Below are 139,456 nucleotides of genomic sequence, written 5' to 3'. Positions count from 1 at the left end.
ATATTATCCAATAATCCATGATGATTATCGTAGAGAGAATATTTGTACCATTTGATCAGAAAATGACATGTATGTAAAAATTAAAGGTCTTAAAGCTAGAAATTTGATCAGGATTGTATCTTTAATAAAGGGGGGAGGAGAAAGAATGAAAAAGTAGAGGGAAAGTAGAAAGAAATTTTGTGAAAATTATTAAAAACCAAAGCTAGCCTACCATATTTTTCTCTGCTTTTGATGTAATTCAAAAAGTGGAGGGTTAAAATTCATTCTCTTTTATTGATAGGGAAAAATAGAGAGAAGCCCCTACTAAAACTATATTTTGATTCAAGGGAGAGGGAGAGAGACCCCTTTTGAGACTTTATGTATTAGAGAAAGATATATCAGTCTTGGAATTGGAGGAAGCTGCTTTTCTTTTCTTTTCTTTTCTAATTTATCTTTTTAAGGGGAATCTATCTTTTGCATGGAAAATGAAATTTCTTAATTATTTTAAGATGTAATTTCATGGATTCCTCCATAAAAAGCCAAATACTTTAAAGACGTTCTTTAATTCATATGGTCAATTCTGCAATACATCTATCAAGTACACACTACCTTCTTCTTTCTCTTTTATCAAAAGATTAATTAAATAATTAAGTTGATTTTAAAATATTTAATTAATTAAGCAACAACATGTGATTTCAAATTGCATCTTTCTATGAATTGTCAAAACTAGCTCTTACTCAATTTTGGTGAGAGTTGGGGCATTTTTAGAATTAATTAATCACTTTCAAATGAAAATCCCTCCTAAACATATTTTAAAATATTTTGAAGATACATAGCATTTACTGGATTGAAGCACACATTGCATTTTGCTCCAATATCTTGTTAAATCATCCGTCATCAACTCAAAAACTTGTTGATATTTCCACATTAAGAAGATGGAAGAACCTCATAATTTTTAAAACAATTTTTTTTACGAAGGAAAAAAGATGGGATAGGAAGTGCGTCCAGACATTCCACTAAGCTAGGTGGGTATTCGCTTAGCACCATAAACCTTCCCAAATGTTTTATTAATATGAAAAGATTACATTATGATATTCAAAATGGGGTAGAGCTAAGTCCAAAGGTATACAACGGTTAATCTGACACCGCATTAAAGTTGAGAGAAATTGTGCAGGATTGTAGTCTTTGAAATGCAAAGATGTTCTCCCAAAAGTTGATGTTGCTACTATGTTGTTAAAAATTCGGTTGTTTCTCTCTAACCATATTTTTCCAAAGAAGATTCACCGCAACCTTGAAAATGATTATGTTTTTTCTATTGATATATGCTTGAGAGCACACAAATTTAGCATTATCCCTATCAAAAGTCCATCCGGTTTGCCAATGTATTTTTTCCCAAAAGCTTATGTCGTGTCACAATGAATGAAGAGGTATGGTTCATTTCTATAACAACTTAAAAGGTTACTCACTGATTATTGTCGATTGAATTTGCGATAGAAATTCATGTGTTAGTAACAACTCGATCTTCAGATATTTGAATAACTATTTCTTAGTTTTTTCTCAAAATACCCTTATACCATTGAAAATAGTTGTCATTTCCTTGTAAACGCATCATCTTTTCCTTATTTAACCAAATGTGAGATTATGATCATATTTTCAACACTATGCCTATCAAATAGCTATCTAGCTAGTAGACTCATAACATAATTTTGATATTTTTAAAGCGTTTATCAATGACTAAAATTTTAATTTTACAAGTTTAGGAACCAAATAAATTATATTGTGAAACTTAAAAGGAGTAAATTTGTAATTTAAATTACATTATTTATAATTACTTTAATTTGTTATGGACAGGGAGAATTTTTCAGTTGATTTGAAGCATGGCCAAAAGTTGAAAACTTAAGAATTCACACTCAGTATATACACACACAAGGGGGAAAAATAAAGTTATGTTAGTTCATCTCCTTTTAGACCAACCATATTACTTTACACGTAATTGATGGGAATTTCATTTGATAGATTCCTGAAGAATAAAGGGAGAAAAAATAATACCAACTTTATTTTGATTTATTTTTCTGAAATGTTTAAGTATTATTTGCTCGAAGCATTTGTTTCTCATTGCAAAACGAAATGAAATAAAGGGAAAAAGAAAAAGAAAAGTTATACAGATAATTAGGACACATAGAGATGTCTTATCCCATAAAACAGTGGAGAATAATTTTGGGAGATTTTGTTTTGGTACATAATATATATTGCACTATATAGTAAGTCAAGCTTACATCTTTTCTTGTCTATCAATTATTATCAGAATGTCTCTCTTACTCCTTCTTTCATCATATCATGTGTCTAAGTCTTCTTCTTTTTTTCCTCCTCTTAATTCCCTATTTAATTTCTAAATGCATTTTAAAACAAAATATTTTTAGGGAAGTATATAGTAATTAATTAGGTGACATTATGAACAAAACATAACCCTACTCAAAACTCACTTCTGTTTTGATATTCATTATATTTTTCTGTGCTTTGTGGCACTATATGTTTTCAAAATATTTCAAAGTTGTTTTGTGGCTACTTTGTATTTTGCTGTATGCATGATAACTTGATATATATAGTTAACGGCTGGATAAACATATAGAAACTTTTGAATGTGATACTATCGAAATTAATGCATCATATCATATCGCATAAGAACTCCATGTATTAAAGTTGGGTGTGACCACCTAAAAAAAAGTCCTCTAGAAACTTTTGTGTGGTATTGTAGTAATAATTTTGTGTACTACTTTAATTCATTGAACGTCAAAAGAAAAAATATTTAAGTACCATGTTCTTTTCAAACAACAAAAGAAATTGGATGACATATTTGGAATGCTTTGATTGCACATAACCTTAAAAGAAAAATAAATAATTCTCAGCTGTGTACTATATATAAATAAGGATATTGTTTTGGTTGATTGTTAACTGCCACATCAAGACTATAAATGTTTTTTAAAAAAATGTTTGGGGTTGGGTCCAATTATAAAAGAAATTGCACAATGTGTACATAGGAGTATGAATAAGTAATCGGCTAATTTCTTTCAATACAGAACGCATCTAAAACTTGAGGTTTGCATCTTTACAACGATGTAATGCTTGAGATTATTTACGAGAAAGATGTACATGATTGAGTAGAGGAGCATCATGGTATTACCTTCAGCTTTGTTGTTGAGCGTCGTCGAGAAGATCGGTACTCGAATCGACCAAGCCATGAGAGTATAGTAAAAGAGAGAATATTAGATTAAACGTTATTAATTATACATTAATTATTTTTCTCAAAATACCATATTTAAATTTATTGGATTGTTTTTAATTATATTCGTGTATATATGTGTTATTTGCGATTTTGGCCATAAGATTTAAAACTCTATCGTCCATCAAGTCTTTGTAATTTATATAATCTAACGTCTCTCTTTAATAGTAAAGTTAAATTCTCTTCATTTAGTTGTGAGCGTAGCTGGATTGGATAGGTTTCATCGCCAAAACTCGTGACAAATAATTAACCGAATTACACACTAAGAATTAGTCTTAGTGGCAAGTTTGGATCGATCAAGGAGCATATCGTTTCTCAAAAAAATTAATAATCAATCACTTGAGGTAATTGAGTTTTCTTAGTAGATATTCTATTATAGAAATGTAATTAAACTGCAAGAATAATGGGAAAGTAAAGCTTGAAAAAATATTACGTTAAAAGAATCTAGCTTGGGGTTGTGGTGATCTCTCTCTTATCTACAGAACTTTTTCATCCAATCATAGCTAGATGAGATCTTTACCTGACCAATTTGATTGAAACTGCCAATTAAATTGTCGTAAGATTCTAATTGTTGTTCTAATCCAATTGCATGCAATATTGAATTTCGCATTTAGCATGCCTAATTTTTATGCATCCTAACTGACATTTAATAGGTTCAATTCTAAGTTGGTTGGAATCTATGCACATTATTAATTTAGAATTACAACTAGTTCTTACCTAAATATCACAAGTCAAAGAATTTGGTGCAAAGCTTAAGTCACACGTTCACATGCGTCCAATATACAATAAAATATCATTAACATTTAGAATTGAAACAAAAAAATCACACAATATCGAATGAGTCTTAAATCTTCACAAATTCAAATAGATAAAGGGAGAATTTAAGTAACCTAAGTTAGAAAAGAGTCATTTAGCCCTTCATCGTCCATATTGAGTGATGATAGATCTTCGAGATCGAAAAGTACATGAAAAAACGGTAGAAAACTGGAAGAAAAATCGTGCAAGATAGTTAGTTGTCATTATAGCATATTTTTTACTTTATCCTTAGGTAGCACACCATTTATGAATCACACAAATTTTGGGTGCCATTTTTGTTTACTCTTTTAGCGTATTTGTTTATATTTAATGGTTAGATTTAATAACAAAGTATAGGTAAGAAAGTGAGGTAATTAAAAGGTTTGAATTATATGAAAAGTGTGGTAAAAGCCAAGATTGAGAGAGAGAGAGGTAGTGGAAAAGACGGAAGTAGCCTTGAATTAAATCGTTAAGTATAGAAGAAGGTTAAAGAAAAAGAAGAAAAAAAAGGTGGTGTGAAAGAATGTGTATAGATTCAATTAAGAAGTAATATATATTATAATAATAAAAAGATGAGACAAAATAGGGGAAATAAGAAAAAGAAAAGGGAGAGAAGAAAGAAGGTTGTAGATATTGTTGTAGGATGTTGTCTTTTATAGTTGGGAGTAATTAGATTCTTTTCTTTGGGGTAATAAAATAAACAAATTAATTGGTAATAAATTGGTAATTGGTAGAGAGGAGTGGGGGAGTGGGGGAGTGGTGGAATGAAATGAATATGCCAATTACATATATATTTTTTTTAAAAAAAAAGAAAGCCCTTTAAAAAAAATAATAATAAATTTTTTTTATCCTTATTCTCTCTGTGCTATAGGCTGTCTCTCCTAGAAATTGTAAACACTTTTGTAATAATAACTAATAAGTATTAAGTAGAGTCCTAAGCTAACCCTCTTTTTTCTTTCATTTTAAAATAATGTAACGGCGGTGGTTCATGTGAGAAAGAGGTAGGGAGTGGTGGTGGTGGTGGTGGTGGGTGGGTGAGGAGGGCGTTGTTTCACTTTCACTGCGTTTTATAATTTAGAATAGAATCTTCTTGGTCTTTGCCTCTTCGTCAACATTATTATTAAAACATATATACACACAATACATAGACTATTTTTTGGGGGTTGGAGGAGTCATGGGTGGTGGGCTCGGTAGGATCTGTCTCAGTTGCTGACAATTTCAAATTTACAAATTGATTATATATATATATAGTTGAGGAAGTGGGGACAAGGGAGGGGGTAAATGTATTGTTATTGAAGAAGGAGAGGAGGAGGTTTTGTCTAATATTATTCAAACAACAATCATACTGCTTTTCTCTTACTTACCCATCATATGATATCTTGATCATCTTCCACGCTTGATTCTTGGACCCACCCCCCCCTTCCTTTCTCTTCTCTTTTTCATCTCTAATCTTTACTATTCTTCTTCTACTACTTTATCATTTCCTCTAAAACTCTCTATTCCTTTCTCCAATTATATTTTGAGACCTATAACAATTTAAATTTAAGTATAATTTGTAAATAATAACAAAAGTGTTTAAAACATTTACTATATATGGTAAAATTTTATATTCTATATCAATAATGGACACCTTAAAAATATATCAATATTTATAATCAATAAATTTTAAATCGCTTTCATTTTCTCATATTCGAATATACATCTCTTTTTTTTTCTTTTTCTAAACTCCCTCTAAACCCTCTTTTCCTTCCTATTTATAAAGATTGATCCAACGACAGAGTTTGAAAATTACACTTTAATAAACTATATTTGATAATTGATATTGTGAATAAGAACAAAATTGTGGGATTTGATCATTATTGCATTGTCGACAGAAGAATCCTATAACATTTTCTAGAGTCGGTTTGGAAAGTTTTCCCCTCTCTTTATATAATAATTGCAATGTGTATATATATATTTAGGTTATAGCTAATCAACAAATTTTTTCAAAACAATTATCTTTAATAATATAAAATTTTTATGGAAGATAACGAGTCTTTACTTATCTAAATTTTTATGGAAGATAACGAGTCTTTACTTATCTTTAAGGATTATACGATATTATTCACTTTCATAATAATAGTTTCACTATAAAATATTTCATATTACTCATTATTATCCACTCAATATGTTATTAAGATAAAAAAATTAACAATATTATGTTATTGTTGATAAACTATTAGAGGCTTCGTCGCGCCATTAGTTGATAAGATAATGAATTTTAAGTTAAAAATTTGTGTTAGAAACGTTACTTAGATATTTTCACTCATAAAATGCATATTTTAATTACTTTGATGTTTGAACCATATTGTTACACCAAATACCACAAAAATTCCAAAAAGTACTTTTGGTTGTCTAAAAGTACTTTTTCCCCATTTTAAAAGTTGTATCATATTTTTCTGAATGGGTATCATTCTTTCATTTCTTTTGAAAAGAAACTTCAATGTGTGAAGAAAACAAAAACTTTCAAATTTGACATAAATATAACAACATACATTAAAAAAACTATATCCAAAATCGAGAGAATCATAGACTATTATTTTCCAAGAAAATAAAGTTGGAAGATTTCATGAAATACTTTTATAACTTCTCATTCCAACTATTTTATTCTTGGTTTCATGTAAAAGAAATTAAAGGTAAGTATAAGCAAAATACATATATTCATTCTTTAACTAAATGATTTCTAAATAACAAGCTTGTACGCACATGTTTCAAAATATAGGTTATCGAAACACATTGATTTTGATTTTATTATCAATATAATTTAAACAATTACTACTATTCATAAAGTATGGACAACAAAATATCACCTTACCTTCACGTGCCTTAACAATAAATGATGAAACTACGATAATGTATGTATTTATTAAATAATAACGTTATCCTTTTATCTTAGAATTAAAAAAAAAGAAAGATGTGAATCTTTCTTAATTCCAAACAAGTTAGAATTAAATTCGATTCAATAATTTAGTTGATCCTCGACTTATTATTCAAAGCAAATCATGTTTAATTTCATTATTCGATACCTATAATTTTCTCTAATATTTTCTCAACATTTGAAATGCAATCTATAAAGTTGCCTATAACAACCTTCTTAATTAAATCATCCATTAATAAAAGAACGTAAGCAAGTATGTTAAAGAAAAAATTAATTATATATCAATCAAATTCCTTTTCTACGTGAGGGCAAACTTGAAATATTTTTAAAAACAATAAGGTAGGGGTTAACCACACGGTGAACTAATTGTTTTGATACCAATTTAAATCGTAAATTGACTAAAAAGTTTAAATTAGTAGGTAATGATAAATTTAATTAAATATCCGTTAAGAAAAGAAAAGGAAGGAGTTGAATAGAAGGGTTGAAATATGAGTGGAAAAGATTGGAAGGGTAATGGAACTGAAAGAATAGAGATGAAAATACTTAAAGTGAAGTAGTAGAGAGAGTTTTGAAGAAGAAGGGAGGAATTGAAAGAACAAATATTCCCAAAAAGAGACAAGTTAAGATGAATAGGGAAAAATAAAGGGTAGTGGGGATAAGACTTAGTTAATATATACACATGTATATATATATATAAAAGGTAAAAAAGACCAAGAAGACAAGATATTCACGAGATCATACCCCCATACTCTTATACAAAACAACAAAAACCAAAACAATATTTATGTTTCTGAGCAGCTTTTTAAGTATTATTATTGTTGTTAGGAAGAGGACTTGGTTTTTTCCTCCTCAGCCGCTGTGCACAAACCCCAGAGACAGATCAGTGTGTGCTGCAGAACACACAGTGCAACCTAAATATTATTACAAATATATAACGTTCTGAAGTTAGGATAAAAAAATTCAAACATTATTATTATTATTACCAACCAAACCAAACCAAACCAAACCAGAGTGTGTTATAATATAATGTATTTTTGGATCACTTAGAATAACACAACACAGTGACACACAACTCCTTTCCTTCTTCTTTCTTCTTCTTCTTCTTCTTCTTCCCTCTTCTTCTCTTCTTCTCTTCTTCTTCTTCTCACTCTTTCCATAGAGCAACAAAAGTATATACCTATTTTTATTGATTATTGGGAATTGAACTCTACAAAATCACTTTTTTCTGCCTCTTTTTTCCTCCCCTTTCTGTATTTTTACAAACCTACGTACACAAAATAAAACCACTCTACATATATAGCTACCCTCTTCTTAGTTGCCTTCACTTTCTCCACTTTTCTTTTTTTGGTTGTTTAATAAATTTATATTATTGGGATTTAATAAATAAAACGGTCGTGGTGTGTGTATGTGTGTGGAAATTTTATGTATTGTTTAATATCTACCTAATGCTATCTAATTGGTGTTGCATATGGGAAAGGGAAGGGGGGGATGCTAGAGAATAGTATTAGGTTATAAAAACACTTAACAGATCTCACTTGACAGAAGAAAACACAAAAATCTATCAATTCATTTAATATTTCATTTCTTTACTTTATTGCCCAATATTGTCCTTCTTCTTTGTCCCAACAAATTAAAAAATATATGTAGCAATCAAAATTAAATAAACTTTATAAACCAACGTTAGATATTTCTATTTTTAATTAGGGAAACCTTAAGAGTTAATTTATTGATAGATAGATACATAAGAGGAAACACGGGTACAATCATACCAATTTTAATACACCATATCTCATCAAAACTCAACAGTTAAACACATGTTCAAGTGATGATAGTACTAAGTTAAATTCTGTGTTGCACTTTTTTAAAAAAGATATATAGAAAGAGGAGATACAAGAAAAAATCTTTGGCAGACATCAAAATGGTAGAATGATCATAACTACAAAATAACCTCTATGTTAACTCAACTAAACATTGGATAATTTTTTTTCTTTTTTTAATTAATATAATATTTCCGTTTCTAGAATAATAAACAAATGAATAGGAATATTGATATAATACAAAATGTATCTTTCATCTTCAACTTAATTTTTTTTTTTTTAGGAAGATCTATTTTTTAATTAAACATAAATAAGACAAATATCAGAATATTTTTAACAAAATAGAAAAATTGAAAAGAAAACAAATTTTATTACTTCTAATTTATTTTTATAAAATGTAAATATTTTTAAAAATATTATACTTTTGAAAATTTTTGGGGAATAATATGGAATGGAATCAATATTTTAAAGCATTAATTATGTGACGTTTAGGAAGTGAAACTAAAAGTAGTACTAACCTTAGGAGTGCTTTAACGGCGTGATTAAAACTTTTTAACATTAAACTAAATAAACAAATGGTATGCCCAAATTGAAAGAAATAAAAGGAAAAGAAAAAAGTGGTGAGACATTATTCAAGAAATAAGAAAATAATATTTAGGTATTTTTAAAGAATTTTTTTATAATTAATATTTATAGTCCGTATAATAAAATAAAAGTCCACAATCATTTAAAAAAAATTCACATTTGCCCTGGCTTATCATTGTTTCTTCTCTTTTCTACTGACAATTTTTTTTCTAATTTTTTTCATCATCCTTTTTATTTTCGAATTTTTTCTTTTCATCGTCCTTTTCTCTTCATCATTTTTATAAAAATATTTTCAGTTGTAATTTCTTTTCCATATTCTTGCTCATACAATTTTCTCTCCTTTTTTTTTTCATCTTTTTTTTTTCTCTTTTTGCAATTTTTTTGTTATTTTTTTCAAACATTTATTTATGTTTTTCTTTTGTTTGCAATTTTTATATATTCTTTTCAAACACCGATTTCGTTGTTTAATATCGTCGGCTAAATATTAGATTGTCAAATATAAACGATCTAAGTACAAAAAAAAATCAATTATATTAGATGCACTACACTTTATGCCAATTAATTGCAAGATATTTTTTGTATTTTCTATTATGGGTCTATAGCTTCTTTATTTTGAAAATTGGTGTATGAAGTTAATATTTTGTTGTTTTTGTTATATATATTTAAAAGAATCCATTTTAAAATTTAGTTTACGGATATTATTTTCTTTTTAACCTTGGACCTATAAAACTATGTGTATAATTGTTAATTACATATTTATGTTTTAATATTAAATAAACAAATCTTATATGGTCTCATCAATACAAGAGAAGAATGAGAATGATGTTAAAAAGAAAATAAAAAAGAAAGCACATGAAACGATGTGATAATTAATGAAGTTCGATGTTTTTTCTTGAGCATTTAAACCAAATACATCTGCTTTTACAATAATTAATGGAGAATGTCACACAATTAAAAAAAAAACAACATATTTAATTCAATTCAAATCTTTTAAAAAAATCTGAAGTTAGAGTGCACTTTCGATTCCTAATTTTGGTATCCATCCCTCACTTAAAATTTTCCATCCTACTAATAATAATCCAGTTCACAAGTTCCTCAAATATTTACATCATGGCTATTCTCTCCATAATGCATAATAATTAAGGTGAGTTTGGTTTTGAAAGTTAAAGCTGATATGGTCACAACCACATTTTGGAAACAGAAACAAAGAAAAGCACACTGCAAGTGCAAGTATTAATTGATAGAAAGTATTAAGACATATATATATATATATATATATATATAAAGAAAGTGAGATATTGTTTTGGAAGAGATTGATGATTCTGTTTTTTGTTTGTGGTTTTCCCAATAATGAGAAATGGAAGTGGGGATGAATGCATCATGCAAAATAATCAGCTGCATATCTATTTACAAATAATTACTCATCATTTTTCTTAGCCCATCTATACAGTGCTTGCCTTTGGACCCTACACACACACATATATAAAAAAATAACCTGAATGAGTGTAACTTTATTTAATTTTCCAACATGCAACCTTTTTTTTACAAATATTTCAAAATGTTAATCAGTTTTTATTAATCTTTTAATAATTGGTCACAATCATGCTAGATTTGCATATAAAAAATCACATCTATCATAAAATTAAGCTTCTCTTATATCTACTTATCTATCATCCAAGGAATCCCTTCAAATTTATATTATGAACCAAACAAAATCAAGTCGCCCCAATCATTTTACTTTCTGAAGTTTCATTAATTTCATTTGACCATTGCTTCTAAATTATTGTCATTACTGATGATCTATTTACGTATTTGAATAAAAGGTTAATGTATATAATATATATTTGGTTTATGATACTGATAGTTAGATTTGAAAAGAAAGTAAACTTTTTAGGTATGGGGATTCCTCAACCTCAACCTCAACCTATGTATGCATATATGTCTTAAATCCACTCATTGCAGAAAAGTTTCCACACAATATTGGTGAAATCATGACACCTGTATCAGTAGATATAGGCGACTCGTCTTCCTCCCTAAATAATTCAAAAGGTAAAAAAAGAAATATTTCCCCCATTTTGTTGTGTTTGCTGTACATATATACATATATATAATAATAATAATAACAACAACAACAACACATTCCCCCAATCCTTTTTGAATTTCAATATATCCATCATCATATCCGCTACAAAATTCAAAACTTTATTTCCTTTTTTTCCCCAAAAGAAAGAAGAAAAAAACATGGAAAAAACACCACAAAGTATAAAGAGAAAAAGAGAGATGATTGTTAATTATAATGGAGAGGTAGATAGAGATAGAGATAGAGATAGAGAGATAGAGAGAGAGAGAGAGAGAGAGAGAGAGAGAGAGAGATTCTCTTATTTCTTGGGTGACTACAAAGAAAACGAAAGCTGTAAAAATACAAAAGAAATTAAAAAGAAAAATAAAACTTTTCTTTTTTCTTTTAATTTATGGAAACTTTTGAGGGCAATAATTCAATCACCTGGACACGTCATAAAAAGAAAATAAGCTAAGGGAAGATATTGAATGGAGCCAAAATGAGAGGCTGAAAGGGTAATAAAGAGCAGAAACAAGAAGGCAGTAAGTTTTAAATTGTAATGTAGTGTGTGATAAATATTATAAGTGAGAGAGAGAGAGAGAAAAGAGCATAAAATGATGTGAGTGAGTATTGAAGTTTGGAATATTAAGAAGAAAGAAGAAGAAGAAGAAGAAGAAGAAGAAGAAGAAGAAGAAGAAAAAGATATAGAAATAGAAAAAAAAAAAATAGAAAGAGAAGAAAACAGGCTTTAAGTCCCATCACGTAGTTCGATGTATACTTTACCTTATAATATCTCTTCTGCCATCACAATTTTTTTTATTTAACCTTAAAATATAATTTCCCACCCTATACTTTTAGATTATTTTCAATATTTTATAACTTTCAATAAATATTAGATTTAGTCTTGTTTTTTTATTATAATTATTTTGAAGATTAAATGAAAATATTTACTAAAAATATAATGATTAAAACTGGAGTAGTTTCAAGGTAGGAGAACCAAAAATTGTATCGTAACCTTAACTTAATTTATTAGTAGCATAGTAGAAAATGATGAGGATTGGAATTTCAACACACTTTGGTGCTGTTATATATTAAACAACAAAAGGTAACATACAAAACAAAACAAAACATCTCTTCTCTTCTCTTCTCTTCTTTTCTCTTCTCCTTCCTCGGGAAAACATCTTACACTTTTTACCACTTACCCCAGTTTTCCATATTTTCCTAATTTACCTAAATGCCCCCTGTCTTCCTTATTATTTCGGGAAAAGACACCCTCTTAATTTCGCTTAGTTGTCAGCATTTATTATCCTGCATTACCTAAACTAAACCTCCTACGTAATTACAAAACTGTATTGTTTGTGTGTTTCTGTCTTATTAATAATAAAGTCATGTAGAGAACAAGAGGTTCCATGTTTAATTACCAACATTCCCAAGGATTTCTTACAAAATGTAGGAGTAAGTGATATTTGAGATTAAAAGTGGTTCTTAAGGTAATTATATTTGTTTAGAGAGAAAAGGAAGAAAAAGAAAAGAAGAAAAGAGAAGGTTTGACCAGTGTAAGAATTGTGAACAAGGATATAAGAATTGTGAACAAGGATATAAGAATTGTGAACAAGGATATGGCACTGCAGTATATATCACCTCTTGTGGTGATTTTTAAGTGGGTGCGGAAAGGGGATGAATGTCAGTATAGAATTATTATTAAAATTTCTTTCTTTTCTTATATATTTATTTCAAAAACAAAAAAAAACATTGTCACGGGTTTGTCTTGAAACCCTCTTATTTCACAGACACATATTCTCTCACTCTCCCACAAAAACCCACCTTCCCAAAATCTCTTAATATAAAATCAAAAAACACACACTAAACTACACAATACCTTTCCTCTTTCCCCTTCCCCCCCTCCCGGCCCCTTCATCTGATCTTCTCAAATGGCTCTAATGCTTGATACTTGTGATGGCGTTTTACTTTCTTTAGACTCACACAAAGCAATCCCAGCTCCCTTTTTAACCAAAACTTACCAACTTGTCGATGATCCTTCCACTGACCATATTGTTTCATGGGGTGAAGATGACACTACCTTCGTCGTTTGGCGTCCTCCTGAATTCGCTAGAGATCTCCTCCCTAACTATTTCAAACACAACAATTTCTCTAGCTTTGTACGCCAGCTCAACACTTATGTATGTTCTCTTCATCATCACCATCATCATCATTTTTTTTCTATACAACTTTCAATCCCCGTTTATTTATTTAACTTGAATTTCTCTTTTTTATTTAGGGTTTTAGAAAAATTGTACCTGATAGATGGGAGTTTGCGAACGAGTTCTTTAGAAAAGGGGAGAAGCATTTATTATGTGAGATCCATAGACGGAAAACAGCTCAACCACAAGTTACCGTTAACCAACACCATCAACCTCATTCTCCACTCAATCCCGGTTTCTACCATTTCCCCACTGCTCGACTTAGTATTTCCCCTTCCGATTCCGACGACCAAAACAATTACTGGTGTGACTCGCCGTCGCCCAACAATAATAATAACAACTCCGTTACCGCTCTGTCGGAAGACAATGAACGACTCCGTCGGAGTAACAATATGCTGATGTCGGAGTTAGCCCATATTAAAAAACTCTACAACGATATCATTTATTTCGTTCAAAACCACGTGAAGCCGGTTGCTCCCAGTAATTCATATCAATACTCAACCACCACGTCGTTACTCTCCGATGGGTTTCCGGTTGTACGACAACCCAACCATTACCATCATCATCATCATCATCATCAACAAGTATCGAGTCAGATCCGGAATAATACCGTTGGAACGAAAAGCTTCGTGACGATTCTAGAAGAAGAACAACAACAACAAACAAAAACGAAGCTTTTCGGTGTGGCGATTCAATCGAAGAAACGGTTACATCCAGAGTATGGTAATTCTAATAGCAACAACAACAACAACAAAGCTAGATTGGTTTTGGAAAAAGACGATTTAGGCCTTAATCTCATGCCTCCTTCTGCTTGTTAATTAGTTCTGATATATTTTTTTTCTTTTTTGGAGGGAATTTTTGTTAGAAATCCCAGAGGGGGAGTCGGATCCTTTTTTCATTGCTGCATTATTTCATATGATCATAATTGAAATTAGAAAAATGTGTGCGTGCGTTTAATTTGTGATAGCACTGTAAGTTATCTTCTATATGTATATAACCCTCATTGACGCTAGCTATTTCAAATTAACATAATTTTTTCTTTTTTTCTTCATTTGAAATTGGTTTGACCTGGAATATTTTCAGTAGCATTAATGTGTGATACAGAATGAGTACCTAAAAAAAGGGGTTCTTAAATGGAAAGTTTTTTTTTCTTCTTCTTCCTTCTTCATTTCAGTTCTACACAGAAACAAGGGCAAATTTATTATTATTGTTTTTTTGATGAGAAAGACAGTAAGTATTAAATGAGTAATGTGTGTGTGCTGACACGAAGGAGAAAAGAAAAAGGAAAGGACAGTTTATTTTGTTGGTGTTGAAAATATTTAATAACTCTAGTTTAATTAATAATGAGACTTAAATAAACAAAATTATATGTCAGGGCCCAAAATTTGATTTTATATGATTTTTATCAGAAAGAAAGCTATCATATCATTTGATTCAAAACTCTCTCTCTCTCTCTCTTTCTCTTTCTCTTTCTCTCATTTCAATGGAAAAAAGGCTTATTTAACAATGATTCCCCAACATTCATCCTAATCTATAGCTAATATTCTCTATTTACACTCCCTCCAAAACTTAAAAAAAGAAATTAAAATTTTTATTTTTGTTATTTGAAAACCCGGGCCATAAGAAACCTTAGGTTTTTGCTACTTAAAGTATAAGAGGAATGGAATTTGAAAAACCCTAGGGTTTTGAAATTGTTGGTTCGGACCAAATAGAGTGATGATTGACTGGTAGAGATAAACCAACCCAACTTTGCCTAAATGCCACTCTCTTTTATGCTTTCACTTTTCTCTGTTTTTGGTTTTTTTTTTTTCTGCAGATAACTCCATTACTAGTAAAAAAAAAATACAAAAATACAAAAAACAAAACAAAGTTTTCAAAATTTATTTTATAAAATAGAAAAGTTTGACCATGGCAGGGCAATGTGTTATAAGTCTGTGCCTCTATTGCTCTTTCCTTTTTCATAAATATATGTGTGTGTGTATTTTTTCATAGGGATAAGGGCATTTAATTTCATGACATAAAAATTCAACTCTGAAAAGGAAAAAAGAATACAGCTGTGGTGAAACGCAGAGTTTCTTTTTTAAAAAAATCTAAAAAGAAGGATCAAAAGGAAGGAAAAAAAAAAGTAATGTAGTTTAAAAGTTTGGAATATTGGAGAGAGGGTTTGGATATGTTTGTGGTGCAATGATTTCCTCTTTCTCTCTCTCTCTTTCTCTCTCTCTCACACACACACATTATTATTATTATTATTATAAAAAAGCAATGAATATATAATATATATATATATAAAAAAAGAAGAGTATGGGGGTTGTCTTTTCTCAGAAGGGGGGATCGCACGTGACTTGGATGCGCACGTGATGCCTTAAACAAGGCACAGATGGGGTTTTTTGAAGAATACAAAAAAGGGAAAACCTCCATTAAAGATGCTTTAAAGGACTTCATTGTATTGTAGGGTTTTTGGTTGCTATCCCGTATTACTATTCTCGCATATTCTTCTAAATCTCTTTACTTCTTAAACTCCTTTCATTTTCTTTTCATACTTCACATGTAACTATTTCAAGTTTCGATTAACATTAACTCACCCAACTTCTGTTTATCATATCAACATATACTGATATTTGTTATTCTTAGTTTTTTTTCCTTTTGAAAAAAATCATTTATCATTTATTTATTTATTTCAGTGAACATTTATTTTTCTATTCGCGATCCACTCTACATCCTAGGGTGAAAAAGCTATCAAAACTAAATTACACACTGTCTTGTCTGTCATAACTCGTAGGGTTTTTTTTTTTAAAAAAATATAACGAGCCAAAATACGAACCATTTTGAAAACAAAATGAGTCTACGTGTCCATACTAAAAAATACATAAAATTGTCCAAATCAATTCGTTCTGATCGTTTAGATTTAGCTACAATATTTACGTAATCTAAATGTTTTTTTTGTTCAAGATTGTTGAGACAATATCGTTTACATTTACCTCGTTTATATTTAACTACTCGATTTTTAAAATATTTTTTTTAAAGAGCCTTTCTACATGAAAATTGTTTTATTTGATCTAAACTATACCAATATCCAACTATTTAATTTTTTTTATATTTAGTATAAGATTTATAATCCATCATGATTAAAAAAAAAAATATATAAAAAAGAATTGAAGAAAGACAGTAGAAAGGAAAAGAAAAGAAAAATTGGACAGGAAGAGAAATATATATAAAAAAAAATGAAAATTTACCTAATTTCATAATAATATTAATTTATTTTTTATATCGGCCCCGATGTGGGCCGAAAAGTGAAAAATGGGCCTAGTCCATGGTCGAAAAACTTCGGCTCGGCCCAGTCTATTATTAATTTATCTTCGACGAAATTGGATTGTATTGAAGTTGGTTCGTTCGGCAATTCCCCTCACCCTATTCAACTCCTTCCCGCCGCCGTCTCCTTCGGGGCTAAATTTCGTTGTGGTTGCCGCGCTGTTTTTCATCCATCGCACCGCCATAAAAATATTCAAACCAAATTGAAAACTGAAACCCTCCTCTCAAGCTCTCAACTCACAATGGTGCTACTCGTTGCTTCCTCGTCTATTGATTCAGGGATTGGTTGCTGGGACCTCCATACCGGCTCAGAACAACTGCGTTACAAGTCTTGTGCTTCTCCACCACATGGTCTTGTTTGTGTAGGTAGAAAGTTTCTCGCATGCTCTCAGCTTCGCGATCCTGCAGCCACTGCTGGCTCCGTTCTCTACTGGTCTTGGTCTAAGGTACTCGTTATTGTAACGAATTTCAGCCCTCTGTTCCTCAATACCCTGCTTGATTAATTTTTCTTTCTACAGCCTCAAGTTGAAGTTAAGAGTTTTCCGGCTGAACCAATAATGGCCTTGGCTTCCAACCATGAGGGTACTTATATTGTTGGTGGTGGTTTCTCTGGAGATATATACTTGTGGGAGGTAAATTTTGATTTTATAATTTATGCTCTGCCATTGAACTCTAAAATTGTCGTCTTCTTGTTCTATTAATTGACACATATTCTTGGCTGTAGTATAAGATGAATTGCTCGTTGTTGTAGGTTTTGAGTGGTAGACTGCTTAAAAAATGGCATGCTCATTATAGAGCAGTTACTTGCCTTGTATTCTCTGAAGATGACTCCCTGTTAGTTTCTGGTTCTGAAGATGGCTGCATTAGAGTTTGGTCTCTTATAACGTATAAATTTCATCATTTGGCATTATGTTTGTGTGTGTAGGTTTTTATATGAATTGTAAAAATTCTTATTACAAACACGTTGATTCCAGGGTTTTTGATGATGGTTGGCAAAGGGAAGCAAAACATTTGTATGAGCATAGTTTCACTGGGCATAATCTGCCTGTTACTGACATTGTTGTTGGCTATGGAGGATTCAATGCTATTATAATCTCTTCCTCTGTGGATCGTACTTGTAAGGTTTGGCACTCTATTGAATTTAACACTTCTACGTTGATAATGTAATTTTGTGATGATGTGGCCATGTAGTTTGGTTAGTTAATTAGTTTTACAACCACTTTGGAAGTCCAATTGCATTGACTTGGTAAATCGCCCTTTTTTGCAATTACAACACCTTGACGTTTAAGGTTTGCTTACATCCTCATCTAGGATTTTAGAAACATGTAAAAACATATTATCTAGACTAAGTTTGGGCTGTAACCAAAAATGACAATGTATGGAATGGGAGGATAGAGTGCACAGAGGTGGATATAATTATCCAATTACGATTTATATCAGTATGCATTCTGGTCTAGGATTTTCACATTTTTAATAGTGATGTGGGTATACTGTATATGAAACATGTTTGTTTATGATTTATCAACAATGAGTAATGACTACTTTCCTATCCTAACTTCACTCGTATCAAATTTTCTTTGGTGAGTCATATGTTGTATGCTAACTTGACTTTTGTAGGTGTGGAGCTTATCGAAGGGGAAGTTGTTAAGAAATATCATATTTCCTTCAATCATTGATGCCATTGCTTTGGATCCTGGTGAACATGTCTTTTATGGTGGTGGTAGAGATGGGAAGATCTACACTGCTGCGCTTAATGCTAAATGCCCATCCAGCAGTGACTACGGATTGCATATACTCGGGTCAATATCAAATCAAAGGTCTGTATTTATCTCTTTGATTTTCTTTCATCGTGGACCCATTCTTCTTTCAACTTTCATTAATATATCATCAGTTAAACATTAAAGATTAAGTTTTCAATTTCCTCTAATTTTGTTTCTCCTTTCCGGTTTCAAGAATCATCTTTTCTTTGTTTCATGCAATATATATTAGATTGTCTAATGATATAATTATGCAATGAAATGTTGAGGAATTTCAAGTTGCTTTTAGTTTGGTGCACTTGCACTAGGATTATTTGTAATGGTGTCTTGATTTCTTAAAAACTAGGAATTAGTATTCTACTTCCAAGTCAGTCGTTGTTGTGTCTCGGTTGCTAAACAGCTACTCTCTTTATGGTTTCTTTAAAGAAACTGGACGTGTTTTTTTATATGTAATATAGGTTTTTAATGCAAGATATATTATCTTCTTGGATTTGCTATATTGTCCAATTTATTGTCCTTTTGTATTCTTACTAGCAAGTCAGTTACTTCCTTGGCATACTGCTCAAGTGGTAATTTGTTGATCTCTGGATCTGAGGATGGAGCAATACGAGTTTGGGATACAAGAACCAATAACGTTATTCGTGTTTTCAGACATTCCAAAGGTAATAAGCCATTTAAATATTATTACTTCAATAAGTTCAGTTTCTGTGAAATTGTATTTTGTTTTCATTTACTGACTGTGTGACATTGTAAATAAATATTATTTTTTGCATAAGTACCTATACCAAGTTGTTTTTCATTTTCAAATTTAACCTTAGCTGAGGCTTAAGGTACTTCTTTCATTATTTTGTTTCCTCTGCTTTGTAATTCTAATTGTTAGAGATTGGAGGATGTTATATTCAAATTTTTTAAAAAATTATGTTTTGAAGCTTTATACTCTTTTTTATCTCTTTCTTAAGAACTTTATTTGAGCATTTTAAGTGAAATCATTTATATATAATTTTTTTAGATGTACATTCATTTATTTAATTTTCTGCATATAAGTTAACCTAGCAAGTGCAATTTATCTTTTGCTTAATTCATGACCAGCATTTTTATTATATGATATTAATGAAAATACATAATGCTCCGTACGCAGGTCCTGTAAATAATATACTTCTTGTTCAACAACAGCCCCTCCCTAAATCACAGTCAACTTCCCAAGGTTCTTTGAGAAAGCACCGACCACTCTTACCTCCTGCCCTTGCGAAATTTGAAAACTCTAAGGACGAGGATGAATACACTGGTGTTATCATTGATCCATCAGGTCCTCCCAAGGAATCTACGGGGTTTTCTTTCCTTAGTTCTCACGTTATGGATGATCAAATCACAGAACTTCAGGTGCTTTCTTTTTTTTCTATCCCCCTTCCCTGTGGTCCTAAAATTCCTTTCTTTTTTTCCTGGCTTAATTAGTTTGTATCTTATGCTGTTCTGGGATAGACACACAATATTTTGATATCCCATAATCCTCTATACAATTAAAACATGTTCTAACATGCGGTTTTCTGTATTTCAGCAACAGGGTTCTGCTGCCACCGGAATGGAGTTGGAAAGACTTAAGCATGATTATGGAAAATCCAAGCAAATGTTACAACACTGGAGAAAAATGTACGACAATTTACATCAATTTTGTGTTAATGAGCTTCTGGATGGCAATCAAACTAAAAATATAGAAGGCAATTCCACTTGAGCGTCGCTTTCACTTCTCTTATGTGTTCTATTTGTTTTATCTATCTCCAGTCCTAGAAATTGTATAATTGTGTTGAAACAAATTCGATGGAATTGTTAGGAAGTATAAGTCATCGTTGATTAATTTAAATTCCAAAATCCCATTTTTGGGATAAGAGATCTGTACATGGTGAATACAATTCCTTGATTTATAAGATTATTTTCGTTATGGGGGAATTCCTTATTCTTCTTGTATGTTCTAGACTTATTATGATTTTTGGTGCAATCTATTTTCCATGATTGGCAAGGTCCAAGAAGTGCCAAATATTTTCCTAGCCTAGCTAAAAAGAAAGGAGTCGAGAAAAATTGTAGCTGGAAGAAACCAACGTCTGGTATTGAAAAATAGTTGTGATACCCAAAACAAATCAAGTGGAAAAAGAGATGCTGTTTGATGGAATGATTCGTGCAAAAATAACAGAAGCAGTCCAAAGTTGAATGGTGATGGTATACGATTATCATGTAAAAGAAAAAGTGAATTGAAGTTGAGATTTCAAAGGGACCATTACCAATCTGTGTCTGTTTGTTATAAATTTGTGGGTCTGTTTCTGTTTGTGTGTTGTATTATTTTAACATATCATATCATCATATTAACAAACAACTATTAATATATATGCTGAGTGGGGAAGAAAAAGATAAGGTGGTGTAAGCAGAGAAAAAGAAACCTCTCAATAACAAACCCTCTCTCTTTCTACCATTGGATTCTTTTTTATCTAAAAGAACATCTTCTGCACCAGAACATATCTCTTTATTCACATTTTATGTATGTGCTCCAAACCCCTTTACATATGATATTATAATTTATTACTCTCCCCTTGTTTGTCACATATCCAGAGAGATTTCCTTGATCTTGGCACCAAATCATACTGTTGGCGCCATAGGAATAATTATATATTATACTGTATAGCTTTTGATTGAGTTTAATGATTGTAGCAGATTAAAAGTCAGGACCCAACACTTAAAAAGAGTAAATTCAATTCAACCAAGTGCTATTAGATGCTCAGGTATTGTGCATCTGCAAGTGAAATTTTAGAAAGTTTTTTAATTTTGACTATTGTTCTTTCTTTCTTTTTTTGCCTTAAATTAAAAGAGAGTTCGTTGGCAATATAATACTTCCACATTAAGCAGGTAGGCTTCTTCAGAACCTGATCCTGATATGCCTCGATCAGCGTTCCCAATCCCAACATTATCAGTGAGAGAAATTCACCCCTATTGCACCAACTTCCCTTCCTAGGCTTTCCTAATTTCAAACGGTGACGTATTTGGATCAAAATCCCCACTGTTCTTCTCTCCAACTTGGTCTCCTCCTCTGCTGTTGATTGTTGCCACGTGCTCACCGCCGGAGAATCAAACGGCTCATTATACTCACCGTCAAGTGTAAAAAAAAAAACTTTGAACTTTGCTCCCTTCTCTGTTAGATTTCTGACAACTATCATGTGGGGTGGGGCTCTTAGGTTCTTCTAAAAGAAAAGAAAGAAAGAAAGAAAGAAAAAAAAAAGCCATCTTTTCTTTTTTGGAAGTTTGGACTGCACCGAGATTTTAGGACTCAAGAAACAGAATTATGCATGCACTATAGAAAGAGAGGAGTTAAGAAAAAAGAAAGGCCATTTTTCTTCAGTTCATCAAGATATATATATATATATATATATAGGGTTCTAAATTCAAATATGTTCTTTTCACTCTTAGATAACCTTTTAAAAATAATTAATATAAACTACACTCATATCGTACCTTGATGGCTCTAAATAGCTTAGCTATGCATGTAATAAAAACACAACAAACAATAATATATAAGAGAGTAATATTGCACGGATGATCGATCAAGTGTTGTTGATATTCATTATAGAGTGGAACCAATACATATATTTTTATAAACAAACGATTACTACTCTAAATTAACAGCTAATAAAACTTAAAAATAGAACTAATTAATTTCTTGCAAATCAAGTTTGCACTATTTGTTTACACAAGAGTTAGTGATGCTACAATTTTTCATTATTCAATATTTCTCCTATGTGTGCTGAGTGAAACTCTTGAGATTGTTAAGAGGGAGGTTAGAATAATAATGTTGTAACATAGATTGGAGTGACTCTTTGCACAATTATTTTATTTTGAGTTCTTGATTGATATGATTGGAGTCTTATGTTATTTTCTTGACCATATTTGATGTTTAGTAGTTTCATTTTTATCTAACCATTTCGTGATCATTATTAGAATTGAACTGCAGTGGAGCTCCAACAAGACTCTTTGCTTCACTTTTTCTTTTGCATGATTTTTTCCAATAAAATTCTTACCTTTTTATACTTTTAAAAAAAAATTAAATGGAAAAAAAATCATTTTAACCTTCTAATTTTATTGAAGTCCGATTCTATTTTATGTATGTAATTAGTAATCTTAACTCTCTAATAATTTCTCAATCCACATTCGAGGACGATTGTAAAACATAAATATGACATGAAATTGATAAAATCTTAGAGAAAAATGACATGATTGCAATTTTTAGTTAAAAACTAAACAATTTTAGTAAAATTGTGTAATGCCAATCAATGAAGGAGTCAAACTTATTTTATACGAAACTTCATATCAATTATACTGATAAGCTTAGAAAGATTTTTCTGTACCAAGAGATAAAATTGAAAGGTTAAATCCAATTAATTGTGTACAAATTATTATTATTGTTAACATTTACTTATTAAAAAGGAAAAGGAAAAAAGAAATGAAAAAAGAGAGGCATTTTGGTAGAATCGGTGGAGAGATCAGAACCGTTAATTTAGTGGGGCATTTTCATCTGACATAACACCATATCAACAGCCTTGGATTGATGTGGTGCAATAATATATTTCTGATAGGAAAAAAAAAAAGAAAAAGGAATTTTGATATCTCATTGTGTATAGGCAAAAAGATAAGATGTTTGTAACAATATTTTAATCCAAAGCATTGGGAGTTTCTGCTTAGGCATCAATCTCACCCTCTTCCTCCTTATCCTGTTCCCTCCCCTCTCCTTTCAACGGCTACGATCACTTTGATCATATCACCATTGTCGTTTCAGATGATCATCTTCTCATTTCTCCTTGCAATAAATCACTATTTATCGTTTCCATGAATGCCATTTGATAGAGACTTTGTTTTCGAATAAATAAATAAGAAAAAAGCTGATGCCTAAAAAAGGAAATTTCTTTTCTTCTTCTCTTTTTTTTTTCTTTTCCCTCTTTGGAAATTAATAAAAAAAAATAGTGATGTACTGTTCAACCCATTTGTTATATATGGAATGACCATCAAATGATAGCGTGTTCTTCCTTCTCTCTCTCTCTCTCTCTCTCTTTCTGTTTCTCTCTTCACCATCTCCAATTTTGTGAATTTTGTACACCAAATATAACTGAGGATCGGATCGGGATTAGATTGGATCAGGTCGGAGATTCTTTTTTCTTTAATCCTATGGAAAATGATGATTTAAAATCGGAAGATCAGATGGAGATTATGATGATGATGCAACAAATGGAAAAAATCCCTGAATTTTACAATGATTTCTCACCGCCATCCTCTGATTTCAGCTCAACTACCACCGATCACCCACATTGCCATTTGGATTCCTCTTCATCGCCTCCATTATTCATCAACAACAACAGTAACAACAACAGCAACAACCCACCTTATAATTTCCCCCAACAATCTACTGTTCCATTCCCAGGAACCTCCAGTTCACGGTGGCGAAACTCCGGTAGTTGTGAAACAGAGAGTTTGCAGAAACAGAGGTCGGTAGCGGCTATGAGGGAGATGATATTCAGAATAGCAGTGATGCAACCAATTCACATAGACCCAGAAGCGGTGAAGCCACCAAAAAGAAGAAACGTGAAGATTTCAACTGACCCACAAAGTGTAGCGGCTCGACATAGGAGAGAAAGAATTAGCGAGAGAATTAGAATACTTCAAAGATTAGTCCCTGGAGGTACTAAAATGGACACTGCTTCTATGTTGGATGAAGCTATTCATTATGTTAAATTCTTAAAAACCCAAGTTCAGTCTCTTGAAAGAGCCGCCGTTTCCGCTGGGAACCGCCCAATCACCGGTGTTGGTGCACCCAGTAGCGTTGGGTTCCCTTTGGAAATGTCAACGGGAAGTTACATCCCTAATCATCATCAATCCCAACCTTGACCAATTTGGAGAACATAATATTGGTGCAAACCTTTAATTATCATTATATTTTATATAGGAAAATTTAAGGGTTGTGAATCAGATAAAAATGAAAACCCTCTATTATCTCTCTCCGTTATATTTGCTAACTGTGAAGAGTGTACTCAATTTGGTAACTGAATAAAATTGCATGGATTTGGGTTTATGTTTGCTTCAGTTTCAAGTTTCTTCCATTTGTTTGTAGCACGCACTGGTTGTTTTCTTTTATGTTAAAGAAAGAAAATATCTTCGGCAAAAAGCAAACCCCCAGCAACCAAATAGGCAGAATAATAAGTATTGTGTTTGATGTCTTATCGAAGAAAGATCTAAAAAAAGAAAACAATGGTGGGTCGTGTTGGGAATTTTATTATAAGCTTGAGAGAGAGAGAGAGAGAAAGAAAGAGAGAGAGGATGCAATTAAATGAAAGGGAGTGACGGTGGGGTGAGTATATCAGGACGCACAGGCGGTGGAGCAAAAGAGGAAAAATCACGTGAAAATCTGACATCTCTTTTACCGATATGGCGACGGCGCGGTGACGTCGTTTTTGTTAATCAAATACATTCCCTCCGCCACATCCCATCATCGGCCACCGTGAATACTCACACCCTTCTAACAAATTAATTCAGTGAAAGAGAATGAAATGGAGGCCGGAGAGGGTATAGGGTTTTACTATCTCCACTGTGATTTTATTGCATCAAAATTATGTAATCATGCTAAGTTATATATCTTTACGTTAATGTTTCTTAAAGAGAATCAAATTAATATTTTACTATTCATATTCATATATCGTATCATTATTTAAATTAATATATAATTCAAAATTTGACTATGACAATCATATTTTATTAAAGAGTGGAATTAAATCATCTCTTTAACTCTCTCTCTCTCTATATATGTTTGGAGAGAAAAGAGATTACAAATGAAAAGATAAATTCAAATCTACATATAAAAAAATAAAAAAAAATAAAGATAAAGAAATGAAAGTCTCTCTTGCACTTTTTAGCCACATTTTAATTCATCCAAAATATAATAAAATCTCAAACTATGTGAAGTCTACACGTACACAAATATTTAGGTATTTCATCATTTCTACATATCCCTAGAGATAAGTGATAGTGGGCGATCATCAAGTTCAAATTGTAAGGAAATTTATATATCCAAGTGTTCCAAAGGTGGAAGAGGCACATTCAAAATAAAACATCGAAAAAAGAATGCAAACCACAATTGCAAATGGTACAATTCAACTTAACCCATTATTGTATATAGAGCAGCTATATATATATCAAGAAGTATGTAGGTTTGAGTAAAAAAGAATCCTTTATGGTTTGATTTTTCTGTTAATTATATTAAAGATAGTTTTTTTATATTTAGTTTCTCATAGAATCTTATATATTTTCTACATACTTTCATTAGTTTTGTTATTCACCCTAACTTTCAAACAAATTGCTTTGGTTCCTTATTCTTTCTCAACAATTTTCTTTTTCAATAATGCTGCTAATGATATCAATACAATATTTTCGAAATAAAAGAACAAAAGAACAGAAGAGATGGAAGAGAGTTTTTCTAATAAATCAACAGAATTCTCTCTCGTTCTATAGTAACCGAATAACTATACAGTCTATATGAGTAAATGAGTGAAGTTATTGTATATATAATGCAATTAACCTACAACCTAACTAACCACTACAAAATTCTAATCAATGGTTTAAAATTAATAAAGGAAAATGATAGGCAATAGCACAAAAATAAGATATTTGTAAAAATATCAAGGTTTAACCGATTTATTAGTAAATATTTTTAAAAATATTAAGTTTGTCGTTTATTGACTATTATTAATAGAAGTTATCACTGAAAAATGTCATTGATGAAAACTATGAATGGCATGTGACAATTGTTGGTGATGGTTGCTATAATAGATAGTTTTCAATTTTGAAAAATCGGAAAGAATCCTTTGAAATAGTGAGTTTTTTTTTTAATATTTTACCATTTTTTGTGTTATATATACAATTAATTTGTCTATACTTTTTATTTGAATTAATGTCATTTATGCAACTTGTCCTTACAAATATAACCACTAGATTCAAAATATTAATATATATATATATATATATATATATATATATATATATATATATATATATATATATATATATTAATCTTTTAAAAAAATTGCAAATATAACAAAAGCTGTCAAAGTCTATCAACAATAAATGCTTTATCACCGATAGACCATGCATGTTACAAATATGTTGTTCTATAAATGATAAATCATGAAAGTCTATGACATGATAGATCATATTACAAATATATTGTTATATTACAAATATATCATAGAAATCTACCATCTATAGATTTAAGAGCATTTTCAAATTTTTATAAAAATATTATTATGAAAAATTGTAATCGATAACCATTTCAACAATAATAATTAACGATACAACCAAATTTTAAAAAAATTGCAAATATAGCAAAACTATCACTGATAGACTTGTATCGCTGATAGACTTCGTATGGTTTATCAGCGATAAATCAATATTTATAACATGATCTATCAGCGATAGACTTATATCATTAATAGAATTTGATAAATTTTGCTATATTTACAAATTTTTTAAATGTAACTATATACTTAATTATTTTGAATCTGATTGCTAAATTTACGATTATCTCAATTATTATATACATAATAATAATTATTATTATTAGTGGAATCGGTGTTTGTTATAATTGTCCTAAAATAGTAATGATAAGGGGAATGGCATTTTAAAGAAAAATAATGGGCCGCTGGAGAATGGGCCGAAGGCGTTACCAACCCTTTTAACTTTAAAATATGCACTTCCCACCATTCTCCCAAAATTTTAATAAGAAAATGGTCAAAAATATAACTTTCCATAAAATATTTACACTAATAAAATCTATTTTTTATGGTTTTTTTATAGTTTATATTTTTCTTTTGAAAAACTCCAACTCTAATTGATTAAATTTATTTATATACATATTACAACATTTTTAAAAATAACAAAATAAATTAAAATATTTATATGCTAAAACAAATTTTTTGAATTATATCACTGTAGCATATCAATGACTATCGATAATAAAATTTACTCTAGGTTGTGAATAATTTGTAAAATCTACTCTTTTAAAAAAAATTTCATATATATATATATATATTATTTAATTTTATATATTAATACATTTGAATTTTATATAGAAAAATTGCATCAGTCCATAACACATATTTTTTTGTATATTGAAAATATGAAAAATATATGATAAGTACTTAGTGATATCATACGATTATCAGACGGATATTAAAGGCTATCAAAGAATTATCGACTATCACATTGTTATCAGACGGATATTAGAGGCTATAAGATGATTATTGACTTTTAAATTTATTATTTTTGTAATTTAAAAAATATAACGACATGAGTCATATTATCATAATTTCTTTTTGCTATTTGTGGAGGTGTTCTTTTTATATATTTAATACTCATGATTCAAATGGATGGTGGGGGCATTTATGTATAGAGAACAAAGAAACCTAGAGATTGTTCCAACACCAACTAAAAAATGGTAGAAAGGATTATTATAGTATACTCCATACCTACGATACCAAATACATGAGTGATGTGTATAACCAATATATATTATACAATTATGTATAGTATTGTAAATATCATTTCAAAACTCACGCACTCACTCCCGCGTTTGCAATAATATTATTTACTATTTTTGATCAATACTTTATTTTTTCACTTCATTGTTTAAAGAAACACACTTCAAGCTGTACAAATTATTATAACAAACTCAATGTTTGAAAAGTTGTACGATTATTAAATTGAGATTAAATAAAAAAAAAAAAAAAGAAAGAAAACCAATTCAAAATAGAGGTTAGATTTTTTGTAGTAAATATTTTCTTTAAATGGCACGTTCTAAAACGAAAACACATGTTGGGAATGTGGGAGATGGCGTGGAATTATGCAATGTTGTTGGTGTCACATTACACGAACAAGATTGATGAGACTTTTGTAAGATGATGTATTATATTATATGTCATTCATCTATTCTTCTTTCCATTATCAACTGGATTTACATTCTATCATTACATGTGGGTTCCCCTTTTCGAAAGAAATACATTGATCACACCATTGTCCTCTTTCAATGCAAAAACATTAATGAGCCCATTGCACTGACCACGAGAAAATAACATCTTTTAAAGGAAAACAACATCATTTAATTTCTTATCGATCACCAGAATATATATATATAAAGAAAGGATAAAATTAAACACCTCTTAAATGATTGATTACTTCAAATTGTGTTAGAGATTTTTCTAAAAGAACGGTTGATCTTAATTTTATGTTCATAAAGTTTCTATTATTGTACCAGAATGAAATAAATCATAATGTAGCACCGACACTTGCTCCAAAAACATTGTAGACTCTTTATTTAAATACAACCGACATAATAGTTGTATTTTTATCTAAAGTTTCACACTTCTATATCTCTCCGTTTTAGTATCTTTAAAAATTTTCTACATCATAATTCAAACTTGTTTTTATTAAACTTTTTTCGTCTCAAACATATTTAATATTTAATAAATATATTTTTTAAAGATACATTTAACCAGGTCGAAATTTTTTAAATATAGTAAGATGAATATATTAAAAAAATGTGTTTTACTTAATTTTCATATTTTGAAGAAAGTATAAAATGAAATGGTACGGTCTTCATTTGCTATAAAGAGTTTGAATTATTAAATTATTTTGTTGGATAATTAAGTATTATGTCTTGATTTTTATTTATATTTAAATTTTACTTATTTTATATTGGTTTGTTATATGATATAATAGTCTATTACAAATAAAGGATGATATTTTTTTATAATTATTTTTATTTTAATACATTGTATCGTATATTTAAAAATAGTCTATGAAAATAAACTTAAATTAAAAAAGACCTAGAAAACTAAGTAGAGTGCTAAACTCTATTAAGTTGGACTTTAGAAAAACAATTTATTAAAGGTAGGTGTGGGCAGATAGAAGACACATCTCTATCAATAGCCCCACGGCCACAAAAATTAAACTCTCTTCCAAAATGCATCTCCACATGTTTATGCTTTCTATAAAATTGACTACCATCTCAAAAGGGTGAAATTTCCAAGTAATTAACAAAAATTACCAAAGCTAGGGCTTCGGATTTTGTCTATAAAAACGAAGCACCAAAGCATTTTTGTTTCATAAGAAAAGTTCTCTAAATCCGATCAGTTCGGTTATTGTTTAATTCTTCCCCCAGTTTTTCATTATGGTATTTAACAGAGAAGAAAGAATGGGTTCAAATAATGTTGATTATTTGACACTGAAACCTGAGAGTGCAACTCTATTGGACCTGTTTTTGTTTACACTTTCTTTCAGTTATGTAGACATCAGAAAACTGGTGAAATGTCCTGCAGGTAAAGAACGTTCTTACCAAAGCTTTGGAGATCGATGGATTATTGTTTCCTCCATTCTTCTGGTGAAACTCCTTATCGCCATAACCAAACTGTTCCAAACCTTTAAAACCATGCGAGGTATGTTATTTTATGAATATCCCATCCCATGCAATAACCCATTAACAAATTAAGGTTTGTGTTTATTTTATTCTTAATTAAAGTTACAAATTTTTCTATGAATTTTTAATTCTTTTATTCTTCACTTTTTTTTTTCCATCATGATATCCACATCTAATAGACACAAGAAATAATTAAAAATAATTAGGGTTTTGTTTAGACGTAAATTCAAATATAAGTAATATATGAATATAGAGGACAGTTTGATGACAAAAATAAAAGGCAAAAGACTAAAAAAAAAAGCTTTCAATTTGAAGCGATAGAAGATGCATCATAATCACAAAAAATCAAAGGATATTGTTCATCAAAAGGGCCGTCAAAGAAACGATCTCACATCCCACAAATGTCAAAAATGGATTTTTAATGTTTTGGGAAGGTTAGTTATTATTGTTTCATCTAGCCATAGACATCACAAAGAGGAAGCAATAAGATTGTTTGGGAGATACATGGAACTCAAAATATTAGAAGTCCAAAGGACCTATTATAGACACGCAATGAAAATTTTAAGAACTCATCCAACACTTCGAGCAGCTGTTTAAAATAAAATGGACACAAATTTCAGAATTTAGAAACCCAAAAGTTTATCATTTTTGAATTTGAGGACTGTTATGGTTGGTAATACTTCATCGTACGTGGATGGCAAAAATAAAAATAAGTAAAAAAAGATTGTTGGTTAATTGATAATGTTAATTAACTATTGGGTATGGATATGCAGAAAAGATTTTTGGGGTACCCCAAGAAACTTACGGGGCGAAAGTGAAATGTGAAGACTGGAGAATAGAAGTTGGGAAGAATAGTAACTCAAAATTGGGAGACGATAATGGATTCAGATATTATGGTGCCCTGACCATGATGGCTTCCACTTTGGCTTACGAATCTACTCCCGTCATTGAGACCGTCGTTGATAACTGCTGGAAGGTAAAATAATGGACTATTTTCAAAATCAACAAAAATATTTACCTTTATATATATATATATATATATATATATATATATATATATTAACTCCTCTTTAATTAATTTTATATACCAATAGATCTCATTGCAACTCTCATATTTGGACAAGAAGAGTACTAAAATGAGTGATCGGCAGAGAAAATAAAATGTTTTTTTAGTAAAAATTATTAAAGTGACGACTGATAATGTTCTTCTTTTTGGATGCAGATGGAAATGGATAAATGCTATGACTTTTGGAATGGTAATACCCAACTTCTAAACTACAACACCTTTGATTAAAAGTTGGTTTTGTTTAAAGGGAGTAATTAATAATTAGGTACAACATATATTCTCTCTTTGTAATTTTTTTTAAAAAATAATAACAATTATTATTATAAGACATTATTTGAGTGGACTGTAATGCATCTCCAAGTTGCATGCATTTAATTTTTGTCAATTGAAAATATTAATTACATTACATCCATATAACTGAGGGATCTATTTGGGTATGAAACTCATAATCTATTTTATGTTTTCAAATGCATGAGTTTAGTGAATAAATATATTTGGTTGACAGTTCTAACTATGTTTTCAAATTATGTGATCTAAACAATGAAAACTAAAAAAATGTATTTTTTTTTCACTGGTTTTAGTCTAATCTAGATTTTGAGTTTCAATTTTAAAATTTGAATAAATTATATTAACAAAGAAAAATACATTAAAAAATACAATATTTCATAGCATAAACTCAACTACAACCAAAGCAGATTAAATTGGCCTTAAATTTAATCTCCTACTTGGTCTACACTCCTCCACACATCAAATCCCCATTTCTATTATTTACTCCAACATTTCAATCATTCACATTTAACTTACATATTCTTTTCCCCAAAAGTAAAAACCAAAAGTCTCATTTTCTCTCTACCAATATTATTTCCTATTCATAAATAAAACATAAATGAAAATTACTACTTTTAGTTTGTTTTTCCTTCTTCTTTGCACGTAAATTTGAGAAATAAAATACTTTTCAAATATTACAAAATGAACTAAAATATTTACTAGTATTATAAAATATTATTGTTTACGAGGGATAGATATTAATTATAGACTATAACTGGTTTATAAATATTTTACTATAAGCAGTTTATTAAAAAAAGATAGTAATATTTACTATATTTTGTAAATATTTTAAACAATTTTGTTAACATAAATTTAACTCGACAAGAAGTTCTCGATTCAAAATTTTCCATCATTTAGTTGTATTATAATTACTTTCAAACAATTACCCTATCGTTTAAACTTAGATCTCGTCTAGTTAACCATTTGTTATAGAAAATTAAGCAACAGTTGATTTTATTAACTTTATTTTTGAAATTTGGGTAAGAATTCTACTATAATATTTAAAAAAAAGTCACAAAACATTATAAAATAGAGAGAAAAAATTAGCTTAATTAATTTTAAAAACAAAAGTAAAAAGAAATGGTTAGGAAAGGAAGCCTTAACCCTTAAGCCTTAGTTATTGTGTTCAAAACCCTAGAAATTACTAATGATCTTTTGTCTTTTGTTTTTAAATTTAAAAACGATCAGACTTTCAAGATAAGATAAGAACGCGAGCATTTGCATTTCGAGCAAAAGATCCAAATGTAATGGTAGTGGCATTCAAGGGCACTTCAGCATTAGGAGATTGGTCAGAAAATTTGAATGTGTCATGGTACAATATCAAAGGCATTGGCAACATCCACGACGGTTTCATGCAAGCCCTCGGCCTTCAACAAAACACTGATTGGCCAAAGGAGCTCCCTCCTCGCCCTGACAATCATGAATTTGCTTACTACACCCTTCGCCAAGTCCTTAGAGACTTTGTCAAAGACAATGATAAGGCAAGGTTCATCATCACTGGCCACAGCCTCGGTGGTGCCCTCGCCATTCTCTTCGTTACCATTCTCGCCTTCCATGAAGAATCTGCGTTGCTAAAGAGGCTGCAGGCGATTTACACCTTTGGCCAACCTAGATCCGGTGACCGAAATTTTGCTAAATTCATGAATAATCTAACTAAAAAATATGGTTTCGATTATTACAGATATGTTTACTCCTTTGACATCGTTCCTAGAGTTCCTTTTGATTGCAAAAATTTTTGGTACAAACACTTCGGTGGATGCGTCTACTACAACTCATGCTACAAAGGAAAGGTAACCTAATACTTATAAAGTCCAAACAGTTCTAATTTCTTCTCTATATTCAACATCTATATTCAACACCAAATAACAATAATAAGTAAATTTGTTTTAAATGACAAAACTCTTTAATGTATTTACAAATATATCAAAATTCATCCCAATCTATCCTTGATAACAGTGAAATTTTGTTATATTTATATTTTGGTTCAATATGTCATATTTGAAAACATATATTTCTTAATAATACTACTAATAATAAATATTAAGTTTAAAATCAACGATGATAGAATTTAATTAGAAGCTTGTGTATTTTTTTTCAGATTATGAAGTATATATATTCTCATCTTTTCGATGTGAATCCTCAACGTATTACCTTAAGTCGTTTCTTTTTCTCAAGATTCTTAAGTCGAATAATATATATATATATATTATAAATTTTGGCTTTTCTAGTTTTAAAGCAATTGAATATTTTTTTTGTTTGTTTGAGATCCTAAACATGAATTTCAAAAGCTTAAGTTAAAATTGACTGCAAGCAGTTTAATGATAATTTTCATCTTAGAAAAAAAGAAATAAAGTCTTAAAATATTCATTTAATTTTAAATATGTCCATATTCAAAAGTAAGATAATTAGAGTTATCAAGTGTGGATATAATTAAATTTAGTAACAGATGATTACTTACATAGTTTTTCAGTTAGACCGATAATTTAACAAATTTTAACTATATTAATCGATGATTTTTGAGTGGATGCAGTTTTTGGAGGCTCAACCAAACCCGAACTACTTCTGTGAGTCATGGTTGACACCTTTCCAGTACTTGACTGCGTGGTGGGAGCTTTTAAGAAGTTTAGTAATCCCACTTTTCAAAGGTCCTAAATACTTCGAGGGTTTCAACACTTTAATGCTTAGACTGATTGGGTTGGTTGTTCCTGGAGTATCAGCTCACTCTTCTCAGAACTATATTAACTTGACTCGTTATGGAAAAATACAACTACCCTCACACATCAAACCCTAAAATTTTAAGACATTAGCAAAAGTTGTCGTTCTACTAGCTACAACATGGAGATGATGATCAACAGTAACAAATGTATAATGTATTTGTAATGTGTGTCCTTTATATTATGGAAGTAAGATATGTGTGTGTTGTTTGTTAATGTGGGTATTTGGGAGTGGTTTGCTCTCATAGTTAGTTTTAGTGAGTTATAGGGTTTGTTGAAGTCAGAAATTACGAAATGTTTCCATTTTAGAAACGTGGGTGTGGTAGAAATTTGGGTCTATAGAAACTTGCGTAAACCCTAAGTTTATGAAAACTTGGTTTATACCACTACAACCTATGTGAGTGCTTCAAAATAAAGTTTGCTTCTACTTGTGTATGTTTGATTTTGAAGTAATAAGACCTTCGACTTTTAATTTGTTTAACAACGCTTTGTTCTTTTCTTTAAGAAGAAAAGATTATATAATGGATTTTTTAAAGCAATATTCACCAACAAAAATATTAAGAGGTGCGTTCAGACATCTTAAATATATTGAATTTTCTCTAGTATCCTAATAGCATCCAAACATCCTCAGAAGATGAAAAGATTAAATAAACGTATTAAGATACAAATCGAAAATGTATTGTGCTACTCTTTAAATGTGTTTTTAATAAATTGAGACAGAAATTGAAAGTTTAAAAAAAAAAATTATATTTATAAATTAAGAATTTATATCATGAAACAAAAAATTGGAAGTTCAAGAATAATTAGAATATAATATTAAAGTTTATATATATATTGTATACTTTTATCATATTAAAGTTTATAGATTAAGCTTGTAAATAATAATGTTAAGGGATTAATTGAAATAAAACTTCAAAACTTGAACAAAATCTCAAACTAAATAAAAACTAAATTCAAAATTCAAACACATCAAGATATTATTTTTAAAATATTAAAAATGTAGTTGAATAATAGTGTTGTTAATGTATGGACCAACATTAAATGGCAGAGGAAGAAGGGTTTTTTTTGGATAATGGAGGTAAGTTTTAAAAAAAATTGGAAAAATGGGGTGAGTTTTAAAATATTTAAGTGAATGTTTTTTTATTTTTATTTTTATTTTTTATCTTTATTGAGTTTCATCTTTCTCTCCTACCTTTTCCTCTTTCTTTTTTTTTCTTTTGTTATTTTTTATTTTTATTGAATGTCGTACAAATTGATGATTTTACTTTTTTTTTATTAATAATAATAATAATAATAATAATAATAACATATTTTATTTTATTTTACTATTATTATAATTGTTCATAATTCATGAAAAACATTATAATTGTTTAATTTATTTATAAAATATTTTATTTTGAAGTCTATAAAAGGAAGGAGTCTTTTAAAAGAAATATATAAAAAAAGTAAACATAACCATTTAAAAAATGAAACATATCTCTTTGTAACGTTATTTTTGTTAATTTGCAATGCTACATGAATGAAAATATTATTAATGGATCATTTGGTTCATTTTTAGGTTATTAACGTTATTTTTAGGTTCGTTTTCATATAAATAAAACAAATGGATAAAATATTTACGGCTCACTCAACAAAATAAAAAAGACGATGAAGTTGGTCATCTTTTTTAATATTTTAGATTTGTCCATTCCTTTACATTGTTTTTCATGTCCTCTTCCACTATTTTTTTTCTTAAAAAAAATCAAATTGTTATTTGGTTATTTAAGATTGTAGATCAAATATAAAATATCAAGAAAAAATCATTCTGACAAATCTAAATCGAGTACAAAAATAGGCTTAGATTTAGACAACAAAATTTAAACAATAAATATATAAAAAAATATTGAAAATGATCGTTTATATTTAACTATCCAAATTTAAATGATTAGATATATCGCAAAAATAGCCAAATCTAAACGCTTGTTGAAAAAAATAGTTTTCTATTTTTCTAAATGGTCGTTTAGTAAATAATAGCCAAATTTAAACAATAAATTAGCCTTTTTTTTCGTTTTTTAAATCATTTTGTTTACTTTTTTTGTATTTTTTAAAAGACTACTTTACTTTAAAAAAAAATTATAAATAAACTAAACAATTATAACATTTTTCATGAATTACGAATAACTATAATAATATTAAAATAAAATAAAATATTATTATTATTATTATTATTACCAAAAACCGAAAACATCCATTTGCATGACATTCAATAAAAATAACAAAAAAAAAAAGAAGAGAAAAGAAAAAAAGACCCTAAAACTCACCTATTTTCCCAAATTTTTAAAAACTTACCCCATTATCCAAAAAAAAACCTAAAATAATGGTTAGATCATTTTTTCAACTCAAGGAATTAAATTATCGGAGAGACATTTTAAAATATAACAAGATACTATTAATGGTAGAAATTAATAAACTTCTATCATTCGTGTTTATGAATGTCAATGATAGAAATATATGAGTGTCTGATAATGTTTATTATTGATATAATCTAAAATTTTTTAAAATAATAAATATTTAATCAAATTTGTTATTTTTGACGGTTTTCTTAAATTAACACAAAAAGGCTTCATCTTTGCTCTCTCAAATTTAGTTACAATTATTGTTCGTCCTTTGATAACAACTCCTTTTATATCTACTCCCCTATGAGTCTTAAATTTTGTTGGTCTCTCTATAATTTTTTTTGGCTATTTCCTTTAAAACTATTAAATGTACGTAAACGATAATAAATATTCTCTTTCCCACGCCTTATATTCGCAAAGGTCAAATTTCATATAATTAACAACTATATCTTACGCCTCAAATCCTTCAAAGTTTTCTTTTTAAATACAAGTTATAGTATACTGATCCAACCATATCTTTTTTTTTAAAAAAAATTACTCATTTTTTTTCAAACTAAATTAAAATAATTTTTTGAATTGGTTATATGACACTACTATACACGAGGTTGAAACCAACATATTTAATTATTTATAGTTATTTATAATTTATGAACGTAAGATCTTGAGAAGTGTAATATACAAATCCTTGAATTTTAGTAGCACGGTTAATAGAACTCTCTCTAATAATATGAAAACCTCATATATTTGTGTATCCATCTGCTTTTACATTTATTTTTTATTTTTTGTATTATGTAGGGGTCGAATTTATGTAGAACAAAACGTTCATGGGTAAGACACTTTTCAAACTAAAAAGTCATTATTTCACATCCTCACGCCAATGAAAAATGTGGATATCTCAAAGTTCAACCACCAAAATGGTGGTGTTTGAATGGACACATTTTATAAAAATGTGGATATCTCAAAGTTCAACCACCAAAACTGGTATATTTGTGTAGCTAACTCATAAATAGTGTAAATTTCAATATCAAATATGAACGCATTAATAATTGTTGAATGCAAATTTATGATCAATATAGTTTTAGATACAAATTTAAATTTTGTCTCATTCATTTTACACACATGGTGTAAATGGTCGCATTTTTCTCGTCTTATTCCATATTTTCTACAACTATATCGGTACTCTTCTTCCATTGATTGTTGGTAGGTGTGATTTTTCCTTTTACATTTACCGTTCATACTTAGTGAGAATTAAATATTTATAAGAAACTTAAGAAAATCTAATTTAAAATAAAAGTTAATCCAACCCAATGTTTAAGATTTGAGTTTGATAGTTTAGATTATTCGGATTATTAGAACAATCTATCACAAAAATATTCTAATTTAGAAAGATAATTTTTAATCTTTTTTAATTACAAAAAGAAAAAAAGAAAAAAAAGTTTGAGGGAAATTATTGAAGTCTTAAATTACCTTTTTAATATGGAACAATGGAATATAATTGGGTTGTGAAATTAATTTTGAAGAGTAAAATAGGCGGATGCTTAGCTTTTAATTAGATGGTGGCCTTTGTGCTACGCAATTGCGTTAATACTCTTTCTGATATATAATAATAATATTTCTTATTGTTTCTTAATTTTAATCCCATTACAGCTGACACAGCTCTTATGAGTTATGAACATAATTTTTTAACTTCCATACAAGAGAAATAAGAAAATTTGTCCTAAAACATGAAACTACTAAAGAAAAATATTTAAATTTATAGTAAAATTTCACCTCTATAACTAATAAAAATGTCTAAGATATTATTTTGTGATATTTGTAATTTTTTTTTTGTATTATTTAAAATCATCATAAAAAATACCTTAAATAAATAAAGGATATGGGTAGGAAAAAAAAAGAGAATCATTCATTGTTTACCCACCATCTTTAACATTTTTGAAACAATAATAAATATGACCAATAAGTTGCTAACACAATTATGCTAGCTCTTTATTATTTGTGTAGTTTTCTCCATAAAATTATGGACACGTTTAAAACTGTATTGGTTATTTATTTATTGTTATGAAAACAAGTTCAACTATGTAGTATTCACATAATTTTCCATCTCAAATTAAAATCACAACAAACATATGTTTCTCAGAATCAATTTTCTAGTAATTTTCTGTGAACGAGTTACAGGGATGAGGAATGCACTGAAATATCGCAATTAAATCAACATTCTTACCACCCTAGTTGAACTCCAAAACTAAGCACATTTATCCCTAATTTCCAAAAGAAAAAAAAAAAAGAAGTTTATAAAAACTTGATATAAATATTTGTTATTTTTAAAAATATAGATTAAAACTCTATAAAGCACAGAAAGTTCAAAATTTAAAAATTTATACAATTTGATATAAATATACATTAATATGGTTGTATACTGTTTGATATAATTTTGTGTTAGTAAAACTATGCAATTTAAAATGATTAAATATCAATAATGTTATTTAATCCCCAGAAAATGTTGACACAAATAGATTGGAAAGGATGGCTGGAAAATGGGGGATTCCTACTCAATATTTTTCTATAAACTATTTGGGTATTCCTCTTGGTGGCAAGTCTCTATGAAATAACTTCTGGATAAATATTTCTCAAAAAACATACACAAAAAAAGTTAACAACAGGAAATATTCTTATCTATCAAAGCGGGGCAAAATCAGATTGATTCTATTCTGGTTAGTCTTCCAACTTACCAACTATCAGTTTTCAAAGCCCCTTCCTCGGTTTGCAAGCACATCCAAAACATTTGAAGAAATTTTCTTTAGAATAATTCCAAACATCAGAACAATATTCATCTCATCAGTTGTCTGATTGTTACTTCCCCTAAAGACAAAGGAGGCCTTGGAATTAGTTGTATAAAGGACACAAATGTTGCATAGCTTTGTAAATGGACGTGGAGATTCTTTAGTGAAAAAAAAGACAAACTTTGTTGCTAAAACTATTTAATTTTTTAGGGAAATTATTGTTGTGTGTTACTAATTTTTTTAGTGACACGAATTAAAAATGTGTCACTAATAATAATTTTTTATGACATATTTTTTTGCGTTATTGTATACGAACTTTTATCGATAAAAATTACTTGCATCACTGAAATTTTGTCACTAAATAATAAATTTCTTGTGTTGTTATTTTTGTTCGGAGACTAGGCTTTTAATGCCGATGTTTCTGTTGGAGATATACCTTGAGCTGTGAGGAGATTTATACGTGGTGAATTAAAAGAGACTTTCTTTTTTATAAAGTGGTTTGAGGCTGCCTTTGAGATATATATGTTGGATATCATTCATTAACAGCCATAACTTCTTTGCCTTTCTTTTTCTTCATTTTGAATAAATTTCGAATCGTAGGAGTTATTGCCGATATTAGATGAGCCGTTTTTTTTGGCTTGTGTGTGGTCTGAATCTGTTGTTTTATCAAAATTTCTAGCATTTCTTCCAAGCCCTGAACTCAGAAGAAAGATATGGTGTAAATAGCATGATTGCCTACAAAGAAGAACACTTCTAAATTAGGATTGTATTCAAATGATTGCCTACAAAGAAGAACACTTCTAAATTAGGATTGTATTCAAATGATCTCCGACAAGGAAGAACACTTCTAAATTAGGATTGTATTCAAATAAAAGCGTTGATGTTTAAAGCAATAGAACTAACTAGTAGTATAACTCATACAAAGTTTGGATCTGCTAGTCCAGAAACTTATGTATCACTTGAATGTCATCCAAATTTCAAAAGCAGTATGCTCCCCGTCTTTGAAAATCCTATTATTCTTTTCAATCCATATTGTCCATAATGGACTGAAGGTAATGACCCCTTTTTAAATTTTTATATTGATGTTACACAACAACGGCTAGAATGGAGACTTAGAGGATTCATGAACCATCAAGCTAATTCCCTCCGCTTTCTCAAGGTCACTCCAAGAAGACTTAGTGTTGATCTTCCAGAATGTAGCATCAGAAGGGGCTTACCGCACATGACTTTACCAAAACCTCCCTTCTGCTTGAGAAAAACCCTTTGCAGCTACTCCCTACAAACTGCTCCACATGCAAGGAGATCCTATCAATAATTTTCTTTTTCTGAATATGGGTTCAAGACCGATCAACTCTATATGATTCTTGTAGCTCCACACATCTCATAAATGGGTTTAGGCTTTGGATCACACAAATCTTCAACAAACCTCTATACCTAAATTATTATAATTAACTAACACATACATAGTGGGTAAGCAATTAATTAACTTTAGGGTTTAGGATTTCTATCACACATAAAATATTTATAGCAAAAAACTTTATGTATGATCATTTAAAATAATGCCATACACCGAATTCAGGATATTCCAATCATTACATTTTTCTAATATAGAATAATAAACAAAGCACACAAGCAAATGTATACTTATATCCGAAGGAGTTGACGGGCTAATTTATATATATATATATAAATCTTTTAAAATATAAATCAACCAGTTGTGTGTGTGTATATATATATATATCTTTTTAAAATATAAATCAACCAAGTTGGTGTCCGTGTTGACTGTTTAATCAGGACGTAACATATAGCATATATATCCTCCTAAACCTTGTTCTTATTTTGTTCATTGTGGGGGATGATAAAAGAAAATTTTGAAAAGGGAAATTGGATGGGTTCTAACGAGATACAATTGAATGAAAATGGTCTGACATTAAAGCCAGATAAGGCAAAAGTAAGAGATGTATTGGAGTTCTTACTTCCTTCGGGTTCCAGAAAGATAAAAAAGTTGATGGAATGTCCAGACGACCAAATTGAGCTTTACACCAATTTCAAAGCTCGATGGACCATTTCTGTTTCAATTTTGACCCAGAAATTCCTTTCTGCCATCGCTTCTCTTTTCACAATCTTAGTTGCATTTTGGTCAATTATTCAAAAGTTTTGCTACAAGTATGTGCTGGCAGCAGAATTTTGGGTTGCGCCATCTCGGATTATTAATTTCACGGATGTGCAGCCCAGAGTAAGATGTAGTGACTGGGAATTGCTGGTTCCCGACGACAATGCAGACATGAATTCACATGACCGTGATTTCAAATATTATAGTGCCTTAACCATTATGGCTTCCAAATTGGCATATCAAGATTATTCACGGTCCGCCTCCATCGTTGAGTTCGTAGTAAATGACTGCTGGCAGGTACTCCAAAATTAATTTTAATTTTAACTTTTAAGTAGTTGTTTTAAGTGTTCGGTTGAGTTATTTATAAGTTAAAAATTTTGTTTTAGTTTAAGAAAAAGTTACAGAATTTATATGTTTATCCTGAATTAACCCAATTATAGTAAGTTGGTTTTGTTCAAATAATTGTAGGTAAACATTTTAATTGATCGATTACCAAACAAAATTAAGGTCTCGTTTGCTAATCTATTTTAGTTTTAGCTTTATCTTGATTGGCATCTAATTCCTTAAATATAATAATTGAGTTTTTAGCTAAATTTTAAAAACAAAAACTAGTACAAAGGGATTATGAAATAGAAGTTAAGTAATTTTAAAGAAAAACAGCCAACCCTAATGTTAAATTCTGATTGGAATATATAAACTGATGAGTTTTCTTCTTCTCTTTCTGTTTCATTAGTGAATAATATTCATATGCAAGTAAACTTTGCAATATTTATAAACTTTGGGTAATTGGTTATTTGTTATTAGTTTTTCAGAGAACAAAAATTATTTTATAGCTATTTTTGATAAATACGTGCAGATATGTATTTAGAATTTCGTATGTATTGTTCATTTTATGTTGTCTTGTAGTTTTTCTATTTAATCTCATCTCATTTGTAATATTTTACAAGAACACTGAATGCAATATTCAAATCTTCTCTCAAACTTGATACAAATCCAATCCATGATGTTATTTTTTGGTTTTCAAATGCAGATGAAATTAATTGATTGTCGCAATTTCTGGAACGGTAAGATTTTTTTTTTTTTTGAACTTCTAATTATCAAATTAAATACAAATAAGGACTTTGGAATTCTCTTTTTCAAATAAATAAAGACTCTGAAATGAACTTCTACTTTTCTAACTAAATAAAGACTGTTGACTTCTATATAATTTTGAATAAATAAAGACTTAGCTTGGTCTACTTTTTTAGTTGTATTATAAAAAAAATGTATTTATATTATCAATCATAATAATATTAAAACTTAGGTGCACCTTGTTTAATTTACTATTTTTTAGATTTTAGGGTTTGGAAAGATATTAAAGCTCTTGTCCATCTTTGAGCAAGCAGATCCTCCCCTTTGTTCTCAAACTATACAGCCAATCTTAATATCAACATTTTTGTTCAATTCTACGGATTATGGGGTTTTCTTGGGTTTTTCTCTAGCCATTGATTTTATTTTCGTTGCTTCTATTAATGAAGGGGTAATGATGATGATGCTATGGAGATGTCCACCTAGTGGAGATGTTCGGGTGCACCTGTTGACCTACATCATATTTTTTTTATAAAAAAACTATTTTTTAGAGTTGACCATGAATCAACATTTTATCTTCTTATTTCAATATATATATTTTAAATTAAGATCTTGTTTGGTATATGTACTTTTAGTTTTTGAAAATTGAGTGATAGCAACCTTTTTACATTCTTTTATTATATAAAAGGAAATGATGATAGTGTTATAAATGTCTACCTAGTGGAGATGTTCTAGTGCACGTACTTACTAATATTGTGTTTTCTTTTGGAAAAATAAGCTTTTTAATTTTTTTTGGTCAAGTAAGCATTTATATTTGTTGAATTCTTATCTAAATTCGGGAAAAGAAAAGAATGTTTTTTAAAAACTACATATTTTGCAGACTTTCAAAACAAAGCTACGACTCATGCAATTATGTTTGAGAACACACACAAAGATCCAAACGTAACAGTGATTGCATTCAGAGGGACATCCGTACTTGACATTAACGATTGGATGGTTGATCTGGACTTTTCTTGGTTCCTATTAGAAGGCAAGGTCGGCATCCACTCCGGGTTCATGCAAGCCCTTGGCTATCAAAAGTCCGGTGGTTGGCCCAAAGAACTCACCGATCCCAAACATGAATTTGCATATTACTTCCTTCGCCAAAACCTAAGAGAAATTGCTAAATCCAATGACAATGCAAAATTCATCATCACTGGCCATAGTTTGGGTGGTGCCCTTGCTACCCTTTTTGTCACTTTGTTAGCCTACCACAATGAAACAATCCTTCTTGACAAGATTCAAGCTGTTTATACCTTTGGTCAGCCTAGAGTTGGGAATCAAAGTTTTGCTCAGTTTATGGTCGACACTTTCAAAACTCATGACATTAAATATTATAGATATGTTTACTCTTTTGATTTGGTTCCTAGAATTCCTTTCCATTCTCTTGCTAATTTCAGCTACAGACACTTTGGTGGATGCGTCTACTTTGACGTCTTCTACAATGGCAAGGTGACTCTCTACCTATTTGATCATTTATTCGATTTTTTCGTGGTATTAACAACACATTTGTTCAATAATATATTTGTCTCTTTCTCCATCAACACTTAAGCTTTTGAATCAATTCCTTGTTTAAAATTGTATCATAGAACGTGGTCTCTAAAGAGAGGTGATCTTAGACCATAATGCTTTGATATATCATCTCAAGACTTAAATCGCTAATTGATGCAAAAGCTTTGGACTATACGGATGGAGACAAATTTAATATAAAATATAAGAGAATTGTTGTGTAAATTAATTAAATATATATTTTGGTTCATATAACAAATTTAATATAAAATATAAGAGAATTGCTGTGTAAATTAATTAAATATATATTTTGGTTCATATAACAAAAGTTGTTGGATGTGACAATAATCTATATCATTGCTACACTGAAATCTACATTATATTATATAGTGTGATGGTATATCTTTGAATTTAATTTCTTTTATTTTCCATAATTAAAGAGTGAATAAGTTCTTTTTTTCTTCTTCTTTTTTTTGGTGTTATATTTGTATGCAGTTTTTGAAGGAGCAGCCAAACACAAACTACTTTTCACTAATATGGGTTATACCCAAATACTTGAGTGCAGATTGGGAGTTCATTAGAAGTTTAATAATAACCCCAATTGTGAAGGGTAGAAAGTACTTCGAGGGTTTTTTTACAATAATGGAAAGGACAGTTGGGTTGGTTATTCCGGGAATATCAGCTCATGTATGTTCAAATTATGTCAACCTGACTCGTTGGGGTAATATACATTTGCCACCTGACCACCACGAACTCTTGAAGTTTGCTCACTACATTGAAGCTGACTACTAGAAAATTAATTGTGTCTGTTTCGATTTTATTTTCTCAAACTACTTTACTCTTCTTTTTCTTTCTTGATTAATTTTTGTTGTAAGGACGTGTTTGTTTGTTTAGTTTGTTGTTCTTACTTTATTTTTAAATTTTGTTAAAAGTATGATATTCGATGATGATCTTTAGATTATTTTTTAATTCCAAATCAATGTTATTGTGCTTGAGGACGACTTGGCTTAACTCGTTGTGAAACTGTTACGCGGCATTTGATAAGTTTAATTTGCATTTACTTTATTATTGGGTGTAAAAAATAACTACTTAAAAGTTTAAACAAATTAAATTTTGAGTTTAGTTTTTATACCATCATTTAAATTTTCAATAACGTCTATAAATTTCAATTTAATATACACTAATAGACTTTAATAGACATCCATATGTATATGTCAATAATAAACTATGACATTTTATTATATTTAAAAATATTTTTTTATCGATAACAATTTTCTTTAATTTTATTTTATTTTAAAACTGAATTTAAGGTATAAATAAAACTTTTTCATATATGTCATTTTTTTAAACAGTCATTCTTTCATTGTTTATTATTAATCTCAATAATTCAAAACTAAACTCAATGGTTTCAATTTTCATATACATAATTACTTCATAAGCTTCTTGGAAATAGGGTGCCAAATTAGATCACATGGGCGTCCAAGTCCATGAGTTGGAGGACTTGGACTTAGTGACCATTATTGACAATTTTTTTCAACACAAAAATTGACTAATTCCAATGTAAATACAAAAAAAAAAAAAAAAAGTATTTTATCTAAACTTTTAGGTTTGGCATTTTAATAAATCTCACCCACCCAATTGGTTTGGAATTTAAAAGTTTTTGAAAAAATTAGAATTTTCATGGATGGCCATCAAGGAATTAATTAAAAGCATGGATCATAATTTTGGAAATGATCATTATTTTTCCTTGGCTTATTTTCACTACATTGTAGGATGGTTTAAATAATTACGTGGTAGGGAAAAAAAGATAGAAAATATCTCTAGAAGATGCAAAGTAGAAAAAGAAGAATCATTATTTAATCCAATCCAAGTCTACTCATTCAATTATTGCCACGTCATCTTAGTAATTAAAATATCCTTTAATCCCTTTTTTCAAAATTTAGGTACTACATCGTGCGTTTTCAAAAGGAAGTAATTAAGTACTCCAATTTTATAAACCAAAAATCCTATTCTTGAATTTTTTTAATTTTAGAATAAGTTTACTTCCAACAAAAAAAAAAAAAAACAAAAACAAGAAAATTAGAATAAGGTTTAATTATCCCAAAAACAATCAAATTTTGTTGTGGACCTTCATTATTCATGAGCGTCTGAACACGATGATACTATTCAGAAAAGATTTCAACTTCTTGTTTTAATCCTAAATTGGTATATCTCACGCTAATTAGCAAACGAAGATGTGGTTGAAATGTCTGAACCACATCTTCATTCACCGTTCAAAAGCGCAAACACTATGGAAGAAAGCTAATGAGGTAATTGGTTTGGCATTGCAAGATACAAATATTAAAATCTCTATCTCTTACCCTCTGTAACCTCATATACAACAATACAAAAAGCATCATCGGTTTCAACATGGCAGTTGCAATAATCATTTGGGTAATTTGGTTGGACAGAAACAATTTGATTTTCAATAACAAAGGATTAAGCTTGTTAGGTACTTGGGAAAACATATGCATCCTAACAGGAATGTGGTCAAGCATACACACCCTTGTTTCAAAAACTATAGTCAAAGCACAACCTCTCTAAATTTAAGTGCTTTCATTGACTAAATTTGCACTGGATTCTAGATCTATGGGGCTGCACTCTAGTCCTTTATCTGTAACTTCCTTGATCAATAAATGGGTTTTGGGGTGTTATAGACCCCTTGTGTTCCTTTAAAAAAATAAGGAATAAACTTTAATTAAGTACTCGTGAAACTTACAATAATACAACTCAATATTGTATAACATATATTTGAAAGCTTCAAAGTCATTATTTGTATTTGTAATGATGCATGGTTGTTGTAATTAAAATAATTAAACCGTGACTTGCGTGCTGCCTTATTTATTACAAAGATACAAAATTCATTCAAAAATTCAATACTATTTTAGTCCCTTTCTCATTAACAGAGTTTGGGTGTAGTCTGAAACCCAGAAATTAGAGTGTTATATTAGTAAATATGAAAGCTATATTTGAAAAGCTATTGAGGAAAAACATCGTAATGGATATCAGTTTTCTTTTTTAATTACCCCATTACAATTCTTAATGAAAAACCCTGATATAAAAGTTATTTTATCAACCACATTACAAATAATTTATAACTTATATAAAAATTTGTATTTTAACTTCAATATGTATTAAGTCCCATTAACTTTTGAAACGATAAGTTGTGTAAGAATATAAGTATAAAGTAAAAAATAATAATTAAGTAAACGCATTTTCTTCTTTTCTTGTCTAGAAAATTAAAAAAAAAAATGATGTGATTTTGAGAAGGAATGTGTGACCTTAAACTAAACAAAAAAGATGAAAGGGTCTTAAAATAAAAATATATTTTGTCATTACGAAGAATGGGTAGAATAGTGGATCAAACTTCAAAATTGATAGTACATGCATATATACTTGAACATTGATTGATTTATACTCACTTTTGCTTATCTTAAGATAATTTAATTTTTTAATTACTACACCAACACCAACTACAAAAGGAAAGAGATTAAATTTTTTCTCTACAAAAGGAAAGAAAGAGATTAAAATTTTAATCCAGAGAAGATTTGTTAATTATTATTAAACTAAACTTTTTATATATATATATATGCGTAGATTTAATTAAGTGCTCAACAATCATATTAGCCATTAAATATATATTTTTAATGGGTCAAACTCATTTTCATTATTAAAATAGGTGTCAAATTTAGCACAATAACTTCACCGTTAATTCACAAAATTCAAAAACACGTTACACACACAATGAGTTGAGTCCAAGAAGAAAGGATAAGAGCCAAAAGGCATAGAAAAGCTATATATATGTGTGTGTATATGCATGTGTATATACATGTGTGTGTATATATATTCTAAGGTTATACACAGAATTTATAATATAACTATATGTCATATAATATTTGAAATGTCAATTGATATTTTTTTAAGAATGTTTTAAAAATATACAAGTTTTTTAGAAAAAGAATACGACCATTGAATGTAAACAAAGAATAACTTATCTATTGACAACTATTTTTTTCAAATTTATTTTAGATTTAAAAGGAAAGAGCAAGACAAAAAAAGGTAGCTATCATACATACAAAACTTCAAATTTTTTTGTAAAAAAATAAATTAACTAACTGGGATTTATATGATATATAATTTCTATTAATATATTAGTCATATGGTTGATAAGAAAATTAGTAACTAGTAATTTTTCCTTTAGACCACTCCATTCATATGCCAAACTTGTATAAATATTGCTTGTACCCAAGCTCTTTTGACTTTAATGCATGCCCTATTAATATTTATGAGGGCAAGTCATAGATCAAAATATAAATAAAGGTTAATAATTTAATAGCGTTCCTAATCCAATAAATTCGAGTAATTCTAGTTAAGGGGCAAACTTTTTTAGTTATATGTTGAATAATTATAACCCCTGTTTTCAATATTATATAATTTTATGGAAAAAAAACCTAATTGCTTGTACAAGAAAAAAAAGTTAACTCAAGTGTTGTGATAATCTAAAAGGATATTCATTAATATAATATAAAAGTAATGTTTATCCACAAGGTCTAAAGATATTTAATAAATAATTTGAAATTTCAAATGAGCTTATTAAGAAGTCAAATTATTATATATATATATATATCCTTTAATTATAATATAATTCAGATCCCACAGAAAATTTAACTCTATCAAATCCAATAATTATCCTTAAATTCGATTGAGGGTATTATTTTTATTCTGAACTTTCAATTTTATCTCTAGCTTTATTTATATATATCGTTTGAGAAAAGAAATTTAAATAATCCAAACTAACAATCTAAGTTTAATCAACTAGTTAAGCACGAGGGGTAATAAAATACTAATTGGTAAACTCAGGGTCAAACAAGAAGGTTCGGCTTCATTTTTTACACCTCAATATATAAAACTTATAAAGAAAATGTGGGTTTAAGGAATACAAAACAACCCCAAACCATTATTCTCAGTCAAGGCTAAAATTGTCATTTACCCTCACCTTTCCAATGTTATATAAACTGAAGCTTTAGGGTACAAACTTACTCACAGCATATTACTCTTTCTATCATCATCATCATCATCTTCTTCCTCTTCTTCCAAAATTTGAGAGATATTAATAAGAAAGAAGGAAAAAAGAAAATGGTTTTGATTGAAAATGAATTTAGTAAAAATTATGTGATATTGAAGCCAGAAAATGCTAATTTATTGGATTTGTTTCTGTTCTTACTTCCATTTGGATTAAGAAAGAAAAAATTCATTGATTGTCCATATGGCAAAGAAGATTATTTCACAAACTTCACAGACCGATGGCTAATTGTCGTCTCCATGTTGCTTCAGTTCATCCTATCCCTCATTGCCACTCCTCTTGCAAAATTAGACGCATTTCTTCTTAAACTCTTCAACTTTATTTCTTTCAACGGCGGCTTCTTGGGGATTCTCTCCAAAATTCTCAGAGGTATATATTATTAATTATTATGATTACATTTTAAATATTAACTAACAAGGGTTTCTTTTTTTTGTTTTGTTTGTGATGTAATAATTAATTATTTTGTATAGGAAAGGGTTTTGTGAAGGTTAATGAAGATTCGGCTGAGTACACATCGGTGGTGGGATTTGCAGATTGGAGAAGAGATTTGGATTCGTCAATAAAACCTGAACAGAGTTTCAGATATTACAGTGCTTTAACTGCAATGGCTACCAAAATCTCTTATGAATCCAAACCATTTGTCCAATCCGTTGTAAATGATCGTTGGAAGGTAAAACTTATATTCCTTTAAATAGGAACAGACATACTAGATCGAAAATTCGAGCCAATCCTTCACCAAAATTTCATAATTAATTACTTAACTCCTTTACAATATAATCGTTATGTCTTAATAACTATTTGAATTTGAATAATCACTTGCATCTCTCCATCTGAAAAATTATTAGTCATACTATGACGATCCAGTCATAGTAGTAATTATACACATCTAGAAATAAAGTTTGACTCTACCAAACAACAAATGTAAAGATTGGTAGAAGAAATTAACAATATATAATAGAAATAATTAAATTTTGAAAGTTGGATTAAAATATACAAAAAAAAATTCATATTAGAGATGTAAACTAAAATTTGATTATAAATCAATATTAGAAGGGTGTGGTAAATGATTGTTTTTCTTGTCTTTTTTTCCCTCCCTCTTGCAGATGAAGTTGCTGGGTTACTTCAACTTTTGGAATGGTAAGAGTTTTTGAGCTCTGCATCAAAGGTCATAATTAGATTAGTTAATCAACTTTGAATTAGTTAGAATTAATTGATTGGGTCTTAAAGCTGACCAGTTCAAGTTTATTAATACTCTATTAATTAAGTACATGTTGGTTTAGTGGAGGAATATTAATGAAGTGACCATAGAATAAAAACAGTGAAAGAGCCGTGAGGTTTATATCATTGTATGGTGTAAGAACAGTGACAGGAAGGCATAATTTTTAACTTTATTGGACAAATAACGTAACCTTCACAAGCTTATTTGTCTTTAACCAAACTTAGGCTGACCTTAAGTTTCTCCTCTCATCTTGGACATCTTTTTTTTTCTTTTTTTTCTTTCATTTTTGAAAATGGAGTAACTGTCTGATTAATAAGAAGAATTAAATTTTGTTATTCAGTTTTACATTTTGAAAATCTTCTTTGTCGTTTTTAATTTTGATTTTGATTTTTAGCTAGAGGATTTTATTCTTCAAACTATAAATATAAAGAAAATGTGAAATTGAAAATAACTCAACCTAGATAAGGCTTGCATCAATTATAATTTTGAAGTCAAATGGTTGAAATAATTTAATTAATTGAACATAGTTTTAATAAGAAAAATAAATCTGTTTAATAAAAGTAAGAAGGATAATATATATATATATATATATATATATATATATATATATATATATATATATATAAAAATATATATAGAATATAGTAAATAATAATATTGAACTTTTATGTATGAAATTGTTGTTGTTCAGATTTTCAAGGTAGAACTACGACTCAGGCGTTTATGTTTAAGAACACGGCCATAGATCCGAATGTAACAATTGTTGCATTTAGAGGCACCTCCCCACTTGACGCATACGATTGGCAAGTGGATTTTGATTTCTCTTGGTACGCTTACATTACATTCTTTCATTTCTTTTAATTTAATTACGGCCTTAATCATTATTTAATCTCAAAGTTTAGTTTTCTTCTTTAAAAGAATTATGTTTTAAGATTAGTATGATTCACCAAAGTGAATTTGATTAGTGGTTTTAGCTTGTTTGGAGCTCACCATCTTTGGATGAGTAACTAATACCTCTTATAATCATTTCTATTAAACCCAAAACGTGTTTTCTGAATCTAATATTTACAGGTACGAAATCGAGGATGTCGGCCTGATCCACAGTGGGTTCATGAAAGCCCTAGGGCTTCAGAAGGCAACAGGATGGCCAAAGGAGCTTCCCAAAACTCAAACACATGAGTTCGCATATTACACCCTCAGGAAACAACTAAGAGACATTGCCAAAGCCAACGAGAAGGCAAGGTTCATATTCACTGGCCACAGTTTAGGTGGAGCTTTGGCCACATTATTTGTCACTGTGTTGTGCCTACATGATGAGTCAACCATTTTGGAGAAATTGGATAGCGTTTACACATATGGGCAACCAAGAGTTGGTGACCAACAATTTGCAAAGTTCATGCTTAATTGTATCCAAAAATATGGGTTCAAGTATCATAGATATGTTTACTCTTATGACTTGGTGCCCAGAGTTCCTTCTGATGCCGTCCTTTTCAAATATAAACACTTCGGTAGATGTGTCTACTTCAACAGCCTTTACAAAGGAAGGGTAAGAGAACAAATTAACACCACCTTTTCTTTTTTCCTTTTTATCACTCAATAAATTACTCTATAATGCTCATCGCCACCTAAGGCATTGATAGATACGATTTACATATCTTTTCTTTCTCGAAAATTTATAGCAGCATACACTTTTTAAAAAATATATATATATATTGTTGGTTGGGTGCAGATTGTGAAAGAGCAACCAAACAAGAACTACTTCTCGTTGCTATGGGTGATACCCAAATATTTAAGTGCATGGTGGGAGCTAATTAGGAGTTTCATAATCCCATTTGTGAAGGGTTTTGATTACTACGAGAGTTTGTTAATGAAGGGTGCAAGATTGGTTGGACTCGTGATTCCAGGACTTACTGCTCATTTTCCTTTGAACTATGTTAATGTCACTCGTTTGGGTAAGTTAAATGTACCCGACGAGGTCGAAGATCCCATTCTTCGATACGAAATTGAAGACGACTACTAAAAATGTTCAAGTACTTGCCATTTATTGTTGAACGACTAAGTTAATTACCTTAGTTGTACTTTATGTAACGTGTAGCTCACAACTATGTAACGTGTAGCTCATTTTCAATACCTTTTTCTAGATGATTTAAGTGTGGAGAGATAATATTAGTGATCCATAAGCAAATTTAAAAATTCAATAAAAATTTAAGGTGTATTTTCAAAAATAGCAAAATATTGAAACTATCTATAAAATATATAGCAAAATTTATTAAACTCTTTACTACCATTTGAAAATTTTGTTATATTTTATAAGTAGTTTCATTTTACATTTTTTTTCTTTTTATTTAAGCAAACAACTGAAAAAATGTAGTTTAAAACGTGTTGTGATAATTTATAGCTAATAAAATTAGTTATAATTAATTGTTATCTAAATATTTGGCTCAAAAGCTAGCTCTCTTGCGTATTATTAATCAAATTTATGGCCATGGTTTATATTATTAAATTTGGATAGGGTCATTTTTTAAAATAGTAAAATAAATTAAAATATTTATAAATTATAGCAAAATTTTAAATTGTCACTGATGGTCTTCTATCACTATAACATATCAATGATTATAAGTATTAGAATTTGCTATAGATTGTAAATATTTTGTAAAATCTACTAGTTTTAAAAACTTTTCTTTAGATAATTGAATTGGATAACACTTTTATGAAGTATAATTAAATGTATAATAATATTTTAAAAGAAAATTAAATGTAGTAAACTTTGTAAGATGGTAGATAGACTTCAAGTAATAGATCTAAATTTGGCTAGAAAAATATTTAGGTGTGCTTTGGGGAGTATCTATCTTTACACATTCCACTTAATTGGACAATTATACCATGTCAAGTAACATACAAATTTAAGTGCTAATTTTTAAATTATATACAAAGAGAGTATGGAATTTTTTTTCTCTCTATATTACGTGATGAAATTGTGAGTTTGAAGGAGAAATAGAAAAAGAAAATGATGGTAAATAAAAAAATTAAATTACTAGAAATATCTATAAATATAGAAATTTTTAAAGATAGACCTTAAATAAATTGTCAACATGAGCTTAGCTCAACTGACACCTCGTTTATAATTCAATCCAAGAGATAGGTTTGTGATCCCTTTCCTCAAACCAAATTTTTAATTTTAAATCCTTGCTTTCATCTCAGGGCATCTGGCTGGAGGCTAGAGTTTGACTCTCAATTATTTATTATTTATTTATTTCCATACATTCAATTTTATTTTCGAACTTATTATTCTCAAGCATCATCAATTATGAATTGATGAGTAATGTTATTCTCATCCCAATTCCATCGATCCAAATTCTCCTAATAGAAATGTAACTATTTTGTTTCATTTTGGTATATTTAAAAACAACTCAAGGAAAATTTTAAAATTTCCATTAATCCTTTACACAATCAAAGCTGCGTCGAACTTAAACATAATTCCACAGCGGATGTTGTACAAAGTGTTTGTAGATTAAACAAAGTCAACATATCATATCATGTAAAATCATATTGGCCATTATACTCACAAAATTAGATGAGTCGTTTTCTTAATTCAAGACCGACCAACCTCTATCAATTCCTCCCTCTGTCTCTCCCATTGAAGGAAAAGTATTATAACAAATTTAGCATTCAAATCCCAAGTAGGAAGTTAGAAGAAAGTCCAAGGCCAAGCCTAGTGAACAACAATATGTATTCATTCAAAAATATAATGTCCTTTTTCTATGGTTTTGACGTAGAACGCACCCACATTTTATATATATCAAGATATATTTGAATGTGGTAACTTTAATATCAAGATTAAGAGAAGGTTAATTTTAGTTTGTCTAATTTATTGGCTAAGTTCTAGTTGAGGCAATTGATGGATGCATATTTAAAAAAGATTTGACAACTTTAATTTACCTATTGGGATCATATCAAAAGCTGAGTCAATTTCTTTTGATTGATCTTTTTAATTAACTAAAAGATCTGTTGTTTTAATGAAAAAGTAATGAGGTTAAATTAGTATATATTAAAGTTGGTGGAAAACCAAAAATAGCATAAAATTTATGGTTGACCAACAAATTAAGAATAATATTTATGTGCGTAGGTTTTGCTTATTGACACTTTAAATATTTATGTGCATTTTTATTCACCCCATCATACTGTTTTGTAATATGAGAGACTACTTTTTTTTCTCCTTTTAATTACTTTCTTTTTCTTTTTGAAAAAAGATCCATAAATCTTTGTTCACATTAATGGTTAATACTGTGGTAGAGATTTTAAAGGAAACAACTTTTTGACATTTTATGTTTTTTTAGTACAAGTACAACAATTATTGAGTGAGGAATTAAACCTCCAACGTCTAATAACAGCAATTATTTCAATACCATTGATCCAAACTTATTTTGGCTTGACCTTTCAGACCGATACGTACTAAACCACACTATTTTACGATATTGTTTAATTAGATATTTGACATTGTATTATATGTACAACATTGGATTGCCACTATATATAAAACTTGAGCAACCATATTTTTTCCTACACGCATGAGTCAAAGTGTTTTGAGGTGATGTTTTAGAGCGAACTATAAAAAAAACTAAGGAAGAAAACAAAGAAAAAATGGTTTGGAAAGAACATGAGTTTAGTAAAAATTATGTGATATTGAAGCCACATAATGCAAATGTGTTTGATCTGATTCTGTTCATACTTCCTTTTGGGTTCAAGAAGAGGAAGTTGATGGATTGTCCTGATGGTAAAGAAGACTCTTACAGAAGCTTTGCTGATCGTCTAATAATCTTCGTCTCCCTGTCATTACAGATACTCATTCTCGCTATTGCTATTCCACTCGCTAACTTGGATGCCTTTCTCCAAAAACTCCTCAACTTCATCTCCTTCAATGGTACCATTCTTCAGCTTTTCTTCAAATTCATCAGAGGTATTATTTCTTATAATCACCTTATTCTCATATGGTTTATTGTGCTTTCTTTAAGTCCCTAAGAGATGTATCATTTGACAATGTTTTTTCCTTTTTCCTTTTTCTTTATCCAACCTTTGAAAGTACTCTCAAAATCAAGTTTATAGCTCAAACACAATTTTTAAGAAAAGTGAAGGTTTACATACAAGTGTAATTTTCAAAAATTGAAAACAAAAAATGAAGTGAATAGCAAACGGAATCTTTGTTTTTGTATTATAATTTTTAAAAAGTTAAGCTTATAAACGCTATCCTCTTACATATAATAATTTATAGAAACTAAAATGTTTTTAGTTAATTATTTACATTTGGATGAAAATGAGAGGTTTGAGTATTTTGTGCATAGGAGAGACTTTGGTGCAGCCTAAAAAAAGTTCGCCAGATTACACATCAGTTGTGGGATTTACAGATTGGAGAAGAGATTTGGACAATTCCATAAATCCTGACGACACTTTCAGATACTATAGTGTCCTAACTGTTATGGCTTCCAAACTCTCTTATGAATCCCTTCCATTTGTCCAATCTGTCGTCAACGACCGTTGGAAGGTAAAAACCGTTACTTGTCTATCCATCAGTTAGTAGAAATCATCAATTAATTAAGGGGTCATAGAAACATTGTTAATTATCTTAAGATTAATAGTTAGAATATCTATCTCTACCTCTATAAATATGTCGTTAATGCATTACTTTCATTTAAAGAAAACAAAATGTAAAAGATTGTTAAACGAAGGGGGAAGCAAACTTATGTTTATAGCGTTTTTCTTAATCATATGTCCAAACTAGTTATTTGAAAAGGGTTATATTCTGAATGTTATATGAATATAGATTGATCAATATGAAGAGATTATGTTTTTTTTTCTTTTTCTTGCAGATGAAGTTACTCGGTTACTACAATTTCTGGAATGGTAAGACTATATGGACTTATGGTGCTAATAACTGTCGAATTCATGTGACCACAATTCCAATAATTACTATGCTAAAAAGTCAAAAGTAGAGTTCATGATATTGACTAAAACATATATATTTGACCACTAGGAAAGGTTGGATTTCTCACATGTTACCGAGTTCATGGAAAAATAGGACGATTTGTGTTTGTAATATGAATTTGCTTGATTAGTCTAAGATAGTTAGTCTCGAGATATGAGGTTTGAATTGATTCACTCCAAATATTGTGAAGAACAAGAAAGAAAACTATAAATATCTTGCTAGGAGGTTCTGCTTAGGTTGGCGTAGTTAAGATAGAAAGTGATTTGAAGTCGTATCATGTAAGATTTTGGATAAATGGGTTAAAAGAAAACTACATCCTGAGGATTATCTAATTGAAGCTGATTTGGAAATGTTCAGACTTCCAAAGCCGAGCATCCACTCAAGCATTTCTGTTTCAAACCACAGTCTCAGATCCAAACACAACAGTGGTGGCTTTCAGAGGGACTACCCCACTCGACGCATACGATTGGCAAGTCAATTTAGACTTCTCTTGGTACGAAATTCATGGTGTTGGTCGTATTCATAGTGGCTTCATGAAAGCCCTCGGCCTACAGAAGCGCAAAGGTTGGCCTAAAGAACTCACTCCAACAACCACCGGTGCCCCCCAATTTGCCTACTACACCCTCCGTCAAAAACTCATCGACATTGCCAAAACCAATGCCAATGCAAGGTTCATCTTCACCGGCCACAGCTTAGGTGCAGCTCTTGCTGTCCTCTTCGTCGCGATACTTGCCCTTCACGACGAGTCATTGGTGCTAGAGAAGATAAAGGCTATCTACAGCTATGGGCAACCAAGAGTCGGTGACCGACATTTTGCAGAGTTTATGGTAAGCATCATCAAAAAATACAACTTCGAGTATTACAGATACGTGTACTTTAGTGATTTGGTGCCTAGACTTCCTGCTGATGGCATTCTTTTCAAATACAAACACTTCGGAAGATGCATCTATTTTGACAGCCTTTACAGAGGCAGAGTAAGAACAAAATTAAATAACCCTCTTTTCTAACTTGTCAGGAAATGACTTGATGAGGAATAATATTTGAATGTTTCTTTCTTCTTTTTGGGTACAGATTGTGAAGGAACAGCCAAACAAGAACTATTTCTCATTGCTATGGCTAATACCTAAGTACGTAAATGCATGGTTGGAGCTTGTAAGGAGTTTTCTAATCCCATTTGTGAAGGGTTATGATTACTACGAGAGTTTGGCAATGAAAGGGGTAAGGTTTATTGGACTGCTTATGCCAGGACTCACCGCTCACATTCCTACGGACTATGTTAATTCCACTCGCTTAGGAAAATTAAGCGTACCTGAGGAAATTCTTGAAGATGGAGACGACTGTATAGAACCGGACTACTAAAAAATACAGCAAGAAGAAGATTAAAATTAATTTTTCTTCTTCTTTTTACCTTCATGTTAGTGTAATGGTATAGCGAATGATATCAATGTCATATATGATTTGCAATTGCAAAATAGTTTTATCAATTTTGATGCTTAGCATCTGTTAATTACCCGAGAGTTGAAATACAGTTCAATTTTCATTTCCATTGACATTGAAATTCTATTTTCATCCCTAAACTTTTACATTTATTTCATTTCATTTACTAAACTTTCAAATAACATTTTCAAGTCTTTCAACTGTGGTAAATTCCGAAACATACAAAGAGGAGAAGAGTGAAACTCAAGCTAAAAATATGAATGGATTAGAAATAGGTCATAAGATGGAAATTCATCACTCCTAGCTAGCTACAATCAAGAGACATTCTTATGTATCATATACCCTACATCCCTAATAAAAATTTCATGCTTTTAACATCAACCAACTTTTGACTTGGTCGGCCATTGGCAATGCTTGTCGGTCACCAGATTTCATTCAAGAAGATCTGCCACTAGAGATTTTCTCAAAACCCCTTTGGAAGGATATTGAGATTGTCCTTTTCCTTTTCTCTTTCTTTTCCTTCTTTTGGTTGGTTTGGAGAGATGATATTGCAGGGAGGAAGAATGAATAAAGACTTACTTTTAGCAGAAAGGTTACGGTTACCTGACATATGAAGTAATTTCCTTGATCCAGCCTCAGAAAGCGTGGCAAGTGAAGCAACCACTTAATGAAGTCCTCTGAGGGCTTCTGCCAGAAGATACCAGCCCTTGAGAAGATACATCAACTTGGCTCATCTGATTAGCTAGCACGAATTTCCTCATTTCTTGAGCTTTCTTCTGAGCAGATTTCAACTTTTTTATGATCTTATCCATGGATGATGACCTCTTCTTCTCCAGCTTCATCTGAAATATATTTTGAAATAAGTAACTGAATTTTAATGTCCCTATCACCTTCAGTTATGAGAACCTTAGACTGCATTTACGTAGTTCCATGAGGTACAAAAGGACTAAGCATGGCAAACTATAAAAATGATCAGCACAGCACGGTATAACCAAGCAACAATGTGGACTACAACTTATAAAGGAATGAAGCAATAAATTTAAAAAGAAAAGTCTCAACGTTTAGTGTTACTAAAACAATAGACCTCATGAATATAGAGAAAAATTGCATGAAATAAAAAAAAAAGCCTTTTGTGAGGATAAAGAAAACAGTATATTCTATAAATTGCAAGCGATATTTGAAAACATACGTACATACATATCTGTACACACACACACACACCACAATGTCATAGGTCGAGTTGAAGACTACCTCTAACTTCCTAATAGCAGCCTCAGCTTTTGCCTTCTGAAGATTCTCCCACGCTGTAATCTTTGCCTCCTCTCTCATGACTCTGGTAAAAAAGTGAAGGATGCAACAATCAATAATAATCTTATATTATGTTCTGCAAGATAACTCACTAATTCATAGAATTCTTGCCATAAATTTAATATAATGGCAGTGTGAATATCTATCAAACACCCCGGTCCCAACCTTCATGGTATGCAAAAAAAAGTTGTCTCCCTTGTAGGCAATAATTTCTTTCTTCAATAGTTAAAAAGCACTTCAAAATTCTTCATTATTATTTTGTGGAGCATAATACCATCTTATATAAATGTGATTATGTAGATGAATTTACGTACTTTGAGATGCTCCTTGTTGTGTCTGAAACATCCCAAGCACAGATCACAGGCTCAGCATCTTTATCATGAACTTGGCCCTTGCATGGAATCCGAGATTTGTGTTTCTTAGACCACCTAGTCAAGGTAACACGTCCATCAACCTCAACATCCCTGACTTCTGATTTCGAGCAAGACAGGCTCTTAAGTTTCCCAATGGGTTGGACAGAAGAAGTGGCGATAGAGATAGGTGGTCTATCCAAAGATGATTTAAAGTCATCATCTGGGCTCATTTGGGTAGCCATATCCCTTCTTGAAACACCACAAGATATATTTGTGGTTGAGTTTTTTACTCCGCTAGAGTTTTGAGCTACATTTAAATGTTTAGTAGATTAGAATGGACAATTTTGAATGATAAGAAAATTATCGAAATCATTATGGTTCAGTTTTCTTTTTTCAATATCCACGATCAAATTCACTTTTCACGTGCTCCAGGAAAAAAGGACAAACTATTTATATTTCAATCAAACTGATGATTAATTCAGTCATAACATGATGAAGGTGTCATCCAAAGAAAACTAAACTCATACCAACTGATGTAGTCAATGAAGACTCACTCCTCGTTTGAGAACAACCATGCACACTAACTGAACGTGCTATGCAAGGCTGATTCTGTACAGGTTTGTCTGCTTCATGACCACTTGAATGAACTCCCAACCCATCTGCGGCAACAATTCCTGGTGTAAAAGGTGATGACACGAAATTCGCCTCCTTTGAGCTTTCAAGCATCTGCATTCCTGGTGAATACAATGAATTGTACGCAATACCAGGAAACCCAAGAGGGCCACTTTTTGACTTAGGCCGCCTCTGAGGTGGAGGGACAGCAGATCTGACTACACCATCTCTGAAAACAGGACTGACGATCCACCGTTCTGCATCCTCCCACTTTGATGGCAATGTTCTCCCATTACTGAAAGGCAAGAATGCGGTAGTCGCTTGTTTTGAGCTATAATTTTTATGTAACGGAACTCTTTCTGAGCTCCAGCCTTTTTGGATTTCAGCATTGGCAGGCCTACAACTCGTCACAGCAGGACTTTGTAGCATACTAGTATCAGACATTATAGGAGAGAAAGAGCTCTTTCTCATGATTGCCAAATGAGGAGATGAGACAGTGACAGTATTCAAATCCAATGAAGCAGCTCTTTGTCTGTCTACTTTATTCAATAAAGCTTCGGATCTAGTCCTTCGATCGCGACATTCTGTAAAGACAGTTGGATTTTTCCCCAAGTATCAAGACAGAGCATCAATTATCAATTATCATTTAGCCGAGATTACAAATTACCTTTAAGAGCGAGAGAAAAGGAGTTTCTAGCCATATTTAATGGTTGGCATCCATCCATCGCATCAATATAGCTGTTTTCCTTTTCAACTGCCCAACATTGAAGGAGAACGTGAGAAAAAAGATTGAGATGACTCAACGTGAAAACTCTCAAAGAACTTTTTCCGTTTCTGTCAATCTCTCCAACACTTTCCTTTCTAATCTTACCTTTCTTTTTTTTTCTTTTTGCACATTTGATTTTTAAGCCTAAAAACCAACTCTATACCTTTCATTTTCTCTCTTTTTCCAGGTAGACGATTGAGCTCCCTTCCCACAGAGGAATCGATTGCCTTCGGATCAGAATCTGAACCATTGTTTTCTTCTTTACATTCCTCAATATTCCCTTCCAGGTGCTGCAGTTTAATAAAAAGATTCAGTATATTGTACTTAATAATTGCTCAAACTCCAACTATGCATGCAAAATCTTATAGCTCGAACAAAAATCCTCAATGTTCCTTCATATTATCGATATCTTAACAAAATGCAGAATGAGACGATCTCATCTCTGGTCAAAGAATCGTTCCTATCATGCAAGCTATTAAAACCTACACATTCCATTACCGCGAAAGAAGAACGCAAACGAACCAACTAAGCAATTTACTTCAAATGGAAGTAAACAAATTACCAGGGAAATTTCAGAGTTTCGACAGTCATAATCGTGAGCATCAGAGGCGAAAGAGCAGCGTTCAACACTAGCAGAAGTAGAAGAGAAAACGCTATAATTCGACTCGAGAGTGAAAACAACAGACTCAGGACTAGAATCACGCGTTCTAATGCGCGATCCTACGGAAAATCCAGCCTCCACCATTGCCATTGCCAACTCCTCTCAATCTGCTCACTCAATCAACACCCACAAAGGAAAAAAAAACTTAAACAAGAAGACAAAACTCAAATTACTTTCAAATTCCCTATTCCTTCATGTAAGGGAAAAAAAGGTTAAAGAATGCGTAAGAAATGGCGGACATTGAGGAAAAGATCAATAACAATAGCATGCAGAAGCACCATTATCTCAGAATCAAGCATGCTTAATTATGAGTTTCCATTACAAATACTAAACAAAAGTAGCTAAAAAGACCATAATTGATAGCCATTGTTGACAAAAAATAAACATTAAAGAAATTGACCGAAACAGTGAACAAGTAGGGTCCATAAGCCAAGGACCATTGAAGCAGAACTCAGAAGGTCGAGCAAATAATCAAGTTATACTTGCATCAACACCGTATGAATTTATCTAAAAATCATTCGTTATGAATTTATCTAAAAGTCATTGATACTTGCAATGGAGAAAACTACTCAAATATGATACACAACCCATCATGTTCAATGCTTGATATTCTATAGTATATGTTATATACTCATAGTAGATATTAAGAATAAAGCAGTAAGTTTACCAATATAAGCAGGATTTCATTGGTTTTAGGAAAACAAAAACAAAAAGTACCAAATTTTACCTCTTATTTTAGGCCACAACATGTAATTTTCCTCTGTGCCCAATTAAAGTATTCTATGGTACGATCTACAGTGGGGTACTAATGAGATGGAAGAAGAAAGATATGATATAATGAGGGTGAATGGAAGACGTTAGGGTTGCGTGTTGGGGAGGTGGAGAAATTATTTTGAGAGCTACAATAATATTAATGTGTGTGGGTGTGGGTGTGGTACTGCTGCCTGTTGTGGGCTAAAATGGTGCGAAAATCAATCACTTCTTGTAGATAAAAACAAATTTTTGGCTTCACCCCCACCCAACTCTGCTACTGCCCAGTTAAGATGTTAAATCATGTCTCTTCACGTACGCTTCATATTTACACAAACGTATTATAGTATTTGATTAAGGCTTGAATTGACCATAAAGTGATAATAAATTTAATGATTCAGAGGAAACTTGAAAACTACGGAAGTTGAGAGAAATTATTTCAAAATTAATTGGTGTGAATCTAATGATTATTTAAATAAATATATGAAACGTCAATTGTAAGATATAAGGTTGTATCAAAGCTAAAAAAATGGGAGGGGCTGGCAAAGATAGGCTGTGTGTTAAATAAGAGAAGCTTCCTGTCAAGAGAGGAAGATCGAGTGAGACAGAGAGTTTAAAAGGCTTATTTGGTTGAAGATTTGGGATGAATTATAATTTAAACAACTCTCAATTTAAAACTAGTTGAGTTTACCAGTAAAATGTTATTTTTGGATAAACAATTTAGATACATTTTTAAATATAGCAAAATGAATTAAAATATATATAAAAAAAGTTGAATCCATCCATTATGGACATCAATAAATTTTGATCATCAAATCTAAAAATTTACTATATTTTATTATATATTTCACTGTTACACCGTTTGATACATTTTCACTTAGTTTTATAATTTAGACGAACTATTATTATTTTGTAATAGTATAAAATTATACTGTATATTTTAGAATACTTTTATCTTTATTTAATATAATTATCTGCTTAAACTTAAAAATTGAATTTATCTTTATTTAAATTGAATTTTTAGTTACGATGGAAAACAATAATGTTATTTTTAAAAATTTACATTATTTGAAACAAAATCTAAAAGTCTTCTCCTTTCTTAAAATCAGTCGAATTTAAGCATACAGCATAATTTGAATAATCAGAGAACAATGAAACCCTCCACCAAACTATATATTTGGGTAAAAGAATGTTTAATTACTATTATTGCTATTAATTTTCAGTATTATATGTGCTTTAATTGGAGATTTGAAAGTGTTGAACCTTCCACCTCTCTTCTGCTATTCAAATTATTTACCCTCCTATATGTTGAATTAAAAAATTAGACTTTTAGCCCTTCAAGAATAAAAAAAACCTAAGCTGTTCTCCCTTTTTTTCCCCTTTTAATGCAACAAATAAGCTGTGTGGCTCAAATTTAAACTCCTAAATTTAGAGGTTAAAAATATATTTTGTTATATTCTTTCGTTTTTTGTTATATATTTTTTTTTAGATTATCCAAATCATCTCATGCACATCAACTAGTCTTACGGAATAACCTATCTAACCTTACAACATTTTGACATACATGAAGCTCGTAGAAAATTAATTTATAGATAAGTGGTCATCATGGAATGAACTCGTGACCTTTTAGTTAGTTATTGAGACTATCTACTTTCTTTTTGACACTAGACCAACCTATGATGATGTTTTTCTCGAAGGACGAAAATATAATTCTCTCATCTAACATTTATACATAATAATGTAAGAACCAACGGACGTAAATGATTGTTGCAGCACTTATCTGCCATGCCATGTTTGACCAGGAATAGAGCACTCGGCATTGGTTTGGTTTGATAGTAAAGGAATGTCATTTCTTCTTTTATCTTCAAATCCCTTGGATGCAGTTGGTTGGCTCGTGAACCATGATCACCTTCTTGTTTCACTGGAAATAACTTTGTATTTGTAATAGTCTCTATCTGATCTAACTGAAGCTTACAAAAATATCCCATCTTTGTAGTTTGTACAATGGGGCTATGGGAACATTGACCCATGAGAGAATAATGACACATTCTGTACATCCAAAATAAGAACCACAAAAGAAAAATACAGTAAATATTGAACAGTTGAATATTTGTAAGCATTTGGAAGCCATGATTGAAGAGAGAGAGAGAGAGAGAGAGAGAGAGAGAGAGTATTACAAACAATGAGACTAAAACACTCTTCGCGAAATTAGAACACCATCTTCAAAATGTATATCAGATTAATCATCTTGATTAGTATTTGTAACTTTTCCAACTTCAATCACAGATTCAGAAAAAAGATGCAAAATATTTTTATCTTATCTACAAATGAAATTCTGTAGCCATCGAGAATATAGAATGAAACTGAGTAACTTTCCCATCCAATAGGATTGGATTCCAAATCATCGCCAATTCAATTCAATTTAATTCAGAGATATTTCACTTGAAACCCCAAATTTGAGACTGATTTAACATCATATTGTTTACAAAGTTACTAGTTGTCATGGTGTTCTTTTCTTTTTCTTTTTCTTTTTCCTTCTTCCTCTTAGTGGGTCCAGTACATTCATAAATACAACCACAAAAATTAAATGTTTTTCCCCAACCAGCTGTGAACCATTTTCTGGTAATGTAAGAGGGTCTCACCATTATAAGAGTTTTGTTGACTGTACAATGAACTATTCCTCCATGTCCGCCAAAATGTTTTGTCAAGCCAATAAATTAAGCATCTGTTATGCCAGCAAAAACGACAACTTAAATGGTTTCATTAGTTTAATATAATGTTCCAAGAGAAAATACAGGGCGACTTCATTTTATACCTTATACCCATTAGGATATAACTATAAACTGAAACAACCAACTTCATTTTATACCTTAGCCATCAAAATTGCTGGAGAATTTCTCAAAAGGAGTATATGATATCACGCATTAGGTGACATTGTCTTTGTTTATGTTGCCATTGCTAAGGTAAGCAGTAATCGCCTTCAACTTGCCATTTAAAAAGTTTTTCTCAACCTACGAACACAATTGCAAATAATTAGAATTTAAAATAAGTTGTAAGATGCAATATTCTGGAAGGAATTTTGTGTTATAGGGAAAATAGCATCGAAAAGGGAGGAAAAAAAAAAAGAAGTTATCATTCTCCAGACTAGGAGAGGAGTGTAGATGTTGGTATGCATATTCATGATCCAAGTGTGTGTGAAAGCTTGAATGCAAATGCATGAATTATTGGTCAATGGTTTGAAATTGCAAGCGTTTGCATGTAATGAGAGACAAGGTGAGTACTCATAAGCTATGCAAAATTCAAATTCAACTTACAATAGGAACTACTGCCTTAACTCTGCAATTGTTAATATTCTTTTGTTCCACAAAAAGCACCAAACCAACCTCAATAACTAAGTGTCAATTGTTAAGCATCCCAAGAATTCACAAGAACGAATATTGAAAACAAAAAGAATATTCTTACCTCAAGTGACCACGGAGGATCAGAAGAAAGAGACAGCTCTGCTAGTTGGTTGAGATTAACATTTTTTGGAAGAAACATGACAACGAGGGGAGCAATTTTCTTAGCAACGTTGAAGAGAAAATACCTGCATAGGTACAGGCAAAAAGCAAAGCTCAGAGGATGGTAAAAATAATAGTAGGGCAACCTGAACTCGCCACGAACTATCGAAGTCAGATAGCTTACCCATCATGTGGTTTGAGCTTGGTCAGGTCATAAATATCTACACCGGCATAATCAGGGCCTCCCCAAGGAGGTGATAAGAATATAACGTCAGCCTGCAGCAGGTAGAATCCGATAACATTCTAGTATAGTGAAAAGTGAGATGGAAGTATAGCATAGAAAGTTTAATTTTTTGTATAATTTAAAAAAGTGAATTATAGAATATGCAAGATCAAAGCCACAATTCAAAAGACAGATGCACAAAATTCTGGACTTGTCCTCCAAAAAATTCCAACTTATGCCAAAATTAATTGCATTCACTATATTACTGGTAAGAAAAATTGATAATCTTATGACAGTTTCAAATCATTCAGGCAGATATAACGACGATACTTAAGATAATACCTTCTCCTGACAATGAACTACCTGTCACTATCTAAAGTGCAAACGTTGATAATGCTGATTCTCAGCACCGGAAGCAAGAGAATTTTGAATGTACATGAAAAAAAAAGAAAAAAAAATTCTAGAAGGGTCAATACCTTGAGGTGTGGGGCTAAACGGAAGAAGTCCCCCTTTAGAAAATCTATTTGATCTTCAACACCATATATAGCAGCATTATGTTGGGCATATCTAATCTTTGTTGGATCAATATCAATTGCAATAACATGTTTGGCCCTGCAATATCATTAACATTAATTAAACAAAGATGTTGTCAGGAATATTCTAATAAACATCTTATAGAAATTGTAAAAGAGAATAACATATCAAATTGGATCAGAACCACTTATTCATTAACCACTGATACAAATGAAAAATAAACTACTCAATATCCTAACCAATTACCGGAGCTTATAAGATACACGAAAGGGTTAATTGTCCCTGAAAACTTATGAAGATGGACAAAGAAAAGATTACCAAACATCACCTTTGGGAAAACTGGATGGCATTTCCACCAACACCGGTGAAACCGTCAATGATCATATTGCTACCACAACGTGAGGCGTGATGCCTAGCTATAGGCTCTGGAGTTACAGAAAACCATCCTTCTTTGTCCATTTTTATACCATCATCAAATCTGGAGAAAAGTTGATACCTCTGACACCAATACTTAGTAATACTTGTGGGATACTCTTCAGTGATTGCAAAAGAACGAAATCCTGCATAAGAAAACTAGTCTGTTAGGGAGAAAAGAATCTTATGGCATTTCATTCTCTATTTCGAACATGAGCCCATCTAAGAAATCTTTTCTGCTAACAAGAGAGACTAATTTGACAGTAGCAATTGTTTTATGAGTTACAACCAGAAAGCACCACCAGCCAAAATTGGTCATATATCATACTCGTCAGACACATTGTTGAAGCAGTAAATAAGGTTTATAATCCTGATGCAGGCACCAAACCACTAATTTTGCAGGTACAGTTACTAATTTTACAACCCATATGTTAAGGAATAATCTAAACTCTTAACCGGAGTGCCAAGTTCATATGATCTTCAATCTTCAGACCAAAAATAATTGTGAATAGAACCAATGTATTGTACCATAGAAAAGGTTGCAATCAAAGGAAACGTGCCATATTTTAATAATTAACCAATCTACAAATTAACCTTTCTGTCTATTTACTTCTGCCAGAATCATTTGATATTCCTCTTTATGCTGGCAAGAAGACCTAACTGGAGAAACTTTATGGAGTCGAATGTGAATAAAATGTTTACTGATGTCAAAACTAATAATTTTGCAGGCACGGTGAAGGCAGAAAATTAAACCTTCATTTCTATCAGATAATTGTCCACGTCTGCGTGTTCTTTTCATTTTCCTTTTCCTATTTCTTACAGAAAGATTTTGCACAGTACCCAGTGTACAAATGATAGGTCCATTTGCAAAATGCATATCACCATCGATATGATCTGCCTGCTGAAGCATATGAGAAACACTGGAAACACAGCAAGGGAGCCCAAACATTAGAGAAATTTGTGGTCTGATAAGAAAGCTAATAGGTCCAGTCACAATTCTGATTCTAAATGGTACCTGCTAGTAGTTAAGCCTGCTGTGCCTTCATCGTCGTCTATGGTGATGCAATCTATCTCGGGTGAGTGCATGTTACTAGGTTTGTGATGGCTGAACATCATTTGTTCAGAAGCTCCATTTGCAGCAATGAACTGGGAACCATTGGTGCAATTCTCACCACATGATTGCTTGGCATGACCTTCACAACTGAAACCACAATACTAATCAATATTCCTCTCCAAACAAATTACTCGAATAGGTAAAAGAGAAAAAAAATTAGGAACAGAAATCATAGACTGGTCAAGAACCTGCATCCAATATTTTCCCTGGTATTTCTACAACTCATCAGCCACTCTTGAGGTTCATCCTTAGAGCAGTTAATTGAAGTATCGATAAATGCACTACTTTCGATGCCCTCAATTAAACTACTAGAGCCCTCCAACAGTGCATCAGGTGGTTGACAGTGAACACTATCACCAAGTAAATTCATACACTCGGTATCACCGAGCACCCTACAAATATCTTCTGATTTTACATCTTCTAATACATCCATTTCACAAACTTCGGCAGTTGATTCATTAGGAGTGAAATTGGCATCAGATGATGCAAAATGTTCCAACCCTAAAGGAGGATTCCAAGTAGACTCATGTGACTTTATATTGTAGAAGTAGTTTCTCATATAAAAAGAATCCCAGTACACCATCCAGTCTCCAGATTCATGAATACATCCAACAACTTGGTCATTTTCATTACAGTCCGGTTCCATACGAAGGAAACATGGTTCAGCTACTTCTGGTAGTACAATGCCACTATCAGTGTCACTCTTCTGCACTTCAGTATCTTGGAAAGTTGTGGAAGAACCTTCTGACTCCATAGGTGGTTCAACTTCCTCCTGCTTGCCATGGCCGACATCAAGACCTGTGGTACGCAGTCTTGGAGAATAACCCTTATCAAAACCAATTGAACTCAGTCTAACTTTTGTATGATCCCCCAGCACAGCATCGTCTGAGCTTAATTCATGGTCTCCCCCATTATTCAGCACAATATCACACATAACATCACAAAATTGTTCTTCAACAGCACCACTGATAACTCCACTTGAATTACGTGAAATATCTCCATCAAAGATAACATGGATTTCATTGGTGTCCAACACCACATCACGATCAGAAGTCTCACTTTGATTCACCATAGAATAGCTGCATAGAGAACCTGTTGCGTCATCATTGAAAGTACTATTAGCTACAATCTCCTCCCTGCTGCTCGCTTTAGGAAACTCCACTTCTTTGTCTAGAAATCCTTGCTGAATTCTAGAGTGCTTGACATTTGCTTTTCTTTTAACCATGGTAATTCCAATTCTCTTCTGCTGCATGCCAAAACATCACAACTAAGGATAAATTCAGGGGGAAAATCATTTCCAACAAAATGGTGTTATTGTAATTCACAAAAACATTTCAACCCATTTAGCTATTCTTCTTCCAGAAAACTCATATTTCCATGCCATGTATAAGCCAACCCCTCAACATCTTGAAAGAGAAATGATGCTGAGTATGCCATACTCGTAATGCAATAGATATGTGAATCTCATCTTAATACTTGCAACTGTTCTAGAAGAAATGCAACAGAACACATATTACACTTACTGTATGATAATTTCCAATAAGCAATAATTGTAAGAGTATATGGCCAAAATAATGGATGAAACAAATGTGCAATAGCTTATTTATGTAATGGGCTAAACTATACCTTAACTTGGTACTAATGTAGAATTGACACAACATTGCTGTAGACTAACTTGGCAATGTAGTTCACCGTTTTTTAACAATCACTAAAGATAAAGACCGTTGAAATTAATTAATCAAACATACACTTCTGGAGGTATATGAATGTCAGCATGTTGACTACAGGAGGAATATCATAATTTAACCTAAGTAATGTACAGAAGTAGTATGTTGAATTACTTCTTTGTTTGTGTGGAATGAAAGAGGAAGGCCCAAAGCATTCATCTGTTCAGTAAGTTCGATATCCTCCGGTAATAAGCTGATACCTGCCCGAAGAAAAGCAATCTTGACTCTTTAGCACCAATCAACATGCATGATTATGCCACAGATATCTCAGAACTTAAAATAATAATTAAAGAGATAATGAATGAAACACTTGCCACTGATTGTAGAACAGATTTTCTCCACGGATTTTCCGTTATTGGCATCATCAGCATCAAGAGCTAACTTGTTAAAACAAACAACGAAATTAGTAGAGATTGGATGGAAAGTAACCAAGGCGCAAAGAGAATTCAATAATTATCAATGCCGCAATTTGAACCAGTGACAAAATTAGAGACTTACACGACTTTCCACTCGTCTAGCTACTTCCGTCTCCTCGTCCCTGTAACGCAACCATTAAAATTATCGTCAATACCAAAACAATCAAAAAGAAAAAGAAGAAGAGTAAAACAGAGCATTGTGTTCAAAGTAAAATCAGCTGTTTTCTTCTAGTTTATATTTCCCTAATCTTTCGGCGATAATGGAGGTGAGAAAGGGTGGTTACCAGAGAAAGACTTCGGTCAACTTAAAGAGAGAGCCGAGAGCCCTAATGGGAGAGACTCCAGGTTCATCTTCAGATTCTTCGTTGCAAGACCCCATCGTGTCAGCAGAAAAGGAAACTCCGATCAAGAACTACAACCAGTGTTTACGAGGGCACACTTTCTACCGCCATTTTTCGAAGCTTTGCTAAAAGTCTAAAATAAAGCAACCCTCATTCGGCGGTGCAACGGACTCGTACTTTCAGAATCCGAATACGCACATCTAATTGCTATATGAATAAATAATATATATTGCAAAAATGATTCAAACATATTTACTATTTTTTTATTAAAAAAATCTTTATGAAATTGAAAGAAATCAAACAAAAATACAACATGTAAAATAGAGGGCCTAACCCCAAAACAAATGAAGACAAGATACTTAGGTTAGAAAGAAAAAATAGCCATCATATTGCCTAATACATGCAACCACGGTAAACTTAAAATTAAAATGGATTTGAATTTAAAAAGGTTTTGCAAAATATAAAAATATTAAAATCGGTTTGGCTCGAGAGGGAGAAGACGCGAACAAGAAAAAATAAGGATAAACTTTGGACAGCGGTTGGATTGCGTTCAAGCAATGAAAAATAGGTTTCATTCTCTATGGGACCGTTTTACCCTAAAGGAGTTCCACTCTCATGTTTGTCCCAAATATTATTAAAATCTTAAGATTAGAATTATTCAATTTTATATTTATTATTCTCTCATTCCTTTCACTTTTTCTCACCTTATTTTTTTTTATACGTGATTATTCTTTATTATTTCACTTTCACCATTTCTCACTTCACATAATCAAACTAAAAGAGCATGCACCTAAATACATAGTATAAAATTGGAGAGAGTATAATAATCACTCTAGGCCCCGTCCCTATAAGGTTACAAAAATAATAATAATAATGATTTTAATGTTAGGAGTTTTAAACTAAAATAGAAGAAGGAAAAGGCAACCCGACCGGTAGCCGATCGCTCGACGTGCCATTCCTGAGTCGCTTCCCTATTAGGTCGATACAAATTTGGGCTTCACCCTCCATTCAAGCTCGGACCAGAGCATTGCGAGTGACTGAATCAGGCGGCAACGGTCTACAGAGATGGACGAGGAGATAGAGGAAGGAATGCTCATAGAAGACGAGACCGAGCCCCTGCCGCCAGACAGCGAAACGGGCAAAATTTCTCCCTTTGAAATGCTCCGAGAGAGCAAAAGTTGTGTGGAAGACATCGTCACCAAGATGCTCTCCATCAAGAAGCATGGCGAGTCTAAAACTCAGCTCAGAGAACTCGTTACCCAGATGTTCCTTCACTTCGTAACTCTTCGCCAGGTTCTTGGTTCTGTACGCTCTCTCTTTTAGGGCTTTAGGCTAATTCCAACACTCATTGGTCCGAAATGGCCATTTTTATTTTGCTATTTGGTACTACGAACGTCAGTTGTAGTGTAGTATATTTCAGTTTCAAATTACAGCCAGTGATGACTCCCTCGAGATAATGTTTGCTCACAGGCAAATCGCTCTATTTTGCTGGAAGAGGATCGAGTCAAATCTGAAACAGAGCGAGCAAAAGCTCCAGTTGACTTCACGACTCTGCAACTTAACAACTTGATGTATGAAAAGAGTCACTATGTTAAAGCAATAAAGGCCTGCAAAGACTTCAAATCCAAGTATCCTGATATTGAACTTGTGTCTGAGGATGAGTTTTTCCGGGATGCACCCGAAAACATTAAGAACTCCATGAGGTCGAAGGACAGCGCGCACAATCTGATGCTACAGAGGCTTGACTATGAGCTTTTCCAGGTAGCCTTGAGTTGCTGTTTATTATTGTCTCTTTGAACTAATTAGCACGGCTACAGAATGTTTCTGGTAATTAGAGGATGAAAGCTATATCTCCTATTCAAAAATTGAAGGATGCATCACCTTGCTTTTGGTCGATTATGTGATTCTCAAAAGAATATTTTGGTCACTCCATCGGGTTAACTACTATTTTTAAGAATTGCAGGCAATCTAGCTACACCTTGTTTGCCCTTGACTACTTCTAAAAGATATCCTAAACATTATAATTTGAATCATGACTGCAAACCTGTGTCATAACTAAGCTCCGCTTTTCTGGGTGGGTGCATGTATGGTGTTTTCCATGATTTCGGTTTTTGTTTGAAAGTTCTAATTTTCCAGCTTTGTCGATGTGGATGTACATAGTTGAATTTTATTTTTTTTATGAAAATGTTTCTTTTCCCATTGTCACTGTTGAGTGTAATAATATCCGTCATTTTATCAGCGCAAAGAACTTTGCAAACGGCGAGATGAACTTGAACAGCATAAGAAAGGCCTACTAGAAGTCATTGCTAATAGAAAGAAATTCTTGTCAAGTCTTCCCTCACACCTCAAGTCCTTAAAAAAGGCATCCTTGCCCGTACAAAATCAGTTGGGGATATTACAGACAAAAAAATTAAAGCAACACCAACTAGCAGAGCTACTTCCACCTCCTCTTTATGTAATCTACTCGCAGTTCTTGGCACAAAAGGAAGCCTTTGGCGAAAATATAGAATTGGAGATAGTAGGAAGTATCAAAGATGCCCAAGCTTTTGCACGCCATCAAGCGAATAAGGAAACTGGTACCTGGTGTTTATTTTCTGTCGAATCATTAGTTCAATAGTTATGTTTATATCATATATGATAATTTTTGGATTATCAGAATTCTTTTAATTTTAGATAGTTCAATTGGATGCATATGCTACTAAGTAACTTCTTCTTGAATCATCTTGTCATGTAATGTACAGCATATACATACAAATTGAATTGATTATTCATTGAAATCATCACATGAATCAAAATTGCAGATCATATTTATTTTTTAGAAAACGTCAATTTGGAGGACACTACTTTCTTTGGATTGTTGAGTATATGTCGAGCACAATGTCCACAGATAACTCTTCCTTTATGTTTTTTTAAAGATGATAATACAGCCATTGCAAATATTCTAGGTGCATCAAACAACGCTGAGAGCAATAAGTTGGAGGATGATGCACCCGATGAAGACGATGATGGCCAAAGGAGGAGAAAACGGCCAAAGAAGATTCCAGCTAAGGTGAACATTGAGCATGCAGGGATATATCAAGTTCATCCCCTAAAGATCATCCTTCATATATATGACAGTGAAACATGTGAACCCAAGTCAATGAAATTGCTCTCTCTGAAGTTTGAATGCTTGTTAAAGTTGAACGTTATTTGTGTTGGGATTGAAGGATCTCATGAAGGTCCTGAGAATAACATCTTATGCAACTTGTTCCCTGATGATACTGGCCTTGAGCTGCCTCACCAGGTATGAATTCAGAATTTTCCATTTATGTTTTGATTATTCTGCCCCCTTCCCCACTCTAAGTTACATTTTCAACTAAAAAGAGGGGAAATCCTTGATTGTATGCTATTTTGTTTTAAATGATGCAGTCAGCCAAGCTTGTTGTTGGTGAAACACTTGCATTTAGTGATAAGAGAACCTCTCGACCATATAAGTGGGCACAACATTTGGCTGGGATTGATTTTTTGCCAGAATTGCCACCGTTGGTGAGTGCACAAGAATCTGTCAGTGGTGAACCTGTTAGAGGTGATATTGTATCAGGCCTTTCAATGTATCGGCAGCAGAACCGAATACAGACAGTAGTGCAAAGATTACGCTCTCGGAAAAAGGCTCAGCTGGCTCTTGTGTGAGTCGTTGATTTGTATTCGAAGTTTTAGATTATGAATGACTTTGAAGAATGATAGAAGAAGGATTTGTAGCTTAGAGATGAAATCGACCATCCTTTGTCTTGTTGCTTTGATCACTGCAATTTCATGCACTATGCTTGTGTGAATAACTCTGTATTTTCTCAAAACTATATTTGCCATGTTTACTTTTACTTCTGTTGCATTTTGCATAATGGAATTTTTTCGGTTGGTGGAAGGATCACTAGTTCAGCCAAGTATGGTTTGTGGTTTGTAGTTTGTGTTGAGAAATTGGGATTTTTGCATTGACTAACAGGGAACAGCTTGATTCACTTGAAAAACTCAAATGGCCAGTTCTGACGTGTGATGAAGTCCCTTGGGTTTCACATAAACCTTCATGCTGTTTGCAAGGTTGGTCGCTTGTAGGTTACTCTACAAAGCAGGCATCATCTTTGACTACAATGGAGAAAGAGAAAGTTCAGGATCCTGTAGATGTTGACATGGTTGGAAAATCTGGCATTTCAAGAGAAGAGATTGACAGTGCTAGGGAAGATGGAGAACTCCCTGCTCTTGTTTCATCTACGCCTATCTTAAATAATCCTGAAGTTAGAACACCCAATCTTGAGCATTCCAAACAGTTGACTTTAATTTCTAAAAGCATTACACCTCAAACTAATTACTCTAGGATGCTAAGTTTCAATAAACATGATGAAGATTATGAGTTGATGATAGATGTTGACAGTGACCAGGATGATCCTGTGCAAGCTGAGCTTGCAGCAGATGATGTAGCATCTGTTCCTTCCAACAACATAACAACAAAGAAATGGATAGATTACGGGTCCAAGGAATATTGCCTTATTCTTACCAGGAACACTGAGCGACCTACCAAAAATCTTAAATTGCAAGCCAAGGTAACGCTTTTTTTTATCCTTACAAAAGTTATGTTTTATTGATTTTCTGAATCTTCCAGTGATGGCATGAAATCTTTGAGACGTGAATAATCCAATTTTGATTTTCTGAATCTTGGCATCATTAATGTTATGGCAGATTAAAATCAGCATGGAGTACCCTCTTAGGCCTCCTGTCTTCACTTTGAATCTCTACACGATGAATTCTGAAGAAAACCGTGAGGAGTGTGACGACTCTGATTGGTATAACGAACTTCGAGCCATGGAAGCTGAGGTAAGGAAGAGAGTTTGTTTTAATCTTCTCACATTTCTGAACTCCATCATCTTCTTATTTTAAAAGCACTTAATTAACCACTACGATGACATACTGGCATTTTTATGAATTTGACAACCTATTCAGATATCGGGTAGTGGTTGTTGACTTGGTAATTTTCACTTAATAGTTTTGTGTCCTTGGATTTGTAGGTGAATCTCCATATACTTAAGATGCTGCCTTTGGATCAAGAGAACTATATATTGTCTCATCAGATTTGCTGTCTTGCTATGCTGTTTAACTACTGCATCAGCGAGGCATCTCTTTTCTCGGAAAGGAGAAAGAGTAGTTCCGTAATTGACATTGGATTGTGCAAACCTGTTAGTGGTAGTTTACATGCCAGATCGTTTAGAGGAAGGGATCGTAGAAAGATGATATCCTGGAAAGATATTGAATGTACTCCTGGCTATCCTTGCTAAGAACGCTTAGGTCTTTCAATATTATTTTACCGCCTTCTGCTGCTGCTGGTTGTGGAACATTTAGAATGGCATTATTTCTTTCTTAGACAGTTTCACCAGAATTGAAATATGGATGTAGTTCCCAGCATTTGGAAATGTTCTATTAGAATGCTGGAAACTTTATGTATATCCGATGAGATCGTCTATTAAAATACTCTTCGAAAATGCCAACAGACATACAGTTCTCAAGCGTTCCAATAGCAGCACTGGAACAAAGACAATTGAAGTATGAGAAAGGGGTGGAGCTTTCAAGAGGGAACAAAGTAAACTGAAGTTGGGTATTTGAAAGAATTACTAACAAGCTTTGAGGCATAAATTGTCAGGTCATGGAAATTCATCATGTTGTGAGTCACCACTGTATTGCTTAACAACTGAGAGAATTACTTCTGTTTTGATCGATTTCTACGGTTGCTGTCATTCAATTTTATGTAGTCTAGTTTAGAACAGAAAAGCTATTTTTAAATGATTTGTTATGGTACGGTTTATTGTGTACTTCAAAACTACGAAATCCCCACTTGAATGAAGAATAGTTATCCAAACTTGTTCTCACTTAATTTTGGTTTTAGAAATAAGAAAGTGTATATTTTAGAATACTTCTAAATAGCCCGAATTTTGTTTATTTATATCGAGTTTTAGTCCCCAAAATAAAAATGGAAACCAATTCAGGAATAAGTCGTTGAACACAGCTTTACAGGTTTCAATAGCCCATCAAGGCAAAGGATGTTTGAAGACTTGAACTGCCCACATTCCCACTCCCAAGTGATATTTTATCATGAGCAATTATGCTCATCCTTTACACACAAAGAAAAGGATTAAGAAAAAATGATACATTTTGGTGTTAGTTAGGTCAAGTTACACAGAAGATGCGTTGCAACCAAGATTTTTCCATTTATCACTACCATTGCATAAAAATGACAAAATCTGATTGATTCCAATGATACAGTGTTTTTAATCATTCAACAATGGAAATATCGAAATATAAAATTTAGGTCCAAAGTTAAAGCTGGGAATGTCCCCATATGACCAATAGGTATTCTAATGCAGAAGTTAAGCGAAGTTGCGTCTTAGTTGCAGTATACTTTTTGTGCTTTGGCCATGATGGAATACAAGCAGGTCTTTTTATCTGACTCATTTACCTAATATGATATGAACCCCATGCAGGATTGAAGGGTTCTTGACCCCAATTCAATTGAGTTTCAATACCATAATATCGGCCAAAGTACAAAAAGCTATAAAGTTCAAGGATCTTGAGCATATATTCAACAAATAGAGAAAAGGGAGAGACTAAGCATGAATTGGATCAAGGAAAACTGGAGGCAACTGTTGGAATTTACAAAATTGAATTTTACTAAGCAAGAGTCTATATTCACCCCATATCCATCTTGATTTGTTAATTTCAAGTCATTAAACAAAAGAGAACCACACAAGCGTGGCTGGTCCAATCTCAAGCTTTGATATTCAAAGGATTCCTGAAATTGAATGATACAAGAGTATGATTAACAGATCTTACATGTGTTACCGACGGGAATTGCGTCTACGTCGCCGAAAATGCCTAAGAATGAAGCTTTCTGCGTAAAGAGGATAATTCTTTCTGATCAGACCCTTGATGCACTTCCAATATGAAAAGTCAACCATCTCTCCATCTTTTCTGACTATGAATAAACATCTTGAGCTTTCAAAATCAGGATGATATCCAACCTGCCGACCACAACACCACCAATAAAAAATTGCCATGATCATTTCAGTTGACAAATACGGCGTATATCCAATGCCCAGTATAATTCCAAAGAAAATAGTTCAAAAAACGAAAATGGAACTGCCCATAAGCAGGTTTTTCAAGTCAAGGCATAACCCTTTCGGCAGCATCACATATATACAATCAAGTGAAAATTCAAACCGTTGCCACTTATCAATGCCTTCTCGCTATTATGCATTCTTCGTTTATATCACAGGAAACACGTCTTTTAGAAAGAAAAAAAAATCCACAGTTAATGTACATAACAAGTAGAAGGAAAAGAAAGTTTTCCTTTCTTAGAAGTGTTCTGTTCCACAACAATTTATGTCTTTACAAGTTGAACAGTACAGACAAATATTTTAGCATTACAAACTAAGCTTGTAAAAACATCCACGGTACAGATCATGGACTGATTGAAGTTGATCTCATCAACCGCGATAATCAGCATGCTTCATCAGAAGTAATAAAAAACTTGATTGTGAACATTTAATTTCTTTACCAGGTTCAAGACGAGCTTTCTTTCGTCCAAGGAAATAGAAAAAAAGGCTACAGGCTAGAGTACTAATTAGTTGTTTTATTTTACATAAATGTAAATTATAAAAATAAGCTCAAAACACATGACATGTACAAATATGCATGGAGAGAGATATACCGTGATATAATCAACCCCACATCCAATCTTCTTCTCACTCTCAGGATGATATGGAAGCAACCTCTCAAGAATTGTTTTCTCGTGCTCTGGTCTCAACCTATCCCCATTTTCATATCTGCAAGTGTATGATTAAAGATGATTAACGAATGGAGATTAAACTCTACTTCATCATGCTAATGACTCCAAGACACAAAATATTCTCTTTCAGATTTTTTATCCACCATTGTAATTGCAAGACCAACAGTCATGATATCTCATACATCCAAGGGAAGAAAAACAACTACAAAACGCTATAATTTTGTCTCTGAGGAGATATGCTGAAATAATAGCAACTTGAAACTTTTACTAAGAGATAACAGCATACATGCTACGAACACCTAATCAGATGAGTAAGAGAGAGAAGATATATTGACTTGACTACTGGCTTAGACTACATATCTTTTTGAGAGAGATAGAAATCTTAATCATTCATATTGTGAAACCCTTTTTCATAAAGATAATATTGCGAGTACTGCAAGCAATATCCATGGGCTAAGGGACATAGGTTGAGTATGTACTGTTGCAAGAGCCATTTTTTCATCAATTTTTTAGATTCAAAGTCTTTGGGTATTCCAATTATTAATCAAATTCCAAAAAATTGAATAAAATCAATGAACTTCGAAGAGATTAATTGACGGTACTCGTGATTCTTGTTCTTGTGCTATGGAAACTGATGAACATTCCGTAGAAGTTCCGTAACTTCAATCTCAAATTATATAGTTCCGTTCATCTTCAAGTGACACGTTTCCAGTTGAACAAACGCAAGTTAAAAATTCACTAAGAATAGAGTTGCATAATTTCTATTTGACCAGGAAGTTCAAATTCAGTTAAAAATTCACTAAGAATATGGTTGCTTACTTTCCAGTGTGAAGAACCATCCTAACAAAGCCAACTAGAGGAACAGTATCCTCCAAAATCTTGTCCTCCCAATCAACCCACTCCACTTCCTCCTCGTCTTCATTTCCACTCTCCTCACTGCTGTCGTCATCCTCCGATGGTCCAGCCAAGTCCTTCGCCGATGGACCAACCGGTTTCCGCAGCAAATCGGAACTATATTCTTGATGGCTTCGAAGTCTAATGCCTTCAGGGCCAGTTTTGAGGGCACGAGTAGATGGGTGAAACGAATTGATTGGGTGTGTAGGAAAACATAAGATCAGTGGTGAAGAGTTGAAGAAGTTTGGATTTAGAGAGTGAAAGGGCGGAAATGGCGGTGGTTTCAAAATGGACGCCATGGCCATGCCCTTGATCAATCGAAACAAGGAGCTTGAATTTGCAACTACTGAGAATGAAATGGTAGTGTGCGATTTCGGAGCATGGCTTTTCTCCCAAATTGTTAGAGAAAACGGAGGAAGAAGAACAGTTAACGGTCGCTCACATTATCATCAATCTCATGGATTGGAGATTCTACAGGATTTCTCTTCAATCCGCATTCTCTGGCCTGTGGCTGTGGCTGGGTTCATGCTATGAGCTACAACCAAACCCAAGCCCTTCTATTTGGATTTGGAGGCAAATATACGGGCCTTTAAACCTAAGCCCAAATCCTTTTTTTGGGCCTAATGGAAAAATAAGAAATAAAAAATAATCACAAGAAAATATAATTGTTAAAATAAAAAGTTTTTTTTTCGGTTATAACCGGTAGAAGCTATTAGTGATAGTGACCCGACTTGGATATCAATCTAACCTTCTATGCTCCTCATTTGTTTTTTAAAACTTTCTGATCATAATCGAATATGAAATTTATGATTCGAATGAAACGATGTTAGATGAATTAGTCGAATTTGGAAAAGGACAAGTTATAGATGTCCAATTGTATGAAATGATCACTATAAAAAAACGTAAAAAACGAACTACAATATAACATGTATTGTTTCACTTTCTTCTTCTTGCTTTACTTTTAACATTTGAGTTTTTTTGGTATCTTTATTTGTTTCCATTTGAAAAGGATGAGTGGTATGTTATATCTATTGTTATCATTGGTAGTTGTTATAAGTAACTATCATTTATAGCTGCTACAAGTGATAGCTTTCAACTTAAAATATACTAATACAATTTTGAATTAAATAGCATATCCGATTCATCATTCTGATGCTTCTTCTTGAACTTCTCAAATTGAAAAATATCACTTATAACTAGTTGATAGCTTATATCAGTTTATACCACTAATAGTGTCTACCATCTAGTTTTCAATTTTAAAAATATGTTATTGTTTGTTATCATTGATAGCAAATGCTAGTAATAACCTCTACTAATGATAGTCACTCGACATATGTTATTTATTGAAAAAATTATATTGTTGTGTGTTATGGAATCGTGAACTCGCTCAAAGTTGACACATTGCAAAATTGGTGGTGCCCAATGAAATTGAAATTCAACGAGCAAAATATCACAGTCTATCTACAATAGACTACTGTTTGTTTCCATTTATATAATGATCAACACATATAGTAGTCTATCTTAGTTTAACACAAATAGACGATGATATTTTACTATATTTATAAATATTTTTTAGAAAACTGTCCTTTAAAATAATTTATCTAATTCATATATAGTGTAATATTAAGGAGTATATAAATATACTATCAAGTATTTTAAAAAAAATTATTCAAATTAAAATTCAAATTGTAATTTTCAATCAAACACATGAGAAAATATGGAGTACCGACATATTTTCCCATAATAAAAAAAATATCATCATACTTTTACTTGATTTTAATTTGTTATAAAGGAAGACTCCATAAAAAATTCAATTTTCTTACCTAAAAATACATTAAATTTACATTTCTACAAATATTTTAGACAATAAATACGACTCACTTATTTATCACATGACAACATATAATTTTTCACGTGAGGTTTTGGAGTACACTTTTTGTTTTCAATGGAATTGAGCTTATGTTGATGTAGGTTGGTGCATATGTGGTTCAATCTCTATAGCTTAATTATTCGATTCCCTCTTGGTTGGTAACGTAATGAAAATGAAGTGAATGTAGTTGAACTTCAAGAGCTAGAGAGTATTTTGATAGTCCAAAGAATACTCATAAGCTCTCTATAATCTAAATTTTTGCCACCTTCAAATTAAAAAAAAAAAACAAAAAAATCCCGTGTTTATATAATTAGTTATATCGTGAGCTTCATATGAAATTGAGCTTGGTTGATCATGGACCTACCTCTTAGGTCCAACTACTTGAATTTGTACCTTATTTAGCATTTGGGCTAGATTGAATATATTTATAGTCTCAATTGAACTTTAGTCTAAATTTTATAATGTAATTTGATCAAAATAATTAATTTAATCTAACCTCGATACAAAAGCACACAACATCATAAAAATTCACCATTTTACGTTTACAATTTTAGATGAATACACGTGAAAACTTTTAATTAGTTTTGAATAATTCATTAATTTAGAAAACGAGACAATAATTTATAATTAATCTAAAATTTATGGTTGTGCAATAATAATTAAACCAAAGAAAATAAAATAAAACTCTTTCCTCACATTTTTTAAATAGCAACTGCATAGCTTTAAACTAATGTGTTTCCTTTTTCTTCATTGCATTCTACAAAGATATTTATACGACAGTTACCGGCCTAAAAAATTTGGAGTCTCTAGGGAAAGAAAAAAGAACCCCAAAGTCTGTGTTGTTGCCTTTCAATAAAGTGCAGCCACCAAAATAGAATATATAAACGTATTATTGTATAATATCTATTATACTAAATATTCTTTTTTTTTTCTTTGTTATTATAAAGTGAGATTATAAAAGTGTGTCTCTTCTAAAACGAAGAAAGAAAATGAAATATAAAAATTAATTTCCATTTAAATTCGACCTTTTGTACTTAAATTTAGAATCAAGGTTTCAAAATTATTTGAAGTGAGAATAAAAATAAAGGGATAGAATGATAGAAATGGTAAATTGGTATATGGCATAAAATGAAAATAGGGGCATTGAAGGGGGAGGGATGGTGGTAAAGAAGAAGTGTAGTCGTGATAAAAAGGGGGTGGAAGATATTTCAGTTGGTCCATATAATATCTGCGCGATTCCTCAGCGTCAATTAACACTTCGTTGACGTGGCACTCGTAGGCCCCTTGCCACGTGTAAAGCCATGACAACTGTGAAGGTTCTTTCGTCCCAAGAACACCGCCTCTCTCTCTCTCTCTCTCTCCTCTTCAATATCTCTCCCACTGGCCCGCTTCCATCTTTCTTCCCTTCATCTCTCTCTCGCCATTGCAAATCTGGAGATAATCCTTCTTGGGAAATTGACAAAAATAGGCCAAAAATGGGGTATAAATAGAGTTTTAGGATTGATTGTAGAAAAGTTGAGATTTAGGATAAATTGGAGGTGAAATGACGAAAATACCCTCTTTTAATTTTAATTCACATTTGCTCTTCTCTTCTTTTCCAACCCCTCTCTCTCTCTCTTCAATGTCATTCACCTGAAGAAAAAAAACAGAATTGCGAACGCAGCCTTCTTCTCCTCTCCTCATAGATTACGTAAAGGGAAAAAAAAAGAAGAATCCTTCTCTTGCAGTCTCATAGATTACGTAAAGAAAAAAGAAGCATTTCTCCTCCTTCTCATAGATTATGTAAAGGAAAAAGAAAAAAGAAAAACTCATTTGCGATTCTTCTCCTCTCTCAAAAGTTTGTCAACTTTCCGCTTTACTCCGGTGTCGTTCATCATCTACTCCGGCGAACATCTCACGCATTGTGGTTTGTTTTAATTTTTAAATCCGAATCTGAATTGTGTTGTGTTATATGTATATATATTTTTGCATCTTAAATGTATAAATCAAATATTATTTTTTATTGTTTCAAGTTGATTTAGGGTTGATTTAAGGTTGCTTTATAGATGTTTCAAATGATGTTAGCAATTTATCATTATTATTATTTTATCTCGCAAACATCTGGTAGACATCTCGCAAACATCTCGCAGACATCTTGCAGGTTCTTAAATTGAAATGTTTAATCTGAAATGAATTGATTTAGGGTGACTTTTAGCTATTGTTTTTTGTATCTCGCAATATCCTAAACATTTTGTAGCTGTCAAGATCGTAAACATGTAGGGTGTGACTATGCACGTTTTATTTAGTATTTACCTACTGTTTTTTAATAAACTTTGTTTATGTGATATGTCAAATGCTAACTTCAAATCATTTTTTGCAGCAATTGAAAAGTATAAGGTGGTTTAAGGATGTCACATATTCCCATGTTAGTGCGTTACGGTGGTATGTGGGATGAGAGGCGAAGAAAATACGAAGGAGGCATGTTAAAAGGCATCGTTGTCAGTAAAGAAATAACACATAAAGATTTACAGGCAGAATTATATGACCTTGCAGAAGTTGACCCTTCAAAGTTCGACGTAATGATAAGATGCATATATGAGATAAAAGTGGAACACGAAGCTCCTACATTTGAGTTAAGCAATGACCGTGATTTGAAGTTTTATCTTCTTAGTGAAAATCCATTAAAGGTCCCTTTATACGTCTCATTTGAGCCTAAAAGTAATCAAAGCAAAAAAGTGTTAAGCAAAGATTACAATTCAGTATCTGGCAGCAACCAAGCTCATAACTTAAACCCTCATCCTCCAATTGTAATGGATACATTAAATGAGAATGAAGTCCATGTTCGTGAAGTTGAAGTTGGCTTGTGTGATAACGTGATAGGGACCACTTCGGCTATATGGGAATCATATGAGTCATATGATTCGAAAGATGAGACTTTTACATGGGAGCCAGTAGAGATGAATAGTGAATCATTTGACATCCCACAACATAGAGATGGTCCTACAAAAGATTGCAAAGGAAAATCTAAAGTTCGTTACAGCTCTTCTAGCCAAAAGTTGAAGACAGACATGAATGATTGGTCCGAAGAAAGCTCTACAAGTGAGGAGTTTGATGTAGGACAAATATTTTTTTCCAAAAAAGATTTGTCAATGAGATTAAGTGTCTTGGCAATGAAAAAAAATTTTCAGTTTGTAGTAAAAAAGTCTACAAAAGAGGTTCTCTTTGTTAGATGCATTGACAACAAGTGTGGTTGGAGACTGCGAGCGATGAGATTGAAGGATTCAAATATATTTAAGATTAAAAAGTATGTCAAAGTTCATTCGTGTTCTCTTGACGTTTTGAATCGTGACCATAGGCAAGCAAAATCTTGGGTTGTTGGAGAATTAATAAAGTCAAAGTTCAAGGGAGTCGGTCGTCTATACAAACCGCGTGATATCATAGAAGACATGAGGCAAGACTATGGCATAAATATGAGTTATGAAAAAGCATGGCGCGCTAGAGAAAATGCGTATGAACGAGTGCGCGGGTGTCCTGAAGAGTCATATAATCTATTGCTTAGATATGGTGAAGCTCTCAAACTTGCAAATGTAGGTACAATATTTCACATGGAACTTGAAGATAATCGTTTCTTCAAATATCTTTTTATGGCTGTTGGTCCATGTGTTCGAGGATTCTTAAACTGCATTAGACCGGTTATAGTCATGGATGGAACATTCCTTAAGAACAAATATCGGGGTCAGTTGATAGTTGCTGTTTGCTTGGATGGTAACAATCAAATTTATCCTCTTGCCTTTGGAGTGGTGGACAGAGAAACAGATGCTTCAATACAGTGGTTCTTAGAGAAATTGAAAGGTGCAATAGGAGAGGTGCCTAATCTAGGCTTCGTGACAGATCGAAAAACATGTTTTTCTAAGTGTATTGCATCGGTTTTTCCCTCCGCATTCCATGGACTTTGTGTCCAACACTTGACTCAAAATTTGAATGATAAATACAAGAATGACACTATAGCTACTTTGTTTTACAATGCATCTAGAACATACCGTGAATCAACGTTCTCAGAAGCGTGGAGAAGTATTCTTGCATTTCCTAATGATTCAGGAAAATATTTAAACGATGTTGGAATAACACGTTGGTCTCGTTTTCACTGTCCAGGAAGACGATATAATATGATGACAACAAATATAGCAGAGTCCATGAATTCTATACTGAAAGAACCTAGAGATTTGCCTATTGCTTCATTCCTTGAACATGTTCGAGCTTTGCTACAACGTTGGTTTTGGGAGCGTCGAGAAGAAGGCATTAAAGTGACGTCTACATTGACTAAATGGGCAGAGTTAGTTCTACAAAAGAAACAAGAACGAGCTTTGACAATGAAAGTCAACCCAATTGATTGTTACCAATTCCATGTTAAAGATTTAGATAAAGAGGAGGTCATAAATTTATTGTACGTGTACTGTTTTCTAAATGTGCTAAACTACTTACTATAGACTGAAAATGATGAGCAGGGTCAATCTTGTACATGGGACCGTTAGTTGATGTCGAAGCCATACTGAGACCTGCATAAAAAAAAAAAACTAATTAAATATAATTGCATAAGAGACTTACTTAACATGGATGCACTAGCATCTTGGGACTTCTACTCAAAATTTTGGAAGGTGAGAGATAGGTGCTGATAGGTGAGAGATGATGAAAAACTTCAAGGCAAAGTTGCTAAGTCTAATAGAATTGCTAACCCTATAGCCTTAACACCTAGTAGACTAGCTAAACATGCATTCTAAACCGTTTAGGAAGTTTACACTCTTATATTGGGACTTCTACTCAAAATTTTGGAAGGTGAGAGATAGGTGCTGATAGGTGAGAGATGATGGAAAACTTCAAGGCAAAGTTGCTAAGTCTAATATCAATTGCTAACCCTATAGCCTTAACACCTAGAAGACTAGCTAAACATGCATTCTAAACGGTTTAGGAAGTTAACACTCTTATATTGGGACTTCTACTCAAAATTTTGGAAGGTGAGAGATAGGTGCTGATAGGTGAGAGATGATGGAAAACTTCAAGGCAAAGTTGCTAAGTCTAATACAATTGCTAACCCTATAGCCTTAACACCTAGTAGACTAGCTAAACATGCATTCTAAACCGTTTAGGAAGTTTACACTCTTATATTGGGACTTCTACTCAAAATTTTGGAAGGTGAGAGATAGGTGCTGATAGGTGAGAGATGATGGAAAACTTCAAGGCAAAGTTGCTAAGTCTAATACAATTGCTAACCCTATAGCCTTAACACCTAGAAGACTAGCTAAACATGCATTCTAAACGGTTTAGGAAGTTAACACTCTTATATTGGGACTTCTACTCAAAATTTTGGAAGGTGAGAGATAGGTGCTGATAGGTGAGAGATGATGGAAAACTTCAAGGCAAAGTTGCTAAGTCTAATACAATTGCTAACCCTATAGCCTTAACACCTAGTAGACTAGCTAAACATGCATTCTAAACCGTTTAGGAAGTTTACACTCTTATATTGGGACTTCTACTCAAAATTTTGGAAGGTGAGAGATAGGTGCTGATAGGTGAGAGATGATGGAAAACTTCAAGGCAAAGTTGCTAAGTCTAATACAATTGCTAACCCTATAGCCTTAACACCTAGAAGACTAGCTAAACATGCATTCTAAACGGTTTAGGAAGTTAACACTCTTATATTGGGACTTCTACTCAAAATTTTGGAAGGTGAGAGATAGGTGCTGATAGGTGAGAGATGATGGAAAACTTCAAGGCAAAGTTGCTAAGTCTAATACAATTGCTAACCCTATAGCCTTAACACCTAGTAGACTAGCTAAACATGCATTCTAAACCGTTTAGGAAGTTTACACTCTTATATTGGGACTTCTACTCAAAATTTTGGAAGGTGAGAGATAGGTGCTGATAGGTGAGAGATGATGGAAAACTTCAAGGCAAAGTTGCTAAGTCTAATACAATTGCTAACCCTATAGCCTTAACACCTAGAAGACTAGCTAAACATGCATTCTAAACGGTTTAGGAAGTTAACACTCTTATATTGGGACTTCTACTCAAAATTTTGGAAGGTGAGAGATAGGTGCTGATAGGTGAGAGATGATGGAAAACTTCAAGGCAAAGTTGCTAAGTCTAATACAATTGCTAACCCTATAGCCTTAACACCTAGTAGACTAGCTAAACATGCATTCTAAACCGTTTAGGAAGTTTACACTCTTATATTGGGACTTCTACTCAAAATTTTGGAAGGTGAGAGATAGGTGCTGATAGGTGAGAGATGATGGAAAACTTCAAGGCAAAGTTGCTAAGTCTAATACAATTGCTAACCCTATAGCCTTAACACCTAGTAGACTAGCTAAACATGCATTCTAAACCGTTTAGGAAGTTTACACTCTTATATTGGGACTTCTACTCAAAATTTTGGAAGGTGAGAGATAGGTGCTGATAGGTGAGAGATGATGGAAAACTTCAAGGCAAAGTTGCTAAGTCTAATACAATTGCTAACCCTATAGCCTTAACACCTAGAAGACTAGCTAAACATGCATTCTAAACGGTTTAGGAAGTTAACACTCTTATATTGGGACTTCTACTCAAAATTTTGGAAGGTGAGAGATAGGTGCTGATAGGTGAGAGATGATGGAAAACTTCAAGGCAAAGTTGCTAAGTCTAATACAATTGCTAACCCTATAGCCTTAACACCTAGTAGACTAGCTAAACATGCATTCTAAACCGTTTAGGAAGTTTACACTCTTATATTGGGACTTCTACTCAAAATTTTGGAAGGTGAGAGATAGGTGCTGATAGGTGAGAGATGATGGAAAACTTCAAGGCAAAGTTGCTAAGTCTAATACAATTGCTAACCCTATAGCCTTAACACCTAGTAGACTAGCTAAACATGCATTCTAAACCGTTTAGGAAGTTTACACTCTTATATTGGGACTTCTACTCAAAATTTTGGAAGGTGAGAGATAGGTGCTGATAGGTGAGAGATGATGGAAAACTTCAAGGCAAAGTTGCTAAGTCTAATACAATTGCTAACCCTATAGCCTTAACACCTAGTAGACTAGCTAAACATGCATTCTAAACGGTTTAGGAAGTTTACACTCTTATATTGGGACTTCTACTCAAAATTTTGGAAGGTGAGAGATAGGTGCTGATAGGTGAGAGATGATGGAAAACTTCAAGGCAAAGTTGCTAAGTCTAATACAATTGCTAACCCTATAGCCTTAACACCTAGTAGACTAGCTAAACATGCATTCTAAACGGTTTAGGAAGTTAACACTCTTATATTGGGACTTCTACTCAAAATTTTGGAAGGTGAGAGATAGGTGCTGATAGGTGAGAGATGATGGAAAACTTCAAGGCAAAGGAAATGGTCTTTCAACAATGCAGCTTATGATAATGTCTTTAGAATACAATATTTAGAATGCATGTTTAGCACATATCTATTGTACTGGTAACTTTGCAGAGTTTATATGGGATACCAAATATATGTTCGAATTCAAGTTCTAAACTCCAAGGTATGGTTTTTCTATTATTACAGTACATTGCAAAGGAAATGGTTTTTCTTCCTAAAAACAGAATGGCTCCCACGGTTCTCTATGTCTGTGTGCATATGACATGCATTTCTTCTCCAAAATGTGCCAAAAACAAAAAACTCACATCTTAACAGACAACTTAAACAAACAAGATGGAATACTGTAATAATAAATAAGCTACAACAGACTAACTCTAAAAAAAAAACTGAGATTTTATTACTCACTTGACTTCAAAGATGATGGATACGGCACTGCCAATGTAGAGGAGTGGATAAGAAATGGAGAGGTCCGGTGAAAACAAACCTGAAATCGAAATGGATGGAAGTGGAGAAGCGTCCGCCGGAGATGAAAGTCGAAATGGAGACCCGTGCAGAAGAAATGGAGACGTTCGGTGAACAAGTTGAAATCGGAAAATATAGCGGAGAGTCGTGAAGAAGAAATGGATGGAAGTGGAGAAGAAATGGACGGAAGAGAAAAACGTTCACCGGAGGCGGGAGAGAGTTGAAGAGGGTAACTGCAGACGCGGGAGAGTTCAAATGCGAGTTTACGTTTTTCTTTTGAACGGCCTTCTGTCTTCGGGTTGAAGAAAAGGAAAAAGAAGAAAAGAGGAAGGAAAATAAAAGAGGGTATTTTCGTCATTTCACCTCCAATTTATCCTAAATCTCAACTTTTCTACAATCAATCCTAAAACTCTATTTCTACCCCATTTTTGGCCTATTTTTGTCAATTCCCCATCCTTCTTCCTCTTCCCCATTCATGGAATTGTTGCCTCCAAATTTGGACAGTCTCAACCCTAGAGAAACTCGTGCTGACTCACTTGTTTCTGAATTCGTCAAGGACCAGTCTACCGAGTTTTCCCGCCCGATTGAATCTTCTAGCCGGGCACTTACCCTACTTACTTCTTTCGCATACTTTCAATTATCGTTGTTTTTTTTTATGTGTTGTGTTGTTCCGATTAGGTTTTGCTTATGTGATGTTTCGTATCTGCAATTTCATGCTATGTCACCGTTACTGCACTGTTTCTCTTTATTTTCGTGTTAAAAGTGAATATATATATTATATATATACGAATTAAACAATTGAAAGAAAGAGGAAGTGGAAGAATACAGTTCTTCTTTCGCACTTACCTCTCGTGACCGGAGGTTTTTGTTTTTTTATTTTGTGCGGCTCTGTTTGGATCGATCTTGCCCTTTGTCGATGGAATTACTAGGGCTGTGTAAGGGGTTTGAAACTGTGGAGAATAATTCTGGAAATTCAGCACGAGTTTTGATTGTTCAACATTATGATTTGTCATTAAGATCACTAATAGTATTGTTTTTGTGTTGTTTATTAAGATAGACCATGTACTTTCCGCGGGAATTGCTGATAATGCGGTTTCGGTTTTAGGGCACTCATATGACGGATTCTGTACCTTCTGATTGGACCGACGAGAAGCACCATTTGTTTCTTGAATCCATGGAAGCATCATTTGTCAGCCAAATGTTTGATTCTGGGCATTCTGTTGGCTCCTGCCCCACCAAGGATAATTCTTCACGCACAAAATTGCTCAGCAAAAGCCAGTCCGCCTCTCACGGCCATTCACAGTTTGGCCAGGTTCAGTGCCAATTGCATTTCCTTGACGAGTTTTAACTCTTTTTCTGATCATGGGCTTGTGAATTCTCAATTTGCTCATTTCTTGCTTTTGTTTATTCAGTTTAAGGTTCTTCGACGAGGCAGCTGGAAGAACATTAATTTTGAACCAACTGAATCTCGATCAAATTTTTTGAATGAATACCAAGCTCTCTCACATAATCCTTGGATACATCACTTTAGAGCTGCTCGTAAAAACAAAAATGTCGTTTGCAAAAGTCAAGCTATCGGTTCAAGAGGAAGAAACTCGCTGTCATTAGGAGCAGCTAATAATTCAGGACCTATACGTGCTTCCGACTCTGATTTGTCCCAACAATATATCAGCAATAATAAAGGTAAATCTTTTGGCTTTAGACCTTATATATTATCCATATTTTATTGACAGATTTGTGGCTCCCCTTGGTTGTAATTGTAATTTAGTTTATCAAGTTTAAGTTTGCTAGTTAGTGATTCTACATTGGAAGATGTTTGCTCAGTGTCTGGTATCTACTACCAGAAAGTTCCGAGTCAAAACAAATTGATACAGTTCAAGTCAAACTGAACTCTTTATTGTAATCTGCTTTGTCCAAATCCCAATTATGATTTTTATTGCAAATTGTAAGGCAATCGTAATTTCGCTGATATGAGACTGAATTATTTTAGATGATAATAACTGTTATAACAATAAGCTCTACAAATGATTGCCACTTCAGAAGTTTCGGATCAGAACTTTGTTGATGAAGTTATAGAAGTTGAAAAGGGAAGCATTGATTGCAATGCCAAAAGGGCCAACGCATCAGAAACAAATGCTTTGATCAATGACCAGGTAATTCAAGTGATATCAACTTAACTACCATCTCTTCCTCCAAAATGATGATCACTGATTTCTTTTTAGGTTGTTCCTTAAATTCCATGAAAAGGAGATGGTGTTTAACAAGAATTATCTTACAGCCAGAAGATAGCTAGATCCCAGATTGTCTCCAAAATATGCCAAAAGACTTGTCGACTGCTTTTCTTACTCGGGAAGGACTAAAGATGGGAGATTGTTGGTGAAGTCAATAATGCTCATCTTGATGTTCTTGGGTTTGTTCTGGTAATGTAAGCTCTAATACCTAATACCTTCTGGTGCATGAAGTTACGTATAGTAATTAGTACATCAGCAATTATGATTTTGACTGGGTAGATGTCTATGGTACTGCCATTCAGCATTTGTGTGTGTATATATATTTCTTTTGGTTCATCAAGAATATGAAGCATTTATTCTAGTTTTTCGAATGAAATAGTCAGAAAATTTCAATTTTATTCCTCAATTGTTCATGAGTTTATTTATTGGAACAATTATTGGGCAATTGATTCCTTGTCAATTGAAATAGACGTTTTATTCACATCGTTTTGCTTCTGTTGCGTTGTCCATTAAATGAGGATAACAAGATTTTCCCTACAGCCTGCGATTGGTCATTTCTCCTTCACAGGTTTGGATTCTTTTGAAGTTTGTTTCAATCTTTGTGGTTGACAAGAACCTTAAGAGACGACGACATTACTAAATTTTCATTTTGATAAATTGGAAAAGAATAAAGTTGGATGTGTTGATTTTTAATATTTATTGGTCTAATTTTAAAAGTGAGAAAAAGTATTTTAAATTTCAAATCTAAGGTCATGTTTAGTGATTAGTTGATTTTTTTAATATTGCACCTTTTTTTTCTTTAAATGGGTTTCAACCTCTTAACCAAACATTTGACATCTCAATTAAAGCTTTTTCTAGAGATCTTTTTTTTCTCTTGAAAATAACTGAAAATTTCAAATATTTTCTTACCTAATATGAACATAATACAAAATAAACAATGAGTAAATTAGCATAAAATGTGAATTCTTAAACCATCTTAAAATGTTTGAGTTTAGATTTTTGCCCTCCATAAATAAATTGATAGATGGAGTTGTCCACATGCAAATGTGAATAGAAATTCTATCCATATATTTATTTTAAGATATCATTTTTTTTACACAAAAATTAAAAGGTACTGTTAGATTACTTAATTTTAGATAAATTAGTACTCACCTTCCCCTTCCTTCTTCATTTTGTTGATGCCAAAATTCACATGTTAAAGAACGACAAGCTTATAATTAAAAAAAAAAAAACATAATCCACAAAATGAAAAAAAATGAAAAAAATTTAGAGTTCTCACTACAAAATTTTCGATGCTAACAAGGCCTCTAGTAAAATTTTGTTTGATTCATGATAGCATTTATAATAAAATTTTGTTTAACCCAAATGAGTTAGAACAATCATGTGTCATTCATGAAATGGAAAAGCTTGACCTCTAAATCAAGGTCAAAATTTGAATGATAGACCCAAACTATCTACGCCCTTAAAACCCAAATTAGGTCACACCATGGCACATTGAATTCAATTGTGAGTTTGGTATTTTTAGGGTAGCTATCTTGGTTTCCCATTTATCCAAAAAGGGAAAAAATGGAAAATCATGTAAGATTGGGTTACGATCTTTGTCTTTTGTGGACCAAAAATATTTACTTCAGAACGCAAAAGTGAATATTTTTTAAAATTCCACGTGGCATTTCCGGGTCAAATAATCGTCAATCGATGATCAATCACGTGGGCAGTTACACCTAAACGCAGTGTTCAAATCGAAGACGGATTGGATTAGGGTCGGGTCGGATCAGCTCCACGATTTCCCTCTTTCTCATTTCTTATTCCTTCATACAAAAGGGAACGGCAAAGTCTGGAATAGGAGTAATCTGCCTTCCCATTTGTGTATTATAGAACATTTGAAGGTCTTCTTCCGTTCAGATTTATTAACGGCCAAACGAAAATTTTCTCCTGATTGTTTCACCCCCAAATCTTCGTCGCAATCATCGAGTTAGTATTCTCTTTTCTTTTCTTTTCTTTTTTTTTGTTTCGTTGAATTGAATCCCTAGGTTTTGAATTTCGTTCGTTCCCGATTTGTATTTTGTTTGCGAGAAGAGGCGGGAAGTGCCTAATCGTTGCTTAGGCTGTGTGATACTTTTGCAGGCGTAGGGAGATTCGATTTCTTTTTTTTATCACCGAGGACAGCAATGCCGCCGTTTCTGTCTAACTCGAAGGTTCTTGAATCATTGATTTCACGTAGAGGTGGTATCAAACGTGCTATCAAATACGCAAGGTGTAATGCCGAGCCGTGGAAGTATCGAAACGTTCGACATTTAAGGTGTATTCCCGGTGTTGAGACTTCGTCGATTCATGGACTGTTCGATCAGGATCGTAAGATGTTTTCCGAGAACTTTCGTGATATTAGTGCTGTACAATCGAGGCGATTTCTTGGTTGTGGAGATGGGGCAGAGACCGGCGTTTTGTCCAAAATTTATGAGGAGAGACGCGTAATGGGGTAAACAAATTAATCTTCTTCTGCGCTATCTATGGGAAGCGATTTTCTATGTTTTGATTTGGTTAGAATGGGAGTTAGCTACCTGAGGAACATTAATGTCGGAAGCATTTAAGGTGATATTGAACTAGCTTTGTTGATTAGGGTTTTTATTTATTTATTTTATGTTGCTATGCAGAATCTGAAGCATTTGAGGTGGTATTTGGCTTAGTTTCCTTCCTTTTACGTTTGATGTTGGCCAATTAAATCAGTTGATCGTGAAACTTCATTTTTTTCATTGTTAGCGGTTGTTGCTGAGCTAATTACATCTTTTAATTTGTTATTAGGTATTCGCCGGAGCAGTTATTTGATGTAGTTGCTGCTGTAGACTTATACCATGATTTTGTTCCTTGGTGCCAGCGGTCTGAAGTACTTAAAAAGTATCCTGATGGATCGTTTGATGCTGAACTGGAGATTGGTTTTAAATTCCTTGTTGAGAGTTACATTTCACACGTAGAGATGAACAGACCAAAATCTGTAAAGGTAATAACTTATAGACAGTATCATGAATTTCTCGTACTGAACTGGTAACTCATTCAACTGGCTAGTGGAGCTAATGACGCATTTAATATTCAGAACCAAGGATTTTAGTGTGTCAATTAGTTTATGTTTGTGTTACATTGGGTGGCATGACGATGTAGTGGATGCTTAAAAAAATCCAAGAAGTTTGGAAATATTAGGCGGTGTAGAATTCTTTTTATCTTACAATGTGGGATTTCATAATCTATTCATTGTATCATGTTTTACAATCTTAGCCTTGATCCCTAGCTTTAAGTGCACATAGACTTTGTTCAAAGGGAAAAGAAAAGCGTGAGCCATTTTGCTGTACAAGCTGCATGCTTTTGAACATCGACCTTTAGATCATGCCTTCACACATTTACTTCACATGCTTGCTGCTTTTAAAGTGTCAACACCGGCATTACACCTTGGTTTTGATTTTGTTTCAAATTTGTTTGGATTTTCTTCCATCCATGAGAAGGAAAAATTTTCTTTTGTTTTAGGCATGATAACGAAAATTTAACTTGCTCATAAAGATGAAGTAATCAGCAATACCTACTGTGGTGGAATTATAGGCATATTGGTACCTGAAGTGGACGATTGTTTTTTTTACAATGTGTTGGTGAAATTTGTTGGCATTTTTAAATCGTTGCCTGACACGTTGGTATATCAAGAATATTGGACATATGCGAGAAACAGTTATATGCCTGTGACATCTCTCCTACATGGCCACTTTTTGTTTTACTGTTGCCACTACATTGATATATAGCTAATCAACAGCATGTCACTGATGTTGTCGTAGTCTATCTAGAATTCTAGTTGCTGGCAGCATTGTGCATTTTTATCTTTGAAGGGTTTAAGTAGGAAGCATGCGCTCTATAATCCTGAATTTTGAAAATTGGTTGACAGTTTTTATTGAACGCGATTTTTTTTTTTTGGCATTTTAGAGGTTAGCTAGTAACACCATGTGAGGAGGAGCACTCCATCCCATTGGACTCCTGATCTCCCTTTTTGGTTTTGTTGTCTCTCTCCCTCCCCCTCCCTCTTTCTCCCTTTCTTTTATTTATTTTATTTTATTTTTTAACTCTCTCCTGTCTTCTCTCTTTTCCAAATCTTTCTCTACAAGTTCAAAAGCTTATCCCAAAAGAAAAAAAAAAGTTCAAAAACTAGCCAAGCACATGTTCAATTTGTGCTGCCGTAGCAGTAAAAACAACAATACATTGAATTTTAAAGGCTTGCCTATAAAGAAGACAGTTTTCCTGTCTTCGCTCACATCATTAGATCAAGCACTCTCCTTTTACCATTAGAGCCTTCGTTTGCCCTGTTAATATTGTTGTCCTGGTCGTTTTTAAATTGAACAATGTTAGAATATATATTTGTTTTTTTTGTAATTATTAAAACAAGAATATTCTCCTTCAGTTCTCAGTTTTCATTACTGTATCCGTGTGCACATTAGCTTAAAATTATTGATATATCATATTTGTATCTATAAGACTAGAACAATTGTTTACTTGACATTTTCACCCTTGATTGTCCATTGCTGTTTAATAGCATTGCACTGATTGTCTTTATTTCTCTTTCCACTTACACAGTCCACAGTATCTCGAAGTGCGCTTTTTGACCACTTGATAAATACTTGGGAGTTCAATCCAGGACCAGTTCCAGGGACTTGCAACCTTTACTTTTTAGTAGATTTCAAGTTCCAGTCACCACTTTATCGACAGGTAAAGCTCTCACCCTCTCCAATCATCCTTCCTCATTTTAAACTTCAAATTTCAAATTTCAATTATATCATGGGCGTTGAGTAGGAATGCAACCGACTCCTGGAGAAGTCTAGCATTTAGTCTCTAACTTTTCAATTTTAAAAAAAGTAATAATAACAATTATGGAGCCTTCTTTGCTTTGTGGCTTACCTGTAGTGGAGTATAACTTTGATGAATAGAGGCCAAAATTATATTCCTTAATTTTTGTCATCTAACATCGAGTGAAATGCCAGCTATGCCTTGAACATGTAAACTTGCAAATTTATTTTGCCTGTTACTGTGAGAGCTTGAAAGGTAAAAGCATTAACTTGGACAATTTTATTGTAAACCTCATCTCAACCCACCCAGTGGCTGCTTTTAACAAAATTCAAAATTACTAATTGACCCTATGGTTTTATACTGTTTCGTTTGTAATCGTCAACTAAATTATAGCTCAATTGGTAAACTCATTATACCTCGACCTAAAAGTTTCAAGTCAGAATTTCCATTTTGATTTGTTAAACTCAATCAGTAAATAAATATATTGAGGATGTGTTCAATATGTTCTGTTTCATACTGCCAGCTGAATATTCTCTTATTGTATAGACTTATAATTTCTCATACGACATTCTTTATCAGGTGGCTTCAGTGTTCTTTAAGGAGGTCGTCTCAAAACTGGTTGGTTCATTCAATGAACGGTGCCGTTTGATATATGGTCCAGGGGTTCCAGTCCTTGAAAATTCATACAGCGAAAGAGCTTAAATATTGTTGATTTTTCATCAGATGTATCATTTGATCGAGAATGATTTAAAGAGAAAGAATCAAATCAACTTAAAAATGACAGAATCCTGATAGAGAGAGCAGATAGGAAAGTAGTAGGAGAAGTATGATAAATTTGATTGATTAAAGGCCATACCTTCCAAGTAACTTGCAGCTTGCCTATTTTGCTGCTGCTCATCAACACACATCTTAATTATTTCCATGACTTTCCATTTTCCATTTGGTTTTTCTTTCTTGAAATTGTTCACTCTCTTTTTTTAAATTTTTAGAGTATGATTAGACAGCTTCTTAAATATTGTTTCTTGTTATAGTAGGTCACTCTAGTAAAAAAAAAAAGAATACAAATGTTTAAAGTTTTAGTTTTTGTTTGTTGATGGCTATATCCGTACATATTAATTGATTGGCATTTAATATCTTTCATTCTTTAATAATTAATTTCAAATAATTGAAGATGGAATTATGAATATAATGGTTCAGTTTCATTAGTCTCTGTTTCATTGTCTCATTTATCATAATGGAAATTTAATTAATCAATGATTGTTTGAAATGAGTCCCTGTCATATTGTATATATTGTTGTTTATATCAAAGCAACTCCGACAACTAATCTTAATGAATTGTGCAGTCTATCTCTAAGTATGTATTAAAAAATTGCATAATTTGATTGTTTGAAAATTATGTGACACCCACTGAACGTAGAAGTCCTTACATGATCAAAATAGCTCAATACGTTGGATTTATAGAACTTCATTAACAAATTTTTGTGTAACATAGAAAATGAAATGTAATTTGAGGTAAGAGCACGTGTTTATTTTGGTGCATTCCCATATGAGTTATAATGAAAGGGACTAGAGGAAGTACAATAATAGGCAGCAATATGAACACAAATTTCTTCATACAATACTATGGGATGGGTCCCATTTGGTGATGTTATGGCCCAATCATACGTCTGGGCTGGGCCCTTCTATCTTGGACTTCTTTAGGAATCTTGTTGCCCAATTGGGTTTATTCATCTCCTCTCCTATTCTTTCTTTCTTTCTTTTCTTTCTCACCTTTCTCTTTTTTACTTCGAAGTTGAAAAAAGTATTCCATCTTTTTTCTTATTCCTTCTTTTAAGATTATCTGAAAGAAAAAAGTAATAATAATCTTGGAGTCATGAAAAGAAAAAATTTGGCTATTGGATGACAGATTGGAAAATGTGAAAGTGACCTCAAATAGTAACAAGATAGAGATAGAGAAAAAGCCATTAAAAAAATATTCAAACAAAGACAAATCATATCTGGTCTCTTTCAGAAGATACTCGAACAGTTGTCACTCAATGTCTTCTAAACTTTGTTTCATCAATATTTTCAATACATCATTTTAATAATTTCTAAAGACTCCACCAACAAAAGTGATTTTTGGCAAACTAGATAACATAAAGTATAAAAGTGGATTGAAGAAAATCTTAACTCAACATGTGGTTCATAGGTAGTGATGTAGTATTAGACTATGGATAAAGTTTTAAATGAAATTTTGAAATTGACACATTTTTAATAAACCTAAAAATACTCCTCGAATAAGAGTAAACTACAAATCCAAAAAAAAAAAAAAGCTCAAAATACATATATACCCGTATATTGTATCTTTCAAAAAGATACAAAGCAGTGGAAGATTGAAATGAAATTGTTATATCTTTGTATATGAATGATTGGAAGAATAGTTTAGGAAAGAAAAGAAAAAGTGAAGTTTAGGGTAAAGAAACGAAGAAAGGTATATGATTAGTTATATGATGGAGAAGAGAAGAGAAGAGAAGAGAAGAGGGTTGTGATGATATTGACTGAGTTTGGTTGTGGGAAAGCCATGGCCTTTGGAGCATTATGTACCCAATAATTCAATTCACTTTGAGAGATACACTTCCAGCTGGATCTGCTCCAACAAATTATTAATTGGGTCCCTTCCTTATTCCCATTTTAATTTCTGCCTTTCTCTTTTTCTTCTTTTGTTTTTCTTCTTTTTTTCAAAAGTTGTTGATACGTAACTCAATCGATAATCTCAACATAATTCAATTGATGAAGATGTTATTTCTCATTTTGATAATCATTTTCTTGTTTTTCTTTAAGGTTAAGTCTATTTTCTCCTTATTTGTTTACCATAATTTTCATCTTTATCAAATACGATAGTTGAATTAGTCAAATTCTAAATTTCAAAAACAAGGTTTTGAAAGCTATTTTTTTAGTTTTCAAAATTTGATTTGTTTTTCTAAACGTTTGATGTGTTTCAAATTTATAATAACTCAAACTTGATGGTAAAAGTTAATTTGAATCATGCTAAAAAGAAAGGCAAATAAAATATAAAAATGATTAATATAATTAATTTTTTTGCTAATCTATAAGTTTGGTTCTTCAACATTATTATCTTTCTCTAATACCTCTTTTATATTTCTCATCACTTTCATTCATTTCTATACTTTTTACATCATTTCAAGTACATCTTTTAAATTCTCTCCAATATATTACTTTTCAAATAAACTAACTAATTAAATTTTATGTCTACATTGTCAATTAGTTAGAGTTCTCAATTTTGAAAGGAAAAGCAGATCAAATATCATATTTGAAAGTTTAAAGATCCATTATTTAACAAAGAAATTTTAAATTAAAATTTGAAGATACATAATTAATTAAACATGTGTTGGTTGGAAAATTTGCATGTGGATCGAAACTAAACCATTGTGAGAGTATTTGCATGGGTATCGTATATTTGATTCAAGAGACTACACTATGATGCTAGTAAAAGAAAGTTAGAATTTCTCACTTACTCGTGTCCCCTTAGGATTGTTGAATTGGGTTGTTTAATCGCATTTTTATAGGCCAATTTTTTAACCTAATCTCACAAAGTAGACAAAAAAAAAAAAAAAAAAAAAAAAAAAAAAAAAAAAGCTTATGCATACCTCAATTATTCTATGCAACATGTGGGTGTGAAAAAAATCCATGATCTTTTAGTTAAGTATTAACCTTTTTATCACTAAGCCAATCTGTGATGGTCGTAAAGTCATATCACAATTTACGTACTATGAGTCAACCAAGATATGTTATGATATACTTTGCCATGTTTATAATCTTTCTGTTTATTATTATTATTTTTTTATAAAAAGAGAAGGGGTACAAAGAAGAGTAGATAGGGATATTTTGTGAAACAAAACATTGTGGATATAAAAGAGTGATGATATATGTTTGAACTTTGAATGGTGCATTTGTGGGTTAAGTTCCCCATTCATCTTCCCATTCATTTTCCCCACCACCCTCACAATCACACACACATCTCTTCCTCTCCTTTTTATTTTCTCAAACATTAAATATTTTATTACACTTTACCTTCTTCCTTCCATCAATTTAAATCAATACACATAACTTTACTAATAATATATCTACAAATTAAAACCAACTATATATTCTATTTTAATACAAACCATTAATTCCATTCAAGGTTTTCAAATATATATCATGTCAACTCTATCCTTCTAATTCATATATCAAAGTTGTTTTTATTCTAATTTAGATATTAGGTAACATATAACCTTAAAAGATATGATATGCCTTTCTAATCTATGTAATGAATGGTTATGGTTTAAAGAATATAAAATATTATCCAACCTAAAAAAGAAAAAAGAAACTACCATAGTTTATATCTGTGATTTATTTATTTATTGTATTTATTTCAATTAAGGTAAATGCATGAATGGCCTCTTAATAATTATCCTATATAAATATGGATTTATCAACTACATTTTTAATGATGATGATAATTAAAGAAAAAAAAAAGAAGGTTTTAACAAGTTTGTATGGATGTTAATTATGGAAATTAATTCTAAGAAAAATTGGGATCTTATACAAATTATTATCATATTAATTGTGAATCATGTGTTTTTTTAAAATAATTTATAATAAAAGAAAGAAAAAAAAGTCAAAACATATGTTTTCAATCCTTTTATTCTTTTTAAAAAATAGACCAACCTTCAAATCAATATATATCTATGACTTGATTCTTTTTTCAACATATTTTTATAAAATAAAATCTTCTGACTTTATATATAGAAAAGAGATACGATTTTTTTAAGCAATAAGATTTTTTTTTTTTAAAAAAAAGGGAATAATATTGTTATTAGAGAAAGACTCGTACAATTAAAGTTTACCGACAAATACTAATAGATGTGGACAAATGTGTTGTGTTTGTCAAAAATTCCACAAAGCCTAAAATTAGGTCGACTATCAAGTTTAATGAGTTACAACTTGTAACTCATGGTAAAGAATTTACTTAAGAGAAAATAATTAAATAAACACATCATTATGATGCTGATGATACCCATGAAATCTTTCACTTAGTTACTTTACATTGCATAAAAGAGCTTAGTTTTATTTCTCATTTAATAAATACATGAGGACTTAGGATATTTATGTATAATAACTGATTTGTAACGGAAAGATAAAAGCTCAACAAATTTGCATATATACAATAATTGATAACATACATGTGTGACTTTTTGGGAATAACATATAGCCTTGGTGTAGGGGGTTGTAGGTCACAACTTAAAACGTGATACCACACTATAGTTCTACAACGACATATTGAGTCGATTCAAAATCATACAACATGTGATCGGCCACATTATTTCTAACCACATAAAGTCTTATATTTTAGGTTAAATTGACACATATGAGCACATTTCTACATCACGTGTCCTATTAATCTCTCAAGTCATTATTCTATTTAGGTACCATAGTTCTCACCCATCTCACTCAAACTAGGTTCATTAATCTCCATTTCACCAAGTCAAATTACAAGCAATATCTCTTCATATTCCAACTATACTACCCTAAACATAACTCATAGACCTTATTTTCATAGTCAAACCAACCTAATACTTTAAACTTTAAAGTAGCACAACTCAATTTGTATATCATCATTCAAACGGTTAAGTGTCTCATTTTTTTAAAAATTTATCAAATCTTAGACTCAAAAGATTCAAAACATCAATGTCATATATTTAAAGTAAAAGTTCAAATTAATAATTAAACACTTTATGCTTTTTAAACAAGTCAAACATTCTTATAGATACGTACAATACAATGAAATTTCTTTTTGCCATATATATATATATATATGTATATATATGAAAAAGGTTTGGATTTAGTTTTGATATGAAGATTGAATTGTAAATTGGAAAATTTAAAATCACGAGGTGAACACAAGTTTGAAAGAGAGGGGGAGTTAATATGGAGGAGTTGTTGGTGGAGTCAGTGAGATGGTACGTCTTTAGACATTGTAGCCTTTGGACAGCTCGACAGATAACCCCAAAGAAGATCCAATTTTAGATTCTTTCTCTTATTTCAATAAATCCAAACCCCCCAATAAGAATCCACCACGTGCCACCTACCTCTCCTCCACCCTCCTTACTTTTCTGACACGTGTCCATTCTGGGCCATATTAACCTCAGTACAAAACCATATCCAACCTTCATCATTTCTCAAATCTTCACCTCTTCTCTCTACGATATCAATTTAGATCCCCATCCCTAATAACCTTTACCACTCCAACATTATATTTTATATATATATAACTTCATCTCCAATGGGGACAAACACGTGCATTTGTACTCTCTTGGATCCTTCTTCTCCCGTTTTAAGTTTGAAGTGATATCGACATCCAGTACTGTCTGTCGTTGAAATGGATACGAGACATGAAATGATGTTTCGCATTTGATTGTGTGTCTCAATTTATTACTCGAAACCATATTCATCCTATTTTAACTTTTTAATCATATAGATGGATTTGGTTGTTGAATTTAAATATATTGAATTAAAAAAGAATGGCTAGAATGGTTTGGTTGTGATTATATTCAATGAACATTATGAAGATTACTTGGAAATTGGAAGTAATATTGCACGCGCAACAACCCCCAGCATCCTACAGAGATTTGTTCACTGAAACAAAGGCAGAAGACTTTCATGTTTCATTTTGTCTTCTCCCTATCTTCTCCATTATTATTATTATTATTTAGGGTTATTTAATTTTCAGTAATAAGTTTTTTCTCTCTCGTAAATTTAATAACTTTATTATGTATAAGTTTTGAAAAGCATACCTTTGTCTACCAACAAAGAAAATCATGTTTTCTGATGAAACTTAAAAAGAAAGTGGTTACGTTAATACTTTTGGAATAATTTTAGTAGTGGGACATAAATCAAATAATTATTTTTGTAAAGAAAAAAGAAAACCCCAACGCTGGTTTGCTTTTTCTTTTTCTTTTTTCTATTTCTTTAAATACAAAAATAAAAAAGTAATAAAAAAAAAACTTAAATTATACGTAACAAATTCAACAAAATGTATAAGATGATTCCTAACCTCCAAAATTAACATAAATAATAAGTAGGATTAAAATTAAAACCATGTTTGCTCAACTTTATAGTTCCAATTGCACGTGTAGGTGAGATTCTATTATCACCCTATCCATGTTTTTTTACAAGTGTACTACCCTCATACTTTGTTTAGGAGTTAAAATGTATTCAAATAGGATGGAGTCGAGGGTTTGAAAACCGTTAAAATGGAATAAGTTTAATATCATAAATCAAGTTCAAAACACTAATTAAAAAACATGAATTTTAGATTGTATTAGAGAGGGATGAATTAATAGTTAATCCATTATACAAACATAAACAAATTTTGTTTTTGTTGTGAAATGAAGGGAGATGGAGTGCAAGTAAAATTAAAATGTAAAGTAATTTATTTTCAAATGTAGAAAGAAAAAGGGGGGAATGGACCACAGAGGGATGTTTAAGAAGTCAAAAGAAAAGTCGAGGTGGCAGAGAGGGAGGTGATGGTGGAAGGCATCGCAAGGAAAGGAAAGTGAGGGGAGTTAAAAAGGTGGCCGCATAGATGGGGCCCACGTCCTTAGGAGAATACCACGTGGAGCCCTAAAAATGACTTTACCGTACACGTCTACATTATCGGCCCCACACAACACAACAACAACAAATTATGAAACTTCAAATCTCAAAGATAAAAAACACTAAAAAGAAGTTATAGGAAAAAAGAAAAAAGAAAGAATTCACTTCCTAAAACGACGTCGTGGTCGAAAACCTTAAGAATTCGAGGGCACCCTCCCCCACACGTGAGCTGGACTCCAATTCCCACCACGCAATATCTCATCCATAAAAATATCCAACATTAAATAAAAACTTTCACCCTCACTTCTCAATTCCTTTCTAAATTCAGAACTTCAATCTTAACATTATATATATATATATATATATAATATATATATATATATATATATATATATATATATAAATAAAGGGTTGTTTTTTAAAAGTAATTTAATAAATACAAATTGTAAAGTTCAAAATTAATTTTAAATATATATACTCCTTTTTTAAAAAATCATTCTTATTCTTGTGATTTGCTAGGCAGGTTTCAAGGATTTAACACACTAATCACATTGAAATTCAAAAGTTAGAGAAAACTAACATTTAAATTTGTTTATTTATAGTTTATTTTAATTTATTATTATTATATAATAAAATTATAAAACTTGATAAATGAATGAATGCATCAACAAATGATCTTTGAGATATACTTCATTTAATAACCAAAGATACACACATACATTGTTAACCCAGTTTAATAACATAACATCTACGTCTAAGTTCCTTAATTCGAGATATGAAATTTTTTATTACTTTAAAAATGAACCGTAATTACATCCTTATGGTTATGTATACTTAATTTACAGCTCAATTTTATTATTACAGTGATTCTATCTTACTAAACATTATTATAAGTGATTCTATCTCACTAAACCCTAAATCAATCAATAATATTTTTGTATTAATAGAGATCTCCCCTTAATCAGAATGATCTTCTTCTTGAAGGTGAAAGACTTTTCTTCATATTGGAAACTTAACAAAAATTAATTTCAAATCAGCAGAACAATATTTTGACCCAATGCGCACACCCAAAGATGCCAAAGTGCAGGCTATAAATAAGCAACTAAGATTTTGTCAAATCCCATGCAACGAGGAGACTCATAATCTTCAAAGTAAATCTTTTCTTTAAATTATTATCTTGAGATAAAAAAATTAAATTATTAAATCATAGTTTAAGATATAGTACCAAATTTAGCAATTAGATTTAAAATAATTAAGTATATAACAATATTTTATCAATGATATAAGTGTATCACTAATATACCATATTGCAAATATTGGTCTATCAATGATAGACCATACAAAGTCTATCAAAGTCTATCAACGATACAAGTTTAATGATAGTTTTGCTATATTTACATTTTTTTTTTAAATTTTGCTATATCCTTAACTATTATTGTTGAAATAGTTTATCAATTGCAATTTTCCTACTTTTAAAGAATATAGAGACTTCAAATCTTGTTTGACACATACCAGAAAATTCTAAACAAATATTTAAAATTTAAAAACATGTCTCACACATTCTAACAAAATTTATTTTTATTTTTATAAAAAGATTAGCTCAACTAACCTCGGATGCATTCCAACGTAAAAAAAAATACGTTATTTAATTTTTTCAACATATGCTAAGAAAAAATGACCTCTTTCATGAATGAAAAATACTTGTTAAATAATTTGAATAGTGCATGCACACCAAAGTTGCACCGACAGTTGAGGCCACATTATTGGTACAAATTTGCAACTCTACATTAGTAATTTAATAACTCTAATACGTTATATTACTCTAAATTTTCTTAGCAGTTATTAAATCTTTTTCCACGAATATGCTTTCTTTCTTTATAAAAATCTTATTCCATGATAATTATTAAGAGGATAATACAAAATAAAAATTAAATTATATATATATATATATATTTAAAGCTAATACAATCCTTTTATTTGATACTAATAATAAATTTGTTTTCTTTTAACGTAAGATTAAGAAAGATAAAGAATTTGCGATTGCGATTAAAGTTAACCCACACATTTGATTTAGGTAAATCAAATTCAATTATTTGATAACCTAATTGAGTAGATTCTTGAGATTAATTAAGAATGTGGCTAAGCAAGATTTGGAGTCTAAGGGAAGGTTGTGCCAAGGACTCAACTATCGTCCAACAAATGAATAGACCTCCCCTCCCTTAGTCCATCATAACTCAACCTCAGTTTTGATTTCGTTTTCTGTTGCCCTTTAGTTCAAAATTACTCTTCAAGTAGGATAAACCCAAGCCACCTCCATATCACTTGACAGCACGTCATTTACTACAATATGCTTTTTTTCTTTTTTCTTTTTCATTTTCATTTGTTTCCGAAGAAACATTCTATATAGTTTCAAAGTTAATATTCTTTCATGGTGTATAAGAAACTATTTTTTCCCATCAGATTGGACGAAGAGGACGAAGATTCTCTGTGTTTGAGAGAGGAGGGAAGGGAAGGGTAGTTTTCCCATTTAATTAAATTTGAGAAATAATGAAAGAATGGAAAACATGTTTTCAAAATATATACATCAAACATTTTCATTTTTCAAAATAAATTGGATTCCATACATAGATAGAGAGTCTAGAGAGTTGTGTATAGACAAATTTTCCCGGGATTAACTCAATTTTCTTTTTCCTTCTTAATTATTACAATAAAAATAATTATTGTGATAAAAGATATTGATAAACTTTTATTATTATCTATCAATACATCACTATATATTTTGTATGTAACGGCTACACTCAACTTGGTTATATTTGGTAAGTGTTTTAGTTTCATTTTATTATACTTGAAAATACTCCTTTACAATATTTATTTTATTGATAATTTGATATTTAAAATGGTTTTTTTTTTTCAAAAATAGTAAAAATTGATTAACTATTTATAACAAAACTATTAAAAGCCAAAATTTATTATATTTGATTTATATAAAGGGTAAACATTTGATCAAATGTTCTATTCTTTATCATTTCTTTCTTTATTTATAAAATTTGTTTGATTTAATTTATTTGGAAAGGTTTTTCTATGAGCTATTTTGACCCATACATAGTTATAATTGAAAATAAGATAGACACGTATAGAAAGTCTTCTAGCAAATGATAAAATCTAATACAATTCTGTCAATAATAAATATATATAGGAGATAAAAATCTATAATTAATAGAAATTTGTAGAAGTGTACCAGTGATATATATATGTTTGTATATAGTCTAATATTAAATATAATGGTACCATATATCATATGCATTATTCTATTTAGCAACCCCACATTACCATTTGGTATAAATGAATGTCTCTCTTGAAGTCGATCTCAGTCCACATCTTTCCAAGAGAGAACATTCCCAATCGACTTTCTAAACAGTATTTGTAACTCTCTCTTTTTTTTTTTTCAAATTTGTTTCTAAAATGAAATTATTAATGTAATGTACCCACAGTCAATATATATACTTTTTTATAATTTCTCTTCCATCTATTTAATCAAACATACCAAGCCTTTGTTCAGACGTTGGAATTCTGACACCGAAAAACAAATAGAGGACTCACACTTCTTATAAAATATATAAGCTATTTCTCTCATATATACTGTGATTTAGTTTGGAGATCGAATCCCATTGTTATCATATAATCCACACACATGGATAACCGTCTTCTAAAGTAATTTGTTGCTCGCATAAGCCCCCAAATACAACCCCTATTACACAAAGGGTTAGGGTTTAGGGTATTAAACAGATTATTGTTAGTACCATTAAATAGGACAAATGAGAAAGCCCCACGTAAGATTAGTACGTATGAAACATAGTAGGGTTTACAGGTTGAAACACATGACATGCATGAAAAAAAGGGAACGTAATGAACTGTTTATTAATGGTCCTGACATCCTTATTCTCTGTTTCTTTTCCCTTATTCATTCCCTTAATTTATTAACAACTTTCTTTGCCTTCTTCCATTTATTTAAATTAAATCACTTCAGTTACAAACACCCTCTCCTACCAAAGCTCCATCCTTATCTTTTGTTTGGACTCTTTCCTCATCTTCCTCTCTGTGTATTTGTTTTAGTTCTTGTATATCAGAATCCAATCTGGCAATCTCTACCCTTATACTTTCTCTTTTTTAGTAATATCATGATCCATTACCAAAAATGCATTCAGGTTGAAACCTAGCATGTATATCTCTTAGATGATAGGATAATGTTATTTTCATGGCTAGTTTAAACTTTTGGGTCAAAAGGTAATTTAACAATAATAACTTTTATATTCCTACAAAATAATATGATTGATTTTTACTTTGAGCAAAAACGTGTGTAAATTTGTGCTTTTAGTTTCATTCCGATAAGGACAAGCTTTATGAATGTTGCATAGTTAGTTCAACTTCAATGCCACGAGAAAGATATGGCGACAACACATGTTAGCAACTGAAGGTAGAGATGGAAGAAAAAAGAGAAGATACCAGAGAAAGAGAGACATGAGAAGGGACGACAAGCGAACGTCGTGTGAAGTACTTCATGGAGACGAATAAAAGAAAAGGATAAAAAAGAAAGTCCTTTAAAAAGAAAGAATTTGTTTGCCAACTAATTTCATGTTCAATCAATGAAAGTGAGATTTAAAATTATTATAATTGATTTGACTTACGTCATATATTTGTTAGTTAATTAACGATGAATAAATGACTTCAAATCTAGTGAAATTAAAAGTATGTACGAACTACGAAACAACATAAACACTAATGCTAAAGATAGTACATGAGTTATTTTTATCATTACACACGCCTTCCAGTTTAGATCACATTTGTAATAAAAGAGAATAATAAAAATTTATCTATAGAAATGACGTACTAAGAATCGTTACATTTTTGTGCATTCTATTTTCATCACACAACAATAATAAGATTTAAATAAAATATCATCTCAAACTCAATTGACAACGAAAATAATAACTCATCTATCCTACAATATTGATGAGTTTTGTTAGTTTTTTCGTGAGAAACTCTTACTCAGATGACTGTTATTTCTTTTGGTAAAAAGAAAACCACCCACAAAATTCCAGGGCAAGAAATTTTGTTTTAAAAAGAAAAAAATAACGCTCGACTAATTTAGGGGGAAATGACACACGTGGACATGGTCAGTAAAATTGAATGGAGTTGAAACTGAAAGTGACCACTAAGTGATGAGTGTTCACAATATACACAACTAAGGAAAGTTATTTATTGTGTTTATCAATTATCCAATTTTCCCTTTTTCATGTATATTGATTTTGAAATATATATAGAATTATAAAAGAAATATATATATATATATACACACACACATGACCAAAGGCTACATAACATAATACATAGTAGTTTCAATCCAAAATTAATGTGTGGATCATACCTAGGTGAGACACAATGTAACTGATCATAAAAAAGTTTGGTTTAATGAACCCCACGGTCTTGTCTTTGGTATCATCTTTTCTTTATATATATATATATGTATGATATAAAGAAAAAAAAACTTTGTATGTATTTTCTATTTTTTCTGTCACACAAAATTAAAATTTAAGAAAAAGCAATTTTTAATTATATTTGTGTATGGTGAAAAGATTGGAAACACATGCATTTTAAGATACACATAATATAGATATATTATTTTACATATTTGTCCTCATTCTATTGGATACTTAAAAACTTGCCATTTGTAACAGACTTTGGGTCTCTGTATCTTCAAAAATGACATCTCCACTTTTTTTTTTTCCCTCCTCTGCCTCAGTATAAAACCCCCCTGCTTTGGCACAATCACTATTATTACAAACCAAATATTTAAAAGAAAAAAAACCATTTAATCAATTTCATATAGAGAAAGATTAAATGGGTGTAGTTTTTCTATCTATTTTGATCTTTTTTCTCACTCTATTATGGTACATTTCTTTAAAGAGAGACAAGAAGGCAGCCATTAGAGATGGAACTAAGCTCCCTCCTGGTTCTTTAGGATGGCCTTATATTGGAGAAACTCTTCAACTCTATTCTCAACACCCCGATTTTTTTTTCGCTGCCAAACAAAAAAGGTTCGAACATTTTCTTTTTCGTTTTCAAAGTTATGAAATATCTTAATTGTTGAACTATGTCCTTTTTGTGTTTCTTTTAAGGTATGGAGAGATTTTTAAGACCCATATACTTGGATGTCCTTGTGTGATGTTGGCTAGTCCTGAGGCAGCGAGATTTGTGTTAGTGACACAGGCTCATTTGTTTAAACCAACATACCCCAAAAGCAAAGAGCTTTTAATTGGCCCATCTGCTCTGTTTTTTCACCAAGGTGATTACCATTGCCGTCTAAGGAAGCTGGTTCAGAGCTCTCTTTCTTTGGACTCCATCCGTACCTTAGTCCCCGATATCGACTCCGTGGCCGCCTCCGCCCTCGACTCCTGGGCCACCTCCGGTGTTATTAACACCTTTCATGAAATGAAAAAGGTTTGTTAATAAGCTTCATCAATCTAGAATCGTTTTTTTAAGAAAATGCATGTCAATTATGACTCAAAGGGTTGTTTTTGTTAATTAATCAGATATCATTTGAAGTTGGGATATTGACCATTTTTGGCCATTTGGAAGCTGCTTACAAAGATGACCTTAAAAAAAACTACAGCATATTGGAAGCAGGCTACAATTCTTTTCCCACCAACATTCCAGGAACTCCATACAAAAAGGCACTCTCAGTAAGTCAAACTTCAGAACAAAAATAAAATAAAATAAAGGCAAAAAGAAAATTTGTCTTATCTTATCTTATTATTGTTATTATTATTATTATTATTATTTTAAAAAAACATATATAAATAAAAGAATTCTGTGTTCTTAACAGGCAAGAAAGAGGCTAAATAAAATCCTAGGTGACATAATTCATGAGAGGGGAGAAAGAAGGCTGAGAGAAAAGGATTTATTGGGGAGCCTTCTCAATTCCATTGATGATGAATGTGAAGTTAAAATAAGTGATTCCCAAATAGCAGATAACATAATAGGAGCGCTTTTTGCTGCTCAAGACACCACTGCCAGTGTCATGACTTGGATTGTTAAGTACCTCCATGACCGTCCCAAGCTTCGTCAATCCATAAAGGTACGTATCGGTATAGTCGACCACCACAATATAACGGACAGTTTATAAAACGAGTAATATTTTGAGTGCACTATGCACTATTCACTATTCACCTACATAATTTTTTTTGGTTTTCTTTCAGGCTGAGCAAGAGGAAATTTTAAAATTAAATTGTGAGAATAATCAAGGGTTAAATTGGGTACAGACAAGGAACATGCCAATCACTTACAAGGTTAATTTTCTGAATGAATTTGTATTATTATTAACTAATAAATGATTTTTAAGAGATTGATTTATGTGGATTTTTTTGTTAAAAACACAGATGGTATTGGAGAGCTTAAGGATGGCCAGCATTATATCATTCACTTTTAGAGAGGCTGTAGCTGATGTGGAATACAAAGGTAAAAGGAAAAAAGAATAAAAAAAAAAAACAGAAAATAAAATTGAATTTTATTTCTTTTAGTTTGAACATAATAATATAATAAATAATATGAATTTTTTTGTGAAATGACGTGTAACAGGATACTTGATTCCAAAAGGTTGGAAAGTGATGCCTTTGTTTCGGAACATCCATCACAGTCCAGAATATTTTCCTGATCCTCACAATTTCGACCCTTCTAGATTTGAGGTAAAAACAACTCAAACTAAAACTAAACACTTTATAAATTCAAATACTATTTTATTATTTTAATTAAAATGTGGGTTACTGTTCAGGTTGCACCAAAACCCAATACATTTATGCCATTTGGCAGTGGAGTTCATGCCTGCCCAGGAAATGAACTTGCCAAGCTCGAGATCTTGATCATGATTCATCATCTAGTCACCAAGTTCAGGTCAAAACGATTCGTTTAGATAGTGACTATTTGCCTTTTCTTCTTCTTCTACTTTTCGAGAGTAATAACTATTTTTTTTGTTTATTTTTGCTAACTTTGGCAGGTGGGAATTGGTTGGCTCGCAAAACAGGGTTCAGCATAGTCCATTTCCCGTTCCCTTTCAAGGCCTTCCAGCGAGATTTTGGAAGATAGCCCATTAGAAAACTGTAGACGGGAATATGAGCCCGCACTAAGTGGGCCGATTGCCATCCAATCCAAATCCCAGCCCAAGCCCAAGACTTGGGCTGTCGTTTCAAGAATCCATTTTCTCCTCTCCCCTTCTCCATCTGTACTCAAACAGTTTATATTAGTCTAAAATTTTAATTTCATAAATAATCAAAACTTTCAACTAATTATACCAAACTTGTGCTTTATGTTTTTAATCCATGTTTATGCTACCATCATTAATTGGCAGTCTTGCGTACTTTTAATTGACATAGATCTAAAGATTTAAACTGTCGATCTCAAACTATCCTCATGACTTCAACTTATATATACGCCAATTGGGTGTCTATCTCAATTTGTTTGCAATAAATTGTGATCAAAGTTAACTATAAAATATGGAATTAGGGAATAGGGATGATAATGTGTCTATTTTTCCATCCAAAAATACCAATAAACTATGAGGATAAAGGAAGAAAGCTAAAATAAAATAATGATGAAAAAATCAAAAGCATTAAGTATGAAAGTTTTGTAGTTCGTTAAGGTTGGAGTAGGCCCATAAATGACAAAAGTGCTTATCAGCGTTGGGATGCGTGTTCATAGCAGCTGCTTTGGGGGCTGTTTGTTCGTCAGACCCATCAACTCATTATTCAATTTACTCCTCTTCTCAATTTCTCTTTCACAATGTTAAAATCCCATCATCCACGTTCCATTTTCCTTCACCTCTCTCTCTTCATTTTCTGCTCTCCACGTCGTTGCCAATGGCGAATTCCTCTAATTCTTCCCTCAAATCCGATGCTCTATTGGATCAGATGAAGCAGCATCTCTCTACCGATGCCGGAAAAGAGATCGCTAAGAAAGTCGGCTATGTTTATCAGCTTAATATTTCTCCCAAGGTCTATTATCTCTCTCTTTCTCTCCTCTACTTTTTTTTCTTCTAATTTTGCTGGTGTTTTGAAGTTTTGAATTCGAATTGAATTGTTGGCAGAAAATCGGAACTGATGTGGTGGTTTATACTATTGATCTCAAGAAAGGGGAGGTTATCAAAGGTTAGGGTTTCTAATTTCTATTTCTTGGATTTGGAGATTTTTCTTGTGTGAGACGTCATTTGACCGATTTCTGTATGCTTTTACTCTGTCTCCTTTCAATCTCGTTAGTGATCATTCCAAGGAAGAAATAGATTATGGTGGAAGGTGGATTTATCTCCTAATATTTTCCGATGGATTTATCTCCTAATATTTTTCGATGAATTCATCTCCTAATATTTTCTGATGAATTTTGCTGTCATTACGAGGCTTTTCTTAATCTAAACATAATAATAAAAAAAACTTTTAGAATCTGTTGTGGCATTATAGCTATCAATTTGCAATTGCATTTGTCATCTTCTAAGTAGCAGACAAATTTAATCTTTTAGAAATGGGATTGCATATTTATATGTTTCGGCTGATAAATTGAAAACAGCATTATGTCTGTTTTGAGCTCAGGTCCATACGAAGGAGGAAAACCAGACGCCACCTTATCCTTCAAGGACGAAGATTTCATTAAAATTGCTTTGGGGAAGATGAATCCTCAGATGGCTTTCTTGAGGTATTTTAGGTCATTTTTATCATCGTTATTTTGGGTTATGTTTCTGCCTATTCTTCAAATTGCTTATTTTGAGTGAATTTAACCATGAATTTGAAGTCAAGGATGTTTGTTATCTGTTAGAATTGCTTTTCAAATTTGTCATAATGTTTAGTTTGTGACCAAGAGTTGCGTGAATCAAGTGTGACACATTTTGGTAGAAACACTAGTTAGATGCTTCCTTCAAAAGCACTTCACAGTTCGAAATTCATTTTTTGAATACTACGACAATTTTCAAGTGCTTTTCAGTCGGCTTGAACTGCTTCCCACCATCCTTAAATTCATACTAAACTCCTGAAATACTCGAGTGGTGTTTCGTTCAGAAATTCTTATTGAATACGTTTTTAACCCAAGTCCTACCATATTAGTCCTAGCTTTATAGAAATGTGTTAACTCCGCAGGGGTGCTCTTCAAATCAAGGGGAGTATCAGTGCGGCACAGAAATTCACTCCCGACATTTTCCCGAAGCCTGCGAAGTTATGAGCGGACAGAAGAGGGAAACTGCTGTTCCTGAAGCTACCACACATTGTCAATGTTGGAAGATATATGGATGGGTATTTAGACAATAAAAGTTAAAAGAAGCTGCTTTCAATTGTCTCCAAATCAATAATTCCAGTGTCAAAAGTATTAGTCCAATTCTCTTGTAGGATATCATAACATGTTGGGAACTATTTCTCCTTATTTAATGTTCAAATCATTTTTCTCTTTGTGCAATATGGCTCCAAACCTTTCACAAGGCATGCAAATTGCTCTTTTAAGTGTTCTGTTGTTCGTTTTCTCTTTTTTGTGTTGCATTTATTTTGTCTGAGTTGCTATGTTTAGAGCTGTTAGCACTTTCATTCTCACCCTTTTTTCAAGTCAATGCCATTACTCTGTGCTTACAATTCATGCCTAGTTTTAGATTCTCCTGCTGGTTTGTTTATGCATGCTTGTAGGTTGAGGGGATAAGATTAAGGTGATAACCACTTGCACAATGAGAGATATGTGTGTATATATACAATATATATAATATGTTAGTTAGTGTAGACCAACTTACATGCACACAACATACTTCTACGACATTTGGATGTCAAGCAAAGACGTAGAAAGTTTATTTCTAAATAGGTGACCACCATGGTTTGAATCTATGACCTTGTGATAATTTATTGTGACTCTTCAACGTTGATTATCGACATTATAAATCAGTTAACTAAATTATCATATACATGAATTGTTGCCTTTTTTTGTGCTTTTCCCCCTATCTGTTGCAAGCACTCTTTTGAAATGTTTGAAGTACCCTTCTAGAGTGTCTCTTAAAATTATATATAGAAAAGAAAAATGGTATAAACATATTTGAATAACTATTCACTAAACATAGTTTTGGCTAAATGGACTATTTGTTCTTGTGAGTTGACAACTTCTAGTAATCCATCATCTAATGACCTCCTCTAGTAATCATCATCATTATCTAGTTAAGTAATCCATTAGCGTTAATGTAAAAAGTAGTGTTGCAGTTAATTACTTATAGAATCTCGTTTAGATTACACATATATTCATTGTGACTTCTAAATGTGGCCTTAGCTGAATATTATTTAGTATTGAAATTTAATAGTTTTACGTTATTTAATTGTGTTTACTTCTATTATGTAAAATGTTCGATGGATTTCCTTGGTGTAGCATTTAATGGCCTCATTTTATTGTAATACTTTGAGAAACCTTAATCTAAATTTTCAATGTGTTCTCAATCTCTAGTTTTCTCATTCTCTAGAGGATAAACATAGCCACTGAGACATCACTTTTATTTCCATAGATGTCCCATAATGTACTTGTAATAAAAACAAAGAATAATTGAAATCAAATATGATCTTGCTGGTTGAATCCATCTTAACTTAGGAATACAGAGCATGTTTATTACTAGAAGACAAATGTGAGCAATCAAAAGATATTAATTTCGTTGGAATAACTATACTTAGATTTCAAACATTTCTCAATTTTAGTAAATAAAAAAATAAATGTACCCACATCAAAATGAACTGATATATATGAAAAAGAAAAATCAAACATTTTTCTAGTAAATGAGATGATATTTGGGAAGGCCTTTTTCCCCTTTCAACTTCTCTTCTTCAACACTTACCTTTCAACTTTTCTTCATCAAACACTTACATCTGTTTCATCAAGGCTGTCTTGAATGATCAAAACGTAATTATATCATTCATTTGTTTCATAGTGGTTATAGAACAATAATAAATAACAACAAATGCGAATAAATAGAGCACATTCACACTAGTAAGTAGTAGTAAGGTTGTGTTGAAATATGGGCCGAAATGAGAGCCCAAAAGAAAGTCCAATAAATAAATGAAAGCCCACATAAAGTTGGTAAGATGAGATAAGAGTCGAATCAGTTACAAAGAGAAAGGCAACCGGTTATCGGCGTCATTGTGAAAGAGGAACCCTAAAAAGTGTCACTACAGAACAGACAGAAACGCTCCAGATTTTCAAATTTCGAAATTGGCGCCTCCTCATTTCTACGTCTCCATTTGTCCTTTCGATTCTGCTTCATTTTCCATTTGATTCGATCTCTATTTCCGGTAATCCAAACTTGAAGGCTTTGATAATGGGAGCATCTCAAAGTCGCGAGGGTCTGGAACTGTCAGATTCCGATCGTGAAGATGAGAACGGGGTAACTAATGTAGAAGATGAGGAGAAATACGAGGATGTTGAAGAAGAGCATCAAAGATCTTCAGAGCGACGTCCGAAGACGCCATCTTCAGTGGATGAAGTGGAGGCGAAACTCAGGGCTCTTAAGCTCAAGTACGGATCGTCTCAGAAACCAACTTTGAAGAACGCAGTGAAGCTTTACCTCCATATTAATGGCAATACTCCTAAAGCGAAATGGATTACCTCCGAAAAACTCACTACTTACTCTTTTTTGAAGTCTTGCAGAATTGATAAGGGTGACAATGGTGATGAAGAGGAAGAAGATGATGATGATGATGAGGAGGAGGAGGGGCAAGATGACTCTTGGTGGTTTTTGAGGGTTGGATCGAAAATTAGAGTGAGAGTGTCGTCAGAAGTGCAATTGAAAACATTCGGAGATCAGCGGCGTGTGGATTTTGTTGCGCAGGGTGTCTGGGCGTTGAAATTTTTCAGCGATGAAGATTATAAGATTTTTGTGGAAAAATTTAAGGGGTGTTTATTTGAGAATACCTATGGATATGAGGATACGGAGGAGAATAGATTGAAGGTTTATGGGAAGGATTTCATTGGTTGGGCAAACCCTGAAGTGGCGGATGATTCAATGTGGGAAGATGCTGAGGAAGATTTCTCAAAAAGTCCCAATTCAGCTACGCCTGTCAGGGCAAACGATTTAATGGAGGAGTTTGAGGAAGCTGCCGATGGTGGGATTAAGAGTTTAGCTCTAGGTGCATTAGACAACAGTTTCTTGGTTGGCGATTCAGGAATTCAGGTCGTCAAGAACTTCTCTCATGGAATTCAGGGAAAGGGTATGTATGTGAATATTGATCATGGAAATCGGGGTCCTCGTGGAGGCGGTTCGTGTTTGGCATACTCAACCCCGAAGAAGGCCCTTCTTATGAAGGCTGAGACCAATATGCTTTTGATGAGTCCAATGAACGAGGGGAAGCCCCATACTTCTGGACTTCATCAGCTTGACATTGAAACAGGGAAAATTGTTACTGAATGGAAGTTCGGAAAAGATGGAGTTGATATTTCAATGAGGGATATTACAAATGATTCTAAAGGGGCTCAGTTGGATCCTTCAGGCTCAACATTTTTGGGTTTGGATGACAACAGGCTTTGTAGATGGGATATGCGAGATAGGAAAGGAATGGTTCAAAATCTTGCTACTTCTAGCACTCCTGTCTTGAATTGGGCACAAGGGCATCAGTTTTCTAGAGGCACCAATTTCCAGTGCTTTGCAACCACTGGCGATGGCTCTATTGTTGTTGGGTCGCTTGATGGAAAAATTAGGTTGTATTCTATCAATTCAATGAGACAAGCAAAAACCGCTTTTCCAGGCCTTGGTTCACCTATTACACATGTAGATGTTACCTATGACGGTAGATGGATTTTGGGGACAACAGATTCTTATCTGATTCTTATTTGCACTCTCTTTACTGATAAGGATGGGAAGATGAAGACTGGATTTTCTGGTCGAATGGGGAATAGGATTTCAGCTCCAAGATTGCTGAAACTGACTCCTCTGGATTCTCATTTAGCTGGAGTAGATAATAAGTTTCGAAATGCTCAATTTTCATGGGTATGTTTGTTTCTTGTCTTTCTCCATTTATCAGGATTAATCTTGAAGTTATCGTTGTTCTAGCTCACTCTTAATTGACTGGACTTTATATAGTTTTATGCTTCGCTTGTCTTTTTATTAGAGGATGTTTTGCCCAACTGTCAAACGCTTGTTGTGCCATTGAAATTTCACATCAATGGGCCGCAGGGTTAGTAGATTGATCGTTTCTTGATCTAGCATGAAGACATGAACAGATTGCAAATTTTGATGTTTAAATTTTGAGAAGTGCTTATTCAAATTTTAGTTTAATGTTCGGCTGACATGTACTTTTGAGTGAGGATATAGTGTGGGCAGTTGGTACGAGTAAATGAGCCACTGTATTGTTATTGCTTGGGTATACATGTTTCGTCTTATTTGATTATTAGCTTTTTTTTTATCCGCTATAAACTGCAATTACAATCATGTTTCACCTGTTTTCTTTGTTTGTTTTTTTGGTATGTTTCATTTTCTTGTCCATAACCTTATCCTTTGTTTTTTTTATTGTCAGCTGCAAATACAATTGCGTTTCACCTGTTTCCTCTGCTTCTTGTTTTCTACCATTCATTTTCTTGTCTATAATCTTCCCTTGTTTGTTATGCCAGATCACTAGATTCTCCATTTTTTTCTTCTTCGTTCTTGTAATGTTGTCATTCATAATATACCACGTTCTTCGAGACAATAAATCTTCCGTTGAAGGATAGAAGATTAAGTCATTTAAACTCATTGCCAACTATTCATGTTTTTAATAGCCATAGATACATTAGCCATTTGCCTCGAGTTAGTTAACTAATCTGGTGGAGTTGAAACCTGCAAAGTTTGTGTTGAGAGTGTTAGATTGAGTATTACTGAAGCTGAAGACAATTTAGGCATTTGAGTCACTAAATCGTGTCTTATTATTGTCTCAACACGTCTCTAAGTTTCTCGCAGTTATCCTTTAGCAGTTTTCAAATAATCTTTTTGTACAAATTTTACATTTCCATCATTATAGGTCACCGAAGACGGGAAGCAGGAGCGCCATTTGGTTGCAACTGTGGGCAAGTTCAGTGTGATATGGAACTTCCAACAAGTGAAAAATGGGACGCACGACTGCTACCGCCATCAAGAAGGTTTGAAGAGCTGTTACTGTTACAAGATTGTTCTCAAAGATGACTCCATTGTTGATAGTCGTTTTATGCATGAAAAATTTGCGGTGACCGATTCGCCGGAAGCTCCGTTGGTGATTGCAACACCCATGAAAGTCAGTTCATTCAGCATATCTAGCAGCAGGCTAAGAGGGTGAAATTCAGTTCCTCAGAGCATATATAATATGCTATTGATATTATCTGATGGAGTTGGATGCCTTTCTAAAGTGGCATTGTAATGTTTAGAACCTTATAGATGCCTTAGGTAGTTTTGAACATCTATTAATGAGTTCCCTAAATGTATTTGTAATTTGTATTCTATTTCAAGTTCCTTGATGGACTTGTCTTAGATTTTTAATCCATTGTTATCAAGGAAGCAAGTATCTCAACCTAAATTTCAAATTTGTGTTCATTTGGTCATTCAATAATGAAAATATGATCGTTAAGTTTTAAAATTTTTAATTTTGTATTATAAACTTTTATTAAACTCACAGTTTGGGCATCATTAAAACCCTAATTCTAGGAAGATATGAATGTGTAGTCTTAATAAATAAGAACAAAAAATATCTAAAGATGTTTAAATTAATAAATAAAACGTTTACACTTCCATATTCTTTGTAGGTGTTTTTTAAAAATAGAAAAATTGATAAATCATATTTAGATTTCAAATAAAACTACTAAAAAATAAAATTTATTAAACGTGTAAATACTTTGTAAAATGTTTTATTTCTAACAATTTCCTCTTTTTCTAATAATAATTGAAAATGGAAGACTTGAGCTATAAATTTTGTTGTTACTGATACATTCATTACCAATTGTGTTAAATTCTTGTCCTCGTATTTGTACACTAAAACTGATTGTTACCAACACTCTTGTTGACATTTTCTTTATAATTTTTTCTTACAAATATAGCAATTAGATTCAAAATATTAATATATAGAACAATATTTTTAACTATATTTATAAATATAGTAAAATTTATTAATAATAAATCATGTTGCAAAAATTACAAATATAGTAAAATTTATTAATAATAACCTATCGTTAATAAATTATAAAGGTGACAATGTATTTGTAATTTTATAAAAATATCACAATGTACTTAATTTATTATTTATAAAATTGCTACCTATATAAATTAATTTGATTTGAGGTGATTTATGGATAGAAATTTAATAGGAGTGAGTTTGACAGGAGAAATGGGTGTAAAGTTCAAGTTGATGGACTAAATTGGAGTAAACTCAGGAGTAACTCGTAGCTTTTTTAAAAAGCCTATACATTCATTGATACACGAGAGAGAACGTTAGGAGAACAGCCTCATCATTCAAAAATCAAAACGTACAAACTTATTACATCTTTTTCAATCCCATCGGCAGTGTACGGCAACATTTCTTTTTAATAGCACGCACGAACACCCTTTTTTCTTCATCATACAAATATGTTTAAAAATTTTAAAAATTATAAATAAAAATAACCATCACCATCACCATCATGTACAATCACGTATTTCTTCCAAACTCACCCATTTGAATATAATCTCCATCAACAAAACCAACTTGAAAACAGAGCTGAAAACTATCGACAGTGTAATTATGATATCTGTACTCCCAAAACCAATCCATTTCATTGCGATGTCTTGTTTGATTGAGTCTTTTTTCTTGCCAGAAACATGAGAATTCGAGGAAAAAACGACCTCTTCTTTTTCTTTGGTGCCTTTGCTTCCGAGAACGAATCCAATGTAGTAAAACTTCTTTGCATATTTCCCTTTGGGCTAGTTGAAATTGAGGGATCAGTAACTGTGGCATCAGATACGCTGACTAAATTAGACGGTTCGTTCTTTCCCTCGAAACTCGCCCTTGGACTGGCAATCGGGTTCATTAATCCAACGCTAGTGTCACCAGCCTTCCTTCGTTGTTCATGCTCAGCTCTCCATTTTCGTAACTCTTGTTCCACCCCCAACTTTCCTTCCTTGGCTTTCTCAGCCCTCTCCATGGCTGTTTTTAGTGCTTCCTTTCTGGTAGCCATCTCTTGGGTTACTTCTTCCAGTTTTTCAACACTTTTTGACTCGGATTCCTTGGCTACCTCAATTTGAGACAGTGCAGCTGCCACTCTGACGTTGGCTTGTTCTTCTGCCTCATGGGCACACTTGCTAAGCTCATAGTATTCCTCGAGTGAGAGTGTAACTCCTGCTGGAGAGTCTGCGTTATTGGTATCTCGTGCTGATTCGCTCTCTTGTAATGCCTTGATTGCTGCCAAGGCCAATCTTTCTGAAGCCTTTGCAGCTTCAATCTCTTTCTGAGCAGCAAGCAATCTACTCTCCATGGTACTTGCTCCAGCTTTTGCTTGCTCTGCTTCCTCTTTTGTTTTGCGTAGCTCCTCTTGAGCGACCTGAGCCGCTGATTTGGCCTGGTCAGCTTCTTGTGCAGCTTGCTGTAATTGTTTAGGAAACTCCACCATCATTTCCCTGGCCTCTTTTTCCTTCATTTGAACTAAGGCTATTTCTGACCTAGTTCTTTCCACTTCAGCCTCAAGAGATGCAACTGCTATAGATGCCATTCCTTCTCTTTGCTTCAAGGTAGCTAGAGCAGACTTCTCTCTTTCAAGCTCTGTTTTCAATGATGTTGCGGCCACCTTCAGGATGTTTATTTCCGAACTTGCTTTCTCGATATTGAGTTTTACTTCCTCAAGTTCCTGTTTTGCTGAAGCAACAGCTGCTTGTATATCTGTGTGTGTTTTCTTTTCCGGATCCTCTCCCTCGCCTTTTGTGTTACCATCCTGATTATCAGGCTCCTCTTCCAGTTTCGATTCCATATAAGCTGCTAATTCAGCTTTTAAGTCTATTAGCAAATTTGAGGCAGTGTCGAGTTTTGATTTCAGATCCTTTGCTGACATAATTTTCAGATTAAGACTCTGAAGCTCGTCTTCGGCCTGCTTCAACTCTTTCTCCCAGTTAAGAGAATCTTGCTCTCTGGCCATAGCTGCACCTATTCTTTGCTCCTCTGCCTCCAAATGAGAAGCATGTGCAGACTCTAACGACTCCTTGTTAGCCATAAGCTCAATGGTTAGATCTTCTACTGCTTTCTCAACTTCCTTGGATGCAGCAACAGCATCTTCAGCTTTAGCTATTGCTGCATTCCTGTCTATGACTAAAGAAGCAAACTCTTTACAAAGTAATTCCAACTCCTCTTTGACAGATTGAAGCTCTGAAACTGCAGCTACATGCCTGGCTTTAGCAACCTCAAGCTGCGCCTTGGCTGCTACACTAGCCTCTTCAGCAATCCCTTGCTCCATCTCTTCAACCCTGAGTTTCGCTAGCTCAGAATCTTGCCTTGCCTGACGCTCTTCTGTTTGTGCCCTCTCTAGATTAAGCTTTAGTTCTTCAATCAATCGCTTAGTGCTATCCAGTTCTTTTAGAACTTTCTTTTTCTCATCTTCAGCAGTTTCCGACTGTCTCCTGTATTCAGGAATCTCCTCTTGTAATTTCTCAAGTTCTTGCTCCACAAGCTTACGTCTCTGCAACATTTAAAAGATATAACTATTAGCTATACTAGAAAAATCATTTGAATCTATCGGGGGGTTGAATGAATTCAATTACTTAAATTCAACAAGCAGTGGAGTTATACCCAATCATGCACAATCGTAGTGGGGCTATACCCAATCACGCACAATCAAGGTGAATGCGTTACACATACAACAGTATCTATTAGAATATTTTTGAAGAATTAGAATTTCAACAAGAATCTGGAAACATAATTGTGAAATAATGAGACAAACTCCGCTTCACTTCACATTTAAACTTGTCCCCCAATTACAACCATCCTGTAATCACAAATGAACCCTGAAGTAACATGCCACAGATATGCATTTTCGAAGTATGCTGTTATTACCAGCTAAGAGCACAGCTTCATCAGATACTACATACAATAAGCTAATAACCAATGAGAAATACTTTTTGTGTCTTTTGCTCTGAAGGTACACAGCCGTGACAACTAAATTAATACCCTTTTCATGATAGGCTAGCAACAAAAGACAGTTATTTTATCCAACAATATTAGGAAAACCTAACCCACCCCAATGCATCATGTAAGGGGTGCCACAACATTTAAACTGTGAAAGGATCACAATAATAGTCTAGCAAGTTATACCTCAACTGTCTGGATTCGATGAGCTTTCCAGTCAACAATCCCACCGAACTTTGAAACGGCTTCTTTAACTGATTCAAATGGTGCAGTTGTATCAATAAGGCCTCTGTTTATATCACTTTGTTTCCCATCTATGGGAGAATCAACAGATTCCGATTTTCCACACGACACTCTCTCCCCCTCTGTGAGCCTATCTAATTGTACAGCACCTTCATTCTGTATAACCACTGCCTCAGAAGATAGAACAGATGGCGTATTGTCATCATTGACTGTAGCAGAGTCATTATGGACTGGAAATTGTTCCTGAGAAAGTTTCTCGGGCATATCCTCAACTGAAGAGACAGCAGATGGAGTGACCTCGTTGATAGCAGCAAATTCACTATGGATTGGGGATTGTTCCCGAGGAAGTTTCTCAGGCATATCCTCAACTGAAGAAATAACAGATGGCAGAGTGACATCATTAGAAGAATCACTATGGACAGTAGATTGTTCTTGAGGACATTTCTCAGGCAGAACCTCAACCGAAGAAATAACAGATGGCATAATGACATCATTAGCAGAACCACTATGGACAGTAGATTGTTCTTGAGAACGTTTCTCAGACATATCTTCAACTGACTGAGTTCTGGGGTCTTCCATCAAGGTAGTTGGATTTTGTTCCTCTAGTCTATCATCTGGAACTGTTGAACTCAAACCTGAATTATTGGATGCAATACCCTCATCTTGTCTCATATTTGCATCTCTCGGGCTAGGACCACCTTCTATGGCTGACATTACAGAATTTTCAGATATTTGATGTGGACTCTCAGATATCACAGTTCCATCAATTGGACTTGGAGAGCATTCAATTTTACCTTCCAACTTCCCATTAGCAACAGAATTTGGGAGAACTTGGCTGGGACCAACAATTCCATTGTTAACTAGGTGGTTTGGATTTTCATCAAGAGAATGACTATCCTCTTGAGAGATTAATGAGGAATGTGAAGAAGATGTATGATTAGCTAATTTCACATCATCCATCGAACAGGGTTAACAAATACTGCCAACAGAGAGCTGTAGCTGAGCTGAAACCATAGAAAGCACAAAGCACCCAAAATCGTTAATTTTAAATCCTGTTTTGCAAAATTAACTAGACAGCAACTTTAGGAAACTACAGTCAGAAGCAAAATGTTATCATGCCAATGACAAATCAGTGAATAAGAAGAACCAGATTCACGAACCATTAGAAATTATCATGACACATTTGACACATTTAATCAAGGGTCAAAGAATCAAAGTGATAACCATTTTCAGCTTTTTATCCACTGCTAAGTCAATGTTTTATCATTTCGTTTTGAACCATTTTCATATTACTCCACGGAATGTTTTAAACTAGAATATTAAATTCCTTGTATTTGATCAACAATTCAGCTTTCCTCAAATGCTCCTGAAAAATTGTATTAGGCTAAAAAAGTTTGATCCAAGCATAGTTAATCAAGTCTCAGTTATAAATATGGTATATTCTTTAATACCTATATCTACAACTATGAAGTGGTACGCGACTTGGCATACACCAAAGATTTTAGATTAATCCCTAAGAGAGCATAGCTAAATCTACAAAACGTGTATACTCTTAAACAAGAAGTTTGAGGTTCGGATCCCCCACCACCCTCACACACATATTTTTTTAAAAAAAGAAAAGATATAAGGTTATTTCTTAAAAAAATTATCCATTTTGAGCTTAATAGCAGCCACCTCTAATCGATCCATGAGATAACCTAATTTTCTAAATAGATCAACATAGAATCGTCTAAGAATTTCTGCTACACCAATGTGTTTCACCGACGAAGTAAATACTTTCTGGTACCCAAAAAGGACGCGACGCAAGACGCTTTCCAAAAAGTTTGTAAACCTTAAGTTTCAATCCTATAAAGACTTAACATTTAAACGTAGAGCCGATCAAACCTGGAAAACAATTAACGTCAACACCTAGTGCGCACATCGAAAAAACCTCCTCTGGTTCCAAAAACGAGAAAAACAGAGATAGTAATTAAGCGCATCCGCCCTCCATCCCGCCTACAGCCGCCAGATTCCAGAAAGGAAAGCAAAATAAAGAAGCACGAAACAACTCACAGTCTAATTAAATGAGAGAACATAAACAGGCAAAATTCAACAACAACATACATAGTGGAATTAAATGAGAGCAATTAAGGAAAGAAAAATAGGAAAAGGAATTAAAAAGGCGAAATCACACAGCTCTTACAGAACAGAAGAGGAGATACAAATGATAAAGCGCATCAAAGATATCAAATGGGAAACATAAAAAAAAATGAAGAGAAATCAAAAGGCAGTAAAAGGTGGAATGGAGTCACAGTAATAGAAAGAAAGGAAGCAAATTAATGATGAAGGTAAGAAAGTGCATAGAATTAAAAGAAGAAGCATACCGTGAAGAAGCAGCAAAGGAGGAGGAGGAAGAAGATGATGAAGATGGTGAAGATGATGAAGAAGTCAAAGGAAAGCGGAAATGAAAAATAATGATCACCGGAAAATGGGAAAAGGAAAAATAGAAAAGAATGAAAATAAATAAATAAAAATAAAAATAAAAAAAATGAATAATTAAAGAGAAAAAGGAAAAAAAAAGAAAGAAAAAGGATTATGAAGAAAGGAAAGGGTCGAGAAAGGAAAGGGAGAGCTAAAATTAGAGATGAGAAAAATGGGGGGCCGGTACGCGTCAGTGGAGCCTACTCCTTCTCATACACCAACGTCCATCTCTCTCTCTCCCTTCATTTCTTTTTAATTACATTTTAACTTTTTGAATTTGTGGAAGTGATTTTGTGTAAAATTCTTAAGGAATCCAACACAGATGGTGAGGGATTTGACTTATTATTATTATTATTATTTATATTTAAAAATATAAAATGAAAATGAGTTTTACAAAATTATATTACTATGATTATTATTATTAATTTGGGTAGAAGTGGATACTAATAATTAATAAGAAGTGTGTTTAATTTGGGGTTATGTGATTTGTTCATTAATTGAAACAGAATAAAACAGACGCGCCGCTTGTGTTTTCCATTAATAGTCACCGTCGACACTGCACCCAGCGGTGGGATTGGATTGACTCAGATGGATGATGACATGGAATTAATCTATTTATTTAATATTCCAACAACATTCTACTTATTATTGCTATATATTTTAACATTTTTAAACTTTTTTTTTCTTTTTCCCTTGCAATTCAAATTCAAAATTTAAAATATCCACGTTTTAAATCTTTTCTATATTCAAACAAAATAATCAATTTAAAATCGTTTCAAATCCATTTTTTAAAAAAACAATAAATTCGAAGGATATTATGCGACGAGTAGGGGTATGACACGTGTAGTGTGACGTCAAAATAGAGGAATGGACACCTGGTGTTATGTATTTCAAACAATATATGAATAGATGCATTTTAATTAACAAGAAGCGCCTGTAGCTCAGTGGATAGAGCGTCTGTTTCCTAAGCAGAAAGTCGTAGGTTCGACCCCTACCTGGCGCGTTTATTTTTTAGTCTGCCACACTCTTACTCTTATTGGCTAAGGAATTAATGATGCCCATCTTGAAGTGCAAAATCATTATTTTCTTCTTTTTCTACTTTCATTCACTGTTTATTGATTCTAACTTTCACGCTTTTATATTTTTTTTAAAACTTGCTTTTCCAATTGGAAATTCTTTAAATTTGAATAATAATAGAGTTGTTAATGCTACCTAATGAATTGGAAAAGAAAAATAAAAGTAAGACTAAACAAATATATTACCATAATCACCCACCTTTTCTAATACCTTTTATGAACGATAAGGCACCAATTCGAAAGATGGCTTTAGAACAAGAAGTGGGTTATTATAGTCTTAACTCTTAAGGAGGCATTTGAGTCGTAGAGTGAGTTATTATAATGTGTGTTTATTATAGTCTATGAGATAGTTTATGGGTTATAACTAATTCAATCTCTTATGGACTTTTTTTTTTTTTTTAATGTCTACTTTTCTTTTATTATCTATGGTAGTTGCATTGCATTGATGAAGAATAAAACAAAAAATGAAATATGAGGTTGAACACAGTTTTCTAAAGCAATATAAATCAAAGACAACAAAATGGGTTGTAATGCAACATATCGTACTTGGGAATGCAGAGGGAGCACTCAAGATTGGTCCCTCAACTACACTAAATACATTTCAAAATGATGTTCAAACTTTCTGACACAAATTTTCCCCATTTTTGTCATCATAATTAATAACCCATCTTCTTACTCAACAGTTCAATACAAAGACATTCCTTTTAAATCCCTCTGTTGTATAGCAGACAGACACATTGGTCCACATTATTGCACCAAAACAGCCAATCATTGCAGTTGCTTCAACTGTGAGGCCTCTTTGTTTAAAGTAAGAGGGTATTATTTGATTTGACGTAGCTTATATCATACTAATGGTTCTTTTTGCTTTTTATTTTTAAAGAAAATCATTCATAAACGATCTTAACTAATTAATTAAGACAATAATGAGTCAATCTAAAAGAATCACAAGACGACAATGCAAAATTAGCCAAAAGAATGGACCACACGTCCACACCATTACAAATATGGAGCATATGTCACCCCTAACATTTAAACGACTAATAAGAGCATCAACCTCAGCATAAAGATCCCATAGGAAGAAAAAGAAAACGAGAGAGAGAATGGAATGGACCTCACTAGCAACATTAATCTCAATCCAAAAACCCCTTATATCCATTTCCTTCCACAAGAATGGATTTTCTCCACTTCAGCCACTGCTTTTGCCTTCCTTTCTACAAAGTGGGCAAATTTTTGCAATGCGACTTCTTCCTTAAGTAACATTTGTATGTTTCTGATTTTCATTTTAAATTTTGAAAAAAATTGAATGTTATGTAACTAATTTACATTTTTTTATACAACATTTTTTTCAATAATGAAGGAAAACTAAAAATGAAAAGATTTTCTTTTTCTCTTTTTGTATATATATATCGCGGTTGTTTTTAACAAACAAGATTTTAAAATAAAAAAATGTTTACTCAGCATTTAATTGTTACGGATGAAAAGAAAGTTTGAAAAGAGAAGACCCTATCTATGGACAATAAATCCTACAAATAATCCGACCAACTATTTATAATACAAAAAGGTAGGTTATGAAGTTGAAATGTTTGCCAATAAATGACCTTCAATAAATGCCAGCTTTAATAATTAAAAAAATATGACATGATGTAAAATGACAACTACAAGAATAGCAAAAACAAGTAATAATAACTAACACAAGTATACCTTATTATTTATACTTTATTATTATTTATACTTTATTATTATTTATACTTTATTATTTATAAGAATAAGACCCTACCCACACATACATAGGATTGGATTATTTTTGCTATTTTTGCAAAATCACAAATCTTAAACACATTTTTGCAGAATATCCAAACTAATTTGCCACTCAATACAATTTTCCTAATGTAAAATTAAATTGAGATAAACTTTTGTTAATTGAAGTTACCTACCCATCACCCCATCACCCCATCTACAAAAAGCAAGGTTTTATTATTACAAAGCAATGAATATTTTTCTTCTTTCTTGAAAAAGAAATACCAACAGATTTGAATTACGCATATAATTAAGGAGTATATTTATACAAATGAAAATAAGATCTAACAACCTAATACGTTCTCCCCCACCTACACAATTCTCCATTTCCAAAAATCTAACCGGTAAACAACAGCGTTCCTCAATAGACAATAAGATAGTGTATGTATCCAAACGTAGTTCGATGGATGAAATAATCAATCATCATTTTAAAGTCAAAAGTTCTGATCTCAACCTGTAAAATTGTGAACTTCAAAAAAAAAAAAAAAAAAAAAAGATATTTGATGGTTCATTAATTTATTGTGAAAATCAAATACTGTCAGATTCCCTTCCCACGTAAATAACGGCCCTTTAGTACTTAGGCAACGCACGGCTGAGCAAAATGGGACAAGTCGCCTTAGGAATCAGTAACCATTTCAGAAGCTAAAATTACATTGATTCTAATCTACAGTTGAAAACGGCGTCAATCATAAAGACTATACTATACATAAATAAAATCAAACTCAACACATCTGAGAAATCCAGCCGCAATGTTTTCACTAACCTCCTTGACGTAAAACAGAAGGCATTATCTTCTTCAACCTCACAAAATAATGTCTGAATCAGATCCGTTGTGATGTCTAATGAGGGAGAAAAAGGCCATTAGTTTTCATTATTCCTCTCCCATGAAGCCAACTATAACAGAATTCCAGTTTTTTCTAACCTCAGTTTGCTGAATCAGTTCTATCCATGCTCTTTCATTCTTCTTGTTTTAGTCTGTTGGCTGAATTCACAGGCCTCTGTCATGCTTTGCCCACTTCTTGAAAGTGTTGGGAGTGGCTTTTGCCAGGTGGAATGAAAATCAGATCTTCCCAGGCTGAATTATTTTCATTCAACTGCAATTGATCAAGAAAACTAAGATGGAGTAAAATTTCTATATTCTAAAAGATACTACTACTTGAGATCAAGAAACCTCACCTCCATTTTCTTTAGAACATCTTCCAAACTTCCAACCTGTTGAATGTTTAAGTCAATATAATCGTGGACTAACAGAACAGATAATCTTTTTCACAAGAAAGGAACATCAAATATACAAAGAAAAAATATACAAATCATACCATAATATGTTGAGAAGTTCCAAATCTTCTTGCCTTCGGGACCTTCAACAGTTCCTTTTCTATATCTTCCTATATTTCCAGTAAATGGTTAGATGCATCTACGATCCATAGTTCCTCAGAAATTATATGCATACAGACCTTGGTAAAGTATATAGGACAATAACGCTTGTTTTTCTTTTTCACGATCAGAAGGTCAGACTGTAAAAAGAAATCAAAATTTGTTATTATGAAAAATGAACAGGATATAGGACATGTCAACCAAACAATACAAACTATGATAACTGTCAACCAAATATAACAATGTATTATGAATTATGCACACCAAAAATCATGATTGAGAACTGTTTATCATTAGAAACTTGGAACATGTCCAATGATCCAATTCATTGGTCCTTCTAGAGTTTTCACAACTCTGATTCCTTCATTCAAGTTTATGTTAAAACCAGTTGATTAAGTGCAGAAACGTACCTGAAAAACAGGAACTCCATCAAAACTGCTTCCAGTCTCTGATGCTTTAAGCTACAAATACAAAGATACAATTATGGGTCAATTTTCAGGTCAACAAAAATATAGTATATTTGAAATGTTTGAGTTTGTAAATGTTTTATTACTAGTCAAATGTAAGTAACATCTTATATATCGAATTGAAATGTCAAGGCATCTTAAATATCAATTACAAGATGGTCATAAGAAAGTTCAACTCTATTGCATGAGAAAGTTCTAACATATTGGAATGAAGCAAATCGGTTATTTGGCACTCCAAACAACTAAGCAAGGGGTCTCCCTGGCGCCTTGAACCTGTAATATTTGATATTTTCTCTATTAATAAAATGTTTCTCCCTGTTTGCCTATGAACGTAGCTAACATATCATTAGCAAACCAAGTAAATCTCAATGTTGTTTTCTCTATGGTTTACGTTTACTAGGTTTCTTTGATTGTCGATTTCTTAAACCCCAAAGGTATCCAACTAATAATAAGTGTGCACTTGTGTGTATTGTTAGTGACACACGTTAATGTTGAGACAATATGAAGCTTAAAATTTTGGTTTGATTGTAAAAAGAGAAAAAATAGACTAAGGATATTAATGTCTCCACTCTCCAGTACGTGACCACCACAAGATTTGAACTTATGGCTCCATAATCATTTTACCTTTTTCAACTTTCCCCTCAACCTCTAGGCCAACCAATTGTAGTTGATATCTAGCCAATATCAACTTAGCATCTCTTACAAGCTAAGAAGCACCGACACACCTAAGATGGCCAAGTGTCAGTGTCAGACACATTTCCAACACTGACACACTTCAACACACCAGTTGGCATGTCAACCCTACCTAGCCATAGCCTAGCCTTGAGAATGACAGAACAGCAGCTTGCTTATGCGTGGCAACCATGTTTTTCTCTAGTTCATGAGAATGAACCCAAAGCTCAAATCCGCCCTCCATTGATTAGTGGGAATCTCTTTATTGAATGGTTTTCCTGGTTCTTTTCATAGAAAGGAACGAACCAACCCATCCTCTGGTGCTGCTCCACGCAATAACCTCTCATTGGCTTATATACCTCTATCTTGTATGACCTACAGCCATTGTTTGCAGAGGTCTTGTTCAATCATGCCACAACCTTGCTTAACTGCTTTCTTAGTTTGTTATCATGGCAAGTCAAACAAGAAGCAGATCCGGGCCCAGGTAGCAGACTTTGTTTATGAGGCTAAGTTAGAAGCAGATGTTAGGGAAAACAATCGGGCTTGGGGGGAAGGGAAGGTTAGACACACCCAATAGAATCAACTGTAAAGGTATGAATAGACTGTTTCGGATTATTTTATTATTTTCTTCTAATTTCCAACATGGTGCCAACACACCAAGACACGGATGAGACATGACTGGAAAAACAAAAAAACAAAGAAGACGGGTTATTTTTTTCTTCTTAATTTTATCTTTTCAACCATTTTGTTTTTATGCATTTCTCTTCTCCACCTACGTGTCGAGTGTTGTGTTCGTGCTCCCCTGTTTCTCACCACCCAAACTCGTTGTCAGTTTCATTTTATCTTTCTTCTTTTCTTTTTTCATGCTTTGGTGGCCAGACAGTATGGTATCAATTATCATATTTTTCATGTTCATGAATTATATGGTTCTTAAGGGTTTCTTTTTAAAATGTAACAAATCGGTATTTACACTACATAGAACAATTTTGAAAACCAAAAAGCCCACAAGCTCACAATGAGAAACAGAAAATACCCCAATCAACATGCGATTAATCGGCCACACACGCGAACGAGTAATCTTATTCTAAACGATCGTATACTAAAGTCTAAACAAATGACCTATAATCATTTAGGTCATGATACACGATCATGTATTTCTTATTAATAATGGAGAAAAATGCTTTAAATTTAAACGATCAAACGAACGTGCAGTCCAACGTAAATGATCGTTAAAAACTTCAAATCTAACAACTGTGTTGACTATGGTAAACGATGGAAAAAAGCATCAAATTTAAACGATAGTGTTGATCGTAGTGTTAAATTTGATATTATGGGGTTCCATCTCAAAACCAATTAGCAATGTGAGGAGTAGCTCATATATATTATATGGAGTATGACTCCCTTTGGTTTTTCCAATATGAGACTCTCAACTTCTCCGATATGCCCCCTCAAGATGGTGTCTTTTTGGGTTCACCTATATTGGATCGAATACCCGTATGGGGTTCCATCTCAAAATCAATTGGCAATGTGAGGAGTAGTCCATCTATATTATATGGAGTATGAGTCCTCTTGGTTTTTTCAATGTGTAACTCTCAACTTCTCCGATACATGGTAAATGATCATGTAGTTTATTTTAAACGATGAGAAAAAGATTTCAAATTAAACCATCATCTTGACAGTGGTAAACGATCGTGTTGATCATTTAAAATGATATTCAAACGATCTTGATATTCTTGAATATAAGGATGACGAAGAAGAATATTGAAACAATCGTGAAATAACTTCAAAGAATCTTGACGAAAATGATGAAGATGAAATAGGAGATTTAAACAAAAGAATAAATTGTTTAAAAATAGAAAGAAATAAATTTGAAAGAGAAGAAATCACAAAGAAAGAAAAAGAAGAAATACAAGTGACGAGTCATCTACAATATTCAAGGTCAAATCTGGAAATTATGAAAATATATTACCGGCATCATGAACTTTTCTTTTTTTGTTACACAAGCCGTAAATATTTCTGGGTTTTGTTATATTTATGTAAATTATTTGCTTCTTAACTTGTTATTTTGATGTTTCTAATTGGAATATTTCATAATAGGTTTGTATGCATGACATATACTTAAATGTGTCTCGACATGTCGTGTCCTACTTTTTGAAAAATGGTGTGTGTCGTGTTGGTATCTATGCTTCCTAGCTTACTAGTATTGGTATTGTTATAGAATTTAAAATTTAGATACGGAGTGAAAGAATATAAAATATAGCATAAGATCGACACAACCCTATGTCTTAACACCAAGAGAATGACAAGATCAAATGAAACTTGCCTCTAACGCATTCTTAAGCTGAATAGGATCTGGCAAAAAGCGGAATGCAATACCTTCAACTTTCAACAAATATACCTGTGAATCATAAAAAACGAACAGAAACAAATAAATCTACTGAAGTACAGAAGAAAGAGAGAAACTGAAGGAGGACACCCCGGTTATTGGCAATAGATAATACACGGGCAATAGAAAAATCAGGTTGAATTCTAATTGAGTACCTTCTCACAAAATTATTAAATTTCAAACCCTGCCCCACGCCCCCTAATAAAGGAAGAAAAAGAAAAGGCAAAACAGATACTTCACTTCACCATCATATTTAAATTCTGTGTTTTATAAGTTCAACCTATTTATTTGAAATCTTCCAACCCAACAAATTTAGATACATTCAAATTAATAGGCCTTAGATTTGAAAATTTTCACCAGCCAGATGACTAAAAATAAAACGGAGTTATCTCACCAGGTAAATGCTCCTCTCGGCTCTCATTGTCATATCATTGATCAGGAGTACTAGCACAAGCCTATAAATGCAGTTACCTACCAGCCACACTAACCTTCACTATGGAATTCCACTAAACGGTTGAACGTTAAGTGGGGAAAACAAAATAACTGCAGCAGGGAAAAAGTTCGGTACTCAAGAAGTAAAAATTTGATAATACAAGTAAGGTACCTGGTCAAGGGTAATAGGTACAACCTTGGCATTACTTCTTAGTTCTCTTTTCCTCGATCGGACCTGAAATTCACTATAATCAGATATCATATTGCAATAAAAACATCAGATTTGAACAAAAGAATTAGAATGGTAAACCTACTTCTAGTTCATTAAATTATCGAAAACATCAAACACAAATTCCACTAAATAGGGGAAGCACAAAATAGATTGCGACAAGTTTTCCTCACTTCTTCATTATCATTTCACTCTACACAAATGGGAGGAAAACCAGGGGCAAAACAAACCTGAGCCAAAAAGGTCTCGGCATCTTCCTTGCGAAAGCACAGCAACCCAATTGACTTGGCACCATTGGGATCAGAAATGAGCACAAACTCATTATTTGAATTGCTAACAGTGTATACCGCCGTGCCGACGAGGGACTTCGCCACTTGGTCGGGGCTAAGAGTGGCAGCCAAGGCATGCGTGTGGCGCGCAAGGGATGCGAAAGCAGGTGTAGGAAATGATCGCCAATTCGCCTGGGCCGGCCATCTTCTGGCGAGAGTTCCGGCGAAGCGTTTGGTGTCTTCGAGACGATTGGAAAGCTCGGCTCCAAGTTTGGTACAGTGATGGTGGATGAAAGAAGAAACGGATATGAGAGGATTCGAATGCGGGTAGGGTTTTGGGATCTCCATGGCCACGAGAAACCCCCGATTCTCGCGTGGATATGCGCTTTTATTATGTCCAATATTTATGGTTTTTGCACAAAATTTTACCTAAAATCTATAAATTAAATTAGCCTTTTCAGACTCTCTGCCCTCTTCCAAAATTTGAGTTTTTCATCTTGTTTTGTTTGTGCGTTTTTTTCCTCTTTCAACGTTTTCATTCCAATTTGATATTGAAAAATATTTACAACACCTAATCATGTTTTATAAAACTCTTTTGTAAAAAATGAGTGAAAGAGAAATGTTTACGACGATACCTTTTAGAACGAGACTATGTTGTGGTGCATGACTCTTCCAGATCTCTAAACGGGATGGATTTTAAAGAAATTATCGATGATTTATTCTTTCAATTTATCTCTCAACTTTCCCTAACTATTGTAGTTGAATTGGGTGCTAGGAGTGGTGAACTAGATTAACAACTGCTTGGTCAATTTTACTCAGATCATGGATGTCATTGAAGAAATTTGGCAAGTAAGTTGGGTCTTTGTCTCCTTCTCCTTCTATCACCGTGTTTATAATAGAGCAACTCACTTGATAGCCTAGTATGCTACTAGGTTCGCTGATGTTTTTTTAATCTTTCAATTTTGAATATTTTGGTTGTAGTATACGATTTTGACTTCTAAAGTTAGGTTTAGAAATAATTCATTTTGTTCTCAAATTCTGGATTTACTACAAGATAAAGTGTGATTGGACAATTGAGTGGGTTTTTTTTTTAATAAGAACAACTTTCATTGAGAAAGAATGAAAGAATACAAGGATATACAAAAAAAAAAAAAGCCTCACAAAATCACTCCATTAAAAGGAGGGGGACGGATGAAATAAAAAGTTGCCTATGGCATAATTACAAAAGTTCTTCAAAACTGAAGCCCAAAGAGACATGTGAAATCTAACCAAAAAAACAAAGGTAATTGTAATGGATGGTCATTTGATGAATTATTAAGGATATAACAACATTTAAAAAAAATTACAAATATAACAAAACTATCGTTGATAGACATGTATCACTGATAGACTCGTATGATATATCGGTGATAGACCAATTTTTACAACATGATCTATCAGTGATAAACTCTATCATTGATAGAATTTGACAAATTTTGCTATATTTGTAATTTTTTTAAAATGTTGCTGTATACTTAATTATTTTGAATTTAATTGCTAAATTTGCAACTACTCCAAAAAAAAACAAATCTCACTATGTCCCCTCTCTCTACCCCTAAACACCGCATCATTCTTTTCGCTCCAAATGTCTCAAATAACCGTGCACATCCCAACAAGCCATAAAAAAATTCATTTATCTCTGAAAGGTGAATGGAGAAGAAACTTCTCGATCATCGCTATAATACTCCTCAAACAAGCAAAGCTAACACCAAACTCTTGAAGGAAGGAGCACCACACAACCCTTACAACTAGCAATCTCAAAAGAGATGATCAAGATTTTACTCCGCCCATATCCGACACAACATACAACAAAAGGTTCAACAAGTGAAGTCCTCCTCTTAACAAGCCCTATCAACAGTATTAACCCGACCAAGCAAAACTTGTCATATAAAGAACCTTAGTCCTCCACACCACATCAAAAATCGGCTCCTTAAAGGAAACAAGATCCTACAAGTGACACCCTGACTGAGATTAAGATTCCAAACACAAGCATCCCTTCTCCCCTCTTTATGAGAGCATCCACCCCTCAAGTAAGGAAAGAAGAGAGGTCACCTTCGTCGTTTTCCTATTGGTCAAGTTATGACGGAATTTGAAAGAGAGAGACACAGAATTCTCATATCTCACCAAAAGATCCGAGTGTGTTGCATAAAGATTAGTATGATTCGTGATGTATCCAAATACTTTTCTTCTACAATTGCTTGCTCACAAGAATGATGAATCTATATAATAAAATCAGCATAGCCGATCCAAAGTTATCAAGAATCATATTCAAAGTTACTAAAGAGAGTCAACCTATGCCTTCTCTTCCTTTTGTTTGTAAGAGACAGATATCAAATTTGGCAAAGCTTGTTCCCATCAAATTGCCTTTCAATTGGAAAATTTAACACACAATTTTGAGTAATTTTACTTGTGCATCTCTAATTTAGTGGTTACTTTGTTACATTATGGTCAAATGTTCATTACAATTCAACCAACCATTAATGAGTGGAATATAATATCTTTTCATTTGTCCGAATATTATTAATGGATTTATGGATGAAGTTGAATGATTAAAAGAAATTGAAATATCCTACTTTTTTTTGCTTTATTCCCTCGAAGCTTTTGTCCCAAACTTGACCACCTATGAAATTGATCACTTAATTGAAATTGCAACCAAACAAATAAAGTTGATTGATTTAAGAAATAATAAGTAATTGAGCAATCAATTTTTTTTAGCAACCTTAATTCTAAAATGTAAGATACTACATGCATATTAATTAATTTTAAATAGGACGATAATTATAATCTTATTTTACCTTTTTAATAAAGTTATATGCATCCACGTGATAATTTTTTGATAGACGTGCAAACATAAATACAATTCAAATACCATCTAGTTTTTCTCTTCGTTATAGATTGAGTTAGGCAAATTTAACTTAGGTCGGTAGTGTTTTCTCGACCATCACCACAAAAGAAATATATATTCTTGACATGGCAAAAGGAGAGATTGATGAGGGAGATATAGCTACTTTAGAAAAAGAAATATTCTTAATTGAGAAATAAGAATAATTAACACTTTCAATCCCAAACAATATTTAAATCACATATAATTCCCAAAAAAATGTAATTTCATTTTTAAAGAAAGATGCATTTTTAATTAAAATATGAATGCATGACTGTACTTCTAATTTTTTTAAACTAATCAACTTATTTTTTATATAGAAGTTACTATAAACTTATAATTTAACTAAAAATTAAAACCCAACTCTTTTCCGACACAACAAATATGGGGTATAAGTAAAAAATGAACTCAACTCAACAATATTTAATATGACTTTCTATCTTAAAATGAAAGGTTCAAATCTTATTGTTATACTAAAAATTATTGGGGAGAGTGAAAATATACATGTTCAATCTAAAAAAAACATTTAATTGTCAATAGACTCTTAAGATATATGTAAGATTCACTTTTAATTTGAGTAAAAAAAAGTAAAATTTGATTAAGAAGTTAACATTTGAATAAATCTGCGAAAATGATTAAACGATAAAAAAATTTATGGTTTAATATACGTTTTTGCAATTAAGTGGGTAGTTCAAGAAATTGTGCGATAAGAAAAGAAAAAGTCTCCGCATAAGTTAAGAAGTGAAAAATTTAATTGTATTTGACTAAGTGTTTTGGGTAGTCTTCGCGAGAAGAACCAAGTGTTTCGCGGGGAAGAAGTCTGCAAGAAAAGCTTTGAAGTTTAAGTTCGCGATAAGAGTTCTATGCGAGTAAAAGTTGGTTAGTTTGTGATTAATGTTTCTTATAGTAAAAATATAACCATCTGCTAAGATTATTGATGAGAAATGTTAAGTGGTTGAAGTTATTCGCAGTTTGGGTTAGGCGATAAGCAAGGTCTGGCGAAGAAAATATCAAATCTGATTTGACAGAGACGTGTAAGATTAAGGATTTAAGCATGACTAGATTTAATATTAAATTTACACATGTAAAGTTTTAAGCAGAAGTTGGTAAACTAAGAAAAGTTTATGCATGACTAAGTTAGTTTAAGGATCCTATAAATAAGAGAATTTTATTAACTAAGGAGAGGATGATGAGAGTTTTGTTGAAATGTTGAAGTGTTAGATTAACCATACGAGAAGAAGAATAAGGACTTCTTTAGTAAAGTTTTGTGAATGTTTTCTCTCAAATGAATTTATGTTAAAAACTTTATTAAGATTTCTCTTTACTGATTTGAAAGAAAAATTCAAATGAGAATGTTTAGTAAAGTTCTGTGAATGTTTTCTCTCAAATGAATTTATGTTAAAAACTTTATTAAGATTTCTCTTTACTGATTTGAAAGAAAAATTCAAATGAGAGTGTTTAGTAAAGTTTTGTGAATGTTTTCTCTCAAATGAATTTATGTTAAAAACTTTATTAAGATTTCTCTTTACTGATTTGAAATAAAAATTCAAATGAGAATGTTTAAAAGATATTCCTATAAAAAGTTATGTTTTCAAGCATGATTTATAACGTTAAAGCTTGATTTGATATTATGATTTCAATACTATAAAATGGTTTTCAAACCAACAGTTATTTCTTTGAGATGATGTTAACTTTTATGTGAGCATATAGAGTCAAAGCCACCATGAAGTGTATGGACTACATGGTGATAAGAAGTTGGCTTATGCGTTGAAATGAGCGTATAAAGCTTAGCAGCCTGAGCAACAATGACGAATTTGTATGTTCTCAGATGTTGTTAATACAATAGTTTAAACGCGAGATAATGAGACAAAGCGTAGATAACGATTCAGAATGCTTGGCGAAATGAAATGATTTGTTAAGTATAAAGAAAGGTTTATGTGAAATGAAATGATTTGTCGGTATGTTTAAATGATTTGATATTATTTTTGTGAGATGATTATGAAATGGTATTGCGAAGGATTTTCATAAGACCTCGCTAAGTTTTTTAGATTTACGTTTTAAAAATCTATCTTTCAGGATCAGGCATTTGGGTCAAGTAAAGAAGAAGGCTGAAGGATTTGCAGCAATGTGATTCAAGGTGTTTTGGAAATGGTTAAGCATTAGTTATTTGGTCAAAGTATCGTAATTATGTATGAAACATCTGTTATTAATAATAAGATTTGCAATAAGAAATTCCAAGATTATAACTAACTCACATCCTATTCCTACAGCATCGTTATTTTGGTGC

General features: G+C 32.3%; 18 protein-coding genes, 1 long non-coding RNA gene and 1 other non-coding gene across 32 annotated transcripts; 14 read left to right on the top strand and 6 right to left on the bottom strand.

The window, feature by feature from the left end:
• Nucleotides 1-13,165: 13,165 nt before the first annotated feature.
• On the top strand, nucleotides 13,166-14,684 carry LOC101215518 (heat stress transcription factor B-4). Its single transcript, XM_004141214.3, has 2 exons — nucleotides 13,166-13,612; nucleotides 13,711-14,684. Exons 1-2 carry the CDS (start codon nucleotides 13,364-13,366, stop codon nucleotides 14,449-14,451), a joined length of 990 nt encoding a protein of 329 aa, XP_004141262.2. The 5' UTR covers nucleotides 13,166-13,363; the 3' UTR covers nucleotides 14,452-14,684.
• A 2,246-nt stretch (nucleotides 14,685-16,930) lies between these two features.
• LOC101204364 (protein ROOT INITIATION DEFECTIVE 3) lies at nucleotides 16,931-20,650 on the top strand. Its single transcript, XM_011655814.2, has 9 exons — nucleotides 16,931-16,946; nucleotides 17,015-17,388; nucleotides 17,461-17,574; nucleotides 17,694-17,827; nucleotides 17,917-18,064; nucleotides 18,560-18,759; nucleotides 19,234-19,361; nucleotides 19,838-20,079; nucleotides 20,255-20,650. Exons 1-9 carry the CDS (start codon nucleotides 16,931-16,933, stop codon nucleotides 20,426-20,428), a joined length of 1,530 nt encoding a protein of 509 aa, XP_011654116.2. The 3' UTR covers nucleotides 20,429-20,650.
• A 3,136-nt stretch (nucleotides 20,651-23,786) lies between these two features.
• Nucleotides 23,787-24,799, top strand: LOC101204124 (transcription factor HEC2). Its single transcript, XM_004141334.2, has one exon. The coding sequence runs from the start codon at nucleotides 23,899-23,901 to the stop codon at nucleotides 24,613-24,615; it is 717 nt and encodes a 238-aa protein (XP_004141382.1). The 5' UTR covers nucleotides 23,787-23,898; the 3' UTR covers nucleotides 24,616-24,799.
• A 5,020-nt stretch (nucleotides 24,800-29,819) lies between these two features.
• LOC101203879 lies at nucleotides 29,820-34,778 on the top strand. The gene is made up of 5 exons (XM_011655812.2): nucleotides 29,820-30,209; nucleotides 30,964-31,166; nucleotides 31,413-31,446; nucleotides 32,772-33,373; nucleotides 34,114-34,778. The coding sequence occupies exons 1-5, from the start codon at nucleotides 29,945-29,947 to the stop codon at nucleotides 34,372-34,374; spliced, it is 1,365 nt and encodes a 454-aa protein (XP_011654114.1). The 5' UTR covers nucleotides 29,820-29,944; the 3' UTR covers nucleotides 34,375-34,778.
• Nucleotides 34,779-41,234: 6,456 nt separating this feature from the next.
• LOC105435389 lies at nucleotides 41,235-45,192 on the top strand. Its single transcript, XM_031883888.1, has 4 exons — nucleotides 41,235-41,862; nucleotides 42,596-42,629; nucleotides 43,514-44,124; nucleotides 44,677-45,192. Exons 1-4 carry the CDS (start codon nucleotides 41,308-41,310, stop codon nucleotides 44,971-44,973), a joined length of 1,497 nt encoding a protein of 498 aa, XP_031739748.1. The 5' UTR covers nucleotides 41,235-41,307; the 3' UTR covers nucleotides 44,974-45,192.
• Nucleotides 45,193-49,263: 4,071 nt separating this feature from the next.
• Nucleotides 49,264-52,747, top strand: LOC101203640. The gene is made up of 6 exons (XM_011655811.2): nucleotides 49,264-49,672; nucleotides 49,774-49,973; nucleotides 50,407-50,440; nucleotides 51,214-51,349; nucleotides 51,594-52,068; nucleotides 52,252-52,747. The coding sequence occupies exons 1-6, from the start codon at nucleotides 49,357-49,359 to the stop codon at nucleotides 52,540-52,542; spliced, it is 1,452 nt and encodes a 483-aa protein (XP_011654113.1). The 5' UTR covers nucleotides 49,264-49,356; the 3' UTR covers nucleotides 52,543-52,747.
• Nucleotides 52,748-55,059: 2,312 nt separating this feature from the next.
• On the top strand, nucleotides 55,060-58,048 carry LOC101203391. Of its 2 annotated transcripts, none has more exons than XM_031884480.1 (5): nucleotides 55,060-55,479; nucleotides 55,862-56,061; nucleotides 56,387-56,420; nucleotides 56,860-57,329; nucleotides 57,574-58,048. In XM_031884480.1, exons 1-5 carry the CDS (start codon nucleotides 55,164-55,166, stop codon nucleotides 57,859-57,861), a joined length of 1,308 nt encoding a protein of 435 aa, XP_031740340.1. In that variant the 5' UTR covers nucleotides 55,060-55,163; the 3' UTR covers nucleotides 57,862-58,048. The 2 variants fall into 2 exon arrangements, with proteins under 2 accessions (XP_031740340.1, XP_004141379.1); XM_004141331.3 differs by having other exon boundaries at nucleotides 56,860-57,476.
• A 53-nt stretch (nucleotides 58,049-58,101) lies between these two features.
• Nucleotides 58,102-62,546, bottom strand: LOC101215278. Of its 4 annotated transcripts, XM_011655809.2 has the most exons (8): nucleotides 62,367-62,546; nucleotides 61,541-61,746; nucleotides 61,142-61,268; nucleotides 60,880-60,966; nucleotides 60,128-60,796; nucleotides 59,562-59,907; nucleotides 59,191-59,272; nucleotides 58,102-58,781 (listed from the first exon to the last, which is right to left on the bottom strand). In XM_011655809.2, exons 2-8 carry the CDS (start codon nucleotides 61,727-61,729, stop codon nucleotides 58,575-58,577), a joined length of 1,707 nt encoding a protein of 568 aa, XP_011654111.1. In that variant the 5' UTR covers nucleotides 61,730-61,746; nucleotides 62,367-62,546; the 3' UTR covers nucleotides 58,102-58,574. The 4 variants fall into 4 exon arrangements, with proteins under 4 accessions (XP_011654111.1, XP_011654112.1, XP_004141261.1 ...); XM_011655810.2 differs by lacking the exon at nucleotides 62,367-62,546 and having other exon boundaries at nucleotides 60,155-60,796; nucleotides 61,541-62,229; XM_004141213.3 differs by lacking the exon at nucleotides 62,367-62,546 and having other exon boundaries at nucleotides 61,541-62,228.
• A 1,404-nt stretch (nucleotides 62,547-63,950) lies between these two features.
• Nucleotides 63,951-70,868, bottom strand: LOC101215034. 5 transcript variants are annotated; one of them, XM_031884847.1, is made up of 14 exons: nucleotides 70,602-70,868; nucleotides 70,400-70,439; nucleotides 70,216-70,282; nucleotides 70,016-70,101; nucleotides 68,363-69,420; nucleotides 68,076-68,261; nucleotides 67,814-67,980; nucleotides 66,975-67,206; nucleotides 66,589-66,724; nucleotides 66,074-66,165; nucleotides 65,852-65,975; nucleotides 65,259-65,400; nucleotides 65,032-65,114; nucleotides 63,951-64,438 (listed from the first exon to the last, which is right to left on the bottom strand). In XM_031884847.1, the coding sequence occupies exons 1-12, from the start codon at nucleotides 70,694-70,696 to the stop codon at nucleotides 65,314-65,316; spliced, it is 2,370 nt and encodes a 789-aa protein (XP_031740707.1). In that variant the 5' UTR covers nucleotides 70,697-70,868; the 3' UTR covers nucleotides 63,951-64,438; nucleotides 65,032-65,114; nucleotides 65,259-65,313. The 5 variants fall into 5 exon arrangements, with proteins under 5 accessions (XP_031740707.1, XP_031740706.1, XP_031740708.1 ...); XM_031884846.1 differs by lacking the exon at nucleotides 63,951-64,438 and having other exon boundaries at nucleotides 64,748-65,114; XM_031884848.1 differs by lacking the exon at nucleotides 63,951-64,438 and having other exon boundaries at nucleotides 64,748-65,114; nucleotides 68,363-69,417.
• A 678-nt stretch (nucleotides 70,869-71,546) lies between these two features.
• Nucleotides 71,547-76,554, top strand: LOC101203145 (THO complex subunit 5B). The gene is made up of 8 exons (XM_004141330.3): nucleotides 71,547-71,951; nucleotides 72,129-72,419; nucleotides 72,898-73,234; nucleotides 73,604-73,941; nucleotides 74,067-74,323; nucleotides 74,638-75,232; nucleotides 75,369-75,503; nucleotides 75,695-76,554. The coding sequence occupies exons 1-8, from the start codon at nucleotides 71,724-71,726 to the stop codon at nucleotides 75,959-75,961; spliced, it is 2,448 nt and encodes an 815-aa protein (XP_004141378.1). The 5' UTR covers nucleotides 71,547-71,723; the 3' UTR covers nucleotides 75,962-76,554.
• Nucleotides 76,555-77,273: 719 nt separating this feature from the next.
• Nucleotides 77,274-79,868, bottom strand: LOC101214797 (protein DCL homolog, chloroplastic). The gene is made up of 3 exons (XM_004141211.3): nucleotides 79,285-79,868; nucleotides 78,388-78,502; nucleotides 77,274-77,698 (listed from the first exon to the last, which is right to left on the bottom strand). The coding sequence occupies exons 1-3, from the start codon at nucleotides 79,662-79,664 to the stop codon at nucleotides 77,516-77,518; spliced, it is 678 nt and encodes a 225-aa protein (XP_004141259.1). The 5' UTR covers nucleotides 79,665-79,868; the 3' UTR covers nucleotides 77,274-77,515.
• Nucleotides 79,869-82,515: 2,647 nt separating this feature from the next.
• On the top strand, nucleotides 82,516-91,673 carry LOC101214397 (cold-regulated protein 27). Its single transcript, XM_011655805.2, has 6 exons — nucleotides 82,516-82,672; nucleotides 89,492-89,637; nucleotides 90,142-90,348; nucleotides 90,449-90,719; nucleotides 91,077-91,189; nucleotides 91,259-91,673. The coding sequence occupies exons 1-6, from the start codon at nucleotides 82,531-82,533 to the stop codon at nucleotides 91,268-91,270; spliced, it is 891 nt and encodes a 296-aa protein (XP_011654107.2). The 5' UTR covers nucleotides 82,516-82,530; the 3' UTR covers nucleotides 91,271-91,673.
• Nucleotides 85,572-89,099, bottom strand: LOC116403325. Its single transcript, XR_004216022.1, has 2 exons — nucleotides 88,980-89,099; nucleotides 85,572-85,764 (listed from the first exon to the last, which is right to left on the bottom strand). It is a non-coding gene; the product is annotated as an uncharacterized LOC116403325 (long non-coding RNA).
• Nucleotides 91,674-93,033: 1,360 nt separating the features above from the next.
• Nucleotides 93,034-97,092, top strand: LOC101214157 (coenzyme Q-binding protein COQ10 homolog, mitochondrial). 2 transcript variants are annotated; one of them, XM_031884051.1, is made up of 5 exons: nucleotides 93,034-93,238; nucleotides 93,372-93,743; nucleotides 94,067-94,262; nucleotides 95,870-96,001; nucleotides 96,659-97,092. In XM_031884051.1, the coding sequence occupies exons 2-5, from the start codon at nucleotides 93,436-93,438 to the stop codon at nucleotides 96,779-96,781; spliced, it is 759 nt and encodes a 252-aa protein (XP_031739911.1). In that variant the 5' UTR covers nucleotides 93,034-93,238; nucleotides 93,372-93,435; the 3' UTR covers nucleotides 96,782-97,092. The 2 variants fall into 2 exon arrangements, with proteins under 2 accessions (XP_031739911.1, XP_011654108.1); XM_011655806.2 differs by having other exon boundaries at nucleotides 93,040-93,238; nucleotides 93,392-93,743.
• Nucleotides 97,093-109,532: 12,440 nt separating this feature from the next.
• LOC101213916 (abscisic acid 8'-hydroxylase CYP707A1) lies at nucleotides 109,533-112,066 on the top strand. The gene is made up of 9 exons (XM_004141207.3): nucleotides 109,533-109,812; nucleotides 109,894-110,215; nucleotides 110,308-110,457; nucleotides 110,601-110,852; nucleotides 110,974-111,063; nucleotides 111,154-111,232; nucleotides 111,353-111,459; nucleotides 111,546-111,664; nucleotides 111,768-112,066. Exons 1-9 carry the CDS (start codon nucleotides 109,616-109,618, stop codon nucleotides 111,862-111,864), a joined length of 1,413 nt encoding a protein of 470 aa, XP_004141255.1. The 5' UTR covers nucleotides 109,533-109,615; the 3' UTR covers nucleotides 111,865-112,066.
• Nucleotides 112,067-112,411: 345 nt separating this feature from the next.
• Nucleotides 112,412-114,266, top strand: LOC101213669 (non-specific lipid-transfer protein-like 1). Its single transcript, XM_004141206.3, has 4 exons — nucleotides 112,412-112,761; nucleotides 112,854-112,914; nucleotides 113,350-113,452; nucleotides 113,890-114,266. The coding sequence occupies exons 1-4, from the start codon at nucleotides 112,627-112,629 to the stop codon at nucleotides 113,969-113,971; spliced, it is 381 nt and encodes a 126-aa protein (XP_004141254.1). The 5' UTR covers nucleotides 112,412-112,626; the 3' UTR covers nucleotides 113,972-114,266.
• A 1,612-nt stretch (nucleotides 114,267-115,878) lies between these two features.
• LOC101213435 (protein CYPRO4) lies at nucleotides 115,879-119,340 on the top strand. The gene is made up of 2 exons (XM_004141205.3): nucleotides 115,879-117,746; nucleotides 118,753-119,340. The coding sequence occupies exons 1-2, from the start codon at nucleotides 116,082-116,084 to the stop codon at nucleotides 119,041-119,043; spliced, it is 1,956 nt and encodes a 651-aa protein (XP_004141253.1). The 5' UTR covers nucleotides 115,879-116,081; the 3' UTR covers nucleotides 119,044-119,340.
• Nucleotides 119,341-120,129: 789 nt separating this feature from the next.
• LOC101202911 (protein WEAK CHLOROPLAST MOVEMENT UNDER BLUE LIGHT 1) lies at nucleotides 120,130-125,515 on the bottom strand. 2 transcript variants are annotated; one of them, XM_031884827.1, is made up of 4 exons: nucleotides 125,451-125,468; nucleotides 124,972-125,082; nucleotides 123,031-124,091; nucleotides 120,130-122,398 (listed from the first exon to the last, which is right to left on the bottom strand). In XM_031884827.1, the coding sequence occupies exons 3-4, from the start codon at nucleotides 124,045-124,047 to the stop codon at nucleotides 120,509-120,511; spliced, it is 2,907 nt and encodes a 968-aa protein (XP_031740687.1). In that variant the 5' UTR covers nucleotides 124,048-124,091; nucleotides 124,972-125,082; nucleotides 125,451-125,468; the 3' UTR covers nucleotides 120,130-120,508. The 2 variants fall into 2 exon arrangements, with proteins under 2 accessions (XP_031740687.1, XP_004141377.1); XM_004141329.3 differs by lacking the exon at nucleotides 124,972-125,082 and having other exon boundaries at nucleotides 125,451-125,515.
• A 962-nt stretch (nucleotides 125,516-126,477) lies between these two features.
• On the top strand, nucleotides 126,478-126,550 carry TRNAR-CCU. The gene has a single exon. It is a non-coding gene; the product is annotated as a tRNA-Arg (tRNA).
• Nucleotides 126,551-128,903: 2,353 nt separating this feature from the next.
• On the bottom strand, nucleotides 128,904-134,649 carry LOC101213191 (protein TIC 22, chloroplastic). Of its 3 annotated transcripts, XR_969341.2 has the most exons (9): nucleotides 134,211-134,645; nucleotides 133,924-133,986; nucleotides 133,257-133,331; nucleotides 130,205-130,255; nucleotides 129,875-129,934; nucleotides 129,737-129,805; nucleotides 129,597-129,632; nucleotides 129,343-129,514; nucleotides 128,904-129,259 (listed from the first exon to the last, which is right to left on the bottom strand). XR_969341.2 is itself a non-coding variant. In XM_004141204.3 (8 exons), the coding sequence occupies exons 1-8, from the start codon at nucleotides 134,595-134,597 to the stop codon at nucleotides 129,422-129,424; spliced, it is 834 nt and encodes a 277-aa protein (XP_004141252.1). In that variant the 5' UTR covers nucleotides 134,598-134,645; the 3' UTR covers nucleotides 128,904-129,421. The 3 variants fall into 3 exon arrangements, 2 of the variants coding, with proteins under 2 accessions (XP_004141252.1, XP_031740688.1); XM_004141204.3 differs by having other exon boundaries at nucleotides 128,904-129,514; XM_031884828.1 differs by lacking the exon at nucleotides 133,257-133,331 and having other exon boundaries at nucleotides 128,904-129,514; nucleotides 134,211-134,649.
• Between the last annotated feature and the right edge of the window lie 4,807 nt (nucleotides 134,650-139,456).

This window comes from Cucumis sativus, chromosome 4 (genome assembly GCF_000004075.3).
Source record: "Cucumis sativus cultivar 9930 chromosome 4, Cucumber_9930_V3, whole genome shotgun sequence".
Taxonomy (NCBI): Eukaryota; Viridiplantae; Streptophyta; class Magnoliopsida; order Cucurbitales; family Cucurbitaceae; genus Cucumis; species Cucumis sativus.
Note: the sequence above shows the minus strand (reverse complement) of the source record. Positions and strands in the feature narration are given on the sequence as shown.

Bases quoted from the DNA above. Each gene is read 5' to 3' on its own strand.
- LOC101215518 (XM_004141214.3), top strand. From the start codon at position 13,364: ATGGCTCTAATGCTTGATACTTGTGATGGCGTTTTACTTTCTTTAGAC. The intron at 13,613-13,710 runs GTATGTTCTCTT...TTTTTTATTTAG, and splicing joins TACGCCAGCTCAACACTTAT to GGTTTTAGAAAAATTGTACC.
- LOC101204364 (XM_011655814.2), top strand. The intron at 17,575-17,693 runs GTAAATTTTGAT...TCGTTGTTGTAG, and splicing joins GAGATATATACTTGTGGGAG to GTTTTGAGTGGTAGACTGCT. The intron at 18,760-19,233 runs GTCTGTATTTAT...TATTCTTACTAG, and splicing joins GGGTCAATATCAAATCAAAG to CAAGTCAGTTACTTCCTTGG.
- LOC101204124 (XM_004141334.2), top strand. From the start codon at position 23,899: ATGGAAAATGATGATTTAAAATCGGAAGATCAGATGGAGATTATGATG.
- LOC101203879 (XM_011655812.2), top strand. From the start codon at position 29,945: ATGGTATTTAACAGAGAAGAAAGAATGGGTTCAAATAATGTTGATTAT. The intron at 31,167-31,412 runs GTAAAATAATGG...TTTTGGATGCAG, and splicing joins TCGTTGATAACTGCTGGAAG to ATGGAAATGGATAAATGCTA. The intron at 31,447-32,771 runs GTAATACCCAAC...AAAAACGATCAG, and splicing joins ATGCTATGACTTTTGGAATG to ACTTTCAAGATAAGATAAGA.
- LOC105435389 (XM_031883888.1), top strand. From the start codon at position 41,308: ATGATAAAAGAAAATTTTGAAAAGGGAAATTGGATGGGTTCTAACGAG. The intron at 41,863-42,595 runs GTACTCCAAAAT...TTTCAAATGCAG, and splicing joins TAGTAAATGACTGCTGGCAG to ATGAAATTAATTGATTGTCG. The intron at 42,630-43,513 runs GTAAGATTTTTT...CATATTTTGCAG, and splicing joins TTGTCGCAATTTCTGGAACG to ACTTTCAAAACAAAGCTACG.
- LOC101203640 (XM_011655811.2), top strand. From the start codon at position 49,357: ATGGTTTTGATTGAAAATGAATTTAGTAAAAATTATGTGATATTGAAG. The intron at 49,673-49,773 runs GTATATATTATT...TATTTTGTATAG, and splicing joins TCTCTCCAAAATTCTCAGAG to GAAAGGGTTTTGTGAAGGTT. The intron at 49,974-50,406 runs GTAAAACTTATA...TCCCTCTTGCAG, and splicing joins TTGTAAATGATCGTTGGAAG to ATGAAGTTGCTGGGTTACTT.
- LOC101203391 (XM_004141331.3), top strand. From the start codon at position 55,164: ATGGTTTGGAAAGAACATGAGTTTAGTAAAAATTATGTGATATTGAAG. The intron at 55,480-55,861 runs GTATTATTTCTT...TTTTGTGCATAG, and splicing joins TTTCTTCAAATTCATCAGAG to GAGAGACTTTGGTGCAGCCT. The intron at 56,062-56,386 runs GTAAAAACCGTT...TTTTTCTTGCAG, and splicing joins TCGTCAACGACCGTTGGAAG to ATGAAGTTACTCGGTTACTA.
- LOC101215278 (XM_011655809.2), bottom strand. From the start codon at position 61,729: ATGGCAATGGTGGAGGCTGGATTTTCCGTAGGATCGCGCATTAGAACG. The intron at 60,967-61,141 runs GTATAGAGTTGG...AATGTTGGGCAG, and splicing joins AAAAAGAGAGAAAATGAAAG to TTGAAAAGGAAAACAGCTAT. The intron at 59,273-59,561 runs GTACGTAAATTC...CTTTTTTACCAG, and splicing joins ACAACAAGGAGCATCTCAAA to AGTCATGAGAGAGGAGGCAA.
- LOC101215034 (XM_031884847.1), bottom strand. From the start codon at position 70,696: ATGGGGTCTTGCAACGAAGAATCTGAAGATGAACCTGGAGTCTCTCCC. The intron at 70,102-70,215 runs GCAAGTGTTTCA...TTCTTCGGGCAG, and splicing joins AATCTGTTCTACAATCAGTG to GTATCAGCTTATTACCGGAG. The intron at 65,976-66,073 runs GTAAGCTATCTG...GTACCTATGCAG, and splicing joins AAGCTCAAACCACATGATGG to GTATTTTCTCTTCAACGTTG.
- LOC101203145 (XM_004141330.3), top strand. From the start codon at position 71,724: ATGGACGAGGAGATAGAGGAAGGAATGCTCATAGAAGACGAGACCGAG. The intron at 73,235-73,603 runs GTACCTGGTGTT...CAAATATTCTAG, and splicing joins TCAAGCGAATAAGGAAACTG to GTGCATCAAACAACGCTGAG. The intron at 75,504-75,694 runs GTAAGGAAGAGA...TTGGATTTGTAG, and splicing joins TTCGAGCCATGGAAGCTGAG to GTGAATCTCCATATACTTAA.
- LOC101214797 (XM_004141211.3), bottom strand. From the start codon at position 79,664: ATGGCCATGGCGTCCATTTTGAAACCACCGCCATTTCCGCCCTTTCAC. The intron at 78,503-79,284 runs GTAAGCAACCAT...ATACACTTGCAG, and splicing joins ATGGTTCTTCACACTGGAAA to ATATGAAAATGGGGATAGGT. The intron at 77,699-78,387 runs GTATATCTCTCT...TGTGGTCGGCAG, and splicing joins GTGGGGTTGATTATATCACG to GTTGGATATCATCCTGATTT.
- LOC101214397 (XM_011655805.2), top strand. From the start codon at position 82,531: ATGACAACTGTGAAGGTTCTTTCGTCCCAAGAACACCGCCTCTCTCTC. The intron at 82,673-89,491 runs CTTCTTGGGAAA...CAATTCCCCATC, and splicing joins TTGCAAATCTGGAGATAATC to CTTCTTCCTCTTCCCCATTC. The intron at 90,349-90,448 runs GTTCAGTGCCAA...TTGTTTATTCAG, and splicing joins GCCATTCACAGTTTGGCCAG to TTTAAGGTTCTTCGACGAGG.
- LOC101214157 (XM_031884051.1), top strand. From the start codon at position 93,436: ATGCCGCCGTTTCTGTCTAACTCGAAGGTTCTTGAATCATTGATTTCA. The intron at 93,744-94,066 runs GTAAACAAATTA...ATTTGTTATTAG, and splicing joins GAGGAGAGACGCGTAATGGG to GTATTCGCCGGAGCAGTTAT. The intron at 94,263-95,869 runs GTAATAACTTAT...CCACTTACACAG, and splicing joins ACAGACCAAAATCTGTAAAG to TCCACAGTATCTCGAAGTGC.
- LOC101213916 (XM_004141207.3), top strand. From the start codon at position 109,616: ATGGGTGTAGTTTTTCTATCTATTTTGATCTTTTTTCTCACTCTATTA. The intron at 110,853-110,973 runs GTACGTATCGGT...GTTTTCTTTCAG, and splicing joins AGCTTCGTCAATCCATAAAG to GCTGAGCAAGAGGAAATTTT. The intron at 111,064-111,153 runs GTTAATTTTCTG...TTAAAAACACAG, and splicing joins ACATGCCAATCACTTACAAG to ATGGTATTGGAGAGCTTAAG.
- LOC101213669 (XM_004141206.3), top strand. From the start codon at position 112,627: ATGGCGAATTCCTCTAATTCTTCCCTCAAATCCGATGCTCTATTGGAT. The intron at 112,915-113,349 runs GTTAGGGTTTCT...TTTTGAGCTCAG, and splicing joins GAAAGGGGAGGTTATCAAAG to GTCCATACGAAGGAGGAAAA. The intron at 113,453-113,889 runs GTATTTTAGGTC...TTAACTCCGCAG, and splicing joins CCTCAGATGGCTTTCTTGAG to GGGTGCTCTTCAAATCAAGG.
- LOC101213435 (XM_004141205.3), top strand. From the start codon at position 116,082: ATGGGAGCATCTCAAAGTCGCGAGGGTCTGGAACTGTCAGATTCCGAT. The intron at 117,747-118,752 runs GTATGTTTGTTT...CCATCATTATAG, and splicing joins GAAATGCTCAATTTTCATGG to GTCACCGAAGACGGGAAGCA.
- LOC101202911 (XM_004141329.3), bottom strand. From the start codon at position 124,047: ATGGATGATGTGAAATTAGCTAATCATACATCTTCTTCACATTCCTCA. The intron at 122,399-123,030 runs GTATAACTTGCT...TAAATGTTGCAG, and splicing joins ATCGAATCCAGACAGTTGAG to AGACGTAAGCTTGTGGAGCA.
- LOC101213191 (XM_004141204.3), bottom strand. From the start codon at position 134,597: ATGGAGATCCCAAAACCCTACCCGCATTCGAATCCTCTCATATCCGTT. The intron at 129,633-129,736 runs GTATGATTTGTA...AACATTCAACAG, and splicing joins GAACTTCTCAACATATTATG to GTTGGAAGTTTGGAAGATGT. The intron at 129,515-129,596 runs GTGAGGTTTCTT...GATCAATTGCAG, and splicing joins ATGTTCTAAAGAAAATGGAG to TTGAATGAAAATAATTCAGC.